A 121,896-nucleotide genomic window follows, 5' to 3' on the forward strand; every position below is an offset into this window, starting at 1 on the left:
TATGCCAGGCTGAAGAACCCATAGGTTGCCTCCACTAATGCAAAAAATATAAAAAAAAAAAAAAAAAAAAAAAGATCAAGCAATGGGCAAAGAAGCATGAGTTTGCATCGCTTTATGAACACCCATGCCTACAAGTCACGGTCTGCGTTTCCATCGGCTGCTGTCATCTTCACTGTCGTGTCCAGACATTGTTTGTTCGTTCCAGGCTTGCATCTGCTTTTTCTGTAATTCTGAAATGTTATCTGTTCTTAAAACTTTTTTATTCCCCCCCCCCCTTTTACAAAGTATTGAAGGATGGAAGAGCACATTGCACGCAGCCAGCCAGTCCTCAGCAGTAGAAAGGGTTAAATCCAGACCTCCTTTTCTTGCCCGTAAAATGTAAAACAGGTGGAAGCTATTCCTGTCGTCCAGAGTTAGCCTTTTTTTTTGTTGTTTTTTTTTCTGAAATGAGTATGCCCCAGTTAATTGAGATATTGGATGACTCCATCCCTGCTCACAAACATGCCTTAAGATATTCTCTTGAGGGATCGCTCCTGGATTTCTTCCAGAGCTAGTCTTTTTTTTTTTTTTTTAAGATTTGGTCACGCACAATAGAAGACGAAAAGATCCCGTCATGTAGTCAGGAATTCTCCTAGTGCGAGAACTTTATGACAAAGCTATGAAATAACGGAGAGCCCTTTTGGGAAATTCATAAAGGCCGTTGGGCGGATATGTTATTTCCCCCCCGCAGTTTGGTAGAGAGGCTTGAATGTGCTCTGGATAGATGGAAAGCACATGTTCCTACACAGATGACAGCTCCATGAAAGGGGCCAGGTCTCTTCCGAGTGTGACCAGATTAAGCTGTGGAGGTTGTTTTTTTTTTTTTTTTTTTTTTTGCGAACCGGCCATTCTCGGGATGGTTCCTCAATAGTGTGATCTTTGTGTCTCCAGGAGGAAGAGTGAAGACGTGGAAACGTCGGTGGTTCATCTTGACCGATAACTGCCTTTACTACTTTGAATACACCACGGTAAGTAGCTCTGGTCCCTCAAGTGAAATCTCAAAAGCCGGGAGACAATATTAGAACTTTATTGCACTCTTAAAGCGGTTCTTTCACAGTCCCAAATGTAACCTAAGCCTATATGCACTTTGCATCCTTGGCCTTTGATAAAAGGTATTGTCTCAACTTAAACATTGCTAGGATATGCCACCAATGCTAGGTGCGAGTCCTACCTACCCTTGGAACCCACTTCTATCTCCAGAATGGTACCTCTTGCACAGCCACCCTCCATTCTTTTCTACAGGAGTGCTGAAAATAGGCAAGCATCTCAAGTAGTCCCAAAAAAGTAAATGGAGCCGTGACTGCGCTTGCGCACTGTACCCTCCATTAATTTCTATGGGACCTCCTAATATAGCTGACAGCGCTCACTCGGCTGTTTTCGGAACTCCCATAGAAATGGAAGGTGAGCATGCTGCACAGGCGCAGTATGATACCTGTTCTCGAGATAGGCACGGGTCCCAGAGCTGGACCCATACCTATCTGACATTGGTGCCAAATCCTAGCAATCTGCCACCCATGTCTTAGATGAGACAACCCCCTTTAGCATACAGTACAGACCAAAAGTTTGGACACACCTTCTCATTCAAAGAGTTTTCTTTATTTTCATGACTATGGAAATTGTAGATTCGCACTGAAGGCATCAAAACTATGAATTACCGTATTTTTCGCCGTATAAGACGCACCGGCCTATAAGACGCACCTAGGTTTTTGAGGAGGAAAATAAGAAAAAAAATATTTTGAACCAAAAGGTCTGCTTTTGGTGGGTTTTGAACTAATTGTGGTCTGTGGATGGCACTGTTATGGGGGATCTGTGGGTGACGCACTGTTATGGGGGATCTGTGGGTGACGCACTGTTATGGGGGATCTGTGGGTGACGCACTGTTATGGGGGATCTGTGGGTGACGCACTGTTATGGGGGATCTGTGGGTGACGCACTGTTATGGGGGATCTGTGGGTGACACTTATGGGGATCTGTGGGTGACACTTATGGGGGATCTGTGGGTGACACTTATGGGGGATCTGTGGGTGACACTTATGGGGGATCTGTGGGTGGCTCTTATTGGGGTCTCTGTGTATGACAGTTATGGGGGGGATCTGTGGATGACACATATATAGCATCTTATGCTATATGTCATCCACAGATCCCCTCCATAAGTGTCCCTGTAGTGAATGACCCTCAATACAGGGCTGGGGGCCGGCATCTGGTTTTATAATGACAGCGGGGCCCATGCAGTGACTGTATTCTACTACACAGGCCCCGCTCACTGTATAATCGTATGTCTAATAGTAAATAGTTATGTGCATAATCGCATAATGAGCGGAGTACTTACAACTACAAGCGCTCGCCGAGAGGAGGGAGGAGGCAGGAGGCAGGCCGGGAGGACAGGCGCTGGCAACGTGAGTCATACGTCATGCGCCCACGCCGCCTGCTTCATTCATAAAGTGGGCGGCGCAGGCGCGTGACGTATGACTCACACACTGCCAGCGCCCGTCCTCCCAGCCTGCCTCCTCCCTCCTCTCGGCGAGCGTTTGTAGTTGTAAGTACTCCGCTCATTATGCGATTATGTACATAACTATTTACTATTAGACATACGATTATACAGTGAGTGGGGCCCGTGTAGTAGAATAGTCACTGCACGGGCCCCGCTGTCATTATAAAAGCAGACGCCGGCCCCCAGCCCCTCCTCCCTCACAGCTGATACACCCGCCGCGCGGCATCGCGGCGGGTGTATCATTAAAAAAACGCAAAATAATTTGCGCAAAAAAATTCGCACGAAAATTCGCAAATCGCAAAATAAGCTGCATTCGCCGTATAAGACGCACTGCTATTTTCCCCCCACTTTTGGGGGGGAAAAAGTGCGTCTTATACGGCGAAAAATACGGTAACACATGTGGAATTATATACATAACAAAAAAGTGTGAAACAACTGAAAATATGTCATATTCTAGGTTCTTCAAAGTAGCCACCTTTTGCTTTGATTACTGCTTTGCACACTCTTGGCATTCTCTTGATGAGCTTCAAGAGGTAGTCACCTGCAATGGTTTTCACTTCACAGGTGTGCCCTGTCAGGTTTAATAAGTGGGATTTCTTGCCTTGTAAATGGGGTTGGGACCATCAGTTGCGTTGTGGAGAAGTCAGGTGGATACACAGCTGATAGTCCTACTGAATAGGCTGTTAGAATTTGTATTATGGCAAGAAAAAAGCAGCTAAGTAAAGAAAAACGAGTGGCCATCATTACTTTAAGAAATGAAGGTCAGTCAGTCTGAAAAATTGGGAAAACTTTGAAAGTGTCCCCAAGTGCAGTCACAAAAACAATCAAGTGCTACAAAGAAACTGGCTCACATGCGGACCGCCCCAGGAAAGGAAGACCAAGAGTCACCTCTGCTGCGGAGGATAAGTTCATCCGAGTCCCCAGCCTCAGAAATCGCAGGTTAACAGCAGCTCAGATTAGAGACCAGGTCAATGCCACACAGAGTTCTAGCAGCAGACACATCTCTAGAACAACTCTTAAGAGGAGACTGTGTGAATCAGGCCTTCATGGTAGAATATCTGCTAGGAAACCACTGCTAAGGACAGGCAACAAGCAGAAGAGACATGTTTGGGCTAAAGAACACAAGGAATGGACATTAGACCAGTGGAAATCTGTGCTTTGGTCTGAGTCCAAATTTGAGATCTTTGGTTCCAACCACCGTGTCTTTGTGCGACGCAGAAAAGGTGAACGGATGGACTCTACATGCCTGGTTCCCACCATGAAGCATGGAGGAGGAGGTGTGATGGTGTAGGGGTGCTTTGCTGGTGACACTGTTGGGGATTTATATATATATATATATATACACACACACACACACGTTTAGCCTACATTCTGAGCTTTCCTGATGTACACAATAAATGTAGGGTCGGGCATGTTAGATTTCAACATGTCCAATCCTTTTGTTCTTAGCGTGATAAGCCACCTACCAGCAGACTCTCCTTTCCCCATTCACAACACATGCCAGGTTCTGAGTGCAACGCAATAATCCATCTAAAAACGGATGTGTGTGTTATTAACTAGTTGTATACCATGATTCAGCTAAAAAAAAAATCCCAAACTTCATGCTTCGAAATCCACCCTTGCATCCATCCACAGTTTCCCTATCAGCTTCCTTCTTTATAGCCTGCATGTTGACTCCCCCTGGTGGACAGCTAACTAACTTCACCATCACTAGATCTGGAGGTCATTAGAAGTAAATAATTAAAGGGATTCTGTCACCAAGTTTTAGGTTATAGAGATGCGGACATGCACGGCTAGATCGCCGCTAGCATGTCTGCAATATACCTGTCCTATAGGGCTGTGTGCTTTTATTTTCTTAAAAAAATGGATTTTAGAGATATGTAAATTAGTCTTGTAAGGTGACCAAGCGGCTGTACGAACCTTCCTGGTGCCCAGCCGTGCCCGCCTGTGAAGGAGCCCAGCACCGCCTGTGTCCTCAGAATCTCCTCCTTTCGTCACCGTTAGATAGCCGTAATCTTGCGATGCGCAATGCTGGGAAGGAACTGCGCATGCGCGAGCTCGCGCATCGCTAGATTACGGCTATCTATCGATGACGAAAGGAGGAGATTCGGAGGACACAGGCGGTGCTGGGCTCCTTCACAGGCGGGCACGGCTGGGCACCAGGGAGGTTCGCACAGCCCCTTGGTCACCTTACAAGGCTCATTTACATATCTCTAAAATCCTTTTTTAAAGAAAATAAAACCACACAGCCCTATAGGACACATATATTGCGGACATGCTAGCGGCGATCTAGCCGTGCATGTCCGCATCTCTATAGCCTAAAACTTGGTGACAGAATACCTCTAAGTTTTTACTAGTTTATTCATGCATTGTATACTTCTACAGGATAAAGAGCCTAGAGGGATAATTCCTTTGGAAAATCTAAGCATCAGAGAAGTTGAAGATCCTCGTAAACCAGTGAGTGTTTTTTCTTTTATTTTTTCTTAGTCACCTCCTTCAAGATGGAGGTTAGTAGGGTGCGTGCCTGCATAGTCGGACATTGGACGTTGTTAAGGTCCTTTTACATGGACAGATGATCTGGCATATTATCGGGGATGAGCATTTGTATAAACTCTCGTAACCTAAAAATTGGCCGTGGTAAAAGGTGCCAGCGATCACCCACACGTTCGTTGATCCTGTTCTGTAGGCATCTAAAGTCGTCATTTCTGTGCAGCTGATGGTGCTGTGTGAACAGGGATTTGCTGCCCAGCAACAATGATTCTGAATGAGGACGACCGATCCCTGCAGCTATTGCTTGTCTCCATACAACATGTAAATGCAGCCCTCCTTTCTGCTGACAATCAGGCAATTATCAGGAATGTTTGGTTTGTTCCCAATAATTGCCTAAAAGATCGATCTGTGTAAAAGGACCTTTAGTGTTGTAGGCTTGATAAGGGGAATGGTAACAAGTAGTTGTCAACTAAGGCTACGTTCACACTCGCGTTTGGTGCGGATCCGTCATGAATCTGCACAGACGGATCCGTTCGGATAATACAACCATCTGCATCCGTTCAGAACTGATCCGTTTGTATTATCTTTAGCATAGCCAAGACATTGAAAGTCAATGGAGGACGGATCCGTTTTCTATTGTGCCAGATTGTGTCAAAGAAAACGGATTCGTCCTGTGGGGATTCGCTCTGGTAGTTAGGACTAGCGGATGCATTATAATACACAGTTCTTGAATCAAACACCGCTGTTTCTTCACACATTGGTGTATAACAAAATGCAGATAAGGTGTATCACAAAACGCAGGTGGATGGTGTTTGTTAACACACAAGGAAAGTCCATAAACAATAAAAGTCACCTTTTCTCCTGGGTGTTCATTCACACCCTGTTAGCAGTTCAGCCTCATCAAGTCCATAGGTGGCCTGTTCGCCTTTAGAGGGGCCTGAGTCCTCCAGCCCGGCTCAAACCTCAAATCCCAGCACAGCAAAACGTCAGAGGGAGGTAAATACACACACCTGGCAGTGCTGGTTTTTACGCCTGGAAAAACACAGCCTGGAACATGGGGAGTAGTCACCCACCCAGCACTTTGACTACTCCCAGTCAGAGCTGTCCTGGATCAGCTATGACAGCCATGCTAAATCGCAAGGTGTCAGTTAGCAATAGCTGCTGCTGACACATAAAATACCGGCTCTTACTTCACCGAGGCCAGGAACCTCGGTGACACATAACTTCCATCCACGGTGATTCCAGGTACCTTCTTACAGTCCCCTCTGACTTACATTGTGTGTCAGAACGAATTCGTTTTGGGGTCCGCCTCCAAAGCGGAATGGAGGCAGAACGGAGGCAAACTGATCCCTTCTGAGCGGACCCTTTTCCATTCAGGATGCATTAGGGCAAAACTGATCCGTTTTGGACCGCTTGTGAGAGCCCTGTACGGATCTCACAAACGGAAAGCCAAAACGCCAGTATGAAAGTAGCCTAAGTAATACGTTTCCAGGAGGAATAAATGGACAACACAGTTCTAAGAAAATCAGCTCTGATATTGTTGTTCTAATTGCTAAGGCAGACATGTCCGGAGAATAGACAGTCACAACTGTCTGAGACGTATGCGTTAGGATGCATTCACGTGACTGTATGTATTTTGTGGTCTGCAAAACGCAGATCCGCAAAATATGGATGACGTTCGTGTTGTATCTGTTCTGTTTTGCGGATATTTTGACTTCATTCGGTCCGTCTTTTTCATTTGCAATAGGACATGTTCTAGCTTTTGTGCAACGGACATACAGATGCAGACAACACACAGATGATGTCCGTTATTTTTGTGGATTCCATAGAAATGAATGGGGAGGGTGAAAGATCCACAAAAAATGCAGATCCCAAATACAGTAGTGTGAATGTAGCTTTAAACTGAATCCATATCTGTGCAGCTGACTGCCAAGCCCTCCTGTGACTGATGACTGCTCGATATCTCTCGGCGGTAATGCATCCTCTAGGTTTGTCTCCTGCCTGACAGCACTAATAATGTGTCCCTCCTCCATTTTTTCAGAACTGCTTTGAGTTATTCAATCCAAGTCACAAAGGACAAGTTATCAAAGCCTGTAAAACCGAAGCAGACGGGAGAGTGGTGGAAGGAAACCATGTGGTGTACAGAATATCTGCGCCGACGCCCGAGGAGAAGGAGGAATGGATAAAGTCCATAAAGTGAGTCATCGCCATCACAGAGACAGGGAGCTAGAAGGCCGGGTGATCGGAACTCGCAGCTACTAGACCTAGTGTCACCTGTATATTAGATAACATGTTAGAGGTTTTCCGAAAGTTTTTACTGATGACATATCCTCTGTCAGGCATCCTCAAACTGCGGCCCTCCAGCTGTTGCAAAACTACAACTCCCAGCATGCTCTAACAGCCTACAGGTAACCGCCTACAGTAGGGCATTGTGGGAGTTGTAGTTTTACAACAGCTGGAGGGCCGCAGTTTGAGGAGGCCTGCTCTAGGTCATCAGTATCTGATCGGTGGGGGTCCGACACCTGGGACCCCCTGCTGATCAGCTGTTTGAGAAGGCAGTGGTGTTTGCAATAGCGCCGCGGTCTTCTGTCAGTTCACCAAGCACAGCGCCATCCATTGCATAGTGGCTGTTCTTGGTATCGCGCTCCGAGAAGGCCGCGGTCTTACTGCGAGTGCCGCTGCCTTCTGAAACAGCTGACCGGGTGTCGGACCCCCACCGATCAGATACTGATGACCTATCCATCAGACAGACAGACGGAGAGGAGGAGGTAATCGGATTAAACAAGGACGGGCCAGAGGGGTGAAAGAGGAGGGGTTTGGTAAGCAAAGCGCCGAGAGGCCTGGGCACCGGCGGCATAAAAGCCGCCCCTGGGCATTTGCAGAACCTAATTACCATATGGTATAAAAGTGGTTTTTGGAGCAAATCGGCGATGGACTGCAATATGAAAGGTACCATAGTAATCTGGGGGAAAGTAATGGAGAACCTGATCTGAGTGGTCTGTTATGGTCATATTTGGTGAAAGACTTTTTTTTGTGGCGTTATCTGGTGTAATTGATTTTGTCTTTTCTCCTAACATTTTCCTCCATTTTTTTTTGTCTTCCTGTAGAGCAAGTATTAGCAAAGATCCCTTCTATGACATGCTAGCGACAAGGAAGAGGAGAATCGCTAATAAGAAATAACCTATGTGATTGTGATGCAAGTATCACTCCTGGTACGAGTCATAGGACCAACATTAACCTGGACTGCAAATGCCTCAGCAGGCGGCACCACAAGCGCTCCTCCTCCCAGTGCGAATGTCTGCCATAGCGGTATCCACCTCACTCTCCAGATTCCCAGTTTTTTGTTTTTTTTTTATTATTATTTTTTTATGTTCTTTATTTGAAGTCTGGCCATTGTGAACTTAAAGACGCCCTCGAATTCCTCATCGCGATGTAAATATCCCCTGTCCTCCGGCAAACAACACTAACGCCATACCTGTCTCTGGTTTCATTTTTTTCTCCTAGAATGGTACGAAAGCATAGCGTCATTTCCGCCACAGCGGGCCTATAGCTATCCTGTAAGCTGCTTTTGTCAGTATATCCTCTGCTGGACCCTGACGTGAAGGACAAGCCTGCTGCTGCCGCCAGCTGTGGAAATCTGGTTTATTTCACATTCCCCAAATAGCCACTGAATAATGAATCTATAAGCTAGCCTGCCCTCTGTACAGTTTTTCTATTTTATACGAAACGTATATACATGTATATATATCAGGTAGCGGTGGCTTATATTGACGCTACATATAACTGTATAACAGCAAGGGGGGTATTACACAATTGTGCCTGCTTGTCGGCAAGACAATTCTGTGTAGAGTGCCTCCAGCTGGTTCCCAAGAGGACGAGTGCATCCATCCCTGCATGATGTAAGAATGCGGTGTATATGTCACCGTAGCGACTGGTAGGATTTATGCCTTAAACAGTCCAAATCAGCGATCGCCAGGTCTCCCAAAGGCCTCCTGTTCTTGCTGATTCAGCCATTGGGTATGACGCCCGCTGTGTCACCTGGGTGGAGACGGGATGATCCACTCTAAGGTGGCGTCGCAAGGACCTCAATCACTATATATATATATATATATATATATATATATATGTACAGGTATTTGTAGCTGACTTTATGCAATGCTCCATCAATGCGTGGTTAGAACCAGTGTTCAGTACCGTCGCCTCATACCGTCACGTTGTCAGTGTTGTCTGTAATAATCGTTTATTTTCGCAGCATTATTTTCTGGGGAAAAAAGCAAGAAATTGCATTTTCCAGCAAAACCACAAGTGAAGACCGGCCCACGAGGAGCAGAATAGAATGCCTATGTTAGTTCCTCAGGTGGCCATGGATGGGCATACCAGTTTTGTTACATTCATACCTATTGTAGCGCTTTTGCTTCTGTTTTATTTATTTTTTGGCTTTGAGTGGAATAGGAACAGTGTAATGAGATAGGTGGTCAGGTGTGGACAATACCTTTCATTTGGGGGGTCCTTAAGACAAACAAGCTCTTTGCAGTAGAACATGGTTGTAGCATGCACGGCACCATCCCAAGTATGTAGGCCTGCGTGTCTACAAACCTGTGATGGATTCGGCCAGTTTCAGAGGAGTATGTTCACTACATGAAGCACGCTCCACGTGGGAGCACGAATTCCCGTAGTGTACTCTGCTCCTTCGATCAGACTGCGTGGCGTTATAATGACTTATAATGCTGTGTGTCTCTAACTGACCTTAGCTGTAATGATTTGTACTGATGTAAGGTTGGGAAGCCAAAGGAGCAGAGTTCGCTATGGGAATTCACGCTTGCACACCGCAGTGAACGGGCTCGTCTGAAAATGACCTTAGATAAAGAGTTTTTCTTATCAAGACAATGCCAGGCGTGCAGTCAGCTGATCGCCTGGTGTCTAGCCGGTGATCACCCAGTGATCGCTCAGGAAGCTGCAGTGGCCACTAGAGGGGAAATGTAGTATTACATGATGCTGGCCATTCAGAGCAGGAGCTAGTTTGTACTGCCTTACTCCTAATTCCATCGGCATCTCTTCTGTTTGAGCGGCATTGTCCAAAAATCGCGTTACAACTAGCGGTGGTTAACAATCCCTCTTAGGAGATGGTGCTTGATGTAAGCTAATGGCCTTACAGACGTTGCCTACGTGCTGTTTACAGGCATGAGAAATCCACGGTGCTTCACACGGTGACTTGTGTGTGTATAGTGTATATATGTAAAGGGTTAAATATTCCAATACTATAAGGTATCTGAACCTGGACCCCCATTTCATTAGCTAGCGAGACCAGATTCTCTGTATGTGTAATGTAACGTTGACACACGGATTGGGCAGCTGTAGAAGTCCCCCAGGACTTTACAGGGACCTCCTCGCTGTGTGGTGTACCATTGGAAGCTCACCGGCGGGACGAAGTCCAGATACTTATCTACTATTCGTCTTACATTGAACTTATTGGGCTCAGCAGAACATGAGCAGTGCTCACAGATATTACAGATATTTAGTATGGACCATTAATGGAAAAAAGAGGAACATGTCACATCACATCACCCCGGTCATCTGTGGCAGACAGTGCTAGAAATCCCACCTGCCACATTCACGTTTGCTAAGGGCCGTCATAATGTCTACTCAGATGGTTTACAAAAAAAAAAAATATTTGATTCCCCCCCCCCCCCCCCCAGTGGGTTTTTCTGTATTTTGATGCCTGTGTCCCTTTAAATTAGCTGCGCTAGCGGGTACTCATGGCAAAGTATGCAATATACTTAGCCACCCACATTTCTGTCCAAGGCAGCCATGTTTGTCCCTACGCTCGGGGGATAGAGGCATTGTAGAGTTAGTACTTGTACATAGCGGAATCGTTATAAAATGTTTTTGTTGTTTTGTACTTTGCGTCCTAGATAAATAGGACAATTTGTGTTTCTACCATGTCCACGCCGGGCAGTTCCTTGGGTGGGCGTACCAGGATATCCTCTGCTACAGCGAATATAAGCAAGTGGCAAGAAAACGTATTGGAAATTGTATATTGTTCTGTTTTCCATGTCCCACCTCTAAAAGACAAGGGAAGCAGATCCCAAATTCTTAAAGGGGCATTCCAACCTTAATTGTTGGCTGGAATACCCCTTTAACCTTTGCTTTATCCCCTTTTCACAATTTTTAAGTTTTAAACAAGTTGTAGATTGCTGTTGTCCCTCATGACAGCACGTTTTGTGCTCTGGATATGGAGGAAAATCAACCAACAGTATTATGTGTCACATTCACACTTATATCATAGTGTTAAAGGGGGTTATCCAGGAATTTGATATTGATTGCCTATCCTCAGGATGGGTCATCAATATCAGATCAGCCGGGGTCGACCCCCGCACCCTGCCGATCAGCTGTTTGAGGAGGTCACGGCTCACCGGAGCTATGGTGTGCGTTGCAGTCTCTTCACCGCTTACCAAGCACAGCGCCGTACATTGTATAGAGGCTGTTACTGGTATTGCAGCTCAGCCCCATTCACTTGGATGTGACTAGGTGCATCTAGGCCACTTGACCGATGTACGGTGACGTTACTGGCCTGGAAAGAGGTCAAAGCGCTAAAGGAGCGCCACAGTCTCTTCAAACAGCCTACAGGAGTCTAACTCCAGGGAATATCAAATTCCCGGATAACCCCTTTAGGTTTTTACGGTAGTAGAAGAGGCCTAATATTAACCCAGCAGATAAAATCTTTAGCCACTGGAGACAGTGTAGATTAGGGATATCAAACTTGTGACGTGCCAGCTGTTGTAGAACTACAACTTCCATCATGCTCAGACAGTCTACAGCTATCAGGGCATGCTGGGAGTTGTAGTTTTTTAACAGCTGGAGGGCCATGAGTTTGACATTCCTGGTGTAGATCATCTTTTCTCATATGTCTTATGGTGCACATATGCAGTAGATGAACATCCGCCAAACCTGGCAACCATCTAATGTGTATGGGGGTCTCCCGACTGTTTAATAACGGCAGAGGAAAGAAGGATCGGGATGTTGGATTTCAACTGCCTGATCCATTGTTCTCCTGGGAGATAAGTTGCTGCTATAGGTGTCGGGTGCCAGGGCAGCAGCTTAGTCCCCTGTAATAATACTTAGGAGACATCATGAACCTTCTCCAATATGTATACAGCTTAGTCCCCTGTAATAATACTTAGTGACATCATAGGTGTAGGTCTTGCATTGCACATAGGGGGAGGTTGGATTAGCTTGTATGAATCTGCTTAAAATTTTTAAGAGAAAACCAGACAACACGGGTCAATTACTTGTAATAAAGAATACATGATTATTTACCTGACAGATCCCACTCTGCTGCCCCGATCCTCCTGGCCGGCCTCTATTTTCCTGGCTGCAGCGGTGACATCACATCAATGTGGGACCGCTGCAGCCAATCACTGGCCTCAGCTGTACACTGAAGTGGTCAGTGATTGACAGCAGCCATCACGGAAGCATGGAAAACAGAACCCTGCCAGAAGAACCAGAGCGGCAGCGCGGGATCTGTCAGGTGAGCAATCGTCTATTCTTTGTCACAGGTCGGCCATTTCTTAGGCCTGTGTTCAGTGTCTCCTGCTGATGGCTCTGAACATTCAGGTCTGATACTGACCGCTACAAAGGCATCAGCAGATCTGCAGGTGGTAGGTGCCGTCCTCTGCTGTAAAAACCATTACCTAGAAATGGAGCTATGGGCAAATCTGTCCAGGTGGGCAATTATGGGGACCACTTAATATTGAAGACCTACTGCAACGCCTCCGAGATGGACATAAGTCACACATGGTGCAGATCAACCTTTATCTACCGTGTCACGTCCTACAATTATGCAAGTCTTATGCCGGCCATAAGATAGCTGGCGGCTGTACGTCTGTCTCTCTCGACTCCTCTGTAAACGTGTTCACGGGCCGAGTGTTCATGTTTAATTCCCTAGAGAGATGGGAATATTTTACCCTAACGTAAGGCAAAGGGGGTCAGTTGGGTTACCCCTATGCACATTAGGATGTGGGTTTGGCTGACATGTAATGTGTATGGTCAGCTTTACCGAAACCATTTGCTGGTGGTTCCTCATAGACAATGGAGATCCTCCCCTCTACATAAAGCCCTGACTTTTAGGTAAGGGCTGAAACAGCAACTCCATTTCATAGCCATGTTCAGTCATCATGTACTTGCAGTGTTGGTTGTGTGATTGTGTCATCTGGTTAAATTGCATCTGTTGTAAGAAGCATCATCATGTCATGTCGCTTGCTGTCCCTGGTCTGACTGGACGGCCATCACTTACTTAGTACATCCTCCTCTATCTGGCTCATAGCACAGACAGTGCTCGTCAAGTGCACATTTATCCTACAGGGCATCTGTCGGCAGATTTCCCTATGACACTGGCTGACCTGTTACATGTGCACTTGGCAGCTGAAGACATCTGTGTTGGTCCCATGTTCTATGTGCCCGCATGGCTGAGAAAAATAATGTTTTATTATATGCAAATGAGCCTCTAGGAGCAACAGGGGTGTGGTCATTACACCTAGAGGCTCTGCTCTCTCTGCAACTGCCGCGTCCTCTGCACTGACAGGCCAGGCAGTGTAAACGTCATCACACCTGGTCCTGTCATTCAAAGTGCAGAGGGCGTGGCAGTTGCAGAGAGCAGAGCCTTTAGGTGTAACAGCAACGCCCCCGTTGCTCCTAGATGCTCATTTGCATATATTAAAACATAATTTTTATCAGCAATGCGGGCACATATGAACATAAGACCAACACCGATTCCTTCAGCTGCCAAGCGCACATGCAACAGGTCAGCCAGTGTCATAGGTACAAATCTGCTGACAGATGCCCTTTAACTGAAGAACTTTCTCTGCATCGGGCCCAATGGTTCAACATAATTGCTTCTGGAGCCTGTTCGTGAAGAAGAGTGCTCTCCCTTGGCACAATACATTTTGCTATAAACTGCTTTATTTCCGTTCAAGTTACTGTGGATTTGATGCAGGCCGGAGGCTCCAATTTCAGTCTCTGGTTTGTACTTGCTTTTTTAACTTTTAGATTCCAAAGAGAGAGGGTAAAGTCTGCATTTTCCTCGTCTCTGCGAGGCTTATAGCAAACCACGCCCGATCCTTGATGTGTGCGGACCTGACCCTACTGTGACGATTCTTTCCAGCGTCGGCGTCTCGTCCTTCCTTGTTACTTTACTTGCACTGAGCAGCATTTTTCGTTCTTTTTAAGGGTATGCAGACCCCAAAATATATTTAAATAAAAAAATAATCACATCCAAGATTCAGCTGGCCTAAATCTTGTGCTCAGAACAAATATTAGGAGCTTTTTTATGCCATGAAAGCGGTTTGAGCTTTTACGATACAATCTTTATATTTTACAGAATCGCTCTATGTTTCCAATGTACAGCAACGCATACTGGGCAGATCCATTTATACGTATCTACTTGTGCTATTGGGCGGTTTATAGGCCGCTCTCACCATAGAGTTTGTGTGGGTATTGTTCTCTTATTTATTTTTTAGGAAATCCAGAATATTTCTATTTGCATTGAAATGTTAATTTTAAAATGTAAATATTGTACAGTTGTATATTCTATAGCTTATGTGCAAAAATGTAAACCTGATTCTCTGCATGAAGGATTCTGTATCTTTTCAGAGCATATAACTCCAGATCCATAATAAGGGGGGGAACTGCAAATACTGTTACCTTTCATGGAATATAATTAAAGGCGTATATTGTTCAAACCGCTTTGTGTTTCATTTTTGTTATCCGGCAGTAGATTCCAGTGCTGCCCTGAAAATGCTTTCTCTTTTTAGTCTTCTTGCACACGAACGTGTGCACTCCGTGGCCGTATTGCGGACCACATTTGCGGATCCGCAATTCACGGGCACCGTTCATGTACATTCCGTACCTATTCACTTCAATGGGTCCGCAAATCCCGAGATGCGGAAGGGTGCGGAACGGAACCCTACAGAAGCACTACATGTAACAGATTGATTTATTATTATTTTTTTACAGTCATGAAAGGGATATGGAAGTGTGAATTAAGCATTTACACGGCCATATTTTCGGTCCGTATCTGCTACGCATTTTTTGAGATTGGATGTGGACTCATTCATTTCAATAGGGCTGCAAAAGATGTGGACAGCACACAGTGTGCTGCCTGCAGTTGCATGTCCGTTACTCAGTCCCACAAAAAAATATAACGTGTCTTATTCTTGTCTGCAAAATGTGTAACACACAGCCAGTATCCGTGTTTTGCAGATTCGCAAAACGGATGGGGTTGGGTGGGTAGGCCTCTTTCACATGCCTGTGTCCGTGATGTCATCCGTGACAAGATGGTCAGTGGTTCACCCGTGTTTGGTCCTTGAATGTTTTTTGCCCTCCCCGTCGTCACCTATTCTATAGAAACTGCTAGGTTGAAATTCTAGCCATGATCCATTAAAACCATGGCCCACAACACAGATGGCATCTAAATCGCAGCCGCTGTCTAAATGAGGCCTTAGGCTTTGCACAACAGCTGTAATACAACTGTTTTAGTGCTACATTTGACATGGGAACCTCCTGATTTGCAGTCCGCAAAAAAAAACGGATGACATCCGTATGCCATCCGTTTTTTTTTTTCCGTATCCATTGTAACAATGCCTAAAACGGACAAGAATAGGACATTTTTTTTGCAGTGCTACGGAATGGACACACTGATGCAGACAGCACACGGTGCGCTGTCCGCATTTTTTGCTGATCCATTAAAATGAATGGGTCCGCATCCTATCCGCAAAAAAAAGGAACGGACACGGAAACAAACAACATCCTTAAACTGACCGCTCTTGAGGACTACATGTATTGATGTGTCCTCTCCAGGATCGTACAGGCTCACCAGAGCATCCTCCAGCAGGCCCAGGTTAAGGCAAGACAATAGGCCCTTAAGATCCGGCAGAAGACAACCCATTTTGGAGCTAATAGGTTGCCTCTAAGGCCCATTTCACACAGGTAAGTTTTCTAGCGCAGGTGCAATGCGCGAGGTGAACGCATTGCAGCCGCACTGAATCCGGACCCATTCACTTCTATGGGGCAGATTTTCACGCATCACTTGTGCGTTGCATGAAAATCGCTGCATATTCTGCGTTTTTCACGCAATACAGGCCCCATAGAAATGAATGGGTCTGAGTGAAAATCGCAAGCAAGTGCGGATGCTGTGCGATTTTCACGCATGGTTGCTAGGAGATGATAGGGATGAAAGCAACCCCATTAAAGTGTATTCACTGTATTATTTTCCCTTATAACATTGTTATAAGGGAAAATAATAGCATTCTTAATACCAAATGCTTAGTAAACTGTGCCTTGAGGGGTTAAAAAAATGAATAAAAATTAACTCCCCTCATCCACTTGTTCGCGCCGCCAGCGTCGTCTTCTTTCTTCTTCTTTCAGGACCTGCAAAAGAAACTTTGATGACGCAATAGCGCTCAACGGTGACGTCAGTGCAGGTCCTGCTGAAAGAAGGTAGAAGGATCTTCGCGATTACGTCATCAAAGGTCCTTTTTCAGGTCCTGAAAGAAGACGACGCTGGCTGCGCGAACAACAGGATGAGGTGAGTTAATTTTTTTTTCCATTTTTTTTAACCTCTCAAGGCACATTTTAGTAAGCATTCTGTATTAACAATGCTATTATTTTCCTTTATAACTATGTTATAAGGGAAAATAATAAAATCTACAGAGCACCGATCCCAAACTTCAGTGAAGAAGTCTGGGTACCACATTATGTTTTTTATCACGCACGTGCAAAACGCATTGCACCCGTGCAATCAAAACTGAACAACGCAGCGCAATCTCAGTCAAAACTGAATGAAATTGCGTGCGCACTTGCGCGGGTGTCCTGCAATTCACACGCGACGCATCCGGAGCAAATCTGGGACGCCCGTGTGAAAGAGGACTAAGGATATGGCCAGACAGGGCAGGCAATGTGCAGCAGAAACACACGCCCATTAACGAATGCAAGCAAATTCCGATCACTTTTTACCAATCACCTCTGCGTTTTCTCTGTGGCTCCTGTAAAGCAGTACTCTAAAGCCTCATGCACACGTCCGTGAAACACGGACCGCGTGCTACTGGCCTGGATTTCTTCTGAGAGCAGGAGCGCACGGCGTCATTGGTTGCTATCACGCCATGCGCTTCCTGCTGCCGCCGCAGTACAGTAATACTCTGGTATGATCTATACCAGTGTACTGTGGCGGGAAGCGCACGGCGTCATAGCAACCAATGACACTATGCGCTCCTGCACTCAGAAGAAATCCAGGCCGGTATCACACGGTCCGTGTTTCACGGATGTGTGCATGAGGCTCAAGGCCTCGTTCACATCTCCGTTATGAAGTCCAGCAAGCTCTTCCGGCACAGAGCAGCATGCCGGATTTTCTATTTCGCCTCTGGATCCCCATTGACTGCAATGAGGTCCGGTGGTGGTCTGACCCGTTTCCAGAAAAAATGCCTGGTTTCGGCCGGAGAAAAAAACGTTGCATGCAATGGTTTGTTGTCCGACCGACAGCTGGCATTTTCGCCAGATCTCCTTAACAGAGATGTGAACGTAACCTAAGGCCTTCCTCATAAATTAATGGAATTAAAACTGACCTACACTTGTTCTGTACAGATTGAGGATGGCTCTGAAACATGGCTTCACACAGCAGTCCTGTACAGCATGAATCAGACTATATCTAGTGATTTTGTCTCGCAGTCTTAATATACCACGAGTTCTCGTTATGAAGCAAACAATGCAGCCGCGGTGTTACCAGTCTAGTTTGCCCAAAGTAATGGAATGAATATGAGGAAATAAGTAAGTTGTGAGCAGAGAACTTTCGAAGGGCTCATGCACACGACCGTGTGTTGGCCAGCAAAATAAGGGCCCTGCCCGTTTCTGCACCTCTTCACGGATGCGGACCCATTCACTTGAATGGGTCTGCAATCCGGAAGGTACGGAAGCACTAAGGAGTGCTTCTGTGGGGTTTCTGTCCATGCTTCCGCACCACATAAAGTAGCGCATGCACTACTTTTTTTGCGGGGCGGACCGTCAGATGCAGATTGTGATTGTAAGCTCTTGCGGGCAGGGTCCTCTACCCCTCTGTACCAGTCTGTTAATGGTTTCTTGTTTACTGTGTTTTTTATTTCTGTGTAATCCCGGCTGGATGTACAGCGCCAAGGAATTGATGGCGCTTTAAAATAAATAATAATAATCGTGGACCCCATTCAAGTGAATAGGTCCGCATGCAGCGGCCCTACGGTCGGTGACCGTGCATTGTGGACTGCAAATTGCAGCACGTTTGTGTGAATGAGCCCTGTGCGTGAGACTAATTCACCGGACGTATTACACCAGGCGCTGACGACTAAAATGTATTTGACAGAGGCAATCTGAGTAATCACATGACACACATTTTGAATTTTTAATTAATTTATTTTGTGAACAAAGGTACCTACAACCCATAGGTAAAAGTAACTGCTCCCTAAACAGGGTTTTCTAGGATTAAAATTATTAGCACCAGCGCCACTCTTGTCCATGGGCGCTGTCTGGTATTCCAGCTCGACTGAAAGGGGCAGGAACTGCTATACCATACAGACCATATTTTTTTCTTAATCCTGGCCAAATTTAAAGGAACACTCCGGCAAAACTGTTAGCGATACACAGAGAGCATTTTAGGAATTGAGAGCAGAGATTGGATTGATTTCTGTGGGCAACAAGGTTGTTTTGTCCTGTTTTGGGTGGAGTGTTTCTTTATTAACTGTTTGCACCATTTATAGCACCAATAACTTCAACCGAATATTTACAAGGGATAAGCGAATCGACTTCGGATGAAACATCCGAAGTCAATTCGGATAAAACCTTGTTAGAATACTGTACGGAACGGGAGCTTCGTACAGTATTAGAATGTATTGGCTCCGATGAGCCGAAATTATTACTCCGGGTAATAACTTCAGAAATGAATTTCTTCAATTAAAAACCTTTTACCAAACTTACAATTTACAAGTCTTAAATTAGGTCATCCAAGAGTAAGACAGGCCGCCCAAAGTGGCCGACCTGCAGTGGAGATCATGTCTGCTCCCCACCACTGGGGGGGACTGCTGCAGCCAAGCTCAAACCAGTTGTCGTGACACAAGAGAAGCAGGACACCACTGCAGCCTGTGATGGCCCCAACCCCAACTCCAACCAGTCAACGAGTTGATCTACTCAGGGTGGCAGGTAGAAGGGAAGAGCCGGCCCTTGAGCATCAGGCACCGAAGCCAGCGACGGGAACCAAGTAAGTATGATCTCCACTGCGGGTCGGCCACTCTGGGTGGTCTCTACTACTCTTGGATAACCCCTTTAATCTGGCCATACACATTCTATATAACTGTGTACACAATACAGGTCCTGTCCAGTGTAAGTAATTCCAGCATTACACAGTAAGAACATCCGATCTACAGTCACACATGGTGCAGACATATTTTACTGTCCTGGATACAAAGGGGGAGATTTACTAAAGGTAAACGTTCCAGAATTCTGCACTAAAAAAACAGTGCGGCCTAGTGGATTAGGGGTTGGTTTAAGGCACCACAATACAGCAAGTCAACCAGTAGATGGTATAAAGTTCCACGAATGTGTCTAAGATGCACTAGATTTATTGCATAGACACATTGATACATTTGGTGCATCTTTAGATTGTCTAAATATCAGACAGGATTACTAAATCTGCCGCCTTATCCTTAGGGCTCATTCACACAACCGTCTGCATCCGTTCCGCAATTTTATGGAACAGGTGCGGACCCATTCGTTTCAATGGGGTTGCAAAAGATGCAGACAGCACACCGTGCTCTGTCCGCATCCGTAGTTCCGTTCCACGGCCCGGCAAAAAAGATAGAGCCTGTCCTATTCTTGTCCGCAATTGCAGACAAGAATAGGCATTTTCTATCATAGTGCCGGCCATGTGCCGTCTGCAAATTGCGGAACAGGCAGGTATCTGTGTTTTGCGGATCCGCCATTTGCGAACCACAAAACGAACCGTCTGCATGAGCCCTTATGGCAGGCATGTCCAAACTGCGGCCCTCCAGCTGTTGCAAAACTACAACTCCCAGCATGCCATAATAGCTGTAAGCTATCCAGACATGCTGGGAGTTGTAGTTTTGCAACAGCTGGAGGACCGCAGTTTGGACATGCCTGCCTTATGGAGATTATGGTGAGAAGCTGAATCGCCTTCGGGTTATGGAGCTCGGCAATGTTTAAAAACCCAAAAGCAAGTTACATCCGACTGGCTGACATTTACATTCCTGACGTGAATTCACTAGAAACAAGAACCTACCGGTCTTATTATGAACGGCATAAAAGACTGACATCTCCTTATGGGAAGAGAAGATGTAGACAGGGCAGGGTCTCACCTACTATCACAGACTCACCTGGCTGTACACAGCAAGCACAGGTAGATTTTTATTACCGTAACTCGTAAGGAGAGCTTTAAGAGGTTCCCCGGGCATTTGGTCTAATCAGGGCATTATAGTCAACGCAGCTGAACAGGAAAAGAAAAGGCCACATCTGGTCGGGTCCTGGGCGGAAGAGCGAGGAAGGGTAAGTCCTATGTAAAAAATAAATCCTCCGCAGGTTAGCACCATGTACTAAAGAGACCAATTGCCCGGAGAACCCCTTTAAAGAGGACCTGTCCCTCTCCTGACATGTCTGTTCTAGTAATTACTTGCATCCCCCATTGTAGTAACAATTCTGGAACCTCTATTCTTTTGACTCTAAGTTGTGCCATTCCTTTATTATTCCTGCTAGAAGTTAAGAATGAATTACTAGAAATTTAGGTCCAGCCAGGTGTTACCCCCAAGTATGATTATTATTTTTTTTCAATAGGAACAAGCTGCTGTCAGATGACTTCTCTCCCACAGGAAAAGAAATCTGGCATCAGGAGAAAAGCAAGACCGCTATACACATTAGATCCTAGTAAAACTGACGGTCTTTCGTGACCGTCATTTAACATGCGTATGTCGGGCCATAATAAATGAAGAGTGCTCCAGTGTAATGCATTTACAGGGAACCTGTCACCATGAAATGCAGTGTGATCTGCAGGCAGCGCGTTATAGGGCAGGAGGAGCTGAGCAGATTGGTATATGGTTAAATGGAAAAAGATTCAGTAAAACTTGTAATATGTGCATTTAGATCTCTGCTCTTTCTGAGCTCAGTTGTACGACTGACAGCTATCTCTGTATACACACTCTGGCCTCATGCACATGACCGTGTCCATATTGCGGTCCACAAAATACAGATACATTTCAAGTGCAATACGCCTTTTTTTTTCCCCCTATTCTCTTCTGCGATACGGACAAGAATGGGGCATGTTCTGCAATTTGCTGAACGGACATACGTTTGTGGAAAGCACATGGATGACATCCTTATGCTGTCCGATATTTGGGGACCCATAGAAATGAATGGGTTCTGTGTGCAATTCGCAAAAATTGTAGATCGGACACAAATGCTAAATATGGTTGTGTGCATGAGCCTTTACACAGAGAATACTGAGCTCAGAAAGAGCAGAGGCTTAAAGAGTCACTGTTCTTTCACACAAATTTCATTTAATAGAGAATGGTGTAGCGAGTAAATTTTTTAATCGCTCAATGTCAAAAACCTGCCTGCATCCACCCAAAAAAGCTGCAAAGTCATGGCCACTAGGGGTCTCACTTCCACCTAATTTGCCATCCACTGCCTGTTGTCAGGAAGATCAGTCCCTGGTAACAGAGACACAGAAGATGACTCACAGGGAGTGGGGGCATGTCAGAGCTAGAGATCCTGAGCCTGATAACAGCTTCAGATCACAGGAGCCTCCTGACTTTCTGTAAGTGTGATTAATCCTGTAAGGTCACTGCATACAGTACTGGCAGAAGCCAGACGCCTCCTGCTTCTGAGAGAAATGCATCCAGCTGTGCAGCTGAAACGAGGAATAAAATGGCTGAAAGAGACTTTAGGGGAGCCCAAAAAACACCAGTTTCTTCACAATTATGATTGTACAAAGAAGCACGCACAGCCAATATCAATCTTTTTTTGAAAGCTCAGGAACGCTTTAAATGGAAAAAGATTAATCTAAACTTTTAATCTGTGCATTAAAAAAAATTTATGATTGCATTTAACTTATTTTTGGCAAAAAAAATCACATTTTCAATTGGCTTTTAATAAAAATATTGAGCTGTTCAGTCACAAAGGGTTAACAGTTTTTCTAGCTGTGGGACTGGAACTTTCACTTATCTAATAACCCTCATCTCTAACCTACTAAGAGGTCACAAACACTTGTTTACGACACTTTATTATCAGTAAGCTGAGCTATAATGAGTGTTTATAATGTCAGAGAGCAGAGATAAGGAGCCCGTCAGCTCCCCAACTGATGGAAAAGAGAGAAAATCCGCAGGCTGGCACTAGAGCATCTCAGCTGTGTATACAAATAAGGGCTCTATATTATTAATAAAGACCAATTGAAAAAAAGATTTTTAGCTCAAAATAAGTACAATGCAATAATAAAAAGATTGCCCCCAAAGGTGTACATAGCCTTTAAGCCTCATGCACACAACTGTGTCTGTATGTATTGCCGTCCACAAACCACTGATCCACAAAATACAGACACCTCTGCTTTTTTTTTTTTTACTCCTATCCCTAGAAATAACTATTCTTGTCCGCAATACGGACAAGAATGGGACAGGTTCTGTAATTTGTGTTAGGGACACACGGATGTGGAGAGCACATGGGTGACATCTGCATGATTTTTAAAAGGACCCATAGACACTAATGGGTTCCGTGTACAATCTGCAAAAATTGTTGATCGGACACTAGTGCAAGTTATGGTCATGTGCATGAGCCTTTGCATAGAGAATACTGTTAAGATGGCCCCCATGTACAACTGAGCTCAGAAAGAGCAGAGGCTTAAACACAAATTACAGGTTTTACTGAAGCCTTTCACAAAGCTAGATGACAATCCGCTCAGCTCCTCCTGCTCTATAACCTGCTGCCTGCAGATTGTATGCCATTTTCACAGTGACAGAGGCTGGGACTCATGTATAATGAATGATACTGTAGTCATATAGAGATTGCTTTCTCAAGTTTTGTATAAATCAGCATTAGTTGTTATTCTTATGTATATCCATCAAGTGGGTTCACAAAATGGTAGGAGGAGGTTTTAATATCCGGATCTGGCGGGGGTGACCGACGGTGTGCGCAGTCTGTTCCCTGGATGAGAGGGTGGATTAGTTTCACCGGTCAGAGCCCCACTATAAGGCTGACCACCCTTATAAGTCATCTCTGAAGGCCCTAAAACAAACACGTCAACGACATAAATGACATAATGGACGGCCCTAAAATTACTGAATCTGAAAGAAGATAGCAGTATGGTGGACATTTCAGTAGTGGGGGTCACAATCCTCTACCAAGCTGTCCGTGATGTAGTTGCTGTGCAGGGTCCGCTCACTGTGAAGCTTCTCCGCGGCTGTATTGACCGTCCATGCCACCACTTCTATGCCTCTCCTGTTCCACTTCTCCACGTAATCGCTGTAGGATAAAGAGTCACATTACACGAGTCCTACAGCTCTTCATGTTCATGTCATCATACAAAGTGGAGCTGGCATTATGAGGTCTCTGCAGTCTAGGTGGTCTCCATTATATGGGGTTTGCTCAGCACAAGGCACACTTGAGCAGATGTCAAATCCCACTGGGTTGGGGGCCCTTGGTGACCTGGATAAGAAAGCTGGGCTGAACTTGAACCCCTCAACAGTGAGACTGACTGCAAACTTGGCTGATTCTATATGAGATTGTATAGTGCCTGCTCACAGCGAGCCACCTCTTCCCGGGTGGAGAACCAGCACTCAGAGATTAGGACATAGTAGAATATCATAGGAATAGCCCTTTAAAAGGCATCTGTCAGCAGTTTTGTCCCTATGACACTAGCTGACCTGTTACATGTGCGCTTGGCAGCTGAAGGCATCTGTGTTGGTCCCATGTTCATATGTACCTGCATTGCTGAGAAAAATTGTGTCTTAATATATGCAAATGAGCCTCTAGGAGCAATAGGGGCGTTGCCATTACACCTGGAGGCTCTGCTCTCTCTGCACCTGCCATGCCCTCTGCACTTTGAAGGGCCTTGTGTGATCACATTTTCACTGCCTGGTCCTGTCAATCAAAGTGGAGAGGATGCAGCAGTTGCAGAGAGAGCTGAGCTTCTAGGTGTAATGACAACGCCCCCGTTGCTCCTAGAGGCTCATTTGCATATAATAAAACTTCATTTTTCTCAGTAATGCGGGCACATATGAACATGGGACCAACACAGATGCCTTCAGCTGCCAAGCGCACATGTAACAGGTCAGCCAGTGTCATAGGTACAAAACTGCTGATAGATGCCCTTTAAAGCATTATTGTTGTATTTTGGACCCATCAGTTGAGATGCAGATATGATGCCTTCATGTAAGTGTCTAGCTCTTAGTTAATATAAGTCTTGTTAGGCTCTGCTCACACCTTTGTTGTAGTTTCTACTTATAACACTAACCACAATGCATTGCCGGATCCACTGCTTGATGGATATTACCAGCGCCCTATGGATCCCGCTGACTTATAATGCCGTCTGTTAGCTTATTCTTCATGACCGCTGTTCAGAGCGGACACCAGTGTGAACACAGACTAAAACGTTGGCTCTCGGACGTCTATGATCAGTCTCTGTGCTGCCCTACCATCTACACATTTTCGACAATCTCTGTAAAGTGACCGTACCTGGAGATGAAATTCTTTTGCATTAAGAAGGCAGACACTCCGCACAGATTCCACAGGATGTGGTGCAGCCCCCAGTCCAGCAGGACGTCCATTGAGACATAGAAGTAATGCTTCCAAGCGGAGTCGAAGCGAGGTTTACCGTCCCCAAGATGGCTGAGGCTCCACGGCCTGTGCGTCAGAGCGGTGACTACATTGACGTCTGCTTGTCTCATCTGCGGATCACACAACATGCCCTTCAGTATTTGTGGGTGAGCGGCAGGAATGGTTGTCGTACGCCTCTCTTTCTGTCATTTCTATAGCCTACCGCGGGTGTACTTAACTGGAGGACGGCGGTCCGAATCTGGACCCCTGCAAGTCCCGCGCTCGGCTCTATCTGCGTCATGAGGATGCAGATCCGGGTGAATAGAATGGTGAAGCAGGGAACCGTCCGCTCCCTGTATCACCATTCCCGTGCTGCCCGTAGTCCAGCGCATGCAGGCGCCATGTACCGACATCATCACAAAAGCAATAAACAAAACAATGCAGCAGCACTCCGCAAACACAAATAACCAAATAAATACGACAGTGCCATACTCACTATAGAACATGTAAAACGCTAAGTTATAAATGTGAGATTCTTGGTAAATACATTTTGTACAAAATTATTTGTGCCGATCCGCAAGATTCTCACACTTATAACGTAGCGTTAGCACATTTTCTAGCATGGAGGATGGCACGATTGTATTTACTTTATTATTTATGTTTGCACAGCGCTGTTGCATTGTGTTTGTTTTTTGCGTTTCTGTTTCCAGCCATGGTGACGTGCACCTGCGCACTGGGATTTGCAGACTAGCCCCCAGATTTATTTTCTTTCAGTCTGCATTGGAGGGGTGGCTGACCCCATTGCTCCTAACTAACCTCTCTGCCCCATAGGCGGACTTTAATCAGTGCAAGTATAAAGCTGTAGCCTGCTCTCCCACCAGGAGAGGTGGAATACAGACAGGGGTGCAGCACCAATGATTGCCTCAGGCAGCACCAGGTAGGGGCAAAAGGGGGGCAGCGGAAGGGCCATGGGCAATGAGCGCTTCCATTGTGGAAACGCTCATCTCTACATATTCAACTGTGTCGCTGTACTCAGGACAGCGATACAGTTGAATGTCGCAACAGGGCATGGGAGTGATGTCTTCCTGGCCCACCGTTTCCTCTAATAGGCTTTAGTCCTAGTTTCTGTAGCCTATCAGAGGCCGGCGTCATCATTATGGCGCTGCCTGAGCCCGGCTGCATAGAGCTCATGGCACAGACTGGTAGAAGTCCGTGTCTTGCACTGCATCGCTGACAGCAGAATGGAGGTAAGTAATTGAGTTTATTATTTTTTATTTGGCAGCGTGGTGTCGGGCCACAATGGGTTGGGGGTCATTATTTCATAACTGCAGAAAGCACTATGGGGACATTGCGGCTGTAAAAAGGAGCATTTTTGTACTGGAACACATTATAAGGGGGCCACTATGGGGACTTCCGTTATGCTGGGGGCACTAAAAAGGGGTCGTTTTTTTGTACAGACACACGTTATAAAAGGGAGGATTTTTTGTACTTAGCGCACATTATCAGGTGGCCACTATGGGGACATTTGTTCTACAGGGGGCACTAAAAAAGTGTTTTGTACCAGCACACAAATATGAGGGAGCATTTTTTGTACAGGCACACATTATACGGGGGTATTTTTTGTACAGGCACACATTATACGGGGGTATTTTTTGTACAGGCACACATTATACGGGGGTATTTTTTGTACAGGCACACATTATAGGGGGAATTATCACTACTCAGGGGCACTATAGGGCATTATTACTATTGGGTGCACTGTTACCACATAGTGCACTCCGGCAGAGAATTCTTACTATTGGTTGGACTTTTGGGAGGATAGTTACATTGGGAGGCACCCTGGCACAGCATCAGTATTTTTGGAGGATACTTTACGGCACTATACGTTTCAGGGACGCTATTTGCCGGGCGCAGTTATTTTCTTAGGGCACTGTGTGACAATAATTACTGAGGGGGAACTATATGTGTGGTGATAGTGTTTTCAGGTGGATTGTCTGTTTCTGCAGTATAGTATTGGGAAGCACAGTATTAGAGAAAAGTGCTAAACTAAGATGTCTATCGAAATCTGCAGAGACAAAAGATGACTGAAAGAAATCATCATGGCGGTCTGGTCCGAATGGAGAAGATAAAGAAGGAGAACCCCTACATCAGAGGAGACGTCACTGGATGTAAGAGGTATGTGGTGCTGTATTACCCTGTATGTTTTGTAGCGCTGTATATCATGTTTTCCAAGTATGTCTTTAACAGTAGGGCTGGACGGAAGGAGTTAGGTTAAGAAATTGGCACTTGAGAGGAGGGGGTGGGCACCATTTCAGTTTTCGCCTCAGGCAGCAGAAAGGCTATGTGCACCCCTGAATACAGAGTGGGCTCCGCATGCACGTGGAGCCTGCATTCCCTGAATTTAATGGAGGCCATTGTAGCAACAAAGAGGTATAATATAGTGTGGACTCAGAATGTATGTGGAACCTGCATTCCCTGAACTTAATGCAGACTGGAATGGCAACAGGGAATGTGGTATTTAGTGTAGGTTTCTGTCCTAAAGAGATCACCTTGTCGTGGGCGGACAGGCACAAATAATTTTGAACAAAATGTATTTGCCAAGAAACTCACATTTATAACGCATACATTTTCTATAGTGAGTATGGCATTGTTATATTAACTTTGTTATTTGTGTTGGCAGAGCACTATTGCATTCTTTGTTTTTTGCTTGGCGACGTGCACCTGCGCACTGGAAAGTGCTGACTAACCTCCAACTGTATTTTCTTTGCGACTGACATCACGCCTGCTGCGCTCAGCCACACACAGCAGAGCCCAGAGCTGAGCGGCAGGCGAATCATTGGGGAAACATGGGATAGGAGAGTTGTTACACCGAAGGCACCGCATAATCCTGTGGGAGTCCAGGAAAGGGGATATAACTGTGTGCGGGGGGCAATCTAAGATGGCATGACCCTTTGAGGGGCCCACCTAAGGTGGCATAACTAGGTGAAGGGTCACCTAAGTGTCACGGTGGGGAGTGGGGGAAACCCTTCACCGTACAATGTAAGGTATAATAGGGAAGCAGCTAGGCCAGGATGCCAGGAGCAGGTCACCTCCTACAATGTCCCTAATCCTCACCCTAAGGCTGGGTTCACACCTGAGCGTTTTACAGCGCGTTCCTACGCGCTGTAAAACGCACAACAGGCAAGAACCAATGCTTCCCTATGGGAATGGTTCTCACCTGGGCGTTTTACAGCGCGTACGAAAGCGCAGTAAAACGCCCGACGCTCAAACAAGTGCTTGAGCTTTTTTTTGGGCGTTTGTCGCGCGTTCCCGCACATAGAAATTCGGGAACGCGCGACAATGTGTGAACGCCAGTCTCTGTATGCGCGATTGTAAACGCCCGTACAATCGCGCATACAGAGCGCTCGTTTCAGAACGCTCAGGTCTGAACCCAGCGTAACTCCTCACCGTATGAGCGGACCTGGATGATAGGACGGCTCATACCAGGATACCTTTGGCCCTGAGTCGCCCTGATAATCCCTCACATAGGAGTAGGGGAGAGACGACCTGTTCTTCCCAGACACGGATGAACAGGAGTCTCAAATGGCCTAGCAGCAGGGAAAGGAAGCCAAGTGGAATGACAGATAAACACCACACCAAGGTAAACTGGAACCCATACAAACGTACTACAATGCAAACACCAAGCGGATGCAGTACGTACTGACACACAGGAACCAGCGTTTCAGCAACAGCACCCAGACTTGGCTTCTGGTTCACCCCACCGGGAAACCATGGAGCCCGCTTTCGGAGGCACAACTAACAGGGTACGACTTGCATACATGCTGGACATAAAACGCCAACTACCAGACATGTAACAACAACAAGACGAGACACCAAACCCTGAACATAAACCCACACAGGTAAGGTAGGGGAACATGGAGGATAGAATGGGAAGACATCGATGTCCCACTAGGTGGCCCTCACCCTGGAAGATGGAACAACCAGACAAGGAGCATAACTCCAGCACACACCAAGGCTGGAGAACAATGGACTCCTGACCTTAAGCCACAGGTATAAGAAGCACAAGTGACCGCACCCAGCAAGGTAGGTAACCCTTACTGCACCAGACAGGCGAAGGCTACAACTTAAAGGGGAAGTGCACACACCAGCCACAACGTTGCCCCCGGCAACCGCATGCATGGCAAACATGTCACGGCGCACACAGCCAAAGCTGAGACACTGCCACCACATGCCATAACAGCAACACGTTGCCACCGGCAGCAGCAAACATGGCACCAGTGTCCCGGCGCACACAGCAAACGACGTGACACTAAGGTGACATAACTGTAAAGGGAACACTAAATGGGGCATACCTGTGTGTGGTGGGCCATCTAAGAGGGCATACTCTATAAGAGGGGGCATCACAGAGGGGCTACCTAAAGGTGTGGAGACATTTGAGGGGGCAGCACTGTAGGGGCATAATTTTGTCAGGTTCCACTAAAGGATGCATAGCTATTAGGAGGGCATCACTGTCGGGGCCATCTAAGGGGGCATAATCTATAAGGGGGAAATCACTGTGTGTGGGGCTACTTAATGGGGCATCATACGGTGTGGTGGGCAGCACTGTGTGGGGACCACTTAACACAGCATCATACTGTGTAGAGTCTACCTAAGGGGACATCATAGTGTGTGGGGGAGAATTTAAGGAGTACATAATACTGTGTGAGGGGGGCCTGTAGAGAACATCACTTTGTTCTGGGGGCGTTTAAGAGGGCCTCATTCTGTGTGAGTGGGCACTTAAGGGTATCATAGTCTGTGGGGCACTAAAGGGGTATCATACGGTCTAAGGGGCATCATTATTGTTAGGGGCACTGAAAGGACATTCTTACTGTTTGGTCGGCAGAAAGGAGATTAGGTGCAGCGATAGAGTGTTGTCCCTCCTTACATTTTTAGTTTTTTTTGCAGCTCAGACCTTCATCCAACATCAGACTCTGGTATGTGGACCGTTACAATGAGCAAGACATTGTATTCATAGGAGCACAAATGGCAGCCATTGATCTTTCCCTGGACACAGGAATAAGTGGGACCGACTGTCCTACATATAGGACTCCACCGTTTTACTTGAAGTGGGATTTACAGAATGTCACCCTTAAAGCGGGATCTCCGGGAATAAGGACATTTTAGCAAGTGCTTGCACCCTGCCTCACTAAGCTGGGGATCCATACTCCCCTGCTGCCCACCGCTCTGGTCCTCCACGCTGACTCTGGTGTGTCCATGTTGCAGTCCCCAGAGTGTTTACATCTGGCGCAGTATGGACATTGTCACATGCACCACTGCAGCCAATGACTGGCTTCAGCTTGTGGTCAAGTCACCGCTAAAGTTAGTCACTGCTAGGCTGAAAAGTCGTCTCCAGAGCATCTCCTACCAATGGTGACCATTCTCATGGACCTATAATGTGCGTGAGGGATCCGTAATCACCGCCAAAATAGGGCTTACTTCTGTGGTGTCACCACAGACCCACTGTCATGGGTACGTGTGCTGTCCGTGGAGACCAGCACCCTTGGAGGAGGGCACAGGCGAGAGGTTTGGCTATGAGTACAGGACAGAATAAGAATACAGCAAACTAAGCATTTATACCGGGTCACGATTACTACAGTACATGGGGAGGGTTTACTACTTACTTTATAGATGACACTGGGCTCAAAAGAACAGACAACGCTGCAGTTGTAGAGGCGAGGAAAGTCCACGTACAACTTCCTAAGATCTTCAGCCGCCTAAAAAATAATCCCACATTTATCTTCATTATCCGCAGCTAGTTCAAATGAGAGGTAAACTGCCAATAATTGTGGTTATTGTACATTAATCCATAGGTCAGTAAAAAAAAAAAAAAAAAGGTAAAATCCCATTAATGCTAATTTAGAAAATCTGGCGTTTGTTCTAGCACAGATCTGCCATATGGAGTTTCACAAGACTTATTAGGATAGGAACAGGCCTCCTTGTATTTGGCCATTCCCAAAGCCTTCTTTGGGGAATGGTCTCCAGATTTTACAGATAGGATCTCATCTCAACCTTGGCAATAAATATGCGGCTCCTGCACCGAGCGCAATATCAAGGGGCCTGTCTTGATGTTGTAAAATATAGTGTAATACTTGTTTTTGACCACTAGATGTCAGATCAGAGCACAGGGAGCCCCAACAGTGAACTCAAATAACCTCGTGCATTTAGTTTATGCAATAAGTCATATTTGCAGCCACCCATCGCCTCTGATCTAGTCACATGTGCCTGTATTCTGCTGACGGCACAGGGTGAGCAGCTGCGGGGAACGTGGATTACAACTATTCCCACTCCTAAAGTGAAAGATTACCTTAAAGGGGTTGTCGCACAATTCAATATCGCTGTTATATCACCCAAAAAGTAACAGCCGTTCAATGGAAACCATTTATGAAAATGTTCCTAGGGTCTTGACAGTGCTGTTATGTACTTGTTAGAGCTCCCCCTGCTGTTCTCTTGATTCTCTCACAGAGCGTCCACAGCCAGTGAAAAGAAGGCGCTTGGAATGTGCTGATTCTTATTGACTGGCCCGTATAATATTATTAAAGGGGTTGTTCAACCCTGGAGGCCTCTCAGGCAGACCCTTCAGATCGGCCAGACCTTTGGAGGGAATGAACTTACCTGGTTCCCGCCGCTGAGCTCCTGGTTCTTCACTTGTCCTGGGGCCCGTTGCAGCTCTCAGATCTCCCCGGTTTCACGCGGGTCATATGGCCGCTGCAGCCAATCATAGAAGTGTCTTCCCTGCGTCATGTCACTGGGACACATGACATCCGGGAGACGCTGCAGTGGCCATGTGACCCGCATCAACCCGTTTATTGATCTGGGGCGACCTGAGAGCTGCAGCAGCCCAGGGGGAGCGAAGAAGCCGGAACCCAATTAGGTAAGTACGATTCCTTCTGCAGGTCCGACCTTGCTGGGGGGGGGGCTGACTGAGAGACCCCCAGGGGTGAACAAACCCTTTAATCACTCCTCCATCTATGTACAAGAGGAGGAGGGACTTAGCTACTGAGCATGTGTGATCACCACCAACACATTAGGCAGAACACCAGGGGGCGCTATAACAAGTAAGTAATAGCAATAATGCAATAGTAATATCTAGACGCAGGGGTGCAAAAATTCTGTTTTGCCTGATCCAATATATCGCTAGGATATGCCCCCATTGTCTGATAGGTGCGGGTCCCACCTCTGGAACCTGCACCTACAAGGAGAACGGAGTGGAGAAAGTGGAGGAGGGCGCACTGCGCATGCGCAGCCGCCCTCCATTCATTTCTATGGAGCCGCCGACAAATAGCCGAGCGCTGGCTCGGCTATTTCCGTCGGCCCCATAGAAATTAACGGGAGCGGCGGCCGTGCATGAGTGGTGCGCTCCCATTCACTTCAATGGGAGAGGCGGGGAGCTGCGCCTGGTGGTGGGCGGACCCCGGGAAACCCGGGGTCCTCCAGCCACAACTCTCCCCGGCTCCGTTCTCCTTGTAAGGTGGGACCCGCACCTATCAGACAATGGGGGCATATCCTAGCGATATGCCCCCATGGTCTAAGATGGGATAACCCCTTTCAAGAGTTATTCCCATCTGGACATTTAAAGTGTAACGGTCATGTTTTCATCAAAATATAAATAAATACATTTTAGCATATGTTACTGCTGCAGCAGCATTATGCATAAAGCAATCTTTAGTTTCTTCACTTACCACTGTTTTCCTTGAGCTTTTCCCTTAGTTATGGCTGTTTTAAACCCTGCATTATGAGGCTCTTCTCAAGATGGCTCCTCTGCCAGTTCTCTGAGGCCAAAACTGCTTTCCCTCACTTTCCATACACACTTGCTGTAGCCAGCAGCTCCCTGCCAGCCAATCAGATTGGATTACTGAGAGACACGCCTCCTCACTCTGAAGCCTAATGCAGGCATGTAGTGTGAAGGACCGCCCCTCAGTCTACACTAAAGGGAAGACAGAAAAGCCCTAGCAATGCTCTGTTAAGAGACCAATGCAAAGGGATAGAGGACATTAATGAAAGCTGTTATTATAAGGTAATTACAGATCTTTTGGCAATCATTGACAGAATAACTCAGGTATACAGGCCTAGCTCTAATAAACTAGCAAATAAATACAATATGACAGTTACACTTTAAGGCATATGCACAGGCGGGTGCGGGAAGAAATCGGTTCTGTCACACAGGCCCTCTATGTACTAGACCCATCAGGTTAGATTATTACCTGAGCCGCGTGGCCTTTAACATCAAAGTAAATGATCAGATTGTGATGTAAGCATTCTGTTACGGCTTCCTGCAAAGTCGGAACTTTCTCCTCATTATACAGGATGCCTGTGAAGAGAGAGAAGCGCAGCGTTCACATAGACCAGACAGGATAATATGGCTTCTGTCAGCAGATTTGTAGTTATGACACTGGCTGATCCTGTTACATGTGCACTTGGCTGCTGACGGCATCTGGGTTGTCTCATTACAACAACTTATCCTCTATCCACAATGGCGGGACACGCATGTGCGTTGCTGCTCCTTTCCAGTCTATGGGATACAGCAGAATACAAGCGCTCGGGGTCTCTAGCAGTCCCATAGAGCTGAATGGAGCAGCAGTGCGCAAGTGTGACCACCGCTCCATTCAAACGGGAAAACTCTCTATTTTTGTGATCAGTGGTGGCCCCAGCTGTCAGATTCCCATGGAAAGGACACATGGATACACGTGAATAGGGTATCAGCCTGTAATGGGACAACCCCTTTAATTCTACTCCTGTGCAGGGGATTTGGAGCTCTGTATCAGAAAGATGGCACAGAATTCTGGACTTCTTCAGACTACGGAGTGCCCATTTATATTGGTTTATTAGGACAGCTCCTAGACCAGGAATACGCAACCTCCGGCGCTCCAGCTGTTGTAAAACTACAACTCCCAGCATGCATACTTCCTCTGCTCTTCTAAGAATTATCATAGGAACGAATGGAGGATGCTGGGAATTGTAGTTTCACAACAGTTGGAGTGCCGACGGTTGCTGACCCCCTGTCCTAGACTTTGCTTGATGAATACGGTAGGTGTCTCTTACGTACTTACTGATAGAAAGGCTAAGCATGAACGCTCCTATTCTTAGAGCCTGGATGATACATAGCACACATGACGGGACGCTCACATGTCTCACCAGATAGACAGGTTCTGCCCGTAGACATCTACGGTGACTGATCCACTTGTAAACACTGTACAGACATAGAGTCACCTTTACCTATCCATCCATTCATTGGCGTCGCGATCAATGGCCATAATTCCCGGCGAAAGTGCAATAGGGACTGGTAGCTATCTGCCGAGTGAGATACTGTTGGCGGGTCATCAACATACCTAGGTGGGACTATGGCGGTCTCTGTTGTCACCTTTGGATCAGGCAGAGAGGCACATGAGGTTTAGACAGACTGTCTAAGCAGCTGACAGGCTGTCGGAAAAGCCGCAGGGAGTTCTCCCATCTACCCGCTGTATACACAGAGGGAGCCCACTTACATGATATAAACCTGCTGTTTATGCAATTCCTTAAAGGAATTTTCCAATATTTTTATACTGATGGCCTCTCCTCAGGATAGGCCATCATTGGGGGTCTGACACCCCCGCTGACCAGCGCCAACCTTGTAGGTCCAGCACCGAAAGAACACAGCGCCGTCCATTGTGTAGTGGACAGAGATGGTTACTGCAGCACTGCTCCCATTCATTTCAATGAGTGCAATGGGAGCTGTCACGCTGGCGGTCCGTGACGGTCGCTGTCTCGCTGTTCCGGGCAGGCCACCTCCTCGCCTGAGCTTTCAGGTTGTCTAATCTCCAGTGAAGGTCTGAATACCTGTGTACCGTATCTTGTCTGTCTACCGATTCTGCTCCTTGGTGCCCAACTGCTACCTGGGCTATGCACATACTCAACCTGCCCCAACCTTGGAATATGAAAGTACTTAGCATGCCCAGACTTTGGACTGTGTTCAGACTACACTTTTTGCCTGAGTCCTTGGTGCTTCGCACCGGTGTCTGTGACCCACGTTGGTCACGAGGACTACTCCAGGAGGTAGTGGCCCGACAGGTTCCCTGCAACGAAGTCCAGATCCCTCAACAGGGGTTAAAGGGTGGATACCAGGGAACCGCCAGGACAACACCTTTAGGTTTAGCCCAAACTCAAACTAGTTGGTTGGCCCAGTGTGTCCACACCCACTGCCTGTTACACCAGCATCATCCTCTACACCAGGCATGCTCAACCTGCGGCCCTCCAGCTGTTGCAAAACTACAACTCCCAGCATGCCTGAACAGCCTACAGCTATCAGCCTACAGCGGGGCATTGTGGGAATTGTAGTTTTACAACAGCTGGAGGGCCGCAGGTTGAGCATGCCTGCTCTACACAATGGCGTCACAGCTACTCGCAAACAGCTGATCGATGGGAGTGTGAGGCATCAGACCCCCACCTATCACATACTAATGGCCTATCCTGAGAAGGGGCCATCAATATAGAACCCCTATAAATGGGTTGTCTAGTTTAGTGAACCCATTTTCTTTTTTTTTCCATATCATTCTTTAATTTTCAAAAAAACATAAATTAATAAAACACAAACAGAAAATCCTCTAACAGCATCATAACTAATTATGACTATCCAAGTGGTATCATCCTCCCCTAAAAAAAATTAAAAAAATTTAATTAGTATGTTTTTGTCAATTACTGTATTTCGTCCTAAGGCTACTTTCACACTGCCGTTTCTGGGTCCGCCTGTGAGATCCGTTCCAAGGCTCTCACAAGCGGCCCCAAACGGATCAGTTTTGCCCCAATGCATTCTGAATGGATAAGGATCCGCTCAGAATGCATCAGCTTGGCTCCTTTCCGCCTCCAGTCCGCTCTGGAGGCGGACACTAAAACGCTGCTTGCAGCGTTTTGCTGTCCGCCTGACGAAGAGGAGCCAAACGCATCCGTCCTGGCACACAATGTAAGTCAATGGGGACGGATCCGTTTACATTGACACAATATGATGCAATTGTAAACCGATCCGTCCCCCATTGACTTTCAATGTTAGTCAGGACGGATCCGTTTGACTTACACTTAGACTTAGATTTATTTGGGACAGAATAATGCAGACGGATCCGTTCTGAACGGTTACAAGCGTTTGCATTTATAGGTGTGGATCCGTCTGTGCAGATACCAGACGGATCCGCACCTAACGCAGGTGTGAAAGTAGCCTAAAGACGCACATAGGTTTTAGAGGAGTAAAATAAAAAAATATATATATTTTTTATTAGATCTCAGATCAGAACCCCATTGTTAATCAGACCTCAGCTCAGGCCCCCAATAAGACCTCTGATGAGACCCCCAAAGTTAGGTCATAGCGTGCAGACATCCTCACGCTGTGTGGCTGAGGAAGACCAGGAAGCGGTGAGTACAGCGCCCGGGCAGCACTGCATTCACCGCTTCCCAGTCCTCCTGTACTATCATTTACAGCACGGACGGTTCCACCGTGGGAGCAGAAAGGTTACGCCACTCGTGTCATGATAAAGGGGTTCTACGCTTTTTCCTTACTGCTGGTCTATCCTTTGGATAGTTCATCTGTATGGCCGGGTGCTTTCTGCATCCGTATGTCTGTTCCGCAAAATGATAGAAGATGTCCTATACTTGTCCGCAAAATGCGGACCGCGGACCTATTGAAGTCAATGGGTCTGCAAAAAATACGCAGATGCAACTTGGACGGCATCCATATTTTGCAGATCCGCGAAAACAGATATGGTTGTGTGCATGGGTGTATATACACGTATACTGCTGACACTGCCTACTGGGAAACACATACCTGACGTCTTCACTTACCGTAAGCGATGTTTAGCCGCAGGATTCAGCTTCCTGACTTCCGTGAATGTAAGGTCACTTAATTTCCCAAAGCCATCTGTCGTCCGTTCTACTGTGTCATCGTGCATGAGAATAGGCACTCCGTCCTTAGTGAACTCCAGGTCCAGCTCCACAGCCACGGCTCCGTTCTGTGCAGCCTACAAGGTGAGCGGATCAAACGCATCAGCAGGTGTTGCATGGAAATCTATGGGGAACATTATGGCAGCACGCTCTGGGTCTGGTCATTCTTCCTCACTGTCTAATGTTTCTGTCCCATAGGCACCCATTGTTGCTTTTTTTTTTTTGTCCTGCTTGAAAAACACAAGCACCAGTGTGCTGTATAACAGCATTTGTGCATGAAGTTTTTTTTTTGTTTGTTTAAAGGGTAACTGTCATGTTTTCATCAAAACATCAATGTTAGCATATGTTACTGCTGCAGCAGCATTATGCATAAAGCAATCTTTCGTTTCTTCACATACCACTGTTTTCCTTGAGTTTTTCCCTTTGTTACGGCTGTTTAAACATTTACAATATGAGGCTCTTCTCAAGATGGCTCCTCTGCCAGTTCTCTGAGGCCAAAACTGCTTTCCCTCACTTCCCATACACACTTGCTGTAGCCAGCAGCTCCCTGCCAATCAGATTGGATTACTGAGACACGCCTCCTCATTCTGAAGCCTAATGCAGGCATGCAGTGTGAAGGACCGCCCCTCCGTCTTCCTCTCTTCTTAGCCAGAGACAGACAAGCCATAGCAACTATCTTTCAAGGGAGCGGTGGAAAGGGACAGAGGACATTAATAAAAGCTGTTATTATAAGGTAATTACAGATCTTTTGGCAATCATTGACAGACTAACTCAGGTATACAGGCCTAGCCTGTAATAAACTAGCAAATAAAAAAAATATATGACCGTTACCCTTTAACCAACGTATTTTTCCCACATTGCACTACAAATGGATTGACATCACAGAGGGGTACAACACGTGCTATTTAAAAGAAAAAAAAAAAAAACACCAGGTGGTACTTATACTATACATATATACATACTGTAGGGCCAAAAATGCTTAAAAACCTAAAAAAAACAATCCTTCAAAAACTGCTGAGCTAGTCAGGTGTTTTTTGAGGCTTTTACTTGGTCCAAATCCCGCCTCCCCCCGATACCCTGCGTCCCTGCCAATCAACTGTTCTGCAGTGGCGCCAGAAGCAGATGTCAGAGCTACACAGCGCCATCCAGTGGCTACAGGGTGTGCACTTCTGGTGCCGCAGCTGCTGAAGAACAGATGATCGGCAGGTATGCTGGTTGTCTGACCTTCTGCCTATTAAAGGGGTTCTGCAGTTTGGTTAAACTGATGATCTGTCCTCTGGATAGATCATCAGCATCTGACCGGCAGGGGTCCGACACCCGGGACCCCCGCCGATCAGCTGTTTGAGAAGGCAGCGGCGCTCCAGAAGCGACGCGGCCTTCTCACCGTTTACCGCCGGCCCACTGACGTCACGAGTAGTATCAATGGCCTGGGCGCGGCTAAGCTCCATTCAGGTGAACAGAGCTTAGCCCCACCCAGGCCAGTGATACTAGTCGTGACGTCACTGGGCCGGCGGTAAACAGTGAGAAGGCCGCGGCGCTGCTGGAGCGCAGCTGCCTTCTCAAACAGCTGATCGGCGGGGGTCCCGGGTGTTGAACACATCTGGCATTGGGGGGGGGGGGGGGGGTTGCAGCCAATAGCCACACCTGGTTTTGGCTCACAATCACTGATGGAAATCACTGACCAAACACTGACGAGCAAATGAGGCATAAAAGTCGCCGTTTCTGGGAGACATGAGACTTTTCGCTGAACAGATAAAACTTTTTTGATGTGCAAATTAATCCGACCGGTCTAAGTGAATATGAACCTGTGTAACTGAAACAACCACCAGAGGGCAGACTAATAACAGTACGCCTGGTCTAATTCATCAACGGCTGTGCGCCTTTAACCCCTTGGATACCGAGGTTTTTCTGTTTTTATTTTTCTTCTCTATTTTCCTTGAGCCATAACTTTTTTATTTTTCAGTTCACGTGTCCATATGAGAGCTTGTTATTTGCGGGACAAGTTGTGCTTTCTAATGGCACCATTTAATACGGATGCGGACAGCACAACATTCACACGTCAGTATTTTTCCATATCCCAAATTTCGGTCCTGTTTTTTTTGCGGATCCGTTGTTCCTGAAAATGTTTCCGTATGTCATCCGTATGTCATCCGTTTTTTGCGGATCCGCAAAAAACGGGAACATGTATAAATTTCACAAAGCAAATAAAGTTGTTTGGATTTCTTTGAAAAAAAAAGTGAATAAGTGATTTCTGTGGGCAGGATTTCATTTCCAGGAACGGATTCCGCATAAAACGGATGACATACGTAATGACATACGAATGTCTTCCATTTTTTGCGGAACCATTGACTTTGTATTGTACCAGGATCCGATTTTTGAGGAAAAGAATAGGACAAGTTTTATATTTAATCGGACATGCGGAACGGAACAACGGAAACAGACAGCACACATTGTGTTGTCCGATTTTTTCCAGGACCCATTGAAAATGAATGGGTCCAGAACTGGTCCTGATCTGTTCCGCAAAAAACGGAACAGATCAGGAAAGAAAGAACGGACGTGTGAATGGACCCTATTCACACAGTCAGTGTCCGCTCAGTAATTGTGAGCCAACATCACATCTAATTGGGTTGCGGAGCGACGTGACCGTTGCCTTGGCTGCAACCTGACGGTCGAGAAAATATCCTACAGGTTTGGAGATGTCCCAACGCAACCCCATTCACTGACATGAGTTGCGCCGCGGCGACACACCGCAGTCTCTGGCTGGTTTACCTATTTTGTGTGGAAAGTTGTCATGTAGCCCTAAAGAAAAAATCTTCTAGTCCCTGACAGAAAGCAGAGGTCTTGGAAGTTGGAAATGCAGAGGAAATAAAGGACACAGACAGTTGCAGACTATGCTGCAGGCAGGCTGGGGGCTGATGTCAGTGAATGGCAGCACTGCCAGTGCCTGTCTGTGGGCAGCAGCTCACACTCACCACTCGGATGGCGGCCAGGGTGTTCTCAGGGGCATCGTGGGCGCCTCCTCTGTGGGCAATGCTCGACACCTTCCCCCGGGGCTTCAGCACCTGCTGTGCCCGCGACTCCGGGACCGGCTCGAACCTGAAGAGGACGAGAAGAAGGTAGAGGCCGCCGGTCAGGAAGGCGGAGAGCTGGGGGCTGCGGGTGGTCAGGAGCAGGAGCACGAAGACGCTGCTGAAGGAGAGCAGCAAACCCTCGCCCCACAGCATGGCGGCCGCTCTCTGCCGGCAGCAGGCCTATTACACAAGCCGATATCCCGGGAGTGAGGCGGAGAGATGGCGGCAGGCAGGCCCAGCAATGGCTGATGTCACTCCATGCTGCTCCAACCGTAATGCAGGGTCATAGAGTATACACAGGGAGAGGTATACTATACACAGGAAGAGGTATATGTACTATATACAGGGAGACATATATGTACTATATACAGGGAGAGATATGTACTATATACAGGGAGATATATGTACTATATACAGGGAGATATATGTACTATATACAGGGAGAGGTATATTATACACAGGAAGAGGTATATACAGGGAGAGATATACTATACACAGGAAGAGGTATATGTACTATATACAGGGAGAGATACTATACACAGGGAGAGGTATACTATACACAGGGAGATATATATGTACTATATACAGGGAGAGGTATATTATACACAGGAAGAGGTATATACAGGGAGAGATATACTATACACAGGAAGAGGTATACTATACACAGGGAGATATATATGTACTATACACAGGGAGAGGTATACTATACACAGGGAGATATATATGTACTATACACAGGGAGAGGTATACTATACACAGGGAGATATATATGTACTATACACAGGGAGAGGTATACTATACACAGGGAGATATATATGTACTATACACAGGGAGAGGTATACTATACACAGGGAGAGGTATACTATACACAGGGAGACATATATGTACTATATACAGGGAGACATATATGTACTATATACAGGGAGAGATATGTACTATATACAGGGAGAGATATGTACTATATACAGGGAGAGATATGTACTATATACAGGGAGAGGTATATTATACACAGGAAGAGGTATATACAGGGAGAGATATACTATACACAGGAAGAGGTATATGTACTATATACAGGGAGAGATACTATACACAGGGAGAGGTATATGTACTATATACAGGGAGAGGTATATGTACTATACACAGGGAGATATATGTACTATATACAGGGAGAGGTATATGTACTATACACAGGGAGATATATGTACTATACACAGGGAGAGGTATACTATACACAGGGAGATATATATGTACTATACACAGGGAGAGGTATACTATACACAGGGAGAGGTATACTATACACAGGGAGAGGTATACTATACACAGGGAGAGGTATACTATACACAGGGAGATATATATGTACTATACACAGGGAGAGGTATACTATACACAGGGAGAGGTATACTATACACAGGGAGACATATATGTACTATATACAGGGAGACATATATGTACTATATACAGGGAGAGATATATACAGGGAGAGATATGTACTATACAGGGAGATATATGTACTATATACAGGGAGATATATGTACTATATACAGGGAGAGGTATATTATACACAGGAAGAGGTATATACAGGGAGAGATATACTATACACAGGAAGAGGTATATGTACTATATACAGGGAGAGATACTATACACAGGGAGAGGTATATGTACTATATACAGGGAGAGGTATATGTACTATACACAGGGAGATATATGTACTATATACAGGGAGAGGTATATGTACTATACACAGGGAGATATATGTACTATATACAGGGAGAGATATACTATACACAGGAGGAGGTATACTATACACAGGAGGAGGTATATGTACTATATACAGGGAGAGATATACTATACACAGGAGGAGGTATATGTACTATACACAGGAGGAGGTATACTATACACAGGAGGAGGTATATGTACTATATACAGGGAGAGATATGTACTATATACAGGGAGAGGTATATTATACACAGGAAGAGGTATATACAGGGAGAGATATACTATACACAGGAAGAGGTATATGTACTATATACAGGGAGGTATACTATACACAGGGAGAGATATATGTACTATATACAGGGAGAGGTATATGTACTATACACAGGGAGAGATATGTACTATATACAGGGAGAGATATGTACTATATACAGGGAGAGATATATGTACTATATACAGGGAGAGATATACTATATACAGGGAGATATATGTACTATACACAGGGAGAGGTATATGTACTATATACAGGGAGAGGTATATGTACTATATACAGGGAAAGGTATATGTACTATATACAGGGAGAGGTATATGTACTATATACAGGGAGAGGTATATGTAAAAATGAGGGGTTTGAGCAGCTCTCACCTGCCAAGGATTCCACTAATATAGCGCGGACCAGCTCCCTCACCCGAAGCAGGAGAAATGTAGATATGGAGAAAAAAAAGGATTGATTGGTCCAGCTTGTATTCGTGGTAATCCAAAGCTTTATTCAAAATTCAGTAAAATCCAGGTACAGGAATGCAGGTCTACATGTTTCAGGCTCAATAAAATCCTAGCCCTTACTCATGACCATGAGTAAGGGCTAGGATTTTATTGAGCCTGAAACATGTAGACCTGCATTCCTGTACCTGGATTTTACTGAATTTTGAATAAAGCTTTGGATTACCACGAATACAAGCTGGACCAATCAATCCTTTTTTTCTCCAGGGAGAGGTATATGTACTATATACAGGGAGAGGTATATGTACTATATACAGGGAGAGATATGTACTATATACAGGGAGAGATATGTACTATATACAGGGAGAGGTATATGTACTATATACAGGGAGAGGTATATGTACTATATACAGGGAGAGATATGTACTATACACAGGGAGAGGTATATGTACTATATACAGGGAGAGCTATGTACTATATACAGGGAGAGGTATATGTACTATATACAGGGAGAGATATACTATATACAGATATATATATATAAAGGTACTATACACAGAGATTTATACAGAAAAATATATCATATACAGAGAGAGAGATATATACTATATGCAGGGAGATATCTGTAATATATACAGGGAAATATATATTATATATATATATATATATATATATAGACACATGAACACTATATACAGGGAGAGATATACTATACACAGGATGAGGTATATGCAGGGAGCCGGGGTGCACACTGGAGGACGTGTGTGGGGAAAATATGGTGGGATACTGTGTAGGGGCAATTTTTTTTTTTTATGTGCCAACTTTGGGGGACATGAGGGGGGTGCACACAGGAGGAAGTGGGGGGGGGGGGATATGGTGGGATACTGTGTGGGGGCAAATTATTATGGGAGGGATTACTATGTGGGGGGGGAATTACTATATGGGCAATGTGGGGGACAGTACTGTGTGGGGGCAGCATGGGGGGCCTTGCTATTGGGGAGGCACTGTAGGGGCAATTCTATTATTTCTGGAGACACTATACAGGGATTATTACCTGGAGCACAATATAGGGTGTTATTATTACTGGGGGTCTCTAGGGGACATTATAGCTGCTGTAGACAATATAGGGACATTTGGGGTAATTTATCAAACTGGTGTAAAGTAGAACTGATTTAGTTGCCCATAGCAACCAATCAGATTCCACCTTTCATAATTTGACAGCTCTTTTGGAAATCCAGTTCTACTTTACACCAGTTTGATAAATGACCCCAATTATGTCTATTAAGGTCACTATTTTTTCAGCAGGATAATACCTGGGACATTGGGGGGGCACAACGGGCACAGTATTGGGGGTGACAGCAGGATGACACTGTGGGGACACCAGGATGGGGAGGTCGATGGAAAAATTTAGAAATCTAACGTATCTGTGTTACAAACTCTGTAGAGAGGAGATGCGGCTGAAAGAATTTCTCATGGCGGTCTAACGGAGGAGAAGAGGAAAGAGAAGGTCTACATGATAGGAGATGTCCCTGGATGTAAGAGGTATGTGGTCAAGTATTGGGGGGAGGGGGGTGCCAGAGAAAGGGCCGACCCCCGGTGCCAAACACCCTGGGCACGCCACTGGTCCTTGGTGCAAAAAGGGTTGAGGACCACTGGTCTAAGGCACACCTGTGCAATATTCATGCTGTCTAATCAGCACCTGGATATGCCACACCTGTGAGGTGGGATGGATTATCTCGGCAAAGGAGAAGTGCTCACTAACACAGATTTAGACAGATTTGTGAACAATATTTGAGAGTAATGGGTCTTTTGTGTATGTAGAAAATGTTTCAGATCTTTGAGTTCAGCTCATGCAAAATGGGAGCAAAACCGAAAGTGTTGCATTTATATTTTTGTTCAGTGTATACATATATATATATATATATACACACACACACACACACTATATACAGGGAGAGATATATACTATGTGCAGATATATATATATACACACACTATATACAGGGAGAGATATATACTATGTGCAGATATATATATATACACACACTATATACAGGGAGAGATATATACTATGTGCAGATATATATATATATATATATATATACACACACTATATACAGGGAGAGATATATACTATGTGCAGATATATATATACACACACTATATACAGGGAGAGATATATACTATGTGCAGATATATATATACACACACTATATACAGGGAGAGATATATACTATGTGCAGATATATATATACACACACTATATACAGATATATATATATACACACACACACTATATACAGATATATATATATATACACACACACACTATATACAGATATATATATATACACACACACACTATATACAGGGAGAGATATATATACTATCTGCAGATATATATATATATTGTGGTGATTCGCTCTGGTAGTTAGGATAAGCGGGCGCAGTACAGAGGCAAAATACAAGTTCGTAATTCAAACTTCAGTGTTTATTCACACTTGGTGCCAAAAACAAACATTCCCTTTTGCAGTGTTGGTGTTACTTCACACCCAATGGCAAGTTAATAAAACAAACGTCACCTTGGTGGCAGTTCTGCCTCAGAAAGTCCAAATACAGGCTTTAGGAGGCCTGTTCCCCTGACACACGAGTCTCTGCTTTCCAGCCCAGTATAGTGTCACAATCAGTGTGGGGGGAAAACTCCACACTGAACACAGGAGGGAAGGGGAACAGTAACCGGGCCTGGAAACTAGGGAAGAACCAGGTCACCTCCTAGACAACCCTAATCCGGGCCCTGGCTACCTATGAATATGAATAGACCTTGAAGGTAGGAATAATAGGACATGCTCTATCTTTGAACGGAATGGAAATACAGAAGCGGAATGCATCCGGAGTACATTCCGTTTTTTTGGGGGAACCATTGAAATGAATGGTTCCGTATACGGAACAAAAAAAACGGCCCGTATACGTAACGCAAAAAACCTTTGTGTGAACGAGCCCTTAGGCCCCTTTCACACGAGCAAGTTTTTCGCGCGGTTGCAACGTGTGATGTGAACGCATAGCACCTGCACTGAATCCTGACCCATTCATTTCAATAGGTCTGTGTACATCAGTTCTGCATTGCGTGAAAAACGCAGGATGTTCTGTAGGCCTTATGCACACGACCGTTGTTTTGGTCCGCATCCGAGCCACCGTTTTTGCGGCTTGGATGCGGACCCATTCACTTCAATTCGGGGCCGCAAAAGATGCGGATAGCACTCCGCGTGCTGTACACATCCGTTGCTCCGTTCTGTAGTCCGCAAAAAAAAATATAACCTGTCCTATTCTTGTCCGTTTTGTGGACAAGAATAGGCAGTTATATCAATGGCTATCCGTGCCGTTCCGCAAATTGTAGAACGCACACGGACGCCATCTGTGTTTTGCAATTTGCGGACCGTAAAACACACAACGGTCGTGTGCATGAGGCCTTATACTGTGTTTTTCACGCAGCCCTGGCCCATAGAAGTGAATGAGGCTTCAGTGAAAAACGCAATGCATCCGGAAGCAAGTGCGATGCGTTTTTCACTGATTGTTGCTAGGAGATGTTGTTTCTAAACCTTCAGTTTTTTATCACGCGAGTGAAAAACGCATTAAGGCTCCATTCACACGTCCGTAATAATGGGTCAGCGGACCCATTCATTCTCTATGGGAACGGAATGGATGTGAATGGCTCCGGAAAAAAATAGAGCATGTCCTATTCTTGTCCGCAATTTCGGACAAGAATAGGCATTTTTTATGGGGGTGCCGGCCGCGTGTATTGCAGATCCGCAATGCACTACGGACGTGTGAATGTACCCTAAGGCTCTGTTGCACACGACCGTATGGCTTTTTCAGTATTTTGCGGTCCACAAAAAATGAATCCGCAAAAATATGGATGACGTCCGTGTGCATTTCGTTTTTTGCAGAACGTAACAGCTGGCCCCTGATAGAACAGTACTATCCTCGTCCATAATGCGGACAATATTAGGACATGTTCTATCTTTGAACGGAACGGAAATACGGAAACAGGCAGAGTACCTCCTGTTTTTTTTGCGGATCCATTGAAATAAATGGTTCCGTATACATTTATAAATGGTTGCCTGTATATGGCACGCAAAAAACGGACCGTAAATGGGAAAAAAAGTTTGTGTGCAAGAGGCCTTAAAGGGAACCTGTCACCTCCAAAACACATTTTAAACCGACATCATTACCTTACAGTCGCCCCCAGTGTGTTGCTAATCATGTGTTTCATTCCTCCACTGGTTGTTGTATACTTTATAAAAACGCTGTTTTAATCTGTGTTTTCGCTATCCTCAAGCTTAGGCTAGTTTCACACTAGCGTTCGGGTGTCCGCTTGTGAGTTCCCTTCACTGTGATTGACATCCTGCTGTGAGGCTGGGATCGTGCAAGTCTAGCGCATGCGCGGTGCGCTCCTTGTCACTGCACAATCCCGTCTCCTGCACTCAGTCGGCCGCATTAGTCTCTCTGCGCATGCGATGCGAAAGGCGCATGCGCAGAGAGAGGAAAGCGGCCGGCTGAGTGTGGGAGACAGGATCGCGCAGTGACAAGAAGCGCACCGCGCATGCGCTAGACTTGCACGATCCCAGCCTCAAAGCAGGATTTCAATCACAGTGAAGGGAGGACGGGTAAGGGGCAGCTGAGCTTGACTTGAAGCAAAGAGACCGCTGCCCCCTTGACTTCAAGCTGACTCTGAGGATAGCGAAAAACAGATTAAAACAGCGTTTTTATCTTCATTTAGCAGGACCTGAGCTGACGTCGCGGCGCTCACCGCGTCATCAAAGGTCCTTTTGCAGGTCCTGAAAGAAGACGATGCCGGCTGCGCGATCAAGAGGATGAGGTGAGTTCATTTCTTTTATTTTTTAACCCCTCATTTGACATTTTAGTAAGCATTCTGTATTCAGAATGCTATTATTTTCCCTTATAACCATGTTATAATGGAAAATAATCCAGGAATACACTTTAATGGGGTCCGGGGTTGCTCATCCCTATCATCTCCTAGCAACCATGCGTGAAAATTGCACTGCATCCGCAAGTAAGTTTTTCACACATCCCCATTCACTTCTATGGGGCCAGCGGGAATAACGCAGAATATAGAACATTCAGCGACTTTCACACAACGCACAACTGATGCGTGAAAAACATCGCTCATGTGCACAGCCCCATTGAAATGAATGGGTCCGGATTCAGTGAGGGTGCAATGCGTTCACGTCACGCATTGCACCGCGCGGAAAACTTGCTCGTGTGAAAGGGGCCTAAAGCTTCTCCAAACTGAAGGGACAATAGGATGCGACCTTGGACTGGTCAGTAGGAAACTGGTGAGCTTGCAACTAATGGAACGAGCACTGGTTCAGAAACTAGTGGCAGAACTCGGGGTCTCCCGCATAACATGGAGGCAGATCTCCTAAAGGTGGTAGCCGGGTGAGACAACCGTGCAGGTGCTGCAGTTTGTGGATGCACTACTACAGCAGGAACTGCCAGAGGGTCCTAGTGAGCCGAGATGGTATTCAGGAATAGTCATCAGTGGCATAGGCAATATTCGAATACGCGATATTTCACAAATTTTGGGCCGAATATTCGCCATAAATTAGCAAATTTGTGATCTCGTCATTGTTTAGGAATAGTGTTGATCGCGAATATTCTAATCGCGAATATTGGCACTTCGAGAATTCGCGAATATCTAGAATAAAGTGCTATATCTTCGTAATCATGAATATTCTAGAATTTTTTTCATCAGTCCCCCCTGATCCCTCCCTGCTTCTTGCTTGTGGGCCAATGAGAAGGCTGCAATATCTTTGACTTTAGGAGCAGTGTTGATCACAAATTTTCGTATCGCAAATTTTACGATTGGCGACTTTCGCAATCAAAAAAATTATGACTGGAGATCACGAATTCTCGAATATATGACGAATATTCACCCAAATATCAGCGAAATATAGCGAATTTGAATATTGCCCCTGCCGCTCAGCACTGTTCAGGAATTGCAGTAGTTGCTTCTGGCACCTGCGCTGGTTATTCAGCTCCTTGAAGACTTGAGATAGACCCAGCTTAGGTGGTCCAGTGGTATCCATGGCCTGTACAAAGTGTCATGAGGTGGATGTGGAGCCACTGTGTCAATTGAACAGATTTGGCTTGGGGCTACTCCTCAGGGTATAAACTAAATGCCTCCCTTGGTATTCCCCCTTACAACCCCTGTAGAGGGATCTGGACCTCCCTGCAGGTGACCCACCAGGCCGCTACCTCTTGAAGTAATCTCTGTTCAAGTGACTCATGGGGGTAAAGAGACAGACTGAAGTCATGGCAAGCAGAATATGTGTAATCCAATGAACAGTCCAAGGTCAGGGCAGGCAGCTCATGGTCAGAACAGAGATAATATGACCGATTAAAGGAGTGAGATGAGTAAAGTACACTTTAATTCAAAAAAATATATACTACAATAGTCCAAAAATAACACAATTTATTTGAAAATCACAAAGAAGACACATGATCAGCACTGGTCACAAATAGAACAATACACACAGGTTACAATACACATTAAAAACCAAGGGGACCGATGGTGAGCTGCCAATACATATATCTGAATATAAAGTGCAAGTGCATGACTATAACCAATTGGTCATCAATTGAAGGACATATAGTATCCATAAGCTATAGCTATTAGATACCACAATAATATCCACATGCATATATATCTAAATTTGCCACAAAGTTGGTGTGAGATATACACCAAATTTGTCAAAGCTAAGGCAATAACGATAATCAGGATTAAATTCAGCATATGATGGAAAAAATACTGACCAATTGATTTAAGTATATCGTGCAGCAACACCACCGGTCCACTCCCCAACGCACGTTTCGCGTACAGCTTTTTCAAGGGGTACTGGTTGGCAGAAGGAAAGGCTATCCCTAAATAGGTCAGGTGGATGTGTTTCATTGGTTCTTGAGCCTTTGTTTGATTGTAATTCCCAGGCTCACCTGAGTACTCTCGCACAGCGGTCGTTGGCAGCGCTCGGCCCCCCACACACACAAGCCACCACACATCCGGTGACGCCGCGCCAGTCCGGAGGAAGGCAAGTCACGCATTTACTGCGCGACACACGTCACTCCGGAGCGGCCGGCGGCACACGAGCGCGGCGCATGCGCAGATTGCCGGACACGCCACAGCCGCCATGTCGAGTGAGGGCACATGAATGGAACATAGGGATATGCTAAGAACATCAAATTGATTTACATGAAATGATGGTACCTTATCATATATGGATCTTACAGTGCAAAACACAGTTGTTATTATAAAAGCATGAACATATATGTCCTAACAGTCTAAGTCAGATATTCGTCAGTCGTCAGAGGAGAATGCGCATATATATATGTACACGAAACCTCTCCTCATTCATCTAAATTCGACTCCAATGTATATACATATATATATATATGTTCATAAAGTGCAGGAACCTGAAGTGCAATTGCACTATACAGATGCCATGCACTTTACAGGGGTAGTAGTCATGCACATCGAATAGCTCAGCAACTCGATATGACATGCTACAATTATGACGCATGCGCAGGAGAAGGCAAAGGACAAGCCTATTCCAATATAATGCTGTGAAAAATAATAAAAAATTATTAAATTATTAATAGCTATAACTAAAGCCAGATTGTCATGATGCATCATTTTGCAGTGTGCACAAGGCCATAAGGATGACCTAAACAATTATTACTCAACCTCATTGAGAGGCCTTTAATTACATATTAAGAGGACATTAGACGTTATTATTCCTATCATCCTCTTCTCCTCCTGTCATACACAATTTGTTATGGCAGGGATAGGCAATCTTAAGGCCTCCCATCTCACAGGCCTCTCAGTGCAAAATAAAGTGCTAAAAAGGAAATTATTGGTTTCACAAAACAAGAGTGAAAAAGTAGCAATATAAATTGCATTGGTTTTACATATTAATTATATCTAAAACAACAAGGTTAGATATAGTTGGCTATGTGCAAGCCGTGAACCACAACTGTGTATATAAGTATCAAGATTCCTCAAAAATAAGGGGGGGACAAAAAGAAGTGTACCCCGCCGCACCGTGAAGATTTCGCATTCACCCCTATACAGGCGTCAATCCCCTGCACTCCAATAACACCAATGTTCACACTAGCCACATCCCCAGTCACACATAGACCCATCATACGGCCACTCTTCATACCTCAAGCCTCTGTATACATCAACCAATCCACCATCCTATCCACTGCCTATTCATGAACTCCCTTCAATCACCGCCATACACATAGACATAAAGAAACCTGGACAGAGCACGGAAATCCAAGGAGGAAGCATTCACAAGAATGATGCAAAAGGCACCTTATCATTCAACCCATACGGCACTTGAGTTTGAAGTTTGATTATCCATTTACTTTCCACTTGTTCAAGTCGTCTGAAGAGGTCACCTCCTCGAGAGCCCAAATTTACCCTATCGATACCACGAACCCTCAGGTCTACCTCAAGCCATGTGTTCAATGTCTGCCGTCTTATGTGCGTGACTCCACCGATGTGCTAAAACGATTGGAAAATGTCCACATGGAGGATGACATGTATCTCGTGACATGCGATGTAGAGTCGCTGTATACCTGCATCCAGCATGAACTTGGTTTGAGGGCCTCCAGTTTCTTCCTGCGGACAAGGAACCTGTCGCCAGAATTGGTGGAGTTCATATTAAACTTGTTGGATTTTGTACTCACACATAATCACTTCCTCTTCAAGGACCGACACTATCTCCAATTGCGAGGTGTGGCGATGGGGGCAACTTGTGCGCCCTCATACGCCAACCTGTTTTTGGGTCTTTGGGAACGTGAATATGTACAACAAGTCATGGATGGTGCAGATGGACAGGTCATATCCTGGATCCGCTTTATAGATGATATTTTGTTTGTTTGGCAGGTATCCAGGACAGCACTTGATTTATTTTTGATACAACTAAACGCGAATGATTGGAATATCAGATTGACCCAGACCATCTCCCAAAGTCAAATGACATTTTTGGATATTAACATCAAGACGACTACGGATGGCACCCTATCAACGGCAATTCACCGTAAGGATACTGCTGTAAATGCCCTGTTGCATGCATCGTCCTTTCATCCACAACATCAAAAACGGTCCATACCGATTGGTCAGTTTTTAAGAGCCAAAAGATTATGCACTACAACAGAGGACTTTGAAAAAGAATCGACTCAGCTTCGACAACGCTTTGCACAAAGAGGATATCATCTTGTGGTCATTGAACGGGGGTATCAGCGAGCTGTCCATACACCTCGACAGACCCTCCTCACAACAAAGCCTAAAAAAGTCCCGAATACGGCGGTGGATGAAGTTCGACCAGTCTGTATGATCACGGATTACAATCCACAATGGAACAACATCAGAAAAACGTTTGCAAAATACTGGCCTGTCTTGCAGACTGATCATGTTTTAAACTCGGTTCTCACCTCGGCCCCCACTCTGGTCTCCAGACGTAGCAGGAATCTCAGTGACATTTTGGTATCCAGCCATTATGTCCCACCAAGTAATCAGGAATTCCTGTTTCAGTCTAGGGGACCAAAGTGGGGCTCGACACCGTGCGGACATTGTAGTATTTGTAAAGCTATGATAAAAAGTGCTTCCTTTAGCGACTCGTCTGGTAAAAATGTATACAAAATTGTGCATTTTATCAACTGCAGTACCTGTGGCGTTATTTACTACGCAACATGCCCATGCGGGTTAATCTACATTGGCATGACGACACGAGAATTGCGTATACGCCTTCAGGAACATCAGAGTGATATACGGATGGCGTCGAAAGTGGGAGCTGATGATAGGGAACGAATATTGAAGCTCAAACCAGTTGCACGACATTTTCGGTTGAAACACAATAATCGATGGCAGGACCTGAGGGTTCGTGGTATCGATAGGGTAAATTTGGGCTCTCGAGGAGGTGACCTCTTCAGACGACTTGAACAAGTGGAAAGTAAATGGATAATCAAACTTCAAACTCAAGTGCCGTATGGGTTGAATGATAAGGTGCCTTTTGCATCATTCTTGTGAATGCTTCCTCCTTGGATTTCCGTGCTCTGTCCAGGTTTCTTTATGTCTATGTGTATGGCGGTGATTGAAGGGAGTTCATGAATAGGCAGTGGATAGGATGGGGGATTGGTTGATGTATACAGAGGCTTGAGGTATGAAGAGTGGCCGTATGATGGGTCTATGTGTGACTGGGGATGTGGCTAGTGTGAACATTGGTGTTATTGGAGTGCAGGGGATTGACGCCTGTATAGGGGTGAATGCGAAATCTTCACGGTGCGGCGGGGTACACTTCTTTTTGTCCCCCCCTTATTTTTGAGGAATCTTGATACTTATATACACAGTTGTGGTTCACGGCTTGCACATAGCCAACTATATCTAACCTTGTTGTTTTAGATATAATTAATATGTAAAACCAATGCAATTTATATTGCTACTTTTTCACTCTTGTTTTGTGAAACCAATAATTTCCTTTTTAGCACTTTATTTTGCACTGAGAGGCCTGTGAGATGGGAGGCCTTAAGATTGCCTATCCCTGCCATAACAAATTGTGTATGACAGGAGGAGAAGAGGATGATAGGAATAATAACGTCTAATGTCCTCTTAATATGTAATTAAAGGCCTCTCAATGAGGTTGAGTAATAATTGTTTAGGTCACCTTTATGGCCTTGTGCACACTGCAAAATTATGCATCATGACAATCTGGCTTTAGTTATAGCTATTAATAATTTAATAATTTTTTATTATTTTTCACAGCATTATATTGGAATAGGCTTGTCCTTTGCCTTCTCCTGCGCATGCGTCATAATTGTAGCATGTCATATCGAGTTGCTGAGCTATTCGATGTGCATGACTACTACCCCTGTAAAGTGCATGGCATCTGTATAGTGCAATTGCACTTCAGGTTCCTGCACTTTATGAACATATATATATATATATGTATATACATTGGAGTCGAATTTAGATGAATGAGGAGAGGTTTCGTGTACGTATATATATGCGCATTCTCCTCTGACGACTGACGAATATCTGACTAAGGCCTCATGCACACGACCGTTGTGTGCATCCGTGGCCGTTGTGCCGTTTTCCGTTTTTTTTCACGGACCCATTGACTTTCAATGGGTCCGTGGAAAAATCGGAAAATGCACCGTTTGGCAGCCGCATCCGTGAGCCGTGTTTCCTGGCCGTGAAAAAAATATGACCTGTCCTATTTTTTTCACGGCCAACGGTTCACGGGCCCATTCAAGTCAATGGGTCCGTGAAAGAACACGGATGCACACAAGATTGGCATCCGTGTCCGTGATCCGTGGCCGTAGGTTTTAGTTTCATACAGACGGATCCGAAGATCCGTCTGCATAAAAGCTTTTTCTGATCTAAGTTTTCACTTCGTGAAAACTCATTTCCGACAGTATATTCTAACACAGAAGCGTTCCCATGGTGATGGGGACGCTTCTAGTTAGAATACACTGCAAACTTTGTACAAGACTGCCCCCTGCTGCCTGGCAGCACCCGATCTCTTACAGGGGGATATGATAGTACAATTAACCCCATCATATCCCCCTGTAAGAGATCAGGGCTGCCAGGCAGCAGGGGGCAGACCCCCCCCCCCTCCCCAGTTTGAATATCATTGTGCGGCCCCCCCCCCTCCCCTGTTGTTAACTCGTTGGTGGCCAGTGTGCGCACCCCCCTCCCTCCCTCCCTCTATTGTTTTAATACATTGGGGCCAGTGTGCGCGCCCCCCCCCCCAACCCCCCCTCCCTCCCTCTATTGTTTTAATACATTGGGGCCAGTGTGCGCGCGCCCCCCCAACCCCCCCTCCCTCCCTCTATTGTTTTAATACATTGGGGCCAGTGTGCGCACCCCCCCAACCCCCCCCCCCCTCCCTCCCTCTATTGTAATCATCATCGGTGGCAGCGGAGTAGAAGATTTTCATACTTACCTGCTTCTTGCTGCTGCGATGTCTGTGACCGGCCGGGAGCTCCTCCTACTGGTAAGTGACAGGTCTGTGCGGCGCATTGCTGTCACTTACCAGTAGGAGGAGCTCCCGGCCGGACGCAGACATCGCAGCAGCAAGAAGCAGGTAAGTATGAAAATCTTCTACTCCGCTGCCACCGATGATGATTACAATAGAGGGAGGGAGGGGGGGGGGGTTGGGGGGGCGCGCGCACACTGGCCCCAATGTATTAAAATAATAGAGGGGGGGTTGGGGGGCGCGCGCACACTGGCCCCAATGTATTAAAATAATAGAGGGGGGGTTGGGGGGCGCGCGCACACTGGCCCCAATGTATTAAAACAATAGAGGGAGGGAGGGGGGTGCGCACACTGGCCACCAACGAGTTAACAACAGGGGAGGGGGGGCCCACTGGCCACCAATGAGTTAAAAACAGGGGGGGGGGGGGTCTGCCCCCTGCTGCCTGGCAGCACCTGCCAGGCAGCAGGGGGCAGTCATGTACACAGTTTTTTTGTATATTCTAACCTGAAGCGTCTCCATCACCATGGGAACGCCTCTGTGTTAGAATATACTGTCGGAAATGAGTTTCACGATGTAGCTCATATCCGACAGTATATTCTAACATAGAGGCGTTCCCATGGTGATGGGGACGCTACAAGTTAAAATATACCATCGGATTGGAGAAAACTCCAATCCGATGGTATAACAGAACTCCAGACTTTACATTGAAAGTCAATGGGGACGGATCCGTTTGAAATGGCACCATATTGTGTCAACATCAAACGGATCCGTCCCCATTGACTTGCATTGTAATTCAGGACGGATCCGTTTGGCTCCGCACGGCCAGGCGGACACCAAAATGACTTTTTTTTCATGTCCGTGGATCCTCCAAAAATCAAGGAAGACCCACGGACGGAAAAACGGTCACGGATCACGGACCAACGGAACCCCGTTTTGCGGACCGTGAAAAAAAACGTCCGTGTGCATGAGGCCTTAGGCCTCATGCACACGACCGTTGTGTGCATCCGTGGCCGTTGTGCCGTTTTCCGTTTTTTTTCACGGACCCATTGACTTTCAATGGGTCCGTGGAAAAATCGGAAAATGCACCGTTTGGCAGCCGCATCCGTGAGCCGTGTTTCCTGGCCGTGAAAAAAATATGACCTGTCCTATTTTTTTCACGGCCAACGGTTCACGGGCCCATTCAAGTCAATGGGTCCGTGAAAGAACACGGATGCACACAAGATTGGCATCCGTGTCCGTGATCCGTGGCCGTAGGTTTAGTTTCATACAGACGGATCCGAAGATCCGTCTGCATAAAAGCTTTTTCAGAGCTGAGTTTTCACTTCGTGAAAACTCAGATCCGACAGTATATTCTAACACAGAGGCGTTCCCATGGTGATGGGACGCTTCTAGTTAGAATACACTACAAACTGTGTACAAGACTGCCCCCTGCTGCCTGGCAGCACCCGATCTCTTACAGGGGGATATGATAGTACAATTAACCCCATCATATCCCCCTGTAAGAGATCAGGGCTGCCAGGCAGCAGGGGGCAGACCCCCCCCTCCCCAGTTTGAATATCATTGTGCGGCCCCCCCTCCCCTGTTGTTAACTCGTTGGTGGCCAGTGTGCGCACCCCCCTCCCTCCCTCTATTGTTTTAATACATTGGGGCCAGTGTGCGCGCGCCCCCCAACCCCCCCTCCCTCCCTCTATTGTTTTAATACATTGGGGCCAGTGTGCGCGCGCGCCCCAACCCCCCCTCCCTCCCTCTATTGTTTTAATACATTGGGGCCAGTGTGCGCACCCCCCCCCTCCCCAGCCCCCCCCCCGATCATCGGTGGCAGCGGAGTAGAAGATTTTCATACTTACCTGGCTGCTGGCTGCTGCGATGTCTGCGTCCGGCCGGGAGCTCCTCCTACTGGTAAGTGACAGGTCTGTGCGGCGCATTGCTGTCACTTACCAGTAGGAGGAGCTCCCGGCCGGACGCAGACATCGCAGCAGCCAGCAGCCAGGTAAGTATGAAAATCTTCTACTCCGCTGCCACCGATGATGATTACAATGGGGGGAGGGAGGGGGGGGGGGGGTTGGGGGGGTGCGCACACTGGCCCCAATGTATTAAAACAATAGAGGGAGGGAGGGGGGGTTGGGGGGGCACGCGCACAATGGCCCCAATGTATTAAAACAATAGAGGGAGGGAGGGGGGGTTGGGGGGCGCGCGCACACTGGCCCCAATGTATTAAAACAATAGAGGGAGGGAGGGAGGGGGGTGCGCACACTGGCCACCAACGAGTTAACAACAGGGGAGGGGGGGCCCACTGGCCACCAATGAGTTAAAAACAGGGGGGGGGGGGTCTGCCCCCTGCTGCCTGGCAGCACCTGCCAGGCAGCAGGGGGCAGTCATGTACACAGTTTTTTTGTATATTCTAACCTGAAGCGTCTCCATCACCATGGGAACGCCTCTGTGTTAGAATATACTGTCGGAAATGAGTTTCACGATGTAGCTCATATCCGACAGTATATTCTAACATAGAGGCGTTCCCATGGTGATGGGGACGCTACAAGTTAAAATATACCATCGGATTGGAGAAAACTCCAATCCGATGGTATAACAGAACTCCAGACTTTACATTGAAAGTCAATGGGGACGGATCCGTTTGAAATGGCACCATATTGTGTCAACATCAAACTGATCCGTCCCCATTGACTTGCATTGTAATTCAGGACGGATCCGTTTGGCTCCGCACGGCCAGGCGGACACCAAAATGACTTTTTTTTCATGTCCGTGGATCCTCCAAAAATCAAGGAAGACCCACGGACGGAAAAACGGTCACGGATCATGGACCCACGGACCCCGTTTTTGCGGGCCGTGAAAAAAAACTGTCGTGTGCATGAGGCCTTAGACTGTTAGGACATATATGTTCATGCTTTTATAATAACAACTGTGTTTTGCACTGTAAGATCCATATATGATAAGGTACCATCATTTCATGTAAATCAATTTGATGTTCTTAGCATATCCCTATGTTCCATTCATGTGCCCTCACTCGACATGGCGGCTGTGGCGTGTCCGGCAATCTGCGCATGCGCCGCGCTCGTGTGCCGCCGGCCGCTCCGGAGTGACGTGTGTCGCGCAGTAAATGCGTGACTGCCTTCCTCCGGACTGGCGCGGCGTCACCGGATGTGTGGTGGCTTGTGTGTGTGGGGGGCCGAGCGCTGCCAACGACCGCTGTGCGAGAGTACTCAGGTGAGCCTGGGAATTACAATCAAACACAGGCTCAAGAACCAATGAAACACATCCACCTGACCTATTTAGGGATAGCCTTTCCTTCTGCCAACCAGTACCCCTTGAAAAAGCTGTACGCGAAACGTGCGTTGGGGAGTGGACCGGTGGTGTTGCTGCACGATATACTTAAATCAATTGGTCAGTATTTTTTCCATCATATGCTGAATTTAATCCTGATTATCGTTATTGCCTTAGCTTTGACAAATTTGGTGTATATCTCACACCAACTTTGTGGCAAATTTAGATATATATGCATGTGGATATTATTGTGGTATCTAATAGCTATAGCTTATGGATACTATATGTCCTTCAATTGATGACCAATTGGTTATAGTCATGCACTTGCACTTTATATTCAGATATATGTATTGGCAGCTCACCATCGGTCCCTTGGTTTTTAATGTGTATTGTAACCTGTGTGTATTGTTCTATTTGTGACCAGTGCTGATCATGTGTCTTCTTTGTGATTTTCAAATAAATTGTGTTATTTTTGGACTATTGTAGTATATATTTTTTTGAATTAAAGTGTACTTTACTCATCTCACTCCTTTAATCGGTCATATATATTCTAATTAGGGGTGAGCCCGTAATTTTGTTAGGGCTACATATATGTCTTTCAGAACAGAGATAAGGCAGAGGGCGGGTGAGGCAGTGAAGGGTCAAATCCAGAAAACAGGCAGAAGTCAGTACAAGTGCAGATAAACGTAGACCAGCACACCGTTGAGGACTATAGCGGAGTAGAACCTTTTGCTATACGCTTTAAAGATCTAGAGGAAGCATGCATGTGCACCCTACGTGCACTAAGAGGCGCTGCTGGCGAAGAAGGAAAACGCGGCCTGCAAGTAGGAACAGGCAGACTTCTCAAGCGGCCTGCAGGAGGAGGGAGAGGAAGGTCGGCAGATCTGAGCCACAGGTGTGGGGGGAGAGTAAGGGGGCAGAACAGCTCCCCCTGGTGGGTACAGGCCACAGTCATAACAAGAAGTGATGCCAGCTTCTTGTGCCCAGAACCTGAATATGATGCGGGGTACCACCCTGTGTATGCTGGCAGGGTGAGATCAGTGGCCCAAATTAATTTCACCCTTTCAATCACAGTCTTCTGTTCCAGTCATTTCCGGTTTTTTTTCACGATTTGAACTGGTTTTACACCAGGACAGCTCAGCGCAACTTATTTTTCTGCTGGTGAAAAGAAAACACAAAAACCAGAAATTATGCGAATAAGGCCTCTTTCACACGACCGTATGGCTTTTTCAGTGTTTTGCGGTCTGTTTTTCCGTTTTTTGTTTCTATTGTGTTAACGTTTCTGTTTTGTTTTTCCGTTCCGTTTTTCCGTATGGCATATACAGTATACAGTAATTACATCGAAAAAATCGGGCTGGGCATAAAATTTTCAATAGATGGTTCTGCAAAAACGGAACGGATACGGAAGACATATGGATGCATTTACGTATGTGTTTCTGTTTTATTTTTTGCGGACCCATTGACTTAAATGGAGCCACGGAACGTGATTTGCGGGCAATAATAGGATATGTTCTATCTTTCAATGGAACAGAAAAACGGAAACAGGATGCATGCGGAGTACATTTTTTTTTTGCGGAACCATTCAAATGAATGGTTCCGTATACGAAATGCAAAAAACGGTCCGCAAACGGGAAAAAAAAACGTTGTGTGAAAGAGGCCTAAGGCCTCTTGCACACGGCCATATGGCTTTTTCAGTATTTTGTGGTCCGCAAAAAATACGGATGACGTCCGTGTGCATTCCGTTTTTTGCGGAACGGAACAGCTGGCCCCTGATAGAACAGTCCTATCCTTGTCCGTTATGCGTACAATAATAGGACATGTTCTATCTTTGAACGGAACGGACATATGGAAACGGAGTACCTTCCGTTTTTTTTGCGGATCCATTGAAATGAATGGTTCTGTATACGGAACGCAAAAAATGAAACGGAAAAAAAAATGTTCGTGTGCAAGAGGCCTAAGAAACCGACGGACAAGAAACCAACTTTAGCGCCTGTTCGATTCGTACAATTTTACGTAGTAAATGCTGACCACAAGGTACTTTGTTATATTTTTAAGGCCTGCACTTGCGTTGTCCGGATCCGGCGTGTACTCCACTTGACGGAATTACACGCCGGATCCGGAAAAACGCAAGTGTGCTGAAAGCATTTGAAGACGGATCCGTCTTCAAAATGCTTTCAGTGTTACTATGGCAGCCAGGACGCTATTAAAGTCCTGGTTGCCATAGTAGGAGCGGGGAGCGGTATACTTACAGTCCGCGTGGCTCCCGGGGCGCTCCAGAATGACGTCAGAGCGCCCCATGCGCATGGATGACGTGCCATGCGATTACGTCATCCATGCGCCTGGGGCGCCCTGACGTCACTCTGGAGTGCCCCGGGAGCCGCACGGACGGTAAGTATGCTGCTCCCCGCCTACACTTTACCATGGCTGCCAGGACTTTAGCGTCCCGGCAGCCATGGTAACCATTGAGAAAAAGCTAAACGTCGGATCCGGCAATGCGCCGAAACGACGTTTAGCTTAAGGCCGGATCCGGATCAATGCCTTTCAATGGGCATTAATTCCGGATCCGGCCTCGCGGCAAGTGTTCAGGATTTTTGGCCGGAGCAAAAAGCGCAGCATGCTGCGGTATTTTCTCCGGACAAAAAACGTTCCGTTCCGGAACTGAAGACATCCTGATGCATCCTGAACGGATTTCTCTCCATTCAGAATGCATTAGGATAAAACTGATCAGGATTTTTCCGGCATAGAGCCCCGACGACGGAACTCTATGCCGGAAGACAAGAACGCAGTGTGAAAGAGCCCTAAGAAAAATAACTTTATTTCATGTACATTCATTGTAACAATGCGGGAATAATAAGGCAGGTAATTGTAAGCTTGTGTCTGTGACACTGAACAGAACATTTTATTTCCCCCTTTGTATTTTAAATTTATGTCAATTTCAATAAAATACAAATTGACAAGAAACCGGTCACAATTCAAGTGAATGTGGGAGAGCTGCAGTACCAGGCAGCTCCTCTGAACAAGGGTGGCGCTGTTCTTCAAGCAGACTCATCCCAGAAAGCTCAGACATATTGATGACTTATCCTGAGATGAGGCCATCATTATCAAACTCCTGGATAACCCCTTTAATTTCAGAACCCCTTAAAGGGGTTGTCAATTACAAGTGATGACCTATCATCAGGATGGGGGGGGGGGGGTCCAACACTCTGCAGCCCCACTGATCAGTTGTACTGCACAGCGCCATCTATAGTGTAATGGAGGGTGCTGGGTACTGCAGCGCTGCGCCTATTCTGTGTCACCCACTACACCCCCTCCTGAGTATAGGCCATCAATATAAAAGTCCCCCCCAAAAAAAACTTTGGCTCCTCAACCGCTAGGTTTAAATATAGCCTTATCATGCATGGCCTCCCTTCTGCGCTGTGAGAAACGCATCATCTGTATGACCGCTCTACTGCCGCCACCAGAAGCTCCGCCCACCCGGAAGAGTTTCTGAGGAGGTGGGCGGGCTTAGAAGGTTCTTCTCTAACGTTAATTCTCTTGCCCCGCCCCCTAGAGGGCGGGGTTTCGGGAGGGGACAGCGCGGCCGTTGCCAGGGGAAGCTGTTGCCGCCAGAGCCGTGAGATATGGCGGCGAGGAGGGGCTGAGCTGTCATCTGTGCGGGCTTTGTTAGGCGACTAACGGCCGGAAGGAGCTGAGGACATGAAGTGACCGCCGGAGAGGTAGGTACCGCAGAGCACGGGGCTGCACCATGTATTCCAGCCATAGGGCGCCTCTATACAGTATGGAGGTCTGTACTGTACAGGCAGTGGACACTATAGGGTGGTATACTGCAGAACCGTGTGGTGGTTCTCTGACGCAGACTCTAATGGTCTGACAACCTCTTGGAGCCATAGCTTTAGGTCCCAGTTATATATGGATGAGGCTCTCTATCAGATATTACCGCCATGACGTTTATCGCCAGCGCCAAACTTAGGGTATGGCTCAGTGTGGGATGATGAGGGTTTACCTGCGCCACTACTCTTCCCATCAGATATTGTGGCATCCCTCGTTATCGGCACACTCGCATTGATTTTAGGTTGTATGACGTTGGGCGCCTCTGCCATGTTGGCGCACAGCTGCATACCTCATCCCCAAAAATATGATACCGCCATGCTTTCCTATTGGTTGCCCTTGTAAAGAATAGTATCGTCGACGGCGCTCTGCCATATTGCAAAAGGAAAAAAAATGTAATATTTATATTTTTACATCTGTCTTTCCTGGTGCATACCCCAGTACCAGTCCCTTTTAGGGTACATGCACACGTTCAGGATTCATGTGCGGAGAATCCGCACTTAAATCCGCAGGTGTTCGCAGACAAATATGTGCGGTCAATCCGCATTAATTGATGTGGATTTGCATGCGGATTCGGTGCGGATTTCACTAAGTGAATGAAGAAAATCCGGTCAGGAAAAATAAAATAAATTGACATGCTGCGGATTTTAAAATCCGCGCGGAAAAAATCCGCATCATGTGCATTGAGAATTTCAAATTCTCATAGAATGCAATGTACATGACCTACAGTGCGGATTTTCCGCGTGCAATCCTGATCGTGAGCATGTAGCCTAAAGGGGTTCTTCGGGCATTTTGTCTAATTAGTGCATGGTTAGTGTTGAGTGAACTTGTGTTTTAAGTTCGGCGTCTAAAGTTCGGGTTATTGAAGAATCTCGTTATGGATTCCGCTACCACGGACCATAACGGAATTTAGAATCCATAACCGGATACTTCGATAACCCGAAGACGAACCTTCGATAACCTTTAGACGCCGAACTTAAAACACAAGTTAGCTCAACACCTTGCATGGTACTAACCTGTGGAGGGAAGATGTTTTGCGTAGTACTTACCCTCTGTCGCTCCCCCTGTCCCCTCTGCATCGGCGCATGCTGCAGGCTCAACCCTACCTGACGTGGCTGCTTATTTTCTTGTTCAGCAGCATTAGGGCCCATGCACACTGTTTTTTTTAACTTTAACTTTTTTTTTTTTTTGCAGAACCATTCATTTCAATAGGTCCACAAAAAAAACCCGGAAGTTACTTAGTGTGTGTTCCATTTCCGTAAGAATAGAACATGTCCTATTATTGTCTGCATTACGGACAAGGATAGGACTGTTCTATTAGGGGCCAGCTGTTCCGTTCCGCAAAAAACGGAATGCACACAGTTTTTGCGGACCACAAAATACTGAAAGAGCCATATGGCCGTGTGCAAGAGGCCTTAGGCCTCTTAAGCACAACGTTTTGCACACAGACGTCATCCGTGTTTTGCAGACCTCAAAATACATACGGTCGTGTGCATGAGCCCTTCTAGTAAAAAGAAGGGCCACGTCCAGTCCGGATCCGGATGGAAGAGCCCACAGCGAGGGAGGGCTAAGTACTGTGTATAAACGTCTTCCCCTCCGCAGGTTAGTACCTACTCGCTAATTAGAATGCCCAGAGATCCCCTTTAAGGGTCCATTCACACGTCCGTATGTGTTTTATGGATCTGCAAAACACGGACACCGGCAATGTGCGTTCCGCATTTTGCAGACCGCACATGGCTGGCACTCTCAGAGAAAATGCCTTTTCTTGTCCGAAATTGCGGACAAGAATAGGACATGTTCTATTTTTTGGGGCGGAACTGAAGTGCGGATGCGGACAGCACATTCCGGCCCCATTGAAAATGAATGGGTCCGCACCTGTTCCGCAACATTGCGTAATAGATGCGGACCCATTTTGCGGACGTGTGAATGGACCCTAATTCTGCCGCTCTTGATGTAATAGATGGGACCCCCTTGTAGAAACCCATGGTCCTCCAGACGTAGAAAGCTTCTCACGTGTCCGTGGTTGTCGTAGGTGGGGGTCCTGTGCTGTCCACGCGCTGACCCATCTTCTCTCCTTCTTGTGAGGGCCCTTTCACTCCAGCGTTATCAATCAGTATTATAGGAGCAGAACAGTGAGGATGATGGAAACTGACACGAGCAGAGCCAAACAGATGCCATTGATTTTAATGGTATCCTTATTTTTTTTTGTGTGGAGAAAAAACGTCCTGCATGCAGTGGTAGAGACGTGTACTCTCCACCAGTCTTGTGTGAACTACAGGTCACCTTACGACTATCGCGATCTTCTAACCGTGTTACTTAGGATGAGTAGAATGTACGTTAAAGGGGAGCCCAGCGCTCGGCTATTTCCATCAGTCCTGTAGAGAATCGACGCAACATCAGCGCTCCTGCGTGTTAGAAATCTATAGCATGTAGCGTATTTAACCCCTTACAGTATAGATTCTGGTATATGTGGACGTACCCAAAGTGGATGTGGCTCTTGCTGATCTATGGGGGTGCCAAGAGTCGGACACATTTTTAAAGAACCATAAAATTCCTCTAGGTCGGGGTCACACGTAGTTGATTAGCTGCGGATTTGCCATCGCGGATTATTGAGCAGCTTGTACCGTACCAGCAAAGTGGATGAAAATTTCTGAATTCTTATCCAGATTCCACATGCTGCATAAAAAAAAAAAACGCAGCAGAAAAACTGCGGCATGGTGGATATATGCAGCGTATTTCTCCTGCGGATTTCACCCTTTGCAATAGAGAGGGTGAAAATCGATTGCTTTTCTGCAGTAAAAGCTGCGGATTTCTCCGCTGAATTTTCAGTCACTTATGAGCTCAGCCTTAATAACGCGGGTGCATAAGGCTAGTTTCACACTAGCGTTCGTCGGTCCGCTCGTGAGCTCCGTTTGAAGGAGCTCACGAGCGGACCCGAACGCCTCCGTCCAGCCCTGATGCAGTCTGAATGGAGCGGATCCGCTCAGACTGCATCAGTCTGGCGGCGTTCAGCCTCCGCTCGCCTCCGCACGGACAGGCGGACAGCTGAACGCTGCTTGCAGCGTTCAGCTGTCCGCCTGGCCGTGTGGAGGCGTGCGGATCCGTCCAGACTTACAATGTAAGTCAATGGGAACGGATCCGCTTGAAGAGGTCACCATATGGCTCAATCTTCAAGCGGATCCGTCCCCCATTGACTTTACATTGAAAGTCTGAACGGATCCGCTCAGGCTACTTGCGCACTTAGAAATTTTTCTAAGTTATTAATGCAGACGGATCCGTACTGAACGGAGCCTCCGTCTGCATTAATATGATCGGATCCGTTCTGAACGGATCCGATCAAGCGCTAGTGTGAAAGTAGCCTTAGAAGGACTGCATGTGGCTGCTACTCGGGGACAGTAAATGGCTGCAGTGGTCCACGTGATCAGGGACCAGGCGTCATCTCTTCTGGTCCACCGGGGACTGGAAACAGCGAGGCGTGCTGCAACCGAATGGCTTTCAGGGGAGTTTTCTTATTTTTAAAACTTATTCTCGGCGGTCAGTAACTTTTTTTGGGGGTTCAGAGAACCCCTTGTCTCCTGTGTAGAGGGAACAGATAACCTGGGCCCCCACGTTAACTCGGCTGGGCCCCTACCGCTTTTGCACACGACCGTGATTTGAAATGTGAGCACTTTGCTGGTACAGTTGTTTTGTTGCGACCTGAGGTTTTGTTATGCTGTTTACTGACCCTTTATAGCGTACGCAGCTTTCAGATGAGTAAAATACGAGCCCTGCTAAGGACTCAGACAAGTACACCTATCATTATCCTGCCATTATGATGGGTGTTATTGTGTCTGTATCTTGTAAGTGTTTGGCCTCCGGGGTATTTGGATGCGGTTCTCCATAGGGACGCTCTGAGCGTACACAAACTGTGCGAGATACAATTGTAAGCCAGTCTTGGAAAAATAGACAGGAATCTGAACAATCGACCACTGAAACAGCAAGCCATTTTTATTTATTATTATCTTTTGAATCCATTTCATGTTATTAACTAATTGCTGTCCGTCTTACAGAACAATGGAGCCGTATGAAGAATTCTACAAGAAGCAGTTTGCCAGATTACAAGGGCAGGCGATTTCCACCCAGCCCGCCGCTGCCGATTCGCAGAGGGTGTCCGTCATTCAGTTTCACGGTGTTGCGGTCCTCTCTCCCTTGGTAAGTGATCGGTTTATGTCATCATAGATTATTCACTAGAGATAATTAATCCTGATTTATGATTTTAATGTCCCACCTTGTGACTTCAGGGCTGGGTTGTGTTTGCATCCCTGACCTGAATTTGTACAGTGTGTCAGCGAGACGGTGAGGCCGTTTTTGCTTCTGGACTCAATCGTGGACTATTTGTCTTCCTTAGTATAGAGACATTGTATGTCTATAGGCCGTATCTAGCACCGTAAAGGCTGCGCGGACACGTCCTGTGGACAAAAGTGGCGCTATTTTTAGGGTAAAAACGTACAGTTTTATTTCATGCTGTAACCTCCCTTTAAAGGGATTTTCCGACAGTTGCCATTTATCACCTCCCACCGCTCAGGCACTAGAATAGAGGTCCTGAACCCCACTTTCCTAGTGACTGCACAAGCATAGTGAGGAAGAGCGTGAATGGCGCGGCGGTCAAACATCCACCCTGCTACACAATTCAAAATTTACGAGACTAATTGAAATAGCCAGTGCTGTACTATGCTACATTCTTAAATCTTAGGGGGCTCAAGACGTTTTTGTGGTCAGCAAATTGCGGATCCGCAAAACACGGATACTGGCCGAGAGCCTGGCGACATTTTTTTACTCCTTCACAAACGTTCTATCCTTTTCTGCAAACCGGACAAGAATAGGACATGTTCTATTTTTTTTTGCAGACCTTGCGGATGCAGACAGAACACGGGTGTTCTATCCGCTACTTTTTCTGCCCTATTGAGATGAATAGGTCCACATCTGATCCGCAAAAAATGGATTGGATGCCAACGAAAACTACGGCCGTGTCTATTAGTTCTTAGAGTTTGAATAGAGCAGCAGTGGCAGGGCGCATGCTTGCCGGCTGCTCCTCTGCACTGTGATCCTGTAGTGACAGGGAACGTAGGGCTCAGGACCCCCATTCTAGTGATAATAGAGGTCCCAGCAACAAGACATTTTGTTGTAACGTGCTTAAAATTTTTTAATTTATATTTTTTTTTGTGTATATCCTTTAATAGATTGCTATCCTATAACACTGATTATTTTGATATAAAATGAGCAGGGAAGCATTATCCCCCCCCCCCCCCCCTCTCCCGCTTAGGCCTAGTTCACACAAAAGTTTTTTTGTGTTCCGTATACGGAACCATTCATTTCAATGGTTCAGCAAAAAAAAAACGGAATGTACTCCGTATGCATTCCGTTTCCGTATTTCCGTTGAAAGATAGAACATGTCCTATTATTGCCCGCAAATCACGTTCCGTGGCTCCATTAAAGTCAATGGATGTCCGCAAAAAAAAATGGAACACATACGGAAATGCATCTGTATGTCTTCCGTATCCGTTCCGTTTTTTCTGAACCATCTATTGAAAATGTTATGCCCAGCCCAATTTTTTCTATGTAATTACTGTATACTGTACATGGCATACGGAAAAACGTGTGAACTAGGCCTTACTTGCATGCTCGTGTAGGCCAAGCATACATGTGTACTCGTTTAAGCCACTGTCATGCACCTCTGGCAGAGGAATATCACCCTTGAGAACAAAAATGAGACTTTTTGAAATCCAGGTGCCCAATCCTACTTTTCCCCCCAACATCTGCTGTCGGAGAACTATCGGTGTACCCCCCCCATATAAACGTTAGCCAGTGAGATGATCACGCTGACATCAACAGGTTTGGACGACCTTTATCTTTTGTGTATGGTCACCTTTAGATCCTTTGTCATTAGTAGCATCAGTGTTTGCTTCCGTCTTCTCGCCCAACATTGGCAAGGCATTAGGCTTGGGTCCAATTCCACCAAATTCTGTGAGATCTGGGCACAAATTCCTTATGCCTCTGGCAGGGCTGGCCAAATCCCCGAAGACCTATATCTAGTGCGCTTAGACATTTGTTGCTGGTGCAGTATTTTCTGCACCCCCAGAGCACGTAAAGGTGAGGAGCTTCTACCTGTCCATGGGGTAACACATCCTACACTATTCATTCTTATCCTCTGTAATCCTTTAATCTCGGGCCCTTTATCTCCAGCCGTGAAGATACTGATCACAGTCATTACCAGGATTACCTCTCCAATCTGCTCTCGCTCTTTGCACTGTCGAGAGCGTCTCGAATTCCTGGGTGAGGAGAACGTACAACTATTTCTTGAAGAATTCTAATAATGTTTAATTGTTGGTCACGTTCCTCGATAAGATCAGAGTATTTGACATTGTTCTCATGTATAACCCACAGGTAGACGTGACATGGCATCTTGTTCATGCCGTGTTAGAACAATAGGTCTTGTACAAGAGTAGGATATGTGTGTATGTTCCATAGACCACGTGACTGCTGTGGCGCCCCTAGAGTGCAGGACCAAATTTATTCTAAAAATTAGGATAATGGTGGGAAAATCGCACTTCCTGAAGTTAAGGTAAGCTGTTTTTTCTGGTTTGACAGTGCCCATCAACACTCTGTGAAAGAACCTCTGCCATCCTCTTGACTGCCCCGACCTGGCTTTAAAGTGGTCTGCTAGGTTTTTAATATTGATGACCTAGCCTCAGGATTTGTCATCAGTGCCTGATCGGTGAGGGTCCGGCATCCCCGCTGATCAGCTGTTTGAATCCTAGGAAAAGGTTGCAGCACTCGTATCTCTTTAAACAGCGGATCGGCTAAGGTGCAGGAGTCGAACCCCTTACGATCTGATAACGGTGACCTGTCCAGAGGAAAGGCCATTAATACTGTATCTAAATCTTAGACAACCCCTTGAACCTGATGCGTTCACCTAACCACCACAAGCCCAGATAAGCTGGATGCAGATCTGAACGCTATATGGTATATTATTGCTAACTGTTGTAGGAAGGCGCAAGGGACAGTCTTTGACGGAAGGTATGTGTCACCAAGGTTCCTGGCCTCGGTGGAAGTAAGGGCTGTTTCACGTGAGCGAGTCTATTACGGGAATCGCGCTCCGTTTGTGTGTGCGTGATCCTCCGCTCTGGACTTGCAGGAGCTGCACGGCATTATCATGATTTATAATGCTATGTGTCTCTGCTTGGCCTTTTTTCCACAGAATCATAGTGACTAAATCATGATAATGCCGTGCGCTCCTGCAAGTCCAGAGCAGAGGATCACACTCGCACACGGAGCGTGATTCCCGCAATGGACTCGCTCGTGTGAAACAGCCCTAAAGCCCCTTTCACACGGGGCGAGTATTCCGCGCGGGTGCAATGCACCCGCACTGAATCCTGACCCATTCATTTCTATAGGGGTGTTCGCATGAGCGGTGATTTTCACGCCTCATTTATGCGTTGCGTGAAAATCGCAGCATGCTCCTCTTTGTGCGTTGCGGTGCCATAATCCACGCAACGCAGGCCCCATAGAAGTGAATGGGGTTGCGTGAAAATCGCTAGCATCCTCAAGCAAGTGTGGATGCGGTGCGATTTTCACGCACGGTTGCTAGGAGACTATCGGGATGGAGACCTGATCATTATTATTTTCCCTTATAACATGGTTATAAGGGAAAATAATAGCATTCTGAATACAGAATGCATAGTAAAATAGCGCTGGAAGGGTTAAAATAATAATAATAATAATTTAACTCTCCTTAATCCACTTGCTCGCGTAGCCGGCATCTCCTTCTGACTTGATCTTAGCTTTTTGTAGCAACAAGGACCTTTGGTGACGTCACAGTCATCACATGATCTTTTATCTTTGCTACAAAAAGCTAAGATGAAGACAGAAGGAGATGCCGGGCAGAGCGAGCAAGTGGACTAAGGTGAGTTAAATTTTATTTTTTTTTTTTAACCCCTCCAGCGCTATTTTACTATGCATTCTGTATTCAGAATGGTATTATTTTCCCTTATAACCATGTTATAAGGGAAAATAATACAATCTACAGAACACCGATCCCAAGCCTGAACTTCTGTGAAGAAGTTCAGGTTTGGGTACCAAACATGCGCGATTTTTCTCACGCGAGTGCAAAACGCATGACAATGTTTTGCACTCGCGCGGAAAAATCGCGGGTGTTTCCGCAACGGCCGTGTGAAAGAGGCCTAAGAGTCAGTTTTCAGGTGTCAGCAGCAGTTGCTGTTTGACACCTTGCTATTTAGTATAGCTGATTCGGGACGGCTCTTACTGGGAGTAGTCAAAGTGCTGAGTGGGTGAGTGTCAGCTGGTGGTAATTACCTCTCTCTGACAATCGCTGGATTGGGATCTGAGCCGTGTGCTAGGCTGGAGGTCTGCTCTGTCCTGAGCAATGCCGATCGGGTGTGAACTAACAGCTAGGATAACAGGTGACTCTTTTGCTGTGTGAACGAACACCAAAACTGCAAATGGCCTGTCGTACTGTTTTGTTGCCATAAGTGTAAATAAAACACTGAAGTTTTTGAATTACAAACTGGTCTTTGCGTCTATGCTGCGTCTGCTTGTCCTGTCTACCAGAGCGAGTCCCCACACTGTTCATACGTTAGGAGCTGGAAAAACTGGCTTTTTACTTGCAAAATGCTGACCTTTTATTTCCCCTGAGTGAACTGGGATTACCACCATTGTGTGACGATGTTTGCAGGAATTTAGAATGGTTGTGTAGTATTATACAGAGAGAACATGCATTCTTGAGAAGTCACCGATCTGTCTGAGAGATTGTTCTAGGCTTCTATTAGACGAGTAAATCATCCTGGCGATTGTCGAGAGGGAAGCGTTCCTTCCTGGCGATCTCCTCCAGAGTATGGGGAGTAGCGATCGCTAGTACCATCACACGCCCCCATACTGATTCAATATTTACCAGCGGCACGATGATTTTTAAACCTCCTGAAAGATTCCAATCGCCCAATGGATGAGCGGCAGTATTATACCACCAGTTCATCGCTAAAGAACGTTCATATGAACGCTTGTTAGCGATTATCTGCGCGTCTAGACATTCTAGCATTTGTGCAGGGTGGTGAAGTGCAGATGGGCACCTGTAAAACAAGAGAACGCTCTATGAGGGCTTCTCTCTCCTCCTTCTAGTGATCAGTGAGGGTCTCGGCACTCAGACCCCCGTGATCCAAACCTTTGACATGTCAAAATTTATATATTTTTTTTTTCCAAAGTACAAGGAAACTTTAGTCCTCATGATAACGCTGTGGAATATGATATTGGTAAAATTATAATGGGGAACAAACCTACCCAATGCTAATAAGAATTGATCCTAATGCCCAGGCCCTAAACTGTGGAGCCATTGGTACTATGTGTGCCGCCATATGGGGCACAGTACTGCATTGTATACGGAATAGCTCCGTATTGCGATCACCTGATTCTTTTCTGTCTGATTTCTACAGCATGTACCGTGCAGTCTAGTAACTTTGTCTCAGGAGGATTTTTTGCTTATTTTTTTTTTTTTGTCATTGTCCCCTGGCATTTCAGTGTTGATCAGATCTATTCATGTTGGTTTGGTTCTTGTAATTGGAGCTGGAAACCATTGAGTATGCGCAGTAACTGGTTTCCATAACTCCCATTGACTGATAGCATTGTTAGTGCTGCATAGCTGGCATTGATTTCATCCGAGTGGATGGATGGTGGTGTCCAGGACGCACGTTAGCCACTTGCCTGCCCCGACATGGATGGGGTGTCAACTGTAAAGCTGGCCCGCCTGGCCGTATACATTAGATGTGTATCGCCTGAACCTGCTGGTTTTAGAGGGTTTGGACAGTAAGGGACATAAGAATCGGGCATGTTGGATCTCAACTGCCTGATCTTTTTGTTAGTGATGAGATAAGCCACTGCCAGTGGAATACAGCAGTGGCTTTCCCTTCTCTCCCATTCACTCCCTATGCATGCTTGGCCAGGCTGAGCATGCGTAAGTATGGGAGGATCATGACAGATAGCAGTCAGCCCAGTGTATATGGCCGGTTAAAGGTCCCAGGGCCCGTCCCTGCAGTATTTACTACCTGCGGTCAGGCTGTGACATGTAATTAGGGATAATCTGACCTTTCCACCCCAGTGACAGCTACCATTGTGCGTACTATGTCATTAAGCATATTGTTCAGGTAAAATGCCCTTCATTGTGGAGAAGGATTACTCTTATCTTGACTGATGGTTTATTTTCCACTTCTAGTAGGAGTGCCATCTAGGAGTGACGCGTCTGCGGGGCATTTCTCTGCAGCCCGGCTGATGGAAACAACATAGAGGACTGTGTGCATTTCCCTATAGGTTATTTAAAGGGGCATTCTAGTTAAATGGTCACTAACTATCTACACAACTCAATACTACAAGCGACCACAAGTAACTTTGTAATATGTTTTATCAGTGAGAAATGTCTAGTTCTTATGTTATCACCTGTTTATCTCAACCCCCTTGGTTATTGCTTTTGTCTTTGAAAAATTACATAATCCCGTCCTAAACGGATCAGGAGGACCATATTACACATGTCAATGGAAGTCTATACAGAGGGGAGCGGGGAGGAGTGAGACAGGGAGAGGGATTAAGTTAACCCCATATCGCTATGGACAGTGGATAACGTAATATTAGCGGTATACCCCTTTAAATTGGCCATATATCTTGGATAACTGTCTTTCAGACCATAGCTATTTCTTTCGCCACCTTCCTCTACACATGCATGCTCGGCTCGGCTCGCATGTGTACTCAATGGGTAGAGGGCAGTAAGCAGCTGCCAGACAGGGCAATGGCTTCTCTCCTGTAAGAACAAAGGATCGGGCATGCTGAGCTCCAGTATGACCAGTCATTTTTCCCCCTCCTATCTAAAGCATAATGGGTGGTCAGCAGTACTGATGATTTTTAGGTTTTTCAGTTTGGCCCTTATATATTCCATTCTCAGACTGGGTTATTCCTATTAAAAGGGTTTTTCCACTCTCAGACATTATGGGCCACTCCACAGAATGTTTGGAAAGATACAGGTCCCACCCTTGAGACCCAGATCATCTATAGAACGGGGGTCTCCTGACATCGCCCCACCTAGATGTGTAGCCCAGCTACCTATGGACTCTGCTTCCAAATGTGATGGGGGGCCCCTGTTCTAAAAGATGGGCGCAGGTCCGAGTGGTGAGGATGTGACATGAATGTCTAATCCAGACATTATAGGACTGAGCTGCTGCAGGGTTACAAGCTTAGAGCTTTATGGTGCCGGACTATTATGGCGTAGTGCAGATATACTGCAGCTCTTATGTCATAGGTGACAATGGGGGAGGGGGGGGGGGGGAAGGATAATTACACCTTTGTGAACGACGTGTCTTTACTGCCTGTTATGTCCTGAGCAGATCTTCCCTGGCAATAGTACACAAACTGCTGGCCGGCTGTATAGTGCCGTCACCTAGTTGCTCACCGCTGCGTCTGTTTCTATATATATATATATATATATATATTTGTGTCGCTGGGATCCACATTGCTCATAATTTATAGAATGAGGCCCTTATGGATCTTACCGATTGTTGTATGTTCCGTTTGAAAGGTAAGTGATTTTTATTTTTATTTTTTTGTAGATTTGCCAAAGAGTGGTAGGTACTGTCTGTTTTGTAGGTCTGGTGCTTTCTCTGAAATAGTGTATTAGAAAACCAATGCCTCGTATACTCCGGATGCTGGAGTGACAGCCGAGTATTCAGAATATTGGGATTATGCTGTGGAAAATAATCCCTGCATTTTTCCATCTTTGTGTGTGTTTTTCTCACCAGAATATAACAGGACTGATAAATGCTGGAAACCACCAAAACCGGCCGTTCTGGTGAAGACCTCTTATTGCTAGAACATTACATTGATTCCTGGAGGCTACAGTCATTTATCTCTACCTGACATAGGTGCACAGTGTGTGTGTCTCTCTCTCTTATGTCTGTGTGTGTCTCTCTCTCTTATGTCTGTGTGTGTCTCTCTCTCTTATGTCTGTGTGTGTCTCTCTCTCTTATGTCTGTGTGTGTCTCTCTCTCTTATGTCTGTGTGTGTCTCTCTCTCTTATGTCTGTGTGTGTCTCTCTCTCTCGTGTCTGTGTGTGTCTCTCTCTCTTGTGTCTGTGTGTGTGTGTGTGTCTCTCTCTTGTCTGTGTGTCTCTCTCTCTCTCTCTCTCTCTTGTCTGTGTGTCTCTCTCTCTCTCTTGTCTGTGTGTGTCTCTCTCTCTCTCTCTCTTTTGTCTGTGTGTCTCTCTCTCTCTCTTTTGTCTGTGTGTCTCTCTCTCTCTCTCTCTCTCTCACATTTCTGTACCCATCCCCTGCTTACCTCACCTGGGTACCTGTAGTGGCACACTAGTGCGGTCTGTTGTCAGGCAGGGCCCCCCTGTAACCTCACACTGCACCGCTGAATGGGGTTGTTTTGGCTCGTTTCTGACTCATGTAATCGCATCACATCTTAGACCTGCACCAAAGAAATAATCCACTGCGCCGTGCTCTCCTGTGCTGGATTTAGAACTCTACAAGGGCGTGGCTTAGCTGAAAGGGGCGCGGACTCACTGCCTCAAAATTTTGGTGCAAAGTTAGTTATTTCACACTTGCGGCAGAGGATTCCGTCAGGCAGTTCAGTCGCCGGAACTGCCTCCCGAATCCGTCAAAACGTATTGAAAACGATGGCATTTGCCGTATCCTGCATTACCGGATTTTTGGACGGAGATAAAACCGCAGCATGCTGCTGTATTATCTCCGTCCTGAAAAGGCAAAAAGACTGAACTGAAGACATCCTGAACCGATTGCTCTCCATTCAGAATGCATTAGGATAAAACTGATCCGTTCTTTTCCGGTATTAAGCCCCTAGGATGGAGCTCTATGAAGGCCTCTGCACTGTGAATGTTTACATGGTGTGTACCATAAAAACATGGCAACATTTAATTCTTTGTGAGTTATTAGTTTAAAGAGGACCTTTCACCAGAATAAAACTTCTAAACTAACTATACAGACATGTAGAGCGGCGCCCAGGGATCTCCCTGCACTTACTGTTATACCTGGGCGCCGCTCCGTTCTCCGGTATCTTCATAATTAGGCTCCACCCAGTGGAACCTGCCGGCGTCTCATTCTCCCAGGCTGTAGCGCTGGCCAATCGCAGCGTTTAGCTCATAGCCTGAAAGAAAAAAAAAAGCCTCTCAGGCTGAGCTGAGCGCTGTGATTGGCCAGCGCTACAGCCTGGGAGAAGGAGACGCCGGCAGGTTCCCCTGGGTGGAGCCTAACTATGAAGATACCGGAGGCTATACCGGGAGAACGGAGCGGCGCCCGGGGATAACAGTAAGTGCAGGGGGGTCCCTGGGCGCCGCTCTACATGTCTGTATAGTTAGTTTAGAAGTTTTATTCTGGTGAAAGGTCCTATTTAAGCAGACTGTGATTGTCTATTGTTGTGACTTAGATGAAGATCAGATCACATTTTATGACCAATTTGTGCAGAAATCCATATCATTCCAAAGGGTTCACATACTTTGTCTTGCAACTATTTTATACAGCATTTGGCGCATCTATGTACCGTCTATCTACGTTTACGCGGTTGACATTTTCCATGGGAACGGTAAATCTGCTGCAGTGTGTAGTGGTAAAACGGCTGTCAGCGCTCAGGCCTAGTGTTGTTCTTCAGGCTTTGAAAACCGTAATCCGGAATAAAATCAATAAAAAACGTTTTCATTAACTTTTTAGCTCACGGTGGAGAAAAGGCAAGAAATGCAGCAGCATCGGCAGAAGGCCATTGAGGTGAATGAGAAGCGGCTGAGCAGCAGGAAGAAATCCTTACTGAACCGCGTGCAGGAGATCCTGGACACCGTGCAGGTAACGCGTTTACATCTGATTTACATCATCCACCGCACAATGTTATGGTGGTAACTGCAGCAAGGCCATGTGCACCTTCGGACAATAAAAAAATAATAATTGAATCCTGTCATCTGACAGCTCAGATGTAGCTCTTATTTCTTATTTCTGACCTCATAAACACTCATTATAGCTTGATACTTCAAAGAAGAATATGGCTTACATAAGCTTTCATGAGGTCAGGGGATCAGAGTGACAGGATTCAACGAAGACAGTCTGATTTTTAACCCTTGTATCTCAGAAACGGCTGAACATTTTTAGAAGAATTGAAAAATTGATTTTTAGTCCAAAATGAGTAGAATGAAATCATAAATAAATAGCCTTGAAAGGGATTGTGCCCAGGATAACTAACTGATCCCAGAACGAGGGTCCATTCCCCTATACTGATGGAGTGGCAGGTCGGCCATGTGCTGACAATACTCTGCTTCTTCGGGCGGTCCCATAGAGAGTGAATAGAGTGGCAGGGTGCATGCTTGAACGGCCGTTTCATCAGTTTTTGCGGTCGGTGGGACCCCAGCAGTTGGACCCCCACAGATCAGTTAATTGTCCTGTAGATAGAGGATAACTTCAAAACCTGGAATAACCCCTTTAATTGGTGATGCATGCTGCTCTCATAATTGTCGTGAACCTGTGTGTATGACCATAATGTTCATATGTCTCCAATAATTGCCTTCTAACGGGGGCGTGATCACCTGATGGGTCCTCTTTTAGGGGACACCTCAGTTCATCGTGGGCTGGCGCCCTGTATAAATAGTGACTGTTTATTTTGTATTGGGCTGCGTATAAATCCTTTTAACTGAGTGCCAGTTGATTTGGATATCGTCAGTGGGCGCTCTTAGTTGGCCTGTGTAACAGGACCCTTAGGCCCCTTTCACACGAGCGAGTTTGAACTGCTGTGAACGCATTGCACCCGTACTGAATCCGGACCCATTCATTTGAAACACATTGCACTCGCGCGGAAAAAAACGGAACAACTGAACGCAATCGCAGACAAAACTGACTCAACTTGCTTGCAAAATGGTTTCACTGAACGCATCCGGAGCTCATCCGTCACGCTCGTGTTAGAGGCCTTGGACTTGACAGTCTGAAGAGGAGTCGGAGCACAGAAAGAGCACTCTCTCAGCTCCTCCTTCTCCTCCCATGCATAAACCCTCTGCTGATGTGATTGTGGCCTGCTCTACTGAACACACGGATCAGCTGTTATCTGTTCAGAAACCTGGCACTAAGTGTTTAATATTCCTGCAGCGCCTCCACAGGGGACATGAAGTATTGCACAGTGCTCATTCAAACCAATGGATTGTCTGTGTGATACAGGACAGGTCCTCCCAGGCGAAAGGCGCTCGCTCTAACCGCTCTCTTCTCAGGCCAAGAGATGGGGATCCTGAATAGAGGACCCCTTTTATGTATCAAAACCCACAAAAAGCTTTTGTGATGACATCTTTTTATGTATATTGAATTGATTTCTGATTTACCTTGTGATTTTGACATGTGAAGTAAGGTAAACTGTTTTGGCTTCTTTAATTGGCACAATGTAACTTTAGGGATCTGTAATTCCCAGTATGACTCGTAAGCGGTGCCCATCTCCAGAGGTGCAGATGCCTCATAGGGAACGTACTGCATGCAAATGAGCTAAAAATATAATGGTAAACGCAGAATTAATTGATCGGCGCTGGAGAACAGAATGGAAGATACCGGTGGGTCTATGCTTGTCACGGTATTGCCCTGCGCACCCCCGAGGACGTGCTTTAAAGGGGTATTCCCATCTCAGACAATGGGGACATATCGCTAGGTTATGCCCCCCTTTTCTGATAGGTGCAGGTCCCACTGCTGGGACCTGCACCTACAACGAGACCGAAGCGGGGAGCGCTGTGGCTGGAGGACCCCAGATTTCCTTCCTTTCCATCTACCGCCAAGCGCTGCTCCCAAAGAAGTGAATGGGAGTGCACCGCGCATGCGCGGCCCATGCTCCCATTAATTTCTATGGGGCAGACGGCCCCATAGAAATTAATGGAGGGTGGCTGCGCATGCACAGTGCGCCCTCCGTTCATTTTCCGACTCTGTTCTCGTTGTAGGTGCAGGTCCCAGCAGTGGGACCTGCACCTATCAGACAATGGGGGCATATCCTAGCGATAGGCCACCATTGTCTGAGATGGGAAAACCCCTTTAATTTATGATGAGGGTGCGCCCAGAATGATCATACGACATCCTGCAGTGTCCTCTTATCAGACAGTGGGTGGAACACCGTATAAAACGTCATTTGCGCAAAAAAATGGCTGCTAAAAAGTCTCAAACCTAGAAAAATGACATGGGGGCATTATAAATGACCCCCACTGTATTTTCATTGACAGGATTTGGTGCAATAAGTTCCTCCTGAAAATGCAATTGAGCTTATAGCTGGGCTTACGATTCCCCTCATCAGTCGGGTGTGTCCCTATACAGACTGAGACTGTCAGCAATAATTGGACAATGTCAGACTGCGAGTCCGCAGCGCAGCACCCGTCCTGAACTTCCAGCACTGCCGGGATCACATAGCATTATATTGATTTATGATGCTATGTCACCCTTACAGTCTTGGAGTGTATTAGATGACACTGACAGCATTATGTCAGTGTTATCCCATACATTCCAGAACTCTTAAGGGTTATATAGCATCATAAGTCAATATAATGCTATGTGACCCCCGGCAGTGCTGGGAGTTTAGGCCGGAAGCTGCGCTGCGGACTCGCAGCGTTACACGCGCTCGTCTGCAAAGGGCCTAATAGGAACTTATTCATACATTTCTACGAGGAATAACCGAGGTCACAACACAGAATTCTAAGAAAAGGTGCTCAGGAATGAAATACAGGTTAGGGTGCAGGCACACGACCCTATGTATTTTGGGGGCCGCAAAAATCTGTGCTGAATAGTTTATTTTTTTTTTGTATCAGTACTTATCCTTGTCCGCAAAACGCGTTACCGCTGTAGTATTGGACAGAGCCTATGGACAAGAGTGACCTTATTTTTGGATGAAAATCAGACCTTTTTTTCTGATCTGATTAAACACCATAAGATTTTTTTCCATATGGGGCACAAAAAGCACCTGAAAAATCCACAGTCAGTTACATGTAGATTTTGCGGCAGATTTCACCCTATACATTGCAAAGGGTGAAATTCGCCGTCAATGTCTGTGCAGAGTGGTTTTTACACAGCATGTGGATGAGATTTGTTTCATCCACATCCATTTTGCTGCTACTGTAAACATTTTCTTCCCGCAGTTTCATGACAGAAAATCCACAGTGTATATGTCCCGTGTGGACGTACTCTTAAAGGGGTAGTCCCTTCTGGGACACTGATGGCATATCACTAGGATATGTCATCAGTGTCAGATAGAAGCAGGTCCCAGGCCTGGGATCTGCTCCTATCTCCAGAAGGGACCCCTGAAGTGAGCAGGCAGTAGAAGCCAAGTGACCGTCCCTTAGCGGTGAATGGAACTCCCCTCCCATAGCGATGCGCGGTGTGCTCGTCGCACCTGACATTGATGGCAATCCTAGCGATATGCCATCAATGTCCCAGATGGGAATACCTCTTATGGGTGGATTCACACACCGGTTTTTAATACAATTTTTCAGCACTTATGTTTTTAGTGGTGTCATTGCAGATTCTCCCAATTTTATCGGGAAGCACAGCACTGCAGGCATCGCTTTTATTCCCAACAAAAGTGTGGACATTATGGCGGACCCCATTGTAAGTCAGTGGGAGTCAGGCGGTCGTCATCAATCCGTCGGGATCATTCCATTTAATGATGGAAAACATGACGCATATGGGAACAAAGGCTTAGCTTGTTTTTACAGGGAACTGTTTGCTGACTGGTATATAAACTGTCAGCATACACCAGTAACCTGAAGGTCCCGTGGGGCATCGGTGTTGTTGTGTTGTCATACAACATGGCACAGGTATAAATGGGAATGACGGCAAGGATTTATATTTGTAAAGTGCACCAGTCGTTCTTTATGCAGTTTTTTTTAATCGCATTAAGGGAATTAGTAGAGGGCACCTATAGAAATTTTGATCAGTGGCGACTGATTTGCTAAATTGAAGGGGCAGGAGCACTCGGGTGAGCGCTGTTCACCTTCGTTTCTTGTTTAGCCTCCTTCTCGCAGGGGTCTAATCGGTTTCTGAGTCTATACGCCCCCACCCAAACTCCTGAACCAAACCCTCTAATATGAAAACAAATGGGACGTGTTCCTCACTGTATACCAGGGGTACTCAAGTACTTTTTGTAAAGGTCCACCTACCTCGGTATGCCATCGGGGAAGGTCCGAGCTGAAAAAATGTAAGGAGGGACAACGCCAGTGGCCTCTAGAGTGCTGCGGGATTATCTTACAATAAGCCACGCCTCTAATCCTGCCCGATCCCCTTTGTGCCCCCCACACAGTAATGGTTCGCTCTGAGTGTCCCAACACGGTAAGAATGCTGCTCGTTGCCCTGCCCCCCCCCGAGACAGTAATGATGCCTCTCGTTGCCCCCCCCAGACAGTAATGATGCCCCTGGTTGCTCCCATCAATATGATGATGCCACAGTATGAGGCTATAGATACAGTTGAAATCAGCTTTTCTGGCACATACGCTGGATGATTTGCCAATCAGTGATGTGACCAGGCACTAAGCATTTATTAGTGGTGTAGACTGATTAAAACCGGATCCTGGTCACCATCGTGATTTCCTGGTGTTTTGTTCTGATGGCAGACTCCGTCCTGCGGCTCTGACAAGCCTGTTTGTGCCCAGAGCCGTATAGGCGGTTAGTGAAGCGTGGCGGCTTCTAAGACGTGATCTCCCCGTGTGTATACTCCTGCATTGATTGACTTCATAAGAATAGTGAGGAATCCAGCGCTTGCCTCCTGTTTACTATGTCTCTCCTGGTTACCATCACGTGGCTTTGGGAATACACAGTCCATAGACACATGAACAGGCAGCTCTTTGTATGTATGCCCCCTGGAGCCAGGCTACCATTCACCCAGAGCTCGGCAACCGGACCAGTCTGCCCCAGACCTGCGGATGACCGCAACCGAGGATCTGCACCGCTTGGGTGTCAGGAGGTATTATATCTAGAGTGTGCTTTTTGTTCTTCATTGTAATTACAGGATTTGCTGAAAACTTCATTCAATATATTGTTGTAATGTAGTGCTTAGAAAATAGCTCTGATTCCCCCCCCCCCCGCTCTGTCGGATCAGTCTCCCCACCCCCCGCTCTGTCGGATCCGTCTTCCTCCCCCCCCCCCCCCCCCCCCCCCCTGCGCTCTGTCGGATCCGTCCCCCTCCCCGCTCTGTCGGATCCGTCTCCCCACCACCCACCCTCCGGTGTAACCATCGGCCTCACCCTACCCCACTGTCAGATCCATCTCCATCCAAACCCCCACACCCATGCACCCCCTCCCCCCGGTTGTCGGAACCATCTCTATTCATTCAACCCCCCGTGGGATCCATTATTCCAGGACTGCCCCCCCCCCATCCCACTGCTCTGTACCTCTGTCTGATCTATCAGGAGCCCCTTCCCCCCCCTCTTCCCCACCCATCAGATCCATCGCCACCAAACCCGTGTTGGATCCTCCTCTTGGGGACCCCCCTTTCGTCTTTAAGCCTGAACAGTGAGGCACTTTGTGGTGTGGGCCAAGGCTGTCCTTGGATTACATGGATGATCTGAATATTTCCCATGTGGTGTTCCCTATCCGAATCTGTGGTTTGCTAAGGGTACCAGGCCACATTTTGAAAGGGATTGTCTCTAAGAAAGCCCCTCTATATAATGTCATTTTTATGTTTTTTATAAGTGTTGTCCTCTCATAACTGTATTTCTAAATGTAAGCCTACTGGAGATCTACTGATCATTCCAGGCCAAGCTGCTGAACCCTTGCTCAGAAGGCTGTGGGTGACTACCAGCTAGCAGGAGAAATGTAATAGTAGGCTAGAATTCACACAGAGTTTTTTCGACGAGGCTTTGAAGGAAATCTGCCCGCAGGATTTTCAGCCAAGGCCAGAAGTGGATCCTCCAGGAAAGAAGAGTATAAATCCTTTCATCCTTCCTTTTATATTTCCGACTCCTTTCTAATCCACTTCTGGTTTGGCTGGAAATCCTGAAGGCAGATCAGCTTCAAATCCTGTGTGAATTTAGCCTTACACTGTGTTCATTCACATGAATAGCCGAGCATCTAGTACATGGTTTAATCGAGATCTCCAGAACGGGAACCTTGGGCCCTGAGTGGGGACTTCCTGACTCTCTGAGATGTTGGGTGGTTCCTATGTTGATTTGTATGTTATACACATTATGTATTGGTTTTACTCTGCATGTTGTATATTTGCATACCAGTCAGTTCGAAGGAGTCATTTTTCTTTTATTTCCATGTTGAATGCAGGTAAAGACCGTTTCGAGTTTCGAGCCCAATGCAGAGAATCAGAATTTAGATCAAAACTCCCATCTGAAAAACATGAGTGGCTTTGCCATTCTTCCAAATGCACTTCACTTTCCAGTGTTCTCTGCCCAAAATGGGCCTGCAAAGTTTGAGAAATCGGCGGAAGACCTGATTTACAAAAAAGAGCTGAAACTCACGGAGAAAATCACTACTAAGGAATGTAAAGACTGTACGTCTGTGACACAGAACAAAACCCCTACGGCAGACAATGCAAAGGTTGTATCCACAGAGGGCGCCGACGGCTCAGTTCCAGAAACCCCACCATGCGATCTACCACTTACCACCAAGGAGGCTCCAGATCCTTACGTAATGAGCTTACAAAACCTCTTGAAGAAGTCGCGGGAGTACATTGAGCAAAGCAGAAGAAGCATGAAAGGCAGCTCGAAGGGAGCTTCTTCTGAGAGTCATTCGGACAAGGAAAACGATACTATTAAAATTAGTGACTCTATAAAAGAAAAGACCAGACTAGCACATAGAAGTCGAAGCTCCAGCCCTTTGATGGTTGACAAGCCAATGTTAAATAAGTCCAATACCCTGTTACAAGCTGCCTTATCTCAAGGTTCTCCACCAACGTTCTCCAAAGTGGATGTTCCTTCAAGACAGGAAATGTCCTCTGGTGCCGAGAACGATTCTGATGAAGAACTTCGAAGTGGATATTTGCTCGACTATGAAAGTAACATGATTAAAAGCCTTACTGGTTCTTATGCCAAACTACCAAGTCCGGAGCCAAGTTTAAGCCCCAAAATGCACAGAAGGAGACCCAGGCCCTTATCGGCGGGGAACATTGTAATAAACCACCCAGTAAATGCCTATGAGTTAAGCCCTAAAGAAAAAGGTAAAATGATGGACCTGAGCCACCCCGAAACAAATGAAAAAACGCCATTTTCTGACTTTGTGCCAAAAGACGTAGATAAAGTAATCCTATCTTCCATGAAAAGACATTCCTTCAGTGAAAATCTCGACCTCGTCCCGGATTGGAACAGACACTCGAGAAGTAGCTCAAAGATGGACCCTGACAACAGAGTCATTAACTCAAGGACTGTCACTGTCCAGTGCACAAGTCCTTGCTCTGCAAACACACTGGATGGGAGCGTCTTAAGCCACCATGTTGACCTTCCGACCCCAGCGTCGGATAATGTACAGAAGCCATGTGTTCCTTTGGAGATGGTGAAGCGAAATTCACCTGCAGAACTTAATAAGTCTTACGATGTGGAAACCCCATCTCCTATTTTAATGCAAAGCCAGAGTACAACGCAAGCCTCTGACACACCTAACGTGTCCTCCACGAGGGGGCAGTTCACTGAGGACAACCTTGACGTTCAGGTTAAGCGGCGACTGATCTGACCTGGACAGCACACAGAGCGAACACTCGCCCGTGCCAAGTGAGGAGGAGAAAAGGTGGCTTCACTGAGAGGAGAAATCGCAGTGGGTCCCTCGGTGCATCCAAGAGTGAGATGTTACTGAATAGCACATTAGGTAGGAGTCCAGTGTATCTTCGCATGTATACATGAGAGAACCTGCTGGCAGGATCAACCCTATTAAACCAGGCTTACTGCCTGATACTGCTGATTAAAATGATACCTATATTGTGAATCTCCATTGTGGCGTTCCTGGGAAAGAGATACTTTTATTTTTTATGCATATGACCTCTTCAGTGCACCAAGGGGTAGAGCCTAGCCCCTCAGTGTACCTCAGCATTCTCATGCAGGCCAAGCCATTTTGTACAGTGAAGCCCTCATTTGCATAAAGAATTAAAGTATTTTCTCTTGGCAACACTGCAACTGATTCTTACAGCATGGGTATTGTTAACTGGCAGGATCGTCCCCACCAGGCAGTTTGCCTAGTTTTATAGGATTGATTCAGCTTCTTTTTATTTTTATTTTTTTGTATATTCTTGCCCTTCTTCTGCTTTTTTGTATATAAAATCTGTGATCACGTGAGAACATATCACATGACCTTGGTGAACCGTCACAGCCTACAGAGCTGACATTCTGTCCGTAGAGCCACCACGTCTTTGTGTATGATGATCTGACTTTCTTGCGTTTAGTTTACTCTTACAAGGGCACCAGAATTTAGCACACAAATGTTGCAGACCCCTTTTTTTTTTTTTTTTTGCCTTGCCCGACAAGGGCGTCGAAAGTGGCGCAGCTAAACTGCACAGAGGCGTAACTTAAGGCTACTTGCATGCGTTGTGGATTATGCACGCGGGAAAAAACGGAGCTTAGTATAGTTCTAGCAAAGTGAATGAGATTTGGCAAGTCTCGTGCAAACTTTGCATATACTTTCCGTGTGGAAATTCGCCTGCCGTGCAGATTTTGAGATCTGTCAGTTGTTTCTGCAGATTTTTAGCGTGGATTTTACCATCGCAATCGGGGCAAATTTACCTCAAAATCTGCAATAATACATGTGGGTTTAATGTGGAAATGCAGAGAAATCCATACGAAAACCCACACCCCTGTGCAGGTACCCTAAGATGTGCCAAAATTTAAGGCCTCATTCATGCACATGACCGTTGGTTTGATCCGCATTTTTTTGCAGCTCGGATGCGGGCCCATTCACGCTGCAAAAGATGTGGACAGCACACAATGTTCAGTCCGCAACTGTTGCTCTGTTCCGTAGCCCTGCCAAAAAAAGAACATGTCCTTTGTTGTCCGTTTTGTGGACAAGAATAGACATTTCTATTATGGGTGGCTCACTCCATTTCACAAATAGTGGAACGCACACGGGCGGCATCCGTGTTTTGCAGATCCGCAATTTGCACACCGCAAAGCGTGGCACGGTCGTGTGAATGTCCCCTCAAGTGAATGAAGTATCTTGCATTGATGTTGACCATATTAGGTCGGTGCCCTCCAGGAAACCATAGCTTTATGTTTAACTTCATGTTGTAGAAAACGTTCTGAACGCTCTCTCTCTTATGTTTAGAGGATAACCTGAAGAAGAAGATGTTGGCTTTTGAAGAAATGAGGAAGAAACTGGAAGAACAGCACGCTTATCAGCTGTCACTGCTGATGGCTGAACAGGAAAGGGAGCAGGAGCGGCTTCAGAGGGTAATCCAATATCATAAGGAGCGTGCACACATCTGCAGAAGATTAGCGCACGTCTCTGGAGCGCCTTAGAGGGTATCATTTACAGTTTGACAATGGACAGGACTTTTCAAGAAACTAGATTGCACTCCTGCTTAATGTGTCACTGCACTATTAAGGACTGCTTTCAGGATACCTTGCCGTGGGGAGAAATACTTGACTGCCCGTTATTTAGGAACTTCTAAGTCATGACAAGTTTCTCTGACATAGCCGTTTGGATTCATTATGATTTATATCTAAGAAAATGTACTCCAAACTAGCAGCTGCATTAGTTAGTCAATAGACCCCCATATAACCGCGATAGCTTGCAGATGAGCCCTATATACGGCCCAAAGATGTCATCTCAAACATCTTGACCTTTTTCCCATACTCCTCATGGGCTTTGCCGCACATCATGTGTTTGACTTCTGGGGGAGGATCTACCCTTTCCAAGCCCACCTTCAGGCAGGGTCTAAGCAGGAGCATGATGTCGCAACATACTGACATCAACGGGATGGCTAGTGGTCATTCAGATTTACTGGCCCCCTGTTTGCCCTTGGACTGGTAGATTAATGGTTGACTAAGTAGGCTTCATTGACATCTCTATTTGGGGATCTGGCAGTGAAGTAGAGGACCAAGCCTGCCGAATCCTCTACCTCACCGCCAGATGCCCAATGAATGCATTCGAGGTGCAGTAGGGATTTGGCCGATTTCCACCATATATGCCGGGTGTCGGTGGGACAAAAACTGTTGCGTGCACGTTTTTATTTTATTTTATTTTATTTTATTTTTCTTGGTCTAGGCAACAGTCGGCATTTGTACCAGATCTCTGAAACAGAGATGTGAACATAGCCTTAGCCATTTCTGGTTTAGATATTATGAAATAACATGTTTATATGAAGGGATAACTTCCCCAAAAAGTTGAATTAAACCTCCTTTTCTCTGTGATGGACCTTTTATGGACCTACTGTATTATCTCAAGTGATTGTGGCTAATGGGGAGCATAGGGTATGCTGTTCATCTTATCTTATTATCCTCTGTCTAAGCTGTCAGGAATCCCGTGAGTGCAGGATATTGCTGTATCTGGCCCACCTCTGAAGAAGTAACCTTAATTGGTCACAGCTGGTATCTGCTTTTTATGTTTATTTTTTTATTGTTCTATGTATCTTTCAGGAGTTTGAAGAAGAAGGAAGAAGTCTGAGGGTCAAAGGTGTCGACCAGCCTTCTGCACAAGGTGGTTTGGATAGTAGCAGGATGAGGCCTGACTTGGTCAGTAGAAGTGAAGGCAGTCCACCCGAGAGTCATTTTGAAAATAGTCACTCAGTCAGCACAGGTAAACCCCTGTCTTAGGTTTATATTTGGAGATTCAGAAAACATTTAAAGAGTCACTTTGTTTTCACACAATTGCACATAAATGAATATTACGAGCAACCACAAGAAAATTTGTAATATGTTTTACCAGTGAGAAATGTCTAGTTCTCATGTTACCAGCTGTTTACCACCCCCTCCCCTTGCTAATTGCTTTTCACTTTGAAAATGGTTTGAATTCCATCTTGAGATGGCTGACATGTCTATGGAGGGTGGAGGTGTGAGCAGCAGCATGATTGAGATGGAACTCAAATAGAGACTCTAAAGAGACTGCACAGCTATGTAGGAGATTTATATCTCAACCCAAGTGCTAAATTCACAACCATAATCTTGGAGCTGCTACTGAGTCATTAAGAGAAGCTTAGGAAGCAGCTTCTCCTCTACTTTCTGTGTGCAGTGGATGGCAGCATGTCTCCATCCACCACGTCTGAGAGAACTGCAAACTAGATGTTTAGCATGTACAGAGGAAAATGGCAAAAAATATGCCAGATACACTAGTCATATAATGGCTAGAAAGTGTTATTCCTCATATACACACACTGTACTATTGATTAATGCAGAGTTTGTTGAAAGGTTATGTATGCTTTAACTGTATGTCCGTTATATAATATAGCTGCATTTATTAAAGGTTTTTTGTTTAGTGGCTTAATATTTATTACCCATCCTCAGGAAAGGTCATCAATATCAGATGGGCGGAGGTCTGACCCCCCCCCCGATCATATGTTTGAAGGGGTCGCGATGCTCGTCTTGCTCCGTCCTATTCAAGGGAATGGGATGGGCAGTTGTAATTACACTGCATCACCGCTGCAAAGGAGACGGCATGCAGGTAGCTTTGAAGAGGAAGTAGCACTCGCATGAGACCCGCTACCCATTTAAATAGCTGATCAGACCCCTGCCCATCTAGTATTGATCCTGAGGATAGGTCATTGATATTAAACCGTTAAAGTGGTTGTCCAGGTTCACCCTTTACACTGCTAGGTGGAGGCTTCCGCCAAGCAGTGTTCCCGGTGACATCATCAGCTCTGATGGGCGTGCTTTAGCGCTTCCCTAGCCATTTTACAGACTAGGGCAGCGCTAGAGGCCGCCCATTAGTGCTGGTGACGTCACCGGGCCCACTGCTAGGAGGAAGCCACCGCCTAGCTTTTCCCATGGAGAGCCCAGTCTGTCACCGGCTCTCGAAAAAAAGCCTTTGCCCTGTGGGACTTTATGCTCCGATGCTCATGAGTATGGGAAGAAGGGGATATGTCCGGGTTCAGCTCTGAACAGAGCTGAACCCGGACAACCCCTTTAAGCAACCCCCTTTAAAGTGCAATATTGGTCATTGTGCAGTTGACGCACCTCATGGTCGAGGTCATGCAGCTGTACAGTGAAATTCCAAGTACAGTGAAATAATCCTTGAAGATATAATTTCATTTTTATGACTAAAGGTTGAAAATGCTAGCATTTTCAATCAACCCCTAAAATAGGAAGCCCAGTGACTGTTCAGTCTGCTTGCCACTTGCATAATAATTGGCACTCCGATTGCATGGCTTTGTTGATGTCTTTTGCTCATTCCCGTGGTAATCTCTGTCCTCTATTTTTACAGTTGGATCACTTATTGCTCCTTCGCAGCATAGTTATGCTTCTACAGTTGAGTCATCATTCAGTCTTTGGGGATCAACGGAGAGAAGAGCACCAAAAATATCTGCCTCAAGGCCCCTTAACAGACCAAAGACCAGATGGTCTCAGGTGACTTGTTTACTGGAATCTTTGGTGTAAACTTTTTCTCCTATGTCATTAAAACTCCCCATCAGGTTACACAGGGAGCACTTTAATTGTTGTTGACACTAACATGACATTTAGCGGCACACTGTCAAGTAGTCCCTACACAGTGCCTAACTTTAAAGGGGTTTTCTGAGATCAGGAAAAAGGAGGAAATGCCATAAGATTGAAAGAAGCACCATTTACTCATCTAATGAATCCACCCATTCACTACAGTGATCATGTGCCCATTTACCAACGTGGCCGCCAGCAGCCAATCACTGGTCTTGGCGGTCTTGTGCCATACACCACTGAGGCCAATGATTGACTGCAGCAGAGTCAAAGACTGGCAGGGACCACTGGAGTGGTGGTTGGTTTATCTGGTGAGTAATAGGTTTTTTGTCATTTTATGGCATCTCCCCATTTCCCCAATTTTTTTATTTTTTTTATCTTGGGAAATTCTATTAATTAGGGTTACTATAGTAAAACTTCTTAAAGGCTTTGTTACATGAAATTAATCAAGCAGCAGAAAATGTTGCATAGGAAACACATTACTGGATTAGGGTCCATTTACACGTCTGCAACTGTTTTGCGGTCTGCAAATTGTGGATCCGTAAAACATGGGCACAGGCCACGTGCGTTCCGCATTTTGCGGACCACGCATGGCCGGCACTATAATAGAAATGCCTTTTCTTGTCCGTGGCTGCAGACAAGAATAGGACATGTTCTATTTTTTGCAGGGCCGCGGAACGGAAATGCGGATGTGGACAGCACACGCTGTCGGTATCTTTTGCGGCCCCATTGAAAATTAATGCGTCCCCACCCGTTCCGCAAATTTGCGGAACGGATGCGGACCCATTTTGCGGAAGTCACATTATTGAAACTTTTTAAGGGGAATTCCAGGCTCCGAATATTGTGACAAATCCTTAGGATATTTTTATTAATATCTGATTAGTCAGGGTCTGACACCTCACATCCGCACCGATCGGCTGTCCCTGCAGCCTCTGGTGCTGGAACTAGCACTGTGACTGGAACAGGAAGCACAGCGCCATTCACCTATTCATTTCAATGGGTGCCAAGCTGCAGTAACCCAGCATGGCTGTTAAACTTTGAACGGCACTGTAGGGTGTCAGACCCTCACTGACCTGCTGTATCTTGAAGATTTGTCACTGTGACGGTAGTAGAAAATATCCCCGTCAAGCATTCCCTTCTTCCCATAAAAGAAAATCACCCAATATTCCACGAGTAGGAATATCCCTGGAATCGCCGAGTAATCCACACAGGAGTCAAAACTTATTGCTGGAAACACGAGACTGACTTTACTGGCGCACAGAACTCACACTTTATGCAGCATAAAACTCCTCCTCTGGGCCAGACTAGATAATTGAGTTTTAACAATACACACAGCTCAATTGTCTGCTAGCCAGAACATTTACAACTTTTAACACTTTCAGAATACACACAGCTCAATTGTCTGCTGGCCAGAACATTTACAACTTTTAACACTTTTCAGAAAAGTACATACAAACATAATTTCAACCTCCCTGTTCGGTACCTGAATACATTAATTCTTGACATTGGGAACCGAACAATATAGACCTTAAAATAGCAGGGAGAGAATTAAACTGAAGCATATAGGCAATTGCATCAAAGTCCTTCACAATGGCCCCCCTTTTTCTCCCTGCTCCGGCAACTCAGTTGGACCTTTCCTGGTCCAGTAGGGTTGACGGGTTCAGAGCTTTTAGTCCGAGGTTAAATCCGTTTGGCGTGACAATCCATCGGCATTCCCATTTTGCTTGCCTGGGCGATAATGAATCGTAAAGTCATAGGGCTGTAAGGCCAAGCTCCAGCATAGCAAACGGGCGTTGTCCCCTGAAACCCGGTTAAGCCACACCAAGGGGTTGTGATCGGTGATGAGAGTGAACGCCCGGCCATAAAGGTAAGGTGTAAGCTTTTTGAGTGCCCACACCAAGGCCAAACACTCTTTTTCAATGGTGGCATAGCTGACCTCCCTTGGCAACAGCTTCCGACTCAGGTATGCCACCGGGTGCTCACCTCCATCCTCCCCGATCTGGCTTAGTACTGCCCCCAGTCCAAACATTGAAGCGTCCGTGTGGACAATAAATCTTTTGTTAGGATCTGGGGTAACCAACACCGGAGCATTAACCAGAGCAGTCTTTAGTGCTTGGAAAGCCACCTCGCATTCCGGGGACCACAGGACTTGTCGGGGTAGCTTCTTTTTGGTCAAGTCGGTCAGGGGTTTGGCCAGGGCGCTATAGTCGGGTACAAAGCGTCTGTAATAGCCGGCTGTGCCTAAGAAAGCCATGACTTGTGTCTTGGTGTGGGGAGTGGGCCAATTGGCAACGGCCTCGATCTTAGCCGGCTCCGGCCGTTGCTTACCACATCCTACTCGGTGGCCCAAATATTGCACCTCCGCCATACCCAAGTGACATTTGTCGGGTTTCAGGGTCAGCCCGGCCCCCCTGATCCTATCTAATACTACCCCTATGTGCTCTAGGTGCGCTTCCCAGGTATCGCTGTGGATGGCGATGTCATCCAGGTAAGCGCATGCAAAGCTCTGGAGACCCCCAAGTAACTGATCCACCATCCGTTGGAAGGTGGCCGGGGCGTTCTTCATCCCGAACGGCATAACCCGGAATTGGTATAGGCCGAACGGGGTGATGAAGGCCGACTTGGGTATGGCATCTTCTGCTAGGGGAATCTGCCAATATCCCTTGCATAGGTCTATTGTGGTCAGATACTTCCCTGCAGAGATACGGTCAAGCAGCTCGTCCATCCGTGGCATCGGATAGGCGTCCGTAACTGTCTTGTCGTTGAGGCGCCGGTAATCTACACAGAAGCGGGTTGTCCCATCCTTCTTTGGCACTAACACTACCGGCGAGGCCCAAGGACTTTCTGAGGGCTCGATTACGCCTAGCCGAAGCATCTCATCTATTTCCTTCCGCATCCCTTCCCGGACTGCTTCGGGGGTACGGTAAGGGGGCTGTCTCAGGGGTGCCTGTCCTGGAGTCTCTACCTTGTGTATGGCTAGGAGTGTGTATCCAGGCTCCTGAGAGAATGTGGCCTGTTTTGTTTCTAGTAAGCGGACAGCTTGAGCCCGCTCTTGCGGCTCCAGCTGTTCACCTAGCTGGACTTTCTTTATCTGGGTCATCCCTTCGTTACTGCCCAATAGGTCGGGAAGGGGTAGGGTCTCTGTGTCTTCTCCTGCTGGTGCACAGATAGCGGCTACCTCCTCTGCCCGTTCCTTATAGGCCTTGAGCATGTTGATGTGAAAGGTTCGTTTCACATCTTCATCCTCGCAGCTGGCTATCGTGTAGGTCGTGTCGCATATCTGTCCTATAACTTTATAGGGGCCCTGCCAGGCGGCCTGGAGCTTGTCTGTTCGGACCGGTCTTAATACCATGACCTTTTGGCCTATCTGAAAGCTCCGGTGCCTAGCCCGTCGGTCATACCATACCTTCTGGCGCTGCTGGGCCGCCCGGAGGTTCTCTCGCACTGTCTGGGCTAATTCCTCCATGCGGTCCCTCAGCTCCAGGACATAAGGTACAACCGGGGTCCCCTCAATCTCTGTCTGCCCCTCCCAGTGATCCTTGATGAGATCTAAGGGCCCCCTCACCCGCCTCCCATAGAGAAGTTCGAAGGGTGAGAATCCGGTCGATTCCTGCGGCACCTCTCGGTAGGCAAAGAGAAGGTGTGGCAGGAATCGCTCCCAATCCTTGTATGCCCCCGTGAACGACTTCAACATTTGCTTTAGGTGTTCCGTTGAAGCGCTCGCACAGGCCGTTAGTCTGGGGATGGTATGGGGAGCTAGTCAGGGATTTAACTCCACAGGTTTTCCATATCTGCTGGGTTACCTCGGCTGTGAATTGGGTACCTTGGTCGGACAGAACCTCCTTGGGAAAGCCTACTCGGGAAAATACTTTAACTAGGGCCTCTGCTACGGTCTCAGCCTGTATGTTAGAGAGAGCTACCGCTTCGGGGTAACGGGTGGCGTAGTCTACTATGGTGAGTATATACCGCTTGCCGGAACGGCTAGGTTGGGCCAGGGGCCCTATAATGTCCACGGCTACCCTTGTGAACGGTTCTTCAATAATGGGCATGGAAACTAGTTTAGCCTTTGGGTGGTCTCCCTTTTTACCTATACGTTGGCATACCTCGCACGTTTGACAATACGCCCTGACGTCGTCGGATACCCCAGGCCAGAAGAAGTTCTGGGTTACCCGATACCCTGTCTTGCGTATTCCCAAATGGCCTGCCAAGGGTACGTCGTGCCCAATCCTCAATAAGTCCTGCCGGTATTTCCGGGGAACTACCAGCTGGCGTTTTTGCTTAGGCCCTGGTGCATTACCCCGGGTCTCGGTGAGCCTGTACAAGCGGCCGTTCTCCCAGATAAATTGCTCCTTCTCTAATCCCCCTTGGCCCCTCCTGGCTTTCTCTCGATACTTTCTGAGGGAAGGGTCTCCGGTCACCTCCCGCCCAAAGTCCTCTGGGGTGTCCCAGGGTAGGGGTTCTACAGTCAAGGGTAGGTTGGGTTGGCTTACCTGGGTCTCAGTAGGAAGTGGATGGCTCTCGGCAGCACGACTTTGTGCTCTGGTGGTTACTGCGTGGGCCTCCTGAGCGGGGGTAGAGGCGAACGCCGAAGTCAGGGGGCCAATGTCGTTGCCCAAGATGACTTCAGAAGGTAAGTCTTTCATGACGCCCACATGAACATTGCCAGCTCCCGCCCCCCAGTCTAGGTGTACCTGTGCAGTAGGGATACGGTATACTGCCCCCCCTGCCACTCTCACAGCAATTGATTTCCCCGGTTTCTCTGATGCCTTAATAAGGTGTCTTTGTACCAACGTGATGGTTGCCCCACTGTCTCTCAATCCCCGGGCGGTTTTTCCGTTAACCATGACCAGCTGACAAGGGTGTTTCCTGTTGTCCGTAATAACAGATTGTACCATGAGGGCTTCGTAAAGGGTGCCCAATGGTTCTTCCTGACCCAGTTCCTGGGGATACCAAGCCGAGTCTACACAATGGGCTGCTGCTGGGGGGCGGTACCCAGGTCGAGACCAATTTGACCTGGTGTTGTTGTCCATGGGGCAATTCTGCTTGTAGTGACCCAGCTGTTTGCACCGGAAGCAGCGTTGTTCATTGTCCTCCTGGCGGGGATAGCGAGGGCTAGATGTCATCGGTCTGTTAGGAGGTTGGTATCTAGCGGCGGGTGGGTATGAGGGCACCGTTGGTCGTGGAGGTTGTACCTGTGGTGTGACCGGGTTCGTCTTGCGAGTATCCGCATATTCATCCGCCAACTTAGCGGCCTCTGGTAGAGTCATGGGCCGGCGATCTCTCACCCAGTCTTTGACATCCGTCTGGATGTGATCGTAAAATTGTTCCCGGAGCATTAGTTGCAAAATGTCCTCTGCGGTGGTGGCCTGGCTGCTGTTGACCCAGTTAGAGGCCGACAGGGATAACTGGCATGCCCATTCCACGTAAGAGTCTTTCGTGGTTTTGCGTGAGTCCCTGAATTTTTGTCGGTAGGACTCCGGGGTTACTGCATAACGAGCCAGGAGCACTTCTTTAACCCTGGTGTAGCTATGGATCTCCTGCTCTGGCACGGTCCGGAAAGCATCAGAAGCTTTGCCTGACAGTTTGCCTGACAATATTGCGACCCACTCTCCTCTATCTATTCGGTGCAGGTTACATTGTCGCTCAAAATCTGCCAGGTAATTATCAATTTCACAGTCTTTTTCATCAAAAGCTTTAAAAGCGCTAAACGGAATCTTCCTTGTGTCTGCTGTGCTGTACTCACTGTTTGGAGAATGTGTGGCTGCTTGTTGGACTGCTGCCAGTTTTAACTGTAGCTCTGCGTCTCTTATTTGTTTAGCCTCCTCCGCTAACAGGTTCATCACTTTCAGCACCACATCCGCCGTTGGGTTCGGACCGAACCATGCTAGCTTCTCTCTCATTGCCTTGTTGGCTGGTGATTCCTCCTCCGGAATCACTGGTGTCCCCATCTCTTGTACTGCTGGCGTTGCTGCAACCAAGTTCTCCTGGTCTAGCTCCAATAATTCTGCTATAATGACCCGCTTGGTTTTGTTGCTAGCAATCCTTCCACGGACTTCCAGTAGTTCTTTCAGTGTATTTCTTTTAAGCAGGGTGTACCAGCCTTCCATTCACTGTTCCCAGTGTCTGCTTGGAATCCTGGTGTAAAGGAAAGTAGAAGGGAAAATCCCGCTGCTGCCAACCAGTTGTGACGGTAGTAGAAAATATCCCCGTCAAGCATTCCCTTCTTCCCATAAAAGAAAATCACCCAATATTCCACGAGTAGGAATATCCCTGGAATCGCCGAGTAATCCACACAGGAGTCAAAACTTATTGCTGGAAACACGAGACTGACTTTACTGGCGCACAGAACTCACACTTTATGCAGCATAAAACTCCTCCTCTGGGCCAGACTAGATAATTGAGTTTTAACAATACACACAGCTCAATTGTCTGCTGGCCAGAACATTTACAACTTTTAACACTTTTCAGAAAAGTACATACAAACATAATTTCAACCTCCCTGTTCGGTACCTGAATACATTAATTCTTGACATTGGGAACCGAACAATATAGACCTTAAAATAGCAGGGAGAGAATTAAACTGAAGCATATAGGCAATTGCATCAAAGTCCTTCACAGTCACCATTATTAGAAGCCCTACTAAAGGGGTTCTCCGGCTTTCCTATATTGATGACCTATCCTCAAATCGGCGGGGGTCCAACACCTGGCACCCCCCGTCGATCAGCTGTATGAGGAGACGGCGCGCAGTGCGCACATGCCCTCTCCTGCTCTCCGCTGCTTTGCCATAGACCGCAGTGGTGAACAGGACGAGAGAAGGGAAGACTGCACCTGCACGCGCCCTCTCCTCATACAGCTGATGGGTCGGGGGTCGGACACCCACCAATCTGATATTGATGACCCATCATTAAGGATAGGTGACCAATATAGGAGAGCCCGGAGAACTCCTTTAACATCTAAAAAAAATGCACTACCTCATCGCCCTGGGAGGTTGTGATGTCCCTTAGCAAAGCCATGGATTTAGCCCTCAGCACTTCTGTGCTTCGCCTCTGCTTCTGGACACTGTTAACCGCTGTCACCAGCGTCAGGTTTTCATACATTTCTCTTCTCTTTTAAGGTTTACAGTCCACAAATGCAAAGAAAATTTAGTAAAGTGACGGCACTGGCCAAAGGTTTTCTTACACGAAGATTAATGCAGACAGAGAAGCTAAAGGCTCTAAAGCAAACAGTGAAGGTATGTCCACCTTCATGCTCATTCTATGTTCTCTGTCTCACTATTTTACATAATTTTATACTGCATTACTTCTTCATGTCGACTGAGTACAAACTAAAGAGTGATGATTCTGCAGCAAACGTTTCCATTTTACAGACATAACTTGATTTGTGGTTGCTTCTGTTAGGATACTGCAGAATTCATCAGATCATTTCATACGGAGTTCCAGCCAAGCAGAGGACTTGTGTCTGCCCAGGACATTTCATTACAGGAAAGAGTCATTGCTCAGGTAAGTGATTAAAGCTTTGGTCCAAGTTCATTCACTTTAGATATGTCTGTGATATTTCAGATTTCTCGCCCAGTTTCCTTGGGGGACACAGACCTTGGGTATAGCTCATCTCCCTAGGAGGCGTGACACTAAGTGAAAACTGTTAAGCCCCTCCTCCACAGCTATACCCTCAGCCTGGAGAGAGAGACTGCCAGTTTTTGCTTAGTGTCCAAGGAGGCAAGACACTCCCTGCTCTGCAGGGCTCTTTTCTCCTTGTTTAAATTTTTAGATTTTTACTTTTTTCTTTCTTTTTGTTCCAGATCATCAGGGACAACAGAGACGCACTAGACCTCTCTGTTCTCCCGGGGTTGAGCTGCGCCAGTGCCGGTCACCGCACTGCTGCCTCCCCCACAGAAGGCAAGGTGGACCAGGGCAGCCCAGCTCCCCTGCATCCCGCCAGCACAAGGGTCGCCCGCACGCCAAGCCCCTCTTCCAGCGTCCTGCCACTACGGTGCCAGTAGCTGAAGGGGCGACCCTGCTGGAATGGACCGAGGGTGAAGACGGCTGTGGTAAGAGAGTGGCTTCTCCAGCCCTACGTCCCCCACCCAATGGTCTCCTGCGTGCCTGACCCCCATACTGGGCCTCTGGACCCTTCCCCTGCTGGACATAGGCTGGCCCCTGGGGTGCCGCTGTGCGGCAATCTGCTCCTCTTTTCTCCTGGCCTCATGGGACATGCTGCTAGTGAGGGGACTATATCCTGAGCTCTCCGTCTCTGGGTCCCCCCCTGGCATCTGGGCTTCCCCCCCATTTCGCCTGATCACATTGGGCTTACCGGAGGGGCAGGACGCTGCAGTGGAGTAAGGAGGACCCCTTACTCTTCCGGCCGGCGGGGTGGGCTCCCGCGGCCAGCGAGCCGCCATTCCGGCCCTCCTGTCTTTTCTGGCGGCGGGGTGGGCTCCCGCGGCCGGCAAAACCGCATTTTGGCCCCTGTCTATTCCGGCCGGCCGGGTGGCTCCCGCGGCCAGCAGAACCGCCACTCCGGGCCCCTGTATCTTCCGGCCGGCGGAGGGGCCCCCGCGGCCAGCGAGCCGCCATTCCGGCCCTCCTGTCTCTTCTGGCGGCGGGGTGGGCTCCCGCGGCCGGCAGAACTGCACTCCGCGCCCCCCTCTCTTTCGGCCGGCGGGGTGGGCTCCCGCGGCCCGCATTGGGCTTGACTATGCCCCAGCAGGTGCCGGTCGGCGGGGCTCCGCTAGTTGGTCCCAGGCTTCGGGCCTGCTGGGCCGCAATCCCGACCGGCCTGCGGGGTGGGCTCCCGCGGCCGGTTTGAACCGCCATTCCGCCTCAGGTCCCGGCGGTATGACGGGCCGGACGCCGCAACTTTAGCCCCCGGCTTCGCGGCCTACTAGGCCGCAATTTTCCGGTCTCTGGTGGAGGGGGCGGGAACTTCTCCAGGCGCGATTTTTTCCCGCCTGGAGGTTCCTCCGCCCCCAGGGGATCGCACGCCGCCCTCCAGGCCGGATCCCTGTTAACCCTTTGGGTACAGGCCGGCTCCCACAAGTGGGTCTGTATAGTTAGCCCTCCTTTTTTTCTCCTGGTCTTCTCAGGGCCCCTATATAGTGGCTCCCCTTTAGCCTCAGAGGCTGGGTTTTAAATTAGATTAAAAAAAAAAAAAAAAAAAAGTTTTATAATGATAAAATAATTAATAATTGATCATGATTTCTATTGGGCTGCGCAGGACGCTGCAGCCTCATCAGTAATGCTGCATGTCTGCATGTCCTCTTTCCACAGGCGGCATGGTGTTGCGCTCCCAGCCTGCGTCGCTGCTAGGGCATTTCCCCTTTTAGGTGGTTTTTTTCTTGCCTCTTCCAGGATACGGCGCTGGCCAAGTGCATTCGGACCTTCTGTAGGCAGCATTCATCGTCTCTCCGGTTATGGTGCCTGCCATGTGCATTCCCCCCCTTCCTAGGCGGGCTACTGCACTCCCCCTGGCTGGCCATGTGCATAACCCCCTTCTTAGGCGGAATACTGCACCTTCACCGGATACGGTGCTGGCCATGTGCACGACTCCCTTCCATAAGCGGAACGCTGCACTCTCTGGTTTTGCTGCCGGCCCTGTGCGGGACCCCCTTCCTGGGCGGAACGCAGCACTCACTGGATTCGCTGCCGGCCATGTGCGTGACCCCCCTCCTGGGCGGAACGCGGCACTCTCACTGGATCTGTTGCCGATCATGTGCATGACCCCCTTTTTTAGGCGGAATACTGCACTCTCGCCGGATACGGTTTTGGATATGTGCACATCCCCCTTCCATTGGTGGAATGCTGCGCACTCGCTGATGTGCTATGATGTACTATGTTCTTATGCTGCACTCACTGGTTTCGCTGCCGGCCATTTCTTAGGCGGTATGCTGCACCCTTGTTGGATTCCCTGCCGGCCTTAGGTATGCCTCCTTCCCTCAGGCAGCATACATACTTCCCTCTGTCGTTGGTTGTTTCCTCGCAGGTACGTTGCTGGCCACGTGCATGTATCCCATACATGGCAGGGTGCTTGCGCTCTCGCTGGATCCGCTGTCGGCCATATGCATGGCCCCTCTTCCGTAGGCGGTGTACGCACTCTTGCTGGATTCTCTGCCAGCCCGGGGCATGCCTTCCTTCCTCAGGCGACATGCACGCATCCTTAGTGACTGTGTTTGTCTCTTGCCAGTACATTGCTGGCAATGTGTATGACTCCCATGCATGGCGGTGTGCTCGCACTCTCCCTGGATGAGATGCTGGCCATGTGCTTTACCCTCCCTTTTTCTGGGCGTTGTGCTACACTCTCACCGGATACATTGCTGGCCAGGAGAATGGCCCTCTAACATGGGTGGGACGCTTGCACTTCCATTGGTTACGGTGCTGGCCTTGTGCATGACCACCTCTCACTTCAAGGGCAGAATTTGGCACGCTCATGAGATTCACGGCTGTCCTTGTATGGCTGTGCTGGACTTGTACATGTCCCCCTTCATTGGCAGAGTAGTTGCACTCTCGCTGAGTTCAGTGTTGGGTGTATTATTGCACACTCATTTAATGCTAGGATATCCCTGTGCATGTTCCCCTTTCGCTAGGTGGACCTCCTGCGTTCCTGCTGGAATATAGGGTAATGTCCTGCTTCTCTGAAGTAGGTACGGCCTTAGGCATCACTCCCTTTTGGGACGGGTCTTTGCACTCTTGCCGTCTGCTGTTGGCCAGGTACAATTTCCCCCCTTTCGGGGTGGGCTGATTGCGTTCCTTCGCATGCTATGCTAGGTTTGTGCATAACTCCCTTTCAGGTTGCACTTTGCAATTCCGTACATGCTGGGGCACTCTGGGACGAGCCCCCCCCCCCCCCTTTTTTTCTAGGTGGGTTGGCCTTCTCGCTGCTTACGGGGCTGCTCGTACGTATGCCTCACCTGCTTCCTGCGGCATACCTTTGTTTCTTGGGAGACGATGCTTGCCGCCAGCCTTGCACTCGTCCCTAGGGAGTTCATTCTGTCCTCCTGACCGGACAGGCTCTTTTGCTCTCTGCTGCACCGAGCTGACAGGGAGTGTTCGTGGGTCCTAGATGCATGCCCATGCGTCCTTCTGCGGCATTACTTCCCTGCGCTAGTGGTCACATGGTCGAGAGTGCTGTTGTCTGCGGCGCCTCTCGAATTCTTCGTTGACTCTGGCAGGACTGTGGTTCCCTTGCCTGCTGCAATTTCCTCCTCTTCGGATGCAGTGTGGTATGAGTCCTTCCTCTTGGCGCCTCTACGCTCCTGTCTGATCTGCTACCGGGTTCGGGCTGCTCTTCTCGGGAAGGTCACCCGACTTCTCTTGGGTGCTGGATTACCCAGGTCCGGGGACCTCCGCCTTGGGTTCTTCAAGGTATTCGCCTTCTGCGAGACGGTGGACTGGGCGTCTCACAGTGTAGCGGATTCTGCTTTTGAGCTGTCCTATGGCTTCCCTGTTGCCCACTCCTCCTTTCGGTTGGAGGGTGTGTTGTCGGCCTCTGTCTCGACGGCCTTATCTCGCCGGCTTTGTTCGGCTCCCGCTCTATACGAATCACTCCGATGTGGCTTCTCGCCAGCCTTCGGAGGCTGTATTTTCACGGTCCTCCCCTCTGGGGAGAGCATGTTTGTTTATGTGGATGGTTCCGGTGTTCCTTTTGGCCTCGTACCGTCTCCCTTGTTCACGCTGGCTGTATTAGCTGTGTGCCTATTTACCGAGTCTACCGCGTTCTGTCCCCCCACTGAGTGCAGATTGCGTGGCCCGTTCTAAGACGATGGTCCTGATGTAGACTTACCTTCTCGATGTCTTGGGGGGACTACCTCGGTCCAGGTTGTCCTTTGGTCTCCCTCACCGGGACTGTACAACGTGGTTGCATCGGCATGGACTTTAGCCTGCCTTCCCCTGGCGTCTGGTGGATCCTTTGGGTTCTTTCCCTCTGTCCTCTGCTCCTCCACTCGGGTGGATACGGGACAACGTTGTTTGAGGGCCGACGGGGCTAGTTTTGTCGACCCTTCTGCCCGTGTTACTGGTCTGCGCCTGATCACATTGGGTTTTCGCCTGCTTGCCAGGCGACTGTCCGCTCCTGGCTGTGTTTCGTCCAGGATCTGTCGTAAGACTTAGGTTTTTTTTTTTTGACTGGGGTTCTGTGGGAAGCTGTGCATTCCCCACACTGAAGTTCTTTCCCCATGGTTCTGTCTTTTCCTTGAGGTGTCAAGTGTCGGCGCTGTTCTTCCTCTTCCAGCGTTCCCGGCCCTCTGGCCTGCCAAGTCCTTCTTCCTCGAAGTGGCTCTTTGGTTCCTCTGTACTGTCCTTCGGTACCGCCCTGGGGACTGTATTCTGAGCTCTCGGCGCTCCAATCTTGTCCTTGGAGCCGTTACAGGAGTTCTCTCTATCCCTTCTGTCCTGTACGGTCGTGTTCCGTATCGGTCGTGTCTCTGACGGGTGCCAGATTGGCCTTTTTTGTTGTTACGAGCTTTCTGTCTTTTCCAGGTCAGGGCTGTTTCTGCATCCCGTTTCTTCCTTCCTTCTGAAGGTGGTGTTTGCCTTTCGCTTCAACACCTCACCTATTTGGTCGTTGTTTGGGCCTTGCCGTTTTTACTTGGAGATCTCCGACTCTTGCAGACGTTCGGCCTCTTGGGTTTCCAGGAGGTCTGTGCATAGGGTTGACAGACTCCAGGGTGGTTTTCCTCCGCTTGATCAGATTGGCTATTGCTGAGGTTACCGCACCTAGGGCAGGATTCTGTCGTTGGTGTCACCGTTCCTTTCACCAGAGCGGTCGGTGCCTCCTGGGCTGGAGGCATTGGGCTTCGGCTGTGCATTTGGGCACGGTGGCCACGGGTCTGCCTTGCACGCCTTACTGAGTTTCTACAGGGTGCATGCTCTGACTTTGGCGGATGCTGCCTTACCCCGCCTGGGTTTACAGGCGGCGGTTCATTGATGCCTTTCGGGTGCTTCACCTTGGTGCTGTGGTCCCTCCCCCTTTTGGACTGCTTTTGAACGTCCCAAGGTCTTCTGTGTCCCCCAAGGAAACTGGGCGAGAAAACGAGATTTTTGTATAACTTACCAGTAAAATCTCTTTCTCGCTCTTTCCTTGGGGGACACAGCACCCACCCATTCATTGTTTTTTCTCTGTGCGTTTTCCGAGTTTTTGTTACCCGTTGGGTAGTTGGCTTTTTGGTTCCTTGTTGGTCTTTGCCTTTTCTCACTGCTTGGACACGCAACTGGCAGTCTCTCTCTCCAGGCTGAGGGTATAGCTGTGGAGGAGGGGCTTAACAGTTTTCACTTAGTGTCACGCCTCCTAGGGAGATGAGCTATACCCAAGGTCTTCTGTGTCCCCCAAGGAAAGAGCGAGAAAGAGATTTTACTGGTAAGTTATACAAAAATCTCGTTTTTTCTTTTCTTTTTGTTCCAGACATTACGGGACAACAGAGACGCACTAGACCTCTCTGTTTCTCCCGGGGTCGAGCTGCGCCAGTGCCGGTCATCCGCACTGCTGCCTCCCCCACAGAAGGCAAGGTGGACCAGGGCAGCCCAGCTCCCCTGCATCCCGCCAGCGCAAGGGTCGCCCGCACGCCAAGTCCCTCTTCCAGCGTCCTGCCACTACGGTGCCAGTAGCTGAAGGGGCGACCCTGCTGGAACGGACCGAGGGTGAAGACGGCTGTGGTGAGAGAGTGGCTTCTCCAGCCCTACGACCCCCTCCCCCCACCCAGGTCTCCTGCGTGACTGACCCCCATACTGGTCCCTGCTGGTCCTAGGCTGGCCCCATCCTAGCTTGTTTTATTAGCTCCCTCTCCTCCCCTCCACAATAGGTGCCCACTGAGGGGTTATGCTGGCGTCCCTATCATGCCGCCCAGGGAGCTGCCTCTATCCTTTACGGGCACCCGGTCACAGGGTCCCCCGCCCCCCTATCGCCTTACCGGTGCGCTGCTCAGGGCCAGAGGCCCTCTCCTGACGGCTGCAGCGTAGGGCCCTTGTTTCCGGTCCGCGGGGTGGGCACCCGCGGCCGGAATGACTGGTGCGGTGTTCCAGCATACCCTGGCCGACCGCTGGTGCTCTGAGAGGCTGTCTTTCCGGTCGGCCGGGCGCCGCAGAGGGATTCTGTCCCAGGATTCCGGCTCCTTCCCGGGCCCCCTGACTGTTCCGGCCCGCGGGGTGGGCTCCCGCGGCCGGTATTATGCACGCTCCGCTCCCTCCAGGTCCCGGCCGGTACCTCCGGGCACCGCAAAAATTTAGGCCCCGGCTTCGCGGCCTACTAGGCCGCACAGTTCCGGCCTCGATTGGAGGGGGCGGGCACTCTCCAGGCGCGAATTCTTCCCGCCGGAGGTTCCCCCGCCCCCAGGAGATCGCTGTACCGCCCTCAGGTCCGATCCCTGTTAACCTCTTGGATGCCGACGGCTCCCATCTGGAGGAGACCCTAAGGAAATGGCCTGTCTAATCCACCTAGCATAGACGATGACGTCGGCGCAGGCTGTGCCCTTATATGGTGGCCCCTTCCTACCTCAAAGAGGCTGTGTTTTAGAATAATAAATAAAAAATAAAAATTTAATAAAAAATATAAATACAGAAATAATATAAAACTAAACTGTATGTGTGTATATATATATATATATATATATATATAAGACATATCTGTATCTTTTTTGTTGGCTGCGCAGGATGCTGCAGCCTGACCTTAGAGCGCTGGCCGTATGCCTGCCCCTATTCCATAGGCGGCATGTTGCGCTCCGTGGCACTGGCCAGGTACATGTTCCCCTTCTAGGCGGACCCTTGCGCTCTCCTGGGATACGGCGCTGGCCAGGTGCAGGCCGCCTTTTCTATAGGCAGAATTAGTCGCCCTCTCCAGTCACGGTGCTGGCCATGTGCATGACCCCCCATTCTAGGCGGCATACTGCACTCTCCCTGGCTGCGGGCTGGCCTTGTGCATGACCCCCTTCTGTAGGCGGAATACTGCTCTTTTACCGCAGACGGTGCTGGCCATGTGCACGACCCCCTTCCATAGGCGGAATGCTGCACTCTCGCTGGATTCGCTACGGCCATATGCATGACCTCCTTCAGTAGGCGGAACGCTGCACTCTCGCTGGGTTCGCTACGGCCATATGCATGACCTCCTTCCATAAGTGGGATGCGGCACTCTCTCTGGATTCGCTGCTGGCCATACGCATGACCTCCGTCCAATGGAGGACTGCTGCCCTCTCTCTCTGGATTCGCTGCCAGCCATATGCATGGCCTCCGTCCATAGGCAGAACGCTGCACTCTCGCTGGATTCGCTACGGCCATATGCATGACCTCCTTCCATGGGTGGAGTGCTGCAGACCTCCGTCCCATGGAGGGCTGCTGCACTCTCTCTCTGGATTCGCTGCCGGCCATATGCATGACCTCCGTCCATAGGCAGAACGCTGCACTCTCGCTGGATTCGCTGCTGGCCATATGCATGACCTCCGTCCATAGGCGGAATGCTGCACTTTCTGGATTCGCTGCCGGCTATACGCATAACCTCCGTCCATAGGCGGAATGCTGCGCTCTCACTGGTTTCGCTGTCGGCCATGTGCACGACCCCCTTCCTTGGGTGGTATGCTGCGCTCTCACTGGATCCGCTGCCGGCCATGTGCATGACCCCCTTTCCAGGGGCGGTGTGCTGCACTGACTGGATTCGCTGCCAGCAGTGGGCATGTATCCTTTCCTCAGGCGGCATGCGCACATACCCTCTGACTGTGGTTGTTCTCTTTCAACGCCACTGACTGTGGTTGTTTTCTCGCCAGTGCGTTGCTGGCCATGTGCATGACCCGCATCCTTGGAGGGGTGCTTGCATTTTCACTGGATGCAATGACGGCCGTGTACATGGCCCCACCCCTTTCTGGGCGGAATACTGCACTTTCACCGGATGTGTTGCGGGCCATAAACAGCCCTCCTCATTCCATGGGTGGAAATTTGCACCCTCACGAGACCCATGGCTGTCCTTGATATGCTGTGCGGGACTCTTGCATGTTCCCCTTCATTGCGGAGTAGTTGCACTCCCACAGTATTCGGTGTTGGGTGGGTTATTGCGCAATCGCTTAATGCTAGGATAACCCCGTGCATGTCCCCCTTTCACTGGGCGGACCTCCTGCGTTCCTGCTGGGTACTGTGCGGCCATGTGCATGGTCTCCTTCTGGATACTGTTGGACTCTGTGGCTGATCCCTTTCACTGGGTGACAATTTTTTTGCAGTGAGCGGAATTTCTGGTGCGCTCTGTCCGTTGTTTGGGCCGTGTATGCCTTCTCCTCCCATAGGTGGGTTGGCCTTCTCACTGCTTGCTTGCGTATGCCTCACTTCCTTCTGCGACATACTTTTTTCTTTTGGGATAAGGTGCTTGTCACGGGCCTTGCACTCTTCTCTAAGGAGATCATTCTGTCCACCTGTATAACCCCTGGGTGTTGTCATACCAGCATTAAAAGAATGCCATTGTATTCAAAGGTGTATACTTTAGATATAAGTAGATGGGCTCTACTTGCTCTCTACTGCACCGAGCTGGGTGGTGCTCGTTCTCTGGTTTGGCCTGTATATTGTGGTCCCGTTGTGTCGGCATCCTCCATGTCCGTTGGCCTTTCCACCTGGGGAGTGTTTGTGGTTCTTAGATACGTACCCATTCGTTCTCCCGCGCACTTGCTTCCCGGCGCAAGCGGTCACTGGGTCGAGAGTGCCGTTTGCAGTGCCACTCGACTTCTGCGTTGGCTCTGGCGGGACTGCTGTTCCCTCGCCTACTACTGTTTCCTCCTCTTCGGGTGTCGTGCGGTATGAGTCTTTTCTTTTGGCGCCCTCTGCGCTTCAGGCTGGTCCGCTACCGGGTTGGGGCCGCTTTTCTCCTCATGGTCACCCAACTTCTCTTGGGTGCTCGCTTACCCAGGTCCGGAGGACTTCCACCTTGGGTTCTTCGGGGTATTCGTCTTCGGCGTGGCAGTGTACCGGGCGCCTCAGTGTAGCGGGGTTCTGCCTTTTAGCTGTCCTATGGCTTCCCTGTTGCCCACTCCTCCTTTCGGTTGGAGGGTGTTATGCCGGCCTCTGTCTCGACTGCCTTTAATCGCCGACTCTGTTTGGCTTCGGCTCGGTACCGATCACTCCGATGTGGCTTCTGTCCCGGCCACGCTTCAGAGGCTGTTCTTTCACTGCCCTCCCCTCTGGGGAGAGCATGGTTGTTCATGTGGATGGTTCCGGTGTTCCTTTTGGCCTCGTACGGTCTCCCTTGTTCTAGCTGTGTGCCTATTTACCGGGTCTACCGCGTTCTGTCCTCCCTTTATTTTCCATTCTGGGCAATGGTCCTGCTATGGTCTTACCTTCTCGGTAACTTGGGAGGACTTCCATTCGGTCAAGATTGCCCTTAGATCTCCCACACCGGGACTGTAGGACGTCTTCCTGTGGTGGCTACATCGACATGGACTTTGGCCTGTCTTGTCCTGGCGGTTGCTGGGCGGACCCTTCGGTTCCTTCCGTCTGTCCTTCTGCTCCCCCCACTCCGGGTGGATACGGGACAACGTTGCTCGGGGGCCGGCGGGACCAGTTTTGCCGACAGTTCTGCCCGTATTACTGGTCTGCGCCTGATCACATTGGGTTTTCACCCGCTTGCCCAGGCGACTCTAGCGGGCTCGCTAGTGTTCGCTCCTGGCCGTGTTTCGTCCAGGATCTGTTGTAGGACTTAGGGTTTTTACCGGGGGTTCTGTGGGCAGCTGGGCGTTCCCCCACTCTGCCTTTCTCTCTCCATGGTTCTGTCTTTCTCCAGTCCGACCTAGATCTGGGACTGGGACTCTGTTGCTTGAAGTGTCAAGTGTCAGCACTGTCCTTCCCCTTTCAGCGTTCCCCGGCCTTCTGGGCCTGTCAAGACCCTCTTCCGTGCAGCGGCTTTGGGGTTCCCTTGTACTGCCCTCGGGTTCCGCCCTGGGAATTACATACTGGGCTCTTGGCACTCCAATCTTTCCCTTGGAGCCGTTACAGAAGTTCTCTCTACTCCCTCTGTCCTGTACGGTTGTGTTTCCGTAGCCGTTGTGTCTCTGACGGGTGCCTGAGTGGCGGCCCTTCTTGTTTCGTGCCTTCTGTCTTTCCTCAGGACAGGGCTGTTCTCCATCCCGTCTCTTCCTTCCTTCTGAAGGTGGTGTTTGTCTTTCATTTTAACGAGGCATTCGCCCTCCCCTTCCCACCCCCGGGAACGGACACTTCACCGGTTTGGACTTGTTTGGGCCTTGCGGTTTTTACTTGGAGATCTCCGACTCTTGTCGACGTTCGGTCTCTTGGGTTTCCAGGAGGTCCGCGCAAAGGGTTGGCGGCCTCCAGGGTGGCTTTCCTCCGCTTTCTCACAGTGGCTATTGCTGTGGTTACCACACCATGGGCAGGGTTCTGCTTTTGGTGTCACCGTTGTTTCACTGGAGCGGTCGGTGCCTCCTAGGCCGGAGGCATTTGGCTTCGGCCATGCGTTTGTGCAAGGCGGTCACTGGTCTTCCTTGCGGAGTTCTACAGGGTGCATACTCTGGCTTCGGCAGATGCTGCCTTGGGCTGCCTGGTCTGCAGGCGGCGGTTTCTTGGTGCCTTAGGGTGCTTCGCCTTGGTGCTGTGGTCCCTCCCCTTTTTGGACTGCTTTTGAACGTCCCAAGGTCTTCTGTGTCCCCCAAGGAAACTGGGCGAGAAAACGAGATTTTTGTATAACTTACCAGTAAAATCTCTTTCTCGCTCTTTCCTTGGGGGACACAGCACCCACCCATTCTTTGTTTTTCTCTACACGGTTTCCGAGTTTGTTTTACCCGTTGGGTAGTTGGCTTGTTGGTTCCATTTTTGGACTTTGCCTTTTTTCACTACTTGGACACGCAACTGGCAGCCTCTCTCTCCAGGCTGAGGGTATAGCTGTGGAGGAGGGGCTTAACAGCTTTCACTTAGTGTCACGCCTCCTAGGGAGATGAGCTATACCAAGGTCTTCTGTGTCCCCCAAGGAAAGAGCGAGAAAGAGATTTTACTGGTAAGTTATACAAAAATCTCGTTTTCTCGAATTCCCCCACCTTCAGTGCATGGCGCAGACAAGGACTTCTTTTCATTTTCTCCATTGCCTTCCATCTGTCCTGGAGCCACTGAGAATGGACGAGAATAACAGCGTCCCTGTCTATAATTTGCAAAACCGTGGTTAGGATTTTGCACGTAGTCTGATATGCCGTGTACTGTATGTTTGCTTACTGATGTAAAGCCTTTGCATTTTTTTATTTGAAGCTGCAGGCAACTCTGTATGAAATCCATGATATCTTCTTTGAAATGGATGCTGCAGAGAGGATGAGTATTCTGACTCATGACCGGGAGCTGCGGCGAGAAAGGATGCTCCGACAAATGGTAATTTATACAAGTATATGAAAGCAGGACTATGCTGTAAATTGCTGATAGGTGTGGGTTCTGCTAGGTGAGGCAGCTGGCACATCCACGAGGAGAATGAGCAGGGTGGTGGCTGTGCATATACATGAGCTCTGTCTGGCATTGGCCTCTCATGGTTTTCCAGTTATGATGATTTTCAGCAAGTGCCCACATCCTGCCCCCGGGAATAGAAGATTCATACTTACCTGCTCCTCGCCGCTCAGGTCCTCCTCTTTCTACATCTTCCGGTCCCTGCACGGTTTACACCGGTGGTGCATGGGCATGGTCACATGCTCTGCTGCAGCCAATGACTGGCTTCAGTGGGGACATGCTGCTTATGGCCACATAATCGCTGGAGCAGTGCATGGGACCATGCCCATTCACTGCCGCGGTAAACAGGGCGGGGACCGGAAGTTGGAGAAAGCAGAGGACCGGGATGGTGTGGAGCAGGCAAGTATATACAGGTAAAACTCGAAAAATTTGAATATCGTGCAAAGTTCATTTATTTCAGTAATGCAACTTAAAAGGTGAAACTAACATATGAGAGACTCATTACAGGCAAAGCGAGATATTTCAAGCCTTTTTTTGTTATAATTTGGATGATTATGGTTTATAGCTTATGAAACCCCAAAGTCACAATCTCAGGTCCCCTTTGCTCAGGGGGTATGGATTAATTAGCTGACTAGAGTGTGATACTTTGAGCCTAGAATATTGAACCTTTTCACAACATTCTAATTTTAGGCTGCATTAATGCAATTCCTTTTAATTTGCATTACTGAAATAAATGGACTTTTCCACGATATTCTAATTTTTCGGGTTTCAACTGTATGAATCTTCTATTCCCTTACGTCCAACCAGCAGCACAGATGGGGTTAACCACCCCGGTGGACTGGTTAACCCCATCTGTGCTGCTGTTAGGACTAAGGGAAAACAAATTATCGTTCGAAATTAATGATTTCAGGCATGGTAACTAAAAACAGATAATTAAAAGAAGCGAAGACATTGCTGGAGAAACAGCAAAGTGGCGAAACCTCAGAGAGGGTGTCAATGTACATTTCTCTAGGGTTTTAAATATTTGAATACATGGTGTAATACTCCACGGAAGAGTATCTCCTATGGTCTTCAGTAGCATAAAGATAAGAAAATAAAGACAAGACAATGTAAATGTGAAGAGGGAGAAGGGATAATAAAATTCCACGGCCAATGAACTCCACTAGATGATCTGGTGTCCTTCAGGGGAAAGCCAGATAGCAAAGGAGGGGGAGTCCCAAAATTGGATCCAGGGTGTCCAAGTTCCCAGAAATGTATCATGAGTACACAGGCCAAATACAGTACACAAATGTGACCCATGGAAATATTCTTGTTGGGGGTAAATCCAAGGATTTTTCTTTGTTTAGGTCAGATAATCTATGTATTTGCCATCCTTACCTTTAGTGACTCCAAGTATTCTAGTGAAATGTAATAGGACCAAACTAGGGTTATACAAAGAATCCATGTTGAATACTTTACTAACAATGCCAGAGCAATAACTTCCGTTCTGTGGTAAGCTGAAATTAAAGTAAATTCTCAGTATCGGGGACCTCCCTAGATGACTCAGGAGACAATGGTTTGTGAATGTAGTCTAGCCCTATGGTGGGCATACACATTAGATGAACATTGGCTGAACCTGCCGATTTTATCAAGGACCGGCCAAACATCTGATGTGTATGTGGGTGTCTTGGCTCTCGACGAAAGATAGATTGGGCTGTCGGATTTGCACATGCCTGAGCCTTTGCTCTCACAGGACAGCACCAGATGTTTCGGTCAGCAGCTTATTCCCCTTCCCCTGAACACATGCACGCTCAGCCAAGTATGCATGTGTAATCGGGGTTGGAAGAAATAGCGGTTGGCTGAATTCCAGCTATTTATTGTCTTCTGAATCGTCTAAGGAGGTCTTATTGCATTGGGTTCAGAGTAGAGCTTTGTGCACTTTGTCTTAATACATTATTAATTGTTATTTCTCGCTCGTATCATTGGGGGACACAAGACACCATGGTTATAGCTGCTGCCACTAGGAGGCGACACTAAGCAAAAAAGTGTTAGCTCCTCCTCTCAGCTATACCCCTCCTGCTTACAATGAGCTAATCAGTTTTAGCTTAGTGTCTGTTGGAGGCACCTATCTTCCATTTTCCTTTTTATTATTTTTGTTTGTTATTTTACCTTTTTACATGTGGGGAAACGGAGACGCCTGGCCCCTCTGTTTACCCAGGGAGGAAGGCCGGTGTCTGTTCCCTCTCACCGCCCGACCTCCCCCCAAGAAGACAAAGTGGACCAGAGCAGCCCAGCAACCCTGCATCCCGCCAGCCATCCGATGTCACTCTGGCTATTATAATAATTCACTGACCATACAATAAATGCAGACAGATCTGTTCTTATTGTGTATTTGACTATTTATTGATCTTCGTTATCGATTCTCACTACAGGAAAAGAGCCCTCGGGATAGGGTGACCCTTTCATCAGCAACTCAGAAGTCTCTGGATAGGAAAAAGTTTACCAGGTAATTCCACACCTGTACGTTATAAACAATTTAAGTCACATCTATATTTTTATCATCCAGCTTTTACATATACTGGTTTTAGCATTTTTGAGGTCAAGAATAATATAGTCTGTGTGTTTGACATAAAAGGCTCAGAACTACAGAAACCTGACCGACCTAGGGAGATATATGTATGATGGTGGGGCCCTCAGCAATCAGATATTTCTTGCCTGTCCAATTGTGGAGAAAATCCCCTTCACTGCCCTTGCTCTGCTCAGACACAGTGGACCAATGCTCGCTTTGGTTTTGTTCACATGTATAAGTTGGATGTATACCTCTGCTGTGTGTCACTGTATTCCACACGTGGCATACATTGGCCATTGGTTACAATGTAAAAAATATACTGCACAGTATAACCCGGAAAGGGTTAAACTTTGCAGGAAACTCGTCCATGCACCGCATATGTTTTTTTTGTCCGGACACGCCGGTGTCCGCCCGGCCCGCAGGGTGGAGCCTCAGTCCGTTGCTGGGTGGGCTCATATCGCGGTGCTTGGTCCCTCTGCGGTCCGGCCGATGCACTAATCGGCTGTGCGCAGGGGCCTTGGATTGCCGCTTTGCGGCTTGCTGAAGGGCCGCACTTCGTGCCCTTCTCCCCCCTCCCCAGTAACATGCTAGCTCCGCCCCCAGTCATGAAGATGACCTTAACCCTTCGTGGCCGGCATATCTGGGGAGGAGTAGAGTTCTATGGGGCGTGGCACTCCCAGTGCAATGTTCCTCTTGATAGCGTAATTTAACCCTTTCCTGCCTCTTGTGCTTGAGGCCGTCATTTGAGTTAAAATAAATAAATAAAGAGATGTGCGTCCATACGGCCACCCTCATTACCGACTGTCTGTGCGGTACCACACTGGGCCTGTGTTCTATCTCGGATAAGGAGCACCTCTCTTAGTTCCCTAATTCACCCTCCGAGCCGTTTCGTTGATAATTTTTCTCCTCTGCAAATCCCGTGGAGGACAGCTGATGTATTCCCAATACACCCTCCGGGTCGTTTGGTTGATAATTCCCTGCACAATTTAGTGATGGGCCTCTGAAGAATTCCAATCCGTCCCCTGGGGCCGTTGATGATTCTCCACCTCCGCAATACAGTGGAGAGCCTCTGGAATTCCCAATCCGCCCTCCGGGTCGTTTGGTTGATAATTCTCCACCTACGAAATTCAATAGAGGACCTCTGACATTCCCAATCCAGCCTCCCGGGTCGTTTGGTTGATAATTCCCCACCTGCCCAATCCAGTAGGGGTCTGGTGGAACTCCCAGTCCACCCTTTGGGGTCGTTTGGTTGATAATTATTCGCCGGCGCCATTCAATTAGGGACCTCTGACCTTCCCAATCCGCCCTTCTGTGTCATTTGGGGGATGATTCTCCACCTATGCAATCCACCTCCGAAGTCGCTTGATTGATACTGCACCGCCTGCACAATCCGGTAGAGGGACCTCCTACAAACTCCCATCCCACCCCCTGGGTAGTTTGGTTGATAAGTCCCCACCTGCGCAGTCTGCAACTGCCAGTGGCGAGATTCTGAGGAGTAGACCTACGCGCGAGTGGAACACAGCGCATCTTTTTTCCTCGCAACCCCACCCTTCCTCCCTGGGTCACGCTCAGACAAGGATTCGCCGTATACATAAATCCGAAGCAATCTCCTAAGATTGCTACTAGGGTGGCCAGTGGTACTTGTCATATGCATTAACCCTTCCTTAGGTGGAGTATCTGCACTAATTCAGGATACAGTACCTGCCTTATACATTATCCCCTGCCATGGGTGGACTAAGTACAATGCCATGAGTTTCGGGACCTGCTATGCATATCCATTCATGGTGCAATGACATTATCACTGGTACATTGTGTGCTGTATGCATTACCCCCTTACTTAGGTGCAACAATTGCACTCCCACGGGGTACAGGACTCTCTATGTGCACTAGTTTTTGCCGTGGGCATTCGCCCCCCCTTCATAGGTGAAGTATTCTCCCTAGTACTTGCCGTATGCATCCACCTTCCTTAGGTAGCTTATTGCACTACCATTACATACGGTTCCGACTGTCGCACTATCCTTCCATAGACGGGGTGTTGCACATCACCATGCTTTCTGTCGCATTTCCCCCTTCCGCTAGTGCTCCACTAGCGGGGAATAACTAAACATCCTCTGATGCTGCAATTCTGCGGCACCACGGCTCTAGGTGCCTTCGCTTATTTCCTAGGGGGCGTGACAACAGTCTGTTCTCGCAGGTGCCCGGTACTCTTACCCTAGTGCTATATGGGTGCCACCAGTGGACACGGTGGCTATTCCTTCCTTTGGTGCTGGTTTCGCGCATGATTACAACATCCTCTGTCTTCCCAGGGGGTTCCTAGCATCACTTATGTGTCCCAGAGACCTCTCCCCCCCATCTCCATGGGCCTTCGTTGTTCCAGTCGGTCATGATATTGTCCGCATCAATACGTAGTGCGTACTCCATTGCACATATATGGTGAGTACGTTCCAGCGAGTCGAGTGTTTCACTGACTCTGTATTCTCTATCCACCACTCCCCCTTCTCTGGGAAAGTGGTTATGCTGGCACTCTGGTTTAGCTCCTACAGCTTGTTCTACTCCACAGGTGCAGCTTTTCGCTAATGCTTGAGTTCGTGGTCACTCCAGTGGGACATCCCCCTCAGGTAGGGGTCCTACCCTGGAGCTAGCTTGGCAGTTGCGCCAGTTCTGCGCTCTTCCAGGTAGAGTTTTCAGGTTAGCTCTACTTAACTGGGGCAGTATGGTACGTGGCTTCTACAGATAGTCTTAGGCCTCCCCCTCAGTTTTGTGCCGGCTTCTACTGTGGGAGCGGTGTTGCTTACCACTACATGCTTGGGTTCTTACTGCACAGCTCTTTCGTCAGGCGGTGGACTCTGTTAGCACTGAATTCGGTGGCCTCTACGGGTGACCCCCTCCTGTGCTGGCTCCTCAGGCGGTGTTTTTGCACAGCCATTTAGTCCTTGGCTACTTTTGTATAGCGCCAGTCTCAGACGGGGAATGGGCTTAAACCTAGCCTATTCTTCTCCTGTCTTTTCTTCCCTCTGGCTCAGGGTTCATTGCTATCCCGCATGCCTTGGTAGTTCCTACGTTGCTACCTTCCCTCATCTGCATTTGCAAAGGGTATTAGTTTGGTGGCCTTCCATTCCAGGCACGATCCGGTCCCGACTGGTGGCTGTGGCGCCTTCCACATTCCTTCTTCTACAGAGACTCTTCCATTCTTCCGGGTGTGCTAACGGTATCTACACGACACTTCCCGCCTTTCTCGCCAGAGTTCTGGAAGCATGCAACGTGGGCGCCCTGATTCTTCTTGGCGGGAGTTCTCCCTCCTTACGTGTTTCTTCCCCCTCCTTCCCAGGGTTCTACGGAGGATCCAGATGGAGGACATTCCGACAAATACTAGTCGCTCCAAGTTGACCCCGTTGCGCGTGGTATGCTGACCTCGTTCTCCTTCCTGGAGACGTCCCTTTGTCCATGCCACGCAGAGACGACCTTCTTTCCCGGCGTTCGGTCTTACATCAGCATTTCGGTGACTGTGTGGTTATTAAGATCACTATTCTGACGTGGAAAGGGTTTCAGCGGATGTCTTCCGCACTATGATTCAGGCCAGGAAGCCTGCATCGCCCAGGATCTGTTGACGGACCTGGAGGTCCTTCCTGGGCTTCTGTGATCGCCGGGACATCCCCTCACTTCCTGTTTTTCCTCTCCCCACGGTCCTATCCTTCTACATTCAGGGTTGGACCTTGGTTTAGCCTTAGTTTCTTGATGGGTCAGGTGTTGGTGCTTCTGTCCTGGGGCAGCTTCCAGCGTACTCTGGTTTCCCTGGTGCCCATGGAAACCTTCCTTCTGGGAAGGGCACATACGGTTCCTCTGTACTGTCCTTACAGCCTTGGGATCTGTATATAGTTCTCTCAGCCTTCCAGCCTTCTCCACTTGAGCCCTTGCGGGAGTTCTTACTCCGACTCCTGTTCTAGAAGGTAGTTTTTTCTTGTGGCTATTACATCCATCAGTCGGGTGTGTAAATAGGGGGTGCTCTCTTGCAAGACCCCCTTCCTGGTTCTTCACAAGGATACGGCAGTTCTCCGGCCCATTCCTTCTTCTCCCAACGGTGGTCTCTGACTTCCATATCAATGAAGGAATTGTCCTTCCTTCACTGTCCCTTTCCTTCGCACCCTACGGAAGGGAGCTACATTATTGGACGTTGTCAGAGCTCTTCTTATTGTTAGCAGCCTCCAGTCCCTCTCGGCGTACGGATCCCCTTCTCTCTCCGGTGGGTCCTCGCTACTGATTGGCGGCCTCCAAAGGGCGATTGCACGTTGGATTCGGTCGGCATGTGCTGACGCATGCCGTGCTTGGAGCAGGGTTCCACCCTTAGGTGTCACAGCTCACTCTCCCAAAGCGGTGAGCGCTTCTTGGGCTAGGAGGAATTGCGCTTTGGCTGCACAGTTGTGTAAGGTGGCTCCCGGTCCTCCTTACACATGTTCACAAGAAATTACGAGGTGCATACTTATGCATCGACTGTCGCGGTGTGGGCCCCGGGTCTTGCAGGCGACAGTTCTTAGATGCCTGCAGGGACACTTGCTTCCATGGGTCTGTGGCCTTTTCCCTCCCTGTGGACTGCTCTCGGACGTCCCACGGTTCCTGTGTCCCCCAATGAATATGGGCTAGAAAAGGAGATTTTTGTATAACTTACCAGTAAAATCTCTTTCTCGCTCTTCATTGGGGGACACAGCACCCACCCAGTATTGTTGTCCGGCCACTGTTGGGCAGTTGCTGGTTTGGACCCCGTTGGGTCCTTTGACATGGTTGGTTTTCCACTTGTTTTCTCTTTGGTTGGCTTGCTTCTCCTACTACTTGTACACAAAACTGAAGCTCCTTCTCCAGGCTGGAGGGGGTATAGCTGCCAGGGGAGGAGGTAACAGCTTTTACTAGTGTCAATGCCTCCTAGAAGACATAACTATACCCACGGTTACTGTGTCCCCCAATGAAGAGCGTGAAAGAGATTTTACTGGTAAGTTATACAAAAATCTCCTTTTCCCTAAATTATACACACACATTATATATGTTCTATAACGAAATGTGTCATACTACAAATCAATAGTTTCCTTCATTTTGTTTGTATTTTTTTTGTAGGGCAGTAGAAATTGGAATGTCAAATAGGAAACCAATATCGAAACCCAAAGCCTTGGATTCCAGGTAAATGACAACATGGCACACACACAGAGATTTCTCCCTTTTTTTAAAGAGAGTCTGTCAGCAGTTTTGACTGTGCTAAACCTCTAACAGCAGTGTGTGGGGATTGAAGACAGCAGGACAAACATACCCTTTTGTGGCGCTTTTTACTGTCAGGAGTTGTGTGAATATGAATTTTTATTCTGCCAGATACTGCTTCTGCCAATACCCAGGAGGCGGAGCTTCACAGCCCCTCCCCTCTGAGTTGGGGCTGTAGCATCCAACCACTACAGCTGTCACTCAGAGCAGGGAAGGGTCAGTGATGCAGCTCTCCAGAGAGCACGTCACAGTGAAGCCCCGCCCCCAGTGCACTTGCAGAAACAGTGCCTGGCAAAATAAAAGTTCATGTTCATTTTACTCCTTGTCCTAAAACCTTCACAAGATGTATGCTTCTCTTGCACTCCCCAGCCCTTACCTAGTAGTGTCAGCAGTTTTCCATGGTAAGAACTGCTGACTGGAATCCCTTTAAATGAATTTATTTAACAGATTTTTTTTTTGAAGCATACCATTACAGAGTTTAGTGTCTTCACCCTTTCATATTTGCTTTTAACAGAATCCTTCAGCCAAGTCAAGGGCAGAATGCACCGATCAATAAACAGCTTTCCAGGCAAGGGTAAGCATAACTCCACCGGAGTCCTTTAGTGCAGTGTACACCGACTTGTCAGCTCAGACTCTGGGCCCTTGCACACGACCGTATGCCCCCTGAGACATACGGTCCGCGGGCAGCCCGACATGCACAACATCATTGTAATCTATGATGCTGTGCGCTCCCGTGCACACGATCAATGCCGCTCCAGGACATATGGCCTCTCATGTACCGTATGTCTCCGAGGGCATACGGTCGTGTGCAAGGGCCCTCGAAATGTGATCTGCAGGAAAGAGCTGATTATTACTCACTTTCTGCCTGTGCTATTAAAGGGGTTATGCCATGATTGATGTAAAAAATTTAAATCGGACATCATATAGTACAAGACAATCTTTCTAACAAAGCTAGAACCTGTACCTCACCTGGTTCCAGTGATCTCACCATTCATTGGGGAAGCTATGGCTGGTGACAGCTGAAGATTTAAACTGAGCATGTGCGACCACCTCAGTGAGGTGGACAGAGAAATAAGGAAAAGAACAAACACCAGGTGGCACTATACAGATACATTTTATTGAATAATTAATACAATTACAAAAGTATTCAGATCCAGGTGCTTTTTAAAAAAAATGTAGAGTATTGTTCATGGCACAACCTCTTTAAGCAAATGTGTATATATCCCACCTGCTCAGCTAGCATCATTGTCTTATATATACGCATTCGGCTATCTCCGCAAGATAAGTGTTGTGTCCATTATTACATGAAGCCGAGCTGCCATGGACAAGAATCATGTTTGTGGGTCAAAAAGGTTCAAGAATCATGTTTGTGGGTCGAAAAAATGTTATTTTTTTTTAAATCATGGACAACCCCTTTCAATTTTTCCAACCTTAGAGTACAGACTTTCCATATAAATGTAGCCCTTCCGATTGCAGCAGCTATACTGTATGACCCGATGTGCATTTGGTTACACATGCATCCCATAAATCAATGCTATGGATAAGATGTCTGCATCTTATGTACTCAACATACTGTATAGACGTCTGTGTGTGTGTGTGTGGTCCAAGTGCTACAGTCTGGTCTCGCAGATTTTGGCTTGAAGACCAGATCCACCTGAAATGCTTATTACAAAGGGCGCACTCTTTGGGCAGGAAAAAATGTGCCAATTTTTGCACCATTAAAGGGGGTTATTCTGGTAGATTTAGATTAGTGGGGGTCCTAACGCTGGGAACCCCGCCGATCTCGAGAACGGGGGTCCCATATCCTGCTCCCCTGAAATGACCAGAGAGGCCGGTTGCACATGTGCTTGGCCACTCCATTAGTTTCTTTGGGAGTTTCGTAGATAGCCAAGTACAGTGCTTGGCTACCTCCAGAATTCCCATAGAAATGAATGGAGCGGCCTCACACATGTGCGTCCGACCACTCTGGTCATTTCAGGGGAGCAGCTGGGGGTACAGGGACCCCGTTCTCATGATCGGTAGGACCTCCACCGATCTGATAGTCATCCCCTGTCCTGTGGATAGGTGATAACTTTTTACCTACTGGAATACCCCTTTAAGTCCATTTTAAAGCCTTATTGCATATAAAACCAATACCACAGACTTTAGTAGGTGATAAGTTGAGCTAGATCACTACTAGTATTTAGCTTTCTCCTTTTGTCTCATTTCCAGGAGTATCTGCAATAAGAATCCCAAGAAAGAAGCCAAGTGTTGTGACAATTTACGAAGACAGCATTCTCTGGGATGAAGTAGAATTGTCTTATTTTGTACCATTTTGTTTCGCTGTCGATTGGATTTGGATTATCACTAATACACATTTGGACGCTGATGTTGATAATCCAGAGCTTCAGAGTTTCTACTTTGCTTTTGGTTGGCAGGATAGGCAGTGCTGCTTAGCTGCACACTCCTAAAGATTTGCACATTTTTACACCTATACTACTATTGGTAGGTGGTTTTGACCTTGAAAAGTTAGAACATTAAAAGGGTTCCGATGAACCAAGATGGACTGGGGTGTTCATGAACCATGAAAAATCTGAAAAGTGTCATTTCCTGCTTTTGAATGTTATGTGTTTTGTTGAAATCTAGCAGTTTTAGTGAAAACACTATATATACATTATCATCTTTCAGGAGCCCAATTAAAGGGGTTGTCCGAGATAATTAAAAATCTCAAGCATTATCTGTAATGTTAGATTAAAAAAATCATATACTTATCCCTTTCTCTGGGCCCTCCCACTTTCTTTGTCTCAAACCCCATCGGTGACGTGCCTGGATATGGCACGTGACCGCTGCAGCCAGTCACTGGTCTCAGCTGAGGACAGTGATTGGCTGCAACGATGAGTTGGCACATACAATGCCTCTCACCAACTACGATGACATGCCTGGATTTGGCACTTCATTGCTGCAGCAAATCACTGTCCTGAGCTATAGACTGCTGAGGGCATTCATTGGCTGCAGCGGTCAGGTGCCATATGCAGGCTTATCGCCAAACAGCAGCGGGAGTGTACCGGATGAGCGCCACAGAGAATAGCGCTGGAATAATGGGAGAGTATAGGACAGTGGTGGCGAACCTATGGCACGGGTGCCAGAAGCGGCACTCGGAGCCCTTTCTGTGGGCACCCACACCCTGGAAAAAGTCTATGTTGTACCAATATGCCTTAGATGTTTCCTACCATTCATCAGCGCAGGGTGCACTCTGAACGGCACAGGCAGCACACTGAATGTAGGCGGGCTATTATAGCTAAATGATTAAGTACATAGAAGATATAATATATCCGACTGTAGTATTCAGGTTAAATTGCCGTGTTGGCACTTTGCGATAAATACGTGGGTTTTGGGTCGCAGTTTGGGCACTCAGACTGTAAAAGGTTCGCCATCACTGGTATAGGATGTTTATTTAACGCATTGTAGGGTTTGCCTGAGACAAATTTACCTTGGACACTCTATCTTTGGAGAATATTCAGGAGGAGCCCCTAAAACTTGTTAGAGAAATCTGGGAGCATCACAGTCACTAACCCTAGAAAATCTGAAACGCACACTATAATCCCTCCTTTTGTGAGGTTTTGGTGTCCAGAGGGCAGTCTTTCAGTGAGATGCATATGAAGGAAGACTGTCAATCATTAAGTGAGACTGCCCTCAATAAACTCCTACTAGCAGGGATTTGTAGGTCTACTGAATCTCTGCTCCTTCTTGCTCGTAGATGGAGCAGCATGTCCAGTAATCCAGACCTACTGTACATAAATCCTGTTAGAAACCCTTTTTTTTTAGTGCGGGCATCTATTAGTAGCTCAGTGGGTGACCCTCATATTCCCTACACTCGCTATAGCTAAATGCCAGTGCACCACCTATTCACATACATGGTAACTAGCACCTCTGAGATCTTTCTCTGTTAGATGCTGTAACTTCAGGTCTTTTCCCCAATGTACCAACAGTAAAGGGGCTGTCACATCAGAGCCGTCTGTCTGTGTGATCAGCTTATCACCCCCAGCAAACAGCTGAGTTTGCCAGCTGAAGCTGCGGCCAACCTGGCATTTCTTCTGCAGGGTAAATGTAGCATTATATGTCGGCCATTAAGATTCATAGCCTTCTTTGTAAGTCCTTGCTGTGGGGGGTCCTCTCTACGATGTCCATATGCCCTAATATAGGATTTGGACTGACACGGTCTTCATGAGAAAACCCCTTTAAAGAGGACCTGTCAGCTCTCCTGACGTGTCCGTTAATATAAAGATTCGTGTTCCACTTAAAGGGGTTAGGTCACCAATATCACATCAGTGGGGGGCGCTGACATCCGGCACACCTGCCGATCAGCTGTTTTGGGCAGCCACTGGCTCTGTGAACTATACAGTGGACATAAGGCTCCGTCCACTGGTGTTGTTTTCGATGCCAGTGTACTGCAGCTCGGGTTCCATTCACTTGAATGGTAGGTGAGCTGTGATACTCTGGTGCAGCTGATCGTTGGGGGTGGTGGGAGTCGGACCTCCACAGATCGGATATGACCCACCCTGAAAGGTAGGTCTTCAATATCTAAGTACTAGAAAACCCCTTTAAAATAGCAACCATTCTGGATCCTCTTTTCTTAGAATTGTTCATAGCTCCTGTTTGATACGTTGTTCTTCTGTTATTCCTCCTAGAACTATATGAATACATTTGACAACTGGATGTTACTATTTTCTTTCTCAGTATGGCCTGTAAGACCCTGCCCAATCTGGGTTAACAGGGTCAGACGGTGTAGAGACATTGGGGGGGGCGCGCGGGCGGTTTGTCATTCCCATTGCCCCTGGAAAATATTGATTTGGTACATGCCAAATGAATATTTACATAATACTTTGCAGAAATTGATACGGTTAGCTGTTAATTAATCAAGGGCTAATTTTTAAAAAGGCGCCATCTCATTTCAGTAGGAGAGGGGGCGTACAGAAACTGGAGTACTCAAGAGTGTTGTGTGAAAGATGCGCCAAATTTATTAAACGCCGCACACCATTGGATATATCTGGCACAAAATACAGCGACTCAGAATCAAAGCAAAACCGACAAAAAAATAATAATAATCCAATCATGATAAATTGCTGCCCCATAGCAAAGGGAAATGATAATGCGGAGTTGTCCATGTATTCCCACTTTTCCAGCAGGCATAACAGAGGTATGGCACCACGCAGGGTCCTAAGATGCTCTAGAATCATTTCACAGGGATTAAAAGTAATTACTAAAACAGACGTCAGGAGAGGTGACAGATCTGCTTTATATCGGCCCCGTTTCACTGCAGACAGTTCTGGGCTTTACTGTAATTCATTGCGATTTCCTGGCGTGCAGGGCTCCTCCTAATGGAGGGAAGTGAAAGCAGGTTTATTGAAGGTCATATATATATATATATCCTGTTTGTGCCGTCCACCTTTTTACATTCTATTTATAATGGTGTTTCTATTTATGCTACTTATTTGATGTTTATTACTATATTCATCCAAAATTGCTGTGAACCCATCTGAAAACAACCGAAGACGTTCCTTGCACTGTTATAAGGAGACTTGGTTACACGCCTATTTCACTGAATATGACTTACGTACTGTCTTAACGCAAATTCTCACTCCTTCCACAAGCGCACATACTCATATTTTGCTGGTTTTACTCTATGGTGTATTCAAAGCTGATAAAACATTCATCTACTATAGTTCTGTTTTGAAGTAAGAGACTTTCCGGTAATATTCATAGTACATTGAGGCCTGGTTCCCAGGAACGTCCTCGTTTTGTGATGCGGTCTACGGTGAATGTGACGACACGTCTGCTTTATATACTCACGTTTTTCTATGAGCATTTGTACAAGTTCTGTTTTTTTTTTTTTTTTTTCCTTTTCAGAGGACTTTTTTTTTTCCTCCCCAAAAGGGCAGACCCCCAAACTTCAATCTCCTGGTGGCCTTTTTATTTCTTTCCAAGTGCCAGAGCGTTTTGATGTACATTGTATTTTTATTTATACGTATTTAATTTACAGCTGCATGCAGATTGGGTTTCTTTTATAAATTGTATTTATTTTTGTACATTATTTTGTATGGTTTTTGTTCGTGCTTTATTTGTTTTCTAAAACAGTAATAAAGTTGTTGTTTTTTTTGTCAACTGTTTCAAAATGATTTGTGTGGCTTTTAAAGGAATAATGGTGCAATTACCCGACTCCCGGGGGGAGTTTTATCAATGACGTTACACCAGAAACAGACTTCATGAAGGGTGAAGTTTCTTGGAGTTTTGAGACATCTTATACGATCCTGAAGGAGACTCTGTCAGTATGATCAACCCTATTAAACCAGGCATACTGCCTGGTAGGGTGGATCATACTGCTTAAAATGATACCTTTGTGATGTCTGTAGGTAGAACCTTTGCCGAGGTATCCGTTTTTAGTAATATGCAGATGAGCTGGTAGGAGCACAAAGGACTGAGCCCTTGGGGCACCTCTCTAGTAACACTCTCTCTTGATTGACAGAGCTAGTCAATGAAGCCACAGGAAGGAGGGAGTTCCCAGAGCAGAGGGGTGCTCCAAGGGCTCAGTCCAGCCTCTTGGCCTGCCTACAGACATCACAAAGGTATAGTTTTAATCAGCATGATCAACTCTACAAACAGGATTGATCATGCTGACAG

The 121,896-nt window shown here is 47.4% G+C and overlaps 3 protein-coding genes across 3 annotated transcripts in view; 2 read left to right on the forward strand and 1 right to left on the reverse strand.

Moving 5' to 3' along the window:
* LOC122944617 (cytohesin-3) overlaps window positions 1-14,751 on the forward strand; it is a 62,471-nt gene extending 47,720 nt beyond the window's left edge. Inside the window, exons 9-13 of the mRNA XM_044303078.1 lie at window positions 931-1,007; window positions 4,916-4,987; window positions 7,062-7,216; window positions 8,128-13,388; window positions 13,821-14,751. Coding sequence (XP_044159013.1) covers window positions 931-1,007; window positions 4,916-4,987; window positions 7,062-7,216; window positions 8,128-8,200 — 377 coding nt within the window. The 3' untranslated portion in view covers window positions 8,201-13,388; window positions 13,821-14,751. The remainder of the gene's footprint in view (window positions 1-930; window positions 1,008-4,915; window positions 4,988-7,061; window positions 7,217-8,127; window positions 13,389-13,820) is intronic.
* Window positions 14,752-22,462: 7,711 nt separating this feature from the next.
* Window positions 22,463-40,185, reverse strand: GDE1 (glycerophosphodiester phosphodiesterase 1). Its single transcript, XM_044305092.1, has 7 exons — window positions 39,760-40,185; window positions 36,689-36,864; window positions 33,603-33,618; window positions 33,088-33,177; window positions 30,508-30,600; window positions 24,767-24,978; window positions 22,463-23,554 (listed from the first exon to the last, which is right to left on the reverse strand). The coding sequence occupies exons 1-7, from the start codon at window positions 40,009-40,011 to the stop codon at window positions 23,407-23,409; spliced, it is 987 nt and encodes a 328-aa protein (XP_044161027.1). The 5' UTR covers window positions 40,012-40,185; the 3' UTR covers window positions 22,463-23,406.
* Window positions 40,186-43,781: 3,596 nt separating this feature from the next.
* Window positions 43,782-121,326, forward strand: CCP110 (centriolar coiled-coil protein 110). The gene is given in 16 exon segments (XM_044305090.1): window positions 43,782-43,833; window positions 65,507-65,648; window positions 75,212-75,340; window positions 81,764-83,157; window positions 83,159-83,228; window positions 83,230-83,296; window positions 84,743-84,867; window positions 86,056-86,215; window positions 87,836-87,978; window positions 95,177-95,293; window positions 95,460-95,561; window positions 107,265-107,381; window positions 109,862-109,935; window positions 115,102-115,164; window positions 115,754-115,813; window positions 117,451-121,326. Coding segments are annotated over 16 exon segments (2,868 nt in total). The 5' UTR covers window positions 43,782-43,804; the 3' UTR covers window positions 117,527-121,326.
* The last annotated feature ends 570 nt before the right edge of the window (window positions 121,327-121,896 follow it).

The sequence above is a fragment of the Bufo gargarizans genome, chromosome 8 (genome assembly GCF_014858855.1).
Source record: "Bufo gargarizans isolate SCDJY-AF-19 chromosome 8, ASM1485885v1, whole genome shotgun sequence".
Lineage (NCBI taxonomy): Eukaryota > Metazoa > Chordata > Amphibia > Anura > Bufonidae > Bufo > Bufo gargarizans.

Excerpts from the sequence above, each read along its gene's own strand:
- GDE1 (XM_044305092.1), bottom strand. The coding sequence starts at position 40,011 with ATGCTGTGGGGCGAGGGTTTGCTGCTCTCCTTCAGCAGCGTCTTCGTG. Across the intron at positions 36,865-39,759 it reads CCCTGGCCGCCATCCGAGTG|GCTGCACAGAACGGAGCCGT; the intron begins GTGAGTGTGAGC and ends CTCACCTTGTAG. Across the intron at positions 24,979-30,507 it reads AGCCCAGTGTCATCTATAAA|ATGAGACAAGCAGACGTCAA; the intron begins GTAAGTAGTAAA and ends TGTGATCCGCAG.